Here is a 102,096-nt window from a genome sequence, read left to right on the forward strand (position 1 = left end):
TTCTTGTGTTCTTTGTGTGGTGACTGGCACCTTTTCTTTCTAAAGCTATCTAAGTCCCATAACGATGCTAAAACTATTTCTCACCCCTTATCTCCTAGGCAGGCTTTCTTCACCTGAAGCTATCTTAGTTGGTTTAGTTCGTAGGTAACATGGGGAGCAGGGAATGTCTTGTTTGGTTTGCAAATATCAGCTATTTAAAGCTGAATTAAAGTTATGAGTCATCCTGAAGCTTTTTTTTTCATGTGGAAACTTAAAAACAGTAATTTCTGACATTTTTCTGTTGTTTTGGATGTGGATCCTAGGGAAGATATCTGAGGTCAGTGTTGTAGCTGACCTGGAGTGTTCTGTCTCTAATGCTGGTACATGCTTGGGTAGCCGTAGGATCACCTTTGTAGGACTGCCGTTCAGGATGACCTGAATCTGTGCAAGATTTATGTCCTAACACATCCGTACGTATTGAAATTTGCAGATTTCATTTGAGAAACTTGATGGGTTCGTTTTGTTTTGTTTTGTTTTCGTGTTCCCCGTGTGCTGTCATTATAAAACCTTAAGAATTTTATGAGGTGCTCTAGCATTTAGTAATCTGTACCTGATAATGCCAACTTCAGTTTCTCTTTGATGGTTTTATAGACCCTAGGTTTATGGTTGCACAGACAACAGCGTTCTTGAAATGGGGCTTTGTTCTCTTCTCCCACGTGATTTTTTTTTCCCCTGTTCCTAACTAGGCTGTCCTCATGTATGACTTTCTTTCCAGAGCTAAACAGACACAGTTGTAGCTTGGTATTTAAAAAGAAATGCTGCTGTTCCTTTAACCATTTCCAAAATGTTATTCCTATACTTTCGGGACAGGAGCCAACAGTTGATTTTTGCCGCACAGTATGCAGCCCGGGAGAGGCAGTGCTTGTTCTTAAGGAGGTCTCTGGGGGAAATACTGAAGCGAGCAGTTGTACCAGTTGTGCTCTGCTCGCATAGGTAGAGCTACAAATAGCATGTCCTGTTCACCACCTGTTTCATTGTGTCTGTCCTCCTGGAACTGCACTTAGGTGCAAGATCATAAATGGATGCAGTGGGGCAACACATAAATCAAAAGCCGTATCTAGTAAAGCATATGTAAAACACCAAGCAGTCTTGTAAGGGTGTCTTGAAAAACGGGATTTGTTTAGCATTACTAAAGTTATGTTCATGTGCTACTTTGCGCAGGCTTTGGCATCTGGAAGCTGGGTTTATTAGGGGTGGCCTCTCTGACATAGGGTGAGCACCTCTGGAGCTGCCCCGGAGCATGACTTTAGCTACGGAAGGGAAAAGCTCCCCGGGCAGAGAATGATCTCTGCAGTCGAACTGCAGCCATCCTTAATTCTGCTCACCCCTCGCCCAAATCTCGCTCTTAAGCATGTTTAACGTGTGAAGATGGAGCTGTTTTAAACAAGATGACACATGTCTGCCTACTGGGTGCCAAGTGTTCAAAAGTGGCATCGGAACAAAAACCTGCCCAGAGCCGCAGCGCTTCTGTGCACTTGTCTGCTGCGCACCGCGGGGCTGGAAGCTTCGTGCACTTTAAACTCATTTGCTGCATCCAACCCAGCACAAATGCCTTCAGCTTTCCCCGGTCACATGGAGCTGTGCTTTGAAAAGATTTGCTTTTCCCCCCATGGAGTTTACCAAGCCCTGCCACTGCTGAAGTCAACTGCGAATCTCACAGGGATTTATATTAAGCTGATATGAATCAGTGAATTTCATTCCCCTTCTCTTTAATAAGGGGAGATCAGAGACTCCTGCGGTTAATCACCCCGAGTGCTAACGGTTCGACTGAATTAGTTTACACAGGTTTCCTATGGGAGTGTGCTAGGCGTTAGAGCTAGCCTGCTCCCATTGAAGTCGCTGGCAAGCGCTTTAACGGCATCTGAGCGCAAGAATTTCCAAATTAAACCCATTGAACACTCTGTTCCTTCCTGGGCTTCCCTCCTCCCTGTGTCCAACCCGATTGTGTCAGCTAAGGCACCAGGAGAACAGGAACATGTTGCAGATGTGTACAGCTTGCACAGATTGATATTCATGATGCTCGGGTCTGGGAAGGGTCTGGATGCGGTAGGAGCGTTTGTTGGAGGAATAGCAGAAGGCATGGTGATCGAAACTCGCTTGGAGAGAAAGAGGAGCACCACCACCACCACGAACAACAACAGCACGTGTTGACCTGTACTTGCCAGGAAAGCTGCCCGGATTACGCATCTGTGTGTAGGATCAGTGGGTATATCTTTGGAGACCGAGGAGAGCAGTATGTACGTACAAGAGGGGAAGGCCCATCATTCACCGAAATTTAATTGAGGTCACATTGGCTTCGAGCCACAGGGTAACACACCCACATTCCCCTGTCTGCAGTACACCTGGATGACTCACGTTTAGTTGTCTGCCCTCCTCTCCCATGGTGAATTACTGGGGGACGTTTCCATTACCACTGAGGGCCTTGCCACCGAGTGCAGAAGTCGTCTCTGCGGCATGGAAGTGGGTGGTGGTGGTGGTTCCGCAGCCTTGTTCTCCACCCTGGCTGCAGATAGGTATCTGTTAGACTCCTTTTCACCTTTGGATGCTTACCTGTGAGCCCTCGGGGCTGGAACCTTAATTGTGTGAAAGACAGAAGGGGAAAAAGTGGGTTGTGCTTTATGAATGTTTGTTCTATATTTAGAGTATGAGTGCCCTAGGTTTTACGGAAGATGAGTGGCCGTAGCAGCTGCTCCCGAGAGGTACCTGGCAGCCGGACCTTCTCCCTTCGGTGATGCTTTCTGAACTGTGGAAGCTGTGGCTCCGTTTGTAACAGAGACAGCCGTTTTCACATGTCAAAAACATTGTGACACGTTTGTTAACAAGAAGTTAAAACACCAAGCTCCTTTCACTCAGGAGCTTGTATGAGCAGAAGCGTAATCATGTGCTACTATCACCTCAGCAATCTTGCTGCAACTCTAAAAAAGTTTTGCATGGTTTTACTCAGGGTACAGCATGCTTGTTTATCAAGCACAAGCTAAGGCTTGCTTAAATCTTGCCATTCAAGTTCTCTGCTATTACACTTTCCGTCTTTATTCAACAAAATGATAGAGCTGCCCTGTACTGGTTGGCTGAAGACCCTTCATTTTAGAAACAGATATCCTGCAGTTGTCCAGAAGGATTTTCCCCCACTGTCCACAACATTGCACCAGCAGCACAGAATTTTATTTACTGAACACTTCCCTGGTGGTGCGTGATGTCTGTGGGCATACATCCTTTTGTCAGTGCCTTCGTGGCTGGCAGGAGCAGAGCGTCAGGTCTGCTTCGTCCTCCCACCCCTAGAAAGCCACGAGAAGGAAGGATAATTGACAGTACTGGCTCTGGGAAGCAGGCTTCCAGTTGCCACGTGGAAAAACTTGTCTCCGCAGGCTTTTGCCACCTGCCTGCCTGTGCCAGCCATGTGCTTCCTACCATGCAGAGGAGACATTGCTCACACATACAAAAAAGTGTTTCTCGAGGTTCCTGCGTGAGTTTGATTTGCACACTGGGCCCCTGGGAGGGCGCCATGGGCGTCAGTGCAGTTTGATGTCCAGACTTCTGCTAGGATATTCCAGCAGAATGGTCTCCTTGGGGCCTAGCATCCGTCATCGTTATGTTCCCCTTTTCTGATAAAATGAATATTGTACGTTAATATGTTGATAAACTACTGGGGCAACACTGACGGCGATTACTGAAGCGTGTTGGAATTCACTTTCTAAGCTCTGGATGAGATCTTGCTCTGTGTTTAGGCTCCAAACATACTTAGTCAATAATGCTGTTGGCTACTCAAGGAGGCTACCCAAAGGGAAGTGTTTGTCTTTGCACTGGGATGCACTAGGTTTGGCTGTCCTTTCCCAGTTCCTGCATCACACTATTTCAGCAATAGGCTCCCCCGCCCGACAAGGAATGGCCGAGTTTGTTGGCCGTGCAACGGGTTATTATTTGTATTACCAAATATCGAGAAGTTTTCCAGTGGAAAGCAAAATATTTCGCTGCTTTCAGCCTTCCTGCCTCCCCAGTAATTGCTCGTGCTCTCTTCAGCCTTAGAGAATATTATAATGTTCCTGTCACCTGTCAAAGATGTTTTACTACCTTCCTTCTGTAAACACCTTCTAGCCAACATTTGCTTTGACAAAGTTCCCATGTTCACAATGTAAAACTTACTGGCAAGGCTTCGTATGCAAAGAGACTAGCTCGCTAATTGCTATGGTCGGGGCGATGGGTTCCCTTCAGCCCTGTTGTCGAGGAGCAGAGGGCAGAGCGGTGCCCAGCCAAGCCTGGCCGCGGGCGTCCTGCCTCAGCCGCTGGCCAGAAACCTAACAGTGAGGCAGGGTTACCCTGGCAGGGACAGCTCCGGGGTAACCCCTCCTCGCTCTCGCCGGAAAATTCCCTCCCAAGCCCTGAAGGTTACGGGTTTGTTCAGGCTCAGAAGCTTGAGGACCGTAGATCCCTGTCAACCCCGTGTTTGCTTTGCGCTACTTGCTGTTGTAGCTCCGCAGATTCTACTTACTCAATAAATATTTGATCCCCTCTGGTGCCGTGCTGAGCTCCTGGCTTCGGAGAGCCTTTGTGGCAAGCAGTTTCACAGTTAGTTATGTGCTAGCCTAAAAATAAAGGTGGGGGTAGAGGAGAAGAAAGTATTTCCTTCCTTCAGTTTCTGAGGCTGCCACCTTCCAGATTCCTACCATTTCCTCTTTTCTACGTACTGCAAGCACGAGAGAGGGAAAGGATGTATGGTCCTGCTCTCAATCATCCCTGATTTTGTTGTTTACTGCCAAAGGCTGGAAACATTCAGCTTCAGTTGTACTTTTTAATGAATTTGGGAAGAGAAAGTAAATATGAACTTTTTACATATGTGCATTTTTACATATGGATGAGTTCATCTCGTCTACTGTACACTGGAAGAATGCCAGGAGAAATTAGCCTAATATGATATTTCAGTCAATATTTAAAAGATGTTTTGGCTTACTATTTTTTTTATTATTTTTTTTTCATCACCAGAACATTTGAGAAGCCCTCGTCCATCGGTGTTTTCTTGTTTAAGGCTGAGCAATTCTTCACATTTTATTCAAAGCAAAGCAAACAAACAAACAAACAAACCCCCCCACTTCTCATAATTTTCACTGGGTCTTTGAATCTTCGCAAGACGTGATTCCATTGGTTAAAACATCTCCAACCTCATGTACCCGCACATCCACATGGGCTTGAATAACTCATTATTTACTTACACACATTTATTACTGAGGCATTGTCAGTAATTCTTGGGTTTGTCTATTTGCTCTCATTTATTGTTACATGGAAATGGAAGCTGACTGCAGCAGTGTTCATTGGTGCATATCTAACCTTTCTGATATTAACTCCAGCTTTTTCTCTGGATTACATTTCCAGCACTTTTTTTTTTAACTTTTTTTTTTTTTCCTGCATGTCTTTCCCTGTTGTGTCCTAGATTTTGAAGAGCAAGTGTCAAAAAACTAGCTTCCCTTCGTACCGGGTACTGAAATCCACTCCAGGTGACAGAATGAGCTTTCTAAGAAGCGATCAAGGTGAACCGTAGCTGTCTGGGAATCCGACTGCCTCATTAGCAAACCAAATTCTGATGGTTACAGGTAAATCCCCTTGGTGGGATGAGGTTTTGGTTTATGCTGATTTGGGGCTAAGCAAATGAACCGCATAGGCAAATCCAAAGCATTATAAAAATAGGCAGTACTTTGAAAAAGTTTAAGATCTGAATCTTCAGGGTCCAAAATTGGAAGTTATGTGTGAATGAGGTAAAGGATTGCGGGAGGAGAGGTATCGCAGTATAGAGAGCAGAGGAACGATTCATGTATTGCCCAAACCGCTGGGTAAGTCAGAGGTTTTGTCTGGCTGGCTTCACCCAGCATTTTGTTCTGTGCTGAACAAAAGATGACAGAGTTTACATTTAATAAGTTTGCCCAAGTTAGTCATTTGAATAAGTATTGACCGTCCGTGGACACATACTCCCTAGGGAGCACAGCAGCACACAAGGCAGAAAAGGCAGCTCTCCATCCACTTTGCGTACGTCGTGCAGAAAACTTGAGGCACAAATTTCCTCCAGCACAGGGAAGTCTCTCTGCAGATTGCTCGGTCGTCTGTCCCAGTCTGCTGCTTCGCACTGGAAGCGATGTGGCAGCAGGAAGACAAACCTCCCAGGATGGATGCAGTGACGCTGTGCCCGCACCGCCGTCTCTCTTTTCAGAGGCAGACACACAGCGAGCACTCAGCAAGAAGCTGGTGGCTGGCGGCAAGCGGGGCTCTGAGGGCAAGGATCCTGAGAGAAGGATGTGAAAACAGGAGAGGGGTTGGGAGGAAGAGAATTTGCAGACAGATGAAATGGCTCGGTAATGCTAGAGGGAATAATGGAGCGACAGCTGTTCTGATTTCCTCCCCCTTCATATATAAATGAATCAAAACCAGAGCTGTTTTGAGTTGGAGCAGATGATGATTCTTTGAAGTGCACTGGGTCTGCTGTTGTTGTTCCAGCTCTCATCTTTTTCTTTCTCTCTCTCTGCATTTTGCCTTGCCAGTTTAGTGCAAGGGAATTTGCAGTTGTGCTTCTGAGCCAAGATAATGCTTTTGTTTGGGAGTCAGAGCTTTCACTTCACGGCTGGGTGTTGTTCATGAAGAGCCAGCCCTTGGCGTCCTGTGGATTATGTGAAGTGACAAAACGCGTTGCTGGACAGAGGAATCGAGATGAAGGGCTCAAAAACATGAGGAGAGGAGTCGGAAATCTGGTAGGAAGGGGGCCTCACTCAGCAGCTTGGCAGGTGCTCCCCATGTCTGCTGGATGCAGTGAAAAAGCCGGTCACACGTTCAAGCCCCTGTAGGGCTTCATCTTGTTCCCTTTGTTGCAGTGAGGAAATTGTATAACACAGACAGGATTTTCAACTTGGGGTGTGTGTGAAAGCTCAGATTTTTCTTCGAATTCAAATGTCATAAAAGTTCAAGAGGTTCCCAGTGCTCTGGATCCTCATTACTTAGTATGCACAAACAAGTTCTCAGGTGGTGAGGATTCACGGCGGCAGCAGGAAGGAGAGACTGGAGAATGCAAATAAAGACGTGCCCACCTTGTGATACTTGGAGGTGACGGAAGGAACACGTCCAAAAGAGAACTGGATCCTAAAATCACAGTGTCAAAAAGAGGCTGTGGTGAGCTTTTGTTTCTCTAAAGTGATGGACTGTACAAAACTCCAGGCAGGTTTCTTTGTTTGGTTTGTTTTTGTTGGGTGTTTCTCTGTTTGTGTGTGTTGGTTTTGTTGTTGTTGTTGGGTGTTGTTTTTTTTTTCTTTCATACTCTGTTGCAGATGTCTGTTTTTGCTCTGTGTTTTTATTTATTTATAGGCATCTATATGGCACTCATCGTCGTAGTATCTGGGCAAATCTTCTTTCCTTTCTTGTATCAAGTAATTAAATCTATACAAAATACATATGTTCTTGGCAGAGAAAAAAAAAAAAAAAGTTAAGCTCTCCTTTTGGAAGGGCTTTGTGCCCTGCAATTAAACACTGTTTTTGCAATGCTGTATCTTTCCACATACACATGAGCAGGGAAAAATACGATCAAATGCGATCTTGGTGGGGCTGTGTCCCCCCACACACACACTACCCTGCTGCATGGGGCCATGGCAGGCGCTTTGGGGATGGTTGGATTTGACACCTGGTGGTGTCCACGAGTGAGAGCCCTGTCCCCTCGAGGCTGCCCCTGTCCAGCAGAGAAGCCCACCCTCAGGGCTGATGGGCAGCGAGCCGCTGGTGTGCCTCCTGGGTAGCGATTTGGAGGAAGTCCTATGGCACAGTGAGCGCGTAGCATGCTCACGTTGGAGGAAGTGGACCCATCCCTTTCCTTTTCAAGAGTGGTTTGCTGCCCGCATTTCGGAAAGAAGTGGCCACAGCTCTGCTCTGATGTGTGGAGGTAGCCTGATAAAGAGCCCTGGGTTTCCAGAGGCAGAGCAATTGGCCACCCTCATAACTGCACATACTGCACATACCTCACAGCATCTCCAGTCCCGAAGACATCCAAAACCATTAGTCACCCGTGAAAACCTTCAGCTGTGTTTGTGTTCCTCCTCGCGTTCTGTTTTTGGCAGGCATGTGTGTAACCCAGGGTTTGTTCATCACGCCTCAGGGACTGCTCACATGTTTTATTACCTGGCTGAATCAGGCCCTACAGAGACACAGCTGCCCCTGGTTCCTACGGGACACGTGAGCAGAGTTTGGCCCATCTGAAGCTTCAGCAACAAACAAGAAAGAGTTATTGCCTTTCTCCTAGGTGGGAAAACCCATATGCTGATTTTTGGGAGTGAATAACCGCAGTACTAATTGAATGCTGAGAATAATCGTTTTTCCAGATGTTTGGGCTGTTGAGTTGTGTGTGGGTTTTTGTTTGTTGGTTGGGTTTGTGTTTTTTTTGTTGTTGTTGTTGTTTGTGTGTGTGTGTTTCTGTGGTAGTTTTTGTTGTGTTTTTTTTTTTTCTTTTAATGCTAATATTTTTTATAAGGAAAAGAATGTGAAGACTTGCTGCTAGAACATGAAAGAAGGCATTAACATGCGGTACCACTTGCTGGTACTTGGAGGCTGGATGAAAGCCTTTTAGCAAGCATTAACAGATCAGACTGCACTTTGCATTCACATCTGTCTGGCTTAGCAATATTGAGATATTCCAGAAGTGGGCTGTCGAGTAGGTGCAAGCTTCACCCCCAAAAGTCTCTTTCTGCTGACAGAGTAAGGCAACACAGCCGCCAGCTGGTGGGGCCCGTGATTAATTGCTGTGCAGTGCCCCCGTGAGGGCTGCTGGCTGCCGGTCTCTTCCTTACACTGAAATAATAATAACAATAATATAAAAATAAAAAATAATTAAAAAAAAAAAAAGGAAACGCCTGAGGACAATGAGGCAGCACCTTAAAGTCAGCATTTGAGCTAACGTTGGCCCTGGGGAGCTCTGAGCTCGTGTTCTGCACCACCAGCAGGGCCAAACAGCAGCTCTCAAGCACTAGCAGTTGCAAGGGTTGCAAGGTGCAGCCGGTGCTGGAGACGTTCTTGAGCAATCCCATGCAGATCAACATAGCGCAACACAGCTGCCCCTTCCGGATTTAGAAAATTGGGAAAGAAGCTCAATACAAGAACACTATGCATGCATAAAACGATGCCACACCGTAACTCTTAGCTGTATGCTTCACCGACATGCCAGGTGGGAAATTCTGCAGTGGTGTACATCATGTTGCAGGACCCTCCATCTCTTTGTATTTAGTGGTGTTTTTTTTTTGTTGTTTGTTTGTTTGCATCTTATCTAGCCATCACTTGGAGGAAGAAATAAAAGCTGTATCTTCATCTTAGCCCTCCAAAACTGACTAAAACAAAGTGACAGGCTTGTAGTGACTCAAAGATACCTGGTGTGTATGTCCAAGGAGAGGAAGTGTGCAGTAAGTGAAAAACAGGTTGAGGCACTAATGTGGGACTGCAGAGACCTGGTGTCAGTTCCCAGCTCTGCCACAGACTCCCAGTGTGACCTTAGGCAAGCTATTTCCCTCCCAAAACACTTTCATAGTCAGAGAAGGCAAAATTCAACTTCATGTGAGTTTTGCCTTTGACTTCATGGAGCCAGATCCCACCCACGCATGTCAGCTTAAAAATTAAATGCAGGCTTAAGCACCTTGCTGAAGTGCTGCCAGAATTTCCCTGTGTTTCAGTTTCCTACATCTAGCAGAGGAACAAAGATCACTTCCCTATTCCCACTCACTTTGCATGTTTAGACTGAAGCCTGCTTGGCGTAGGACTGAGTGTAATGGCTGGGACCACGCTTATGCCTTTGCCCGTTTCCCTGGCAGACTGCAGCTCGAGAGAGATTCAGCTGTGTCAAGGCCTCGTGTTTGGCTAAGAGTGGAAGCTGTTGCATGTTGCTGGCCTCTTTGCACTGAGAGGGGCTTCCCCTGCTGCTGGCAGGTACCTGGGAGTTAATCTTGTGCTGATAGAGATTAAACAGGTGTCTCTGCTTGGACAAATCATGACATTTCCAGTGAGGGGCTCCACTACGTGCAATGCCTCTTGGCTTTTTCGCTGAGCGCCTGCTGTGACAGCAGACAGCTAAGTTTATATAACTGGCTCCTTCGAGAGTGCCACCGAACAGGATATTCCTGTTGGCAAAGAGCTGCCTATTTGCTTAAACCAACAGTTGTAGGCTCCTGCAGCCCTTGACAGGTACAAACAAGGAACCACACCGATAGCTGAGGGGAGGAGGGATTACTACGCTTAACAAGAAGTAGACTTTGGCATTTACATGCATATCACGGATACATCCTACAAGGTAAACAAATACAGCATAAAAGCAAATTTGGCTATTCAAATGACCTGATTGTTCCTATGATGATGATCTCTCCTGGCATGTATTTAGTAACGCGCTAATTGACTTTTCATGCATCAGGAAGAAAACTTTTCGCTATCTGTTTCAGGACGGTTTCTGATGACACCATCTTTCAAGCTTTGCTTATTTATTTGTTTTGGAGAACTGCTTGAAAGGAAAACAGATCCTGGCCCCGGCTGACACTCGGGACTGCCATTGCAGGCGCTGATGTCCAGCAGGGCTGCATGGTGAGCAGTGCTGGCTGCAGCCATTCCTGCAGACCCTACACCTCCCCTTGCCCCGGCAGGGATGGGCACACATTGGAGCAGCCTCTGCTTGCAACCCAAATAGGCAAAGCAGTAGCCACTGCAAGCCTACATGGGGCAGGTTACTGAAGTCTGAGGTAGGCATACATGGCTCCCACCTGACAGTCACAGCCAACACCAAGCCCACGAGTATCACCGAGGCTCTGTGGGACTTGCAGCAACCTCCTCGCCCTCTGCTCTGGGTTTTTGATGCCAGCATGAAATGGGCTAAGCAGTCCGTCTAGTTCTCACAAAGAGGAAGTGGGAAAGTGCGGAGAGCGAGTTGGCTATTCAGCGCAGCAGCCCTTTGTGCTGGGGACATGCGTTAGAACAGCAAATGAGATTTTTTAGACATCTGGCTGATAAAATGGTTATTAATGATTTCCTAGTTATGAGAATGTATTTGTTCTGGTCATATGGCAACAGTCAGCGCTGAATCATAAGCAGCAAGATAAATACTTGTGGTAAAATAACCTTTGCCCACACATTGGAGCTAAGTGGGTAAAATGAATCCAATCGACTATTTCACTTTATCCTTACTGCGTTTGAAAAAATTCTGGGAACTCACACAGAATTTCCCCATATATAAATTTTCTAAGGTGGTTTGAGGTTTATCTGCATGGAGGCTTTCTCCATGAAGAGATGATCTGTGCAGATTTAAAAAGCACAGTATTCGTGGACTGTCACACCTTCACAGCTATCATGATGCCCAGATCTTCAGAAGCTGCCTGGAGATGGTCCTGGGCAGCCTGCTCGTGGTGTCCCTGCTTGGGCAGGGGCTGGACCAGGCGCCTCCAGAGGTCCCTGCCATCTGCAGCCATTCTGACACCACTTCTCTGCCAAATGTCTACCCAAGCTGTCCTGCCGAGGTGTACAACCTGAAATTTCATTAGCTGGTATCCATACACATACACTTTACCCCTAGTACAAACACACAAAAACATTTTGTACACAGCCATGCTCGCAAAGCATAGTGATGTGGTAATTTGCAGATGTTAAGAACAAGAAGAAATGCGTATCAGGGGTGCATTAACCGAAATCTGCCTTTTTTCTACTGTTTGTAGGGGTGGGCCACACTCAGTCGCAGGCCCAGGATGCTCCGATTAGTGTGCAGAAATTTCAGCCCTGTTTTTCATGACTTGTAGGGGAGATGGCGATAGATTTTAGAAAAAAAAATGAGGTCTTGCAGCCTCTGGAGGCTGAGACACAGCTTAATCCATCTCTACCCACAATTGTGGGCACTCCTTGGGGGCAGAAAGTCTGCAGGTGCCTGCTGAATTGAGCCCAGGTGGTGCCAGCACCTCATCAGTGCTGCGAGTCCCATCAAGGACCAAGTGGAGGCCCTGTGCTGCTGCTGCTGCTACCACACCACACAGGCTGGGAAATGCATTGAGCATCAGAAAAACTGCATTTAGAAAGAAATAGGGGTCGGAGAGGGAGATAATAAATGGTGAAAGGGTTCAAAAGTTTGTCAGTGGCCCCAAGGCCATCTCAAGTGAGCAGTCAGCAGCCCAGCTTTAAAAGATGCAGTACAGTAACGTTTTTGGAAGTGCAGCCCTGGCTGTGTAAATGGCAAGAACCATGCTTGGTCAGTAGGGTTATGATTTTGTTTGGGCTTGAAGGCATTACCATCATAAAAATAATCACTGAACATTTCAAAGCCTTTGAGAACATTTTGTTTTAATTTAACATTTTAATGCCAGGAATGGGTTAGGGTTTAGGTGTGGTGGTTTCACATATTTTTGGAACCTGTTTATCCATCTTTTATTCAGACTCCGAGAAGGCAGCTCAAAATACTTTCAGTGACTCCAGTGATGCTCTAATTTCTGCTTCTTTGTTTTCTGAATACGATTAAGCTAAATTCCTGTCTCCATCTCAAGCTGCTTCGTGGAGAGACACTTAGAGGCCAGCAGCACAATGCTTTGTTCTGTTTGGTTTGATTTCAGATCAGCGGCTGAGCTGGTGAGCAAAGAAATGACAAACTATTTTATATCTGGCATATCTTAGAAGTGCCCTAGCAACCTGTTTTCCAGCTAGAATATTTATTTGTCTTCTTCTATCTAATATGACAAGTGAATAATCATTAATAAAGTATCTCCTGTCCTCACAATGCCTGCTCTCCTTCACAAACTGGCATACTTTTAGGGGTGGGAAATTAGCAACAGCATCATTGTTCAGCTGGCAAATTATGCAGCTCTTTGCAAGAGCTGGGCCTTTAAAACACCTTCAGCCATGGTTGCCCCTTCTGAGGCAGCTTGAAAGACTCTCTCCCATTGGTCTCTCTCCCATTTGCCACATTGCCCCATTTGGGCTTGGGCATCCACAGGGCAAACCCCAAAATTGAGTGTGCAGAGCACCCCTTGGTGCTCTGGTTGGTGTGGACGCTTCTGGTTGCATCCACATGAGTTGGGAACCGAGGCAGGGGAGCCCTTGGGTCTGAGACTTTGTGCATAAAGCTGGCCTCTGCCCAGCAGCCGGAGCTCATTTCACATCAAAGGGGTCTCCTGCAGGGTGCCCACCAGCCCCCGAACACGGTGAGCACTGCGGAGGAGCGGGGACCCGCTGCCACCTCCGCCTCGCGCCTGCAGCCAGAGGGCGAGCACAGGTCTCTGTGGCTGGAGGGGCAGGTGGGGTTTCATCTTGACATCTGCTGCGAGGAAGTCTTGGGGCATATCTTTGTTTTGTTTTGTTGTTGTTGTTTGTGTGTGTGTGGTTTTGTTGGGGTTTTTGTTTGTTTTGCTTTGTGTTTTTTTTTCACCCCCTTTTTTGTAGTTGTTTTGTTGTTTGTTTGTTTAAGTGATGCAGGCCTGAAGAAGCGTTTTGCTTCACCTCGTCTGTTTTATTTCCACTATGTGTCAAACTGCAACTGAGCTCTTATTGCTTTTGAAGCTTCCAAATGTGAAACACCGTGTTTTGAAGGACTGGAGTAGGATGTTACAGTATTCAGATATTTGTTCTTTTCCTGCTCTGATTCTTCCTCCAAAACTAGCTGCAAGTGACACAAACCCATCTTTGTCACTGTCTCGGTGTTCACATCTCCGTCATCCTGTCTCTGACCAGCTGTTGCAGACCACTATGCACAGTGGGAGACTTGTTATTAAAGCACAGGGAGGAACTTCATTTATTGTGCAGCACAAGGGAAGTGTAAGGAAGACTCTATGCATATGAAAAGCACAATTTAGATCTGGAACACTCTTCCTCTATTAAGTTAATTTTCCACCAATATTAGCATAGAACATGAGTGTCCAGGTGTTCATCAATCACAGAGTCCAAGCTACTGCCCACATCACAGGTCTGGCCCTGCTTATGCCTTCATGACTAGTCATGGACACAAACCACCAAGCAGGTACTTAAGAGCTTTAGCTGTCCTCTGCCTCATTGTTTTACAGTAAGTTATCCCAGGTCAGCTGCTCCACGGGTCCTCTCTCATGCCATTCACACCACAAGCTGTTTTTTACAACATAAATTACCCCAGGTGTCACCGTGGATGTGTTTCAACAAAACGCTGCACATGGGGTATTACCAGCTCACAGAGGCTTTTCTCCTGTGTGAGGCAGTGTATGAACAAAACTGAGGTTCTCAGAAGCTGGTTTAAGTACTGCCCTGCTGTGAACCGGGATGTTTGATTCCCTACCTGCCCATAGGTTTGCCAGTAAAGACTCCTATTTTTATCTGTCTATTGCATCCAGTATGGTGAAGGGACAAGGTGGCTTGCAGAACTTGTAGCCACAGGCTGCCCTGTCTCAGCTGGTGGGATGCCACTGGGTCCAGGGACACTTGCTCAGACTGACCAAGCCCTTCCACTGGAGAGGAGACTATTCTGAACAAAGCCTGGCACCCGCAAATGCAGAACAAAATGTAATGCTCTTCCAATTCCCTCCACAAAGTACGGTGTTCTTGTCCCCACATGAGTCACCATAATGAGAACAGACAGTGCAGATGGTCTTCAATACCTTCGTGCTGCATCTTTGTTCTTCAAAGTTTCCCCTCCCTGGCACATGGGCAGGCCCAAGCAGAAGGGATCTCCTTTTCCACACCACTCCTCAGAGCAACAAATCGAGGCACTGGCCACAGTGCCCTGTGCATCTTTGTGTCCTTACCTCGCTTTGCTCTAAAAAGGGATAAACTGGTTAGTAACCTGGGAGAGGAAATCCTCGGCACTGCACGCGACCAGGACAGTTTGCAGCTCACAGGGACAGTGCTGACAAACTTCTGCAAGGACTTCCCTCCGTTGGTTTTCTTCCCTCCCACCTGCTCGGCTCTTCCTCCTCCCTACAGCATATGTGTATTTGACGTTTTCATTTGCAGTCAGCGTTTGGAGAAGAGAACACTACCACCTTCAGAGAGTTGGTGGTAGAGCATGTGGAATTGCACACAAGCTGTTTCCATGCCTGACTGCAGGAGATGAAATCAAAACACCCAGGGCGGCCACTAATTCTTCTCCCTCTGAGACAGCAAGCTCCATGCCAACAGTGACAGATCCCTCCTGTTATTTCTATTTTTCTGTTCAAAGGCACTGCTAGGTATAATTTAGAGCTTTTTTTAAAAAATAATCATTTTTTCTTATTATTTGCTTGCTTTTAAATGCATGAATTTGGTTTGATGGGTCTGGCTTTTCTTGACTGAGCCTCCCACAGGATATTTAGAGCCAGTCATGAAACAAGCTTAATCTAAAATACTCCAGCAGCAGTCTCAGCTCCGCGAAATCAATTTTCGCTTTGCAGAACTCAGCCTTCAACATGAGCATCAGTGTGCTATCCCGATATTTATTACTTGTTTACAATGGCAGAATCCTGCCTGCATGGCGGTGTTTTGCACCAGGAGGAACTGGTCCATTATAATACTAAGAAAGGCACTCAGACCCTGTTAGGGATCATTCTGAATGCTGTTTGTTAGAGTCAATGCTATAAAGAAAGAGAGGGAAGCATAGATAACGTTATGTCCCCTTGGATGCTGGGAACCATGAGTCGTGCAGCATCTCACGGGCCTCCTCAGACCCATGTCCGGCATGCTGTGCAGATCCAGTCCATGCAAGGGCTATCCCGTTTTGGTCATTTGAGCTATTACATGACTTTTCTCACAGGAAAACAACTCTATTCATCATCACTACTACCCAACAGAGAAGGATGTTCAAAGGAGAACTTCGTGCTGCACTTTCAGGCGAAGGCAAGGCCGCGCAGGAGGTGTGACAGGCGGTATTGCGTGCCAGCTGCCTGCAGGCTCCTCATTGCAGCCCGGTGGCTGAGGTTATCCTGTGGCCGAGGGACCTGTGCAGAGCAGCACAGCCCGAAAAGCAGGAGGGACATGCAGCCCAGAGCAGCAATTCTGGAAAAGCCTCAGCCACTGCCTATCGCAATTACAAGGGGGGATTAACGAGAAGAAAGCCTCAGAACTGTGTTTTCCCCTGCTGACTTGGCTGAAATATGGTTTCAGTGCAAAGAGAGATGCTAAGTTAGCATGCCTACTCTGTGGAGGCAGCCACACAGAGTTTTCAGTGAGGTATCTCACCTGCTGCCCAGGGAGCTTCCACTGCTTTGGAGGCAAAGTGTACCACAGACAGATTCAAAGCTCCGTGTGATAATTGTTTGATAGGATACCAGCATGTACAAGAGCAAAAGAATGGCTTGTGCACGCTGCAGCTGGCCTCAGCGCACCAGCCCCACAGAAACGTGGTTGTTCCTTGCCATTCCTGCTGGCAGAGGAGGGACATACTGTAAGCATCACTTGGCAAGCCAAAAGCATGTCGAGAACAGACCCGTTGAGCTCATGCATAATATGCCCCAGAGCAGAGGTCTTGACCCAAATTATTGCATCATACCTAGTGCAAAGGTTTCTGCTGGAAAACCTCGGGATGGCTGTCCATCAGAGCAGGTCGGCGTCGGCCCTGTGGAGCAGCTCCAGCACATTGCAGAACTGCACGCCAGGAGGGGCGGCCCATTTCGGATGCCTCTGTGTGCAGCCTTGGACATGCCTGAGGCGGCAGGCTCGCCAGAGCCCTGGCACGGCTCACAAATGCATTTGGCACAGAGCTTGCCAGGAGGAGCCGCTGAGTGTAAACATCCTGGAAACCTCGCCTCCTCTGGAAAATCCTTCCGTGACGTGTGAAACGTCCTCCTGGCCAGCCACAGTCGGAGAGCAGCGGGTGGCACAGATCGGCTTTTCACACTTGCTTCTCACGAGATGCTTCAAAAAGATCAAGCAGTCAGACTTCCCAAATGCCATGCTGCTTGAATTGCTAGCTTTTGCATTTCATTGCAAAGAGTAAATTCCCACCAACCTGGAGATTATTTTAATGTGTGGAAAGAGGGCTTCAGTTTCCCAGCTTTTGGGCAAGACAGCTTGATACTTCTCAGTATTGGCAGGACTAGATGTGGTATGGATCCAACACCATACCAATCCAGTGGAGACGGTAAGAATCCATTGCCTTCCAGCATCCCATCCCTGCTTGTACTAGCAAGGGAAGAAACAACTGCACAGCAGCAATTTATCCTGGTCATTTCTCCCAGAAGGGTAAGCTGGGTGTTCTTATTGTTTTGTCTCAGATGATAAGAAGAGTTACTCCTTACAAGATCTGAAAATACCGTTACAGATTCCTGTTCCCAACAGAGTCTCTGCTTTTATGCAGTTATCTATGTACACCAGCTGAAGTAGAACCCAAACACAAAAGCTGCCTCCTGCCCACTCTTAAAACGACCCAACCTCTTTATACTTCTCTCTAGGAGATGTGCAGGACACACCAGAGTTGAAAAAGAAATTTTCCTCCGTATACCCCTGCCAAACTGGAAACAAAGCATCAGTGTGTAAGCCCTGGGTAGAATATTTGCTTTTGTGTTGCCACATTGATGAGAAGGTTTGTGCTGCACACTGTGAGCAACACGCTTTAAATGCACATTACAAACCTATGTTTACACGCAAACCCTTCCCTCCTATCAGTAGTAAGGAGTGCTGAGGCTGCGGCACACGCTGATGAGAGCAAGCAGACATACGCTTCATAAGGCACCCGCTACAGCACATGTCTGAGGCAGCAACAAATCTGGCACTTAGAGGAACCCAAACAGCCACCAGACAAACAAGCCATCGCCTGCTGAAGAGCCTCCTGCAACACCTCTCTGCTGCATATCGCAGGCAGTGATGTGGCTCAGAACCCCAAGTAAATGACTAGGAATTTACCCTGCTTCCGCTGCACTGTGTGCAGGAGGAGCACATTTCTTGTGCTTGCCCTGGGGTCTCCCATGTCAGGTCACTCGCCCGCCCCCTGCTTGGCAGTGTTTCCAGTGTCCCATGCATCGTGTGGGCTGCTGGGCCAGAGGGATGGCTGCTGGCATGGCAATAAATAGCACTCCACAGGGAGATGTGGTGGTTTTCCTGTCTGAATTGGGATGTACCGTTGAAAACTAACTAGGGGCCACGAAGGACCCACTCCACATTGCAGCATGGCTCTTCCTTGAGCGTGAAAGCCCAGTCCTCCAACAAACCTGGGCTGTGTTGTGTGTTGTTTAACAGCAGGGGGGCCAAATGCGTATGCCCAAAGGGCACCGGCGGCATGAGGTGCATACCCCAAGACAAGCAACTGTATTACCTGTGGCCAGCAGGTGAGCATGCTCAGCTGCAGCCTGGTGTATCAAGACTGGGTTACGTCCCATAAAGTCTGAACATAAAAACACGCTTCTCTGTGTCATGTCCGTTGCCATTGTAATTAACACATTGCCAAGTGGCCTCAGACATACATTCCCCTGGGCTTAGCACTGAAGGGAGATTCGAAGAACTTACAGTATAAATAGAAAAGACAAAGGGTGGGACATGAAGTAGGTTACTGAGGATGCCTGGCAGCTTAGTGGTGGGGCTGGGAGCAGACCCAGCCCTGTTGTCATCCTCTTGGCTAGGGGGGTCAGCAGCACTGTGAGGAGAGCAGAGACCTCAGCCGCTGCCCCCCAGCTCAGTGTTCAGCACGACGCTCATACTGCCATCCCTGTCCCAAAGCTGCTGTCCACCCCGAATGCAGTACAGCTACGTGAGACAAGGATGGACTTGGGATGACAGGAAAGACGGGACCCACTGCTCTAAGTCATGCTGAATTTGCTCCATGAAAAAAAAATAAATAAATAAATAAAAAACTTTGTCAGAGAAACACTTCCCAATGGCTGTGGTGAATGTCTTCTGCTGTTTGCTTTCTACCTGCCTCATGAGCGCTCAGTGTTCAACATTTCAGATTTAAACTTGATCTCCACTGTCCGCATCCTGAAATTTGATTCAACCAAGGTCTGCGTTTGGCGGTGAAACTGAACACCTCCCAGATGGGTCCTTTTTAGTAGGTGTATGAATGTGTTTCAGGGTGGTATTTATCATATGGAAAAAACAATGCAAAACAAAACAAAAACGATCCACTGTCTCATCATACTTATTTGAAATTTGTACCTAAGATCTATAAATGAAAAAAATATGGCATATGACCATGTGAGCTTGGGCTGCTAGTGCTGTTCTCACGGAAGAGCTGGCAGATGGCTGCTAAAACAGCATGATCAGCAAAGCTAATATATATCGAGTGTGTTGATACAGATAAACACAGGCAGATTAAGCAGTGCGCAGAGCCCTGGTGACTTGCTATTCTTTGTCAGTTTTGTTATTATTCATATGCTGATTGATTCCCCACACATATCATCTCTGCTTCAGGAAGCCTGGGCAGACACACTATACTGAAATGGCATTCACCATTTCAAGTCTTCACAGGGGTAGCACACCATTCTTCACTTCTGATCCATTCTATAAAAAGCAGGTGGAAGAGGAGAAGGACCTGTTTCCTAATTGCTTTTTTTAAACAGCCATTTTTATTCGTATAGGATCAGCTCCTGGGTTTCCCAGGCTTGGGTTGCCTGCACCCCAGCTTGGAGATGGAGGCAAATCTCCCTGTAGAGGGAGCTTAAAGCGAGCGCAGCACCAGGCTTATCTCCTCTGTCCTCCTCAGATGTCGAGTTCACTGCCCCAGGCCCCAAGGAAAGTTGCCTGACCAGCAGGGCTGATAACTCGTTATTCCTCTTCTTGCTCAGCAGAGGTTTGTCATCAGATTTATATCTTGTTTGCCTTCAAACATGTCTCTCTCAGTGGCTTTGGAGAGCTGTTGTGGCCTAGTGCAAAGCTGCTGTAAAGCCGTCAGCCCTTGACACAGCCACAGAGTTCCTCTCTCTGAAGGTGGCGGAATGAGCTTTTTCATGTGATCATGCTATAGAAGAGAAAATGGCCCAAAATTATCTTTCTAAGACTTATAATTACATTTCATCACAATATATACTCTTACATCACAACTATCACAATCTTCACAAAGTTCACTTACACCATAAAAATAATTCCCCACAGCAAAATAAACATAACATCATCAAAACACTGGCTAAGTGGGCAATTTACACAAACTCCACTGGAAGATGTGTCACGGTGTTTAGGATTTGCGTAGGGTGCAGAGAGTGGGGTCACGCTCACCTGAAGAAGACCAAACCACATATTTTGTGTTGCATGAAAATAATTTAAAGCAAAGGAAACAAAACACTTCAGGGTTGCTGCGACTGCTGTGTTGGCAAGGTATAGCATTTTGTGTCACATTTTTGGAAACATAGAGCAAAAGATGGCAAGATTGTCCCAGCAGTCCTGTGTTTAGAGGCAAAAACACTGTAACCAGTTCTACAGACAGTAAACTGAGGCAGAGAAAAGCACTAATTGCATAGCAAGACAGTGATTGGAAAAACAACTCAGGACACAATACATCAAGCCAAGTCTGCGCGTCATTCCCCATGTGTTTTCTTCCATTGTGATGAACGTCATCTGCTTTTAAAAAAAAAAAAAAAAAAAGGCATATGTTGCTACATGGAGACCTCTCTGAAACCCAGCTTTGTTCATTTAGAGACTTTGGATACTGCTGAACTACAGTACAATGCAGGAATACTCAAACATTTTAAAAAGAAAGGCACGTCACATCCTACAGTGTTTAAGAATCTAACAGAGAAAGGCTTAAGAGGAACTAAGATCTGAAAACTGGAAGTAGATATATTCAAACCAGGAATGAGGGCCACCCATTTAACAGGAGGGGTGGCTGAGCACTGCAAGCAACAGTGGAGGGAAAGCACAGTCACTGCCCTCGCATTATGGCAGGCTAGAAAGATGTGTACAAGTGAAAAACTAGTCATTGATCTCAACATATAGGCACCTGCATGAAATTCAATAGCTGGTGATAAAGATCAGGGCCAGAAGACCTACTGGTTTTCTGTTTCAAATTCAAAGAAAAAAAAAAATATCTCTCTTCAAAGAATATCCTCTTTTTCTGTTTACCTTTCACCTGGATCCCAAATCTATGTCCTACTTTTTTGAAAAGCAAGCAGGTATGCCTCCAGAGGGTCCGGGAGTGGTGTGCAGGGTGTCTCTGGTTGAAGCCATGCAAGACACTTTTTCCTCAGGGCAGGCTGAGGATGAGCTGGGCCCTAGGAAGAGGTGAGGTCCATTCCCACCAGAAATATATCACTGTCACAACAGAATTTCTGAGTTTTATTTCCCTAGTGGACAGTGTAAGTGCCAGACAACAGTAAATATCTCAGAAGAAGGTACACAGTCTCCACAGCAGCCCTCTAGGAAGCCTCAAGTGAAGCGGATAAGTGTTCGGGCTTATCCCCAGAGCTGCAGAGGCTGCTTGCAGCAGCTTAGGCTAGCACAAAAGAATCATATAGCAGGAAGGTAGAAGGTCCCAACATGTTGGCTATCCTGTGACTTCATTGCTAAAGTGCACAATGAGAAGTTGTGCAACCGTGTGCTTCATCAAGCAAGTATATGAAGATTAACTGAAGTTGAATTGTTCATTGGCATTGAAACCACTGATTCATTTCACCATTCTTTTGCCTCTCACACATTTATGATGTATATGAATCATAGAAATCACTAATGGGACAATTGCTACTAGGCCCAAACTCTTGGATCATACTGCCAGGTAATACCAGCCATGTAAAGGCACTGCAGGATGCTGTGGCATTTTCTTTTTATTTCTTTTTGCCCCAGATAGGAATTTGTTTTTTTCTTTATCTGGTTTTGTTCTTTATCTGGCTTTGTTCTTTAGCTCTGTCAGCTCCTCAGTGTGAAAGCCCCTGGTCAACCTCCCAGAAAAGTATGTTTCCCAGGCAGGCACTGTCAGGTGAGTTGGCTTTTCTACAGCCTCCAAAGCCAAAATATCCAGCAAACCAAGCTGATACACAAAAGCAAATCAGAACAGAGAAAGCCAATGTTTTTGCTACTGCAGACTTGCCCAGAAGATTTGGAAACAATCATTTGCCAGCATCTTCCTCCTGTGACTGTTTAGATGATGTAAGAGAATAAGACAAGGTGTCCACAGAAAAAGCAATGTGCTGTGACTGCAGCCAGAAAATTGTTCTGTATCTTGTTGACACAGGAGCTCTGAAGACCTCTCTTTCACTTTGTGCTTCTTTATTGGAAAAGTGCACTAAGTAGTTGAATGCCACAAGCAGTGATTTCATGAGATGGTGGTCATTACAGACCCACGGGTAACAGGTTGTTGATCAGCTGTGAGATGCACCACCACCAAGTGAGGTGCTATTAATCGTAGGACCTCAGCTGAATTTGAGGCAAGAGTGGATGGTGGGGCTTTGCCTCTGCCACAGAGCTGCTAGAGGCATTGCAGGAGTAAGATAACAACTACCTTACAGAAAATACAGCCAAGGGTGTCCGGTGACTTGTGCAAATCAGTTGCCCAGGTCCCCCTGTAGCCCTGTGATTTCAGATTTGCAGGTCTGCACATCAGGGTCTGCCTTTGCTTGTGTAAGGTCATCCAGCATGAAAGACAGCAGGCTCAGGCCAGCTGCTTGAGTGAGTGGGTCAACAGCCTGAAAGACACAACCACTCTTCCTCCCCACAAGCTTCTTCCTCCACTGGTTTTAATATTCCTGTTATATTAAAGCCTGAACATAATTACAGGCTCCAAGAACCAGTGGTTTTATTCCACATCACCCCAGAAGATGTTATTACTGCAAGAACATTATTGGCTTCATCCTGGAAGGGCTGCTCCAGCACAAAAGAAAGATCGACTGATGTATGTATATTTTAAGCGACTCCTCATGCACATGGAGACCAGTGTGTTGTTCTGCCCACGAGCAGTGTTTTACTGACAGATACTTCACCTTTCAGCCCACTGAGGCTGTTTTGTAATGGTACCAGCTGTGCTGGCTTCCTTCTTGGCCCACGCTGGCCTTTCATTACTCACTGAAGGAAAAATGACAGAAGCATGTCCTAGGTTAGTCTAACACCTCAGCTGTGGAGCAAGGACTAGAGACTTTGTCCAACCTCCATTCTTGGAGGGGCTCAAAGCTGGACAAAGCCTAGGGAGCCCTGGTCTGAGCTCCCTGCCAAGTGGGAGGTTAGACTGGAGATTTCCTGATGTCCCTACCCTTTTGAAATGTTCTGGGATTTGTCAGGGACAAGTAAGACAACCATTGTGTCACCATTGACGACACAAGTCACAGCTCTGAATTTCTTCATCAGTGATACTTAAAGCACACAAGCTGTTATGGGGGTGGAGTGCCAGGATCTACGGGTTATATGATAGCACATAAAAATTATAAGGTAAAAATGCTGATTTATGCCACAATATGTAGAATAATGATATTTATTCAGGTGGTTGAGCAGACTGCCTGCCCACTTGGTAACTTCCCTAGCTGCTGTGCACGAGAAGCCTCCCTCTTGGGAAACACATTAAAAATGCCCATGAGTTTACACACAGGAAGTGGAGTCCCCTCAGACATGGTTTTAATGAGGTCAGCACTGGCCTTTTTGATAGCAAGAATGTACTGACAGGCATGTCCTGCTTTGAAATAAACAGGCTGACAGCACGCCATCAGTTTTGCATGATCTATATCCTGCCTCATAAAATCAAAGGCTGAAGCAAACCTGACTTTTGCGGAGAGAAGAAGCAATGTCCCTGGGGGAGAAATTAGCCTACCACTCACTGATGATCCAGCTAAATGCACAAGGTTACTGAAAGCACCTGGTTGTGGAGATGCTGAGGAGATGCGCAGGGCTGCCAGGAGATGAGTTGGGTGTCCTGGCACAGACTTGAGAAGAGGCTTCAAAGTCACCAAGTGTCAACTAATGCAATTTTCTCTAAGCCAGCATATCCACTTCCCCATATAGTTTTATTTCAAAACTCCTTCTGGCTCTGAATTAGATACCTTTTCTCTGTGTGACTGTATTTGGTCACCTTTGTGCTCTTGGGATCACATTTGGGTATGTGCTTGAGGAAGGTGGAGAGGGGAAGTAATGATAGTGTAACGGGCAGGAACTGAGATGGTAGACTCTAGGTCTGAGGACTAGGGCAAAGCTGCCTCACTGTGCTAAACCTGGGTTGCAGTAAGAAACTCCTCGGGAAGTAGCAGACATAATACCACTAACAAAAAAAACCCAAAACAAACAAACAAAAAAAAACCAGCTAAACACCAGATGCGGTATCAGGACTCAGGTCTCTTTTCCTTTGTTTCATTTTTTGGATATTCAAAGACAGGGTTGATTTGTATTTTTACAGCTAGCTTTGGCCAAATTCTTGCTTTCTATTACAAAGATACAGATTAAAGAAAGTTTAAGGGTCCTTACCAGCCAGTCAGCTGTGGACCAAAGGCCAGATTAAGGAGGCAGGCTGAGCTCCCCTTACCTCCACAAACATCCTCCTATCCTTTCCCTGTCCCCAGCTTCCTCCTGTTGCAAAACAACTCCCTTTTCACACCCCTTGTCCCTCAGCATAAGCAAACAGAAGCTGATTCACAACACCAGACATGTTGATTCACCAGCCAGTGGGATAGAGGTGGTTTCACCGGCCTTTCCATCTCCTTGTATGAAAAATCAGTTACGATATGGAGTTCACATGCTCTAGGGCTGTTCACTGTTGTGTCAACTGTGGTTAGCCAGTTAGAAGTTATTCAGGGGTGAGCCCTCAAAGACAGAAATGGTCAGAGAGGGATAGGCAGGGGGAATGCTTAATCCCTGATTTCCTTAGGAAACCAGTTTAAAAATAACTTTGCATCTAAATAAGCACTTTGGTTTTCCAAAGGGCTGAGCTCCTGGGAGATTTTGGCCCCAGGTGCTGTAAGACACTGATCTCTGCTGTCAGCCTGAAAGATGATACTGGAGGTCTTGGGGTATCACCACCTACCTTTGCCCTTAATTACATGTTTTACATCATCTATTCCTTGATATAGGGTCATTACAAGTAAAGGAAGTCTGCAGAAATTGTTCATTTACATTATGGAGACTTCTTCCTCTGTAGTTTGGCTAATTGGTGTGTGTCGTGTCTAGATACCACACAGGACTCCAGTGAATGTTCAGTAAGCATTAGGTATAAATTGCATTTCAACTTTTTTACCCCCACAGCAGAACAGGCAGGAGAATATTACAGCTGGAGGAAGCTACAAAATAAGGCATGGCAAAAGGCATCCAGCACGTGTGGCAGAGGGATCTGAAATCTGTTTGCCCTGTAAGTTTTACTCATGGCAACTTTGACAATACAAATTCTAATGCCTCTCGTCACCTTGTATGCACACATGCAGAGAGCCTTCTGAGATAGCCCACGGCCTGCAGTTACCCACATGCATGTGCCGTCTTTCCTACTGCAAAGAAATCACCTTGCCAGCCCCTTCAGCCATCCTCTGAGTACAGAAGAGTGCTTCTGAGCCACAGAACACTTTTCAGGTAATCCTGCTCACTCCATACGTGCAACATGTGCACAAGCATGCATGTGCATGCACTTGCACCAACTCCTTTCTTGCCGAGCCAACCATGGCACCATAAGACCTGTGACAGAGCTCACACGGTGCAGGCATGAGTGACTTCCAGCCACACAGCCTGCCAGGTGGTGGGACTGACAAGGGGATGTGCTCCTCCATTCCTCCCCGCTCCACTGTCCTTGGATTGAGGACATCTGCAGCAGAAAGGAGTGACTGGTGTAAGAATGTTTGTATTTGCAAGGAATGAGCAAATATTTTCTGATTGTGGGAGAACTTGAAAACAGCTGGCACAGAAAGCGCTGCCTCATTTCTGGTACATGAGCTTCAGACTAATGCCACTTTCAGGGAGCGAAATGAAACAGTTGCTCCTGGGATATACTGTCAGAGTCTAACTGACATAATTAATTCCAGTCAGCATGCCTTATGCAATAAGCATTTTATTTCGATGAGATTACTGTGTTGACTTGACATACTTGAATTTTCCAAGGTGTCTTACCTTACAGTCTGTTGCAAGATTTTGCATTATGGATGTTTAAGAGAATAGATATGGTAGGAATAAACACCCTCTCCACTGACAGGTCTTCAAGTTCTGCGGCGGCTAATGAGCTCATGAGAACTGTGTGGGCCTGTTTTAGCAACACCCCCAGATGTGATCCTTGCTGCAATATTATTTCATATTACTACTCTCTATTTAGACAACAATGCCAAATCTTCACTGGTGAAGTCAGTGGGTGACTGGGGGGGCTGGAGGACAGTAACACCTAAGGAGGATGGATCATCCTTACAGAATGATCTGAAGCAATTGATTAATGGTCACAAGACGACAAAAACATATTTTTGTAGAGCTAATACCTAGGCGCTATCTTTGGGCACAGAGCGTAAGTCATACCAAGAGGTTAGGAGGATGTCCTGTGCCTTCTCACAGCTCACCCATGCCCATATCCATGATGAGGAGCTCAAAAGACAAAGATAGGCCAAAGAGGGCCCATGGGTAACAGGAGAGCTACAAAAAAAATGGTGTAGAGGGAGAACGGGAACCACTGTGACTGAGAAACAGCTCAGTCCAGATATTGACACATGGAGAAGACATCAGATGCTAGAGGACATCTCATGCTTGCCAAAAGGAGAGCTGTTGAAGTGGCTAGCGCTTGCAACTAGCAAATTCTTAAGATTTTGGCTACATATCTGCATGGTGCCAACTATAGTCATATAGATACTTGTTTATTTTACACTGAAATTCCAGAAAAACACCTACCTCCACCTTCCTTTTTATTTTTATTTTTTAACACATCTCCCATGTTTTAAGACAAGTTTATTGCTTGAATTCAGGTACAAGAAGCACAGAGGACATTGAAACCAACCACGATGTTAAAACCAACCATGACTTGATGCTGAGAAGAAACACATCCTCATCCTCATTACACTTTGAAAAGTCAGACAAAACAAAACAGACTGTCTATATAGGTCTGAAGAAACAAATTACTCCCGCGCAGCAGGTCAGGCTGGCATGGACACAGTGAGTGGGCTATTTGCCCTCTGCTATGTACTACGTAGATTTCCAGCTAGGATAATGTGGCAAAGTATCAGTAACAAAGTCCCCAGGACTTGATCTCCAGTGGTTGGCATAATTTAATCTCCTTAAAAGGGTAATAAATTTGTTCGGGCTAAAACTCTTGGCAGGAGAGCAGACAGCATTTTATTATAATGCTGATCAGTTTCCCTTGTTTCCAATTCTGCAGATCTTGTGGCAGAGCCTGAGTGACAGGACAGTTGGGTGGACCTGAGGTTTCAGAATGACCCTGAAGCCCTAAGAACTTACATTTTCAATAGTAATGAATGGTTTCAAGGAAGTTTTATACATAAGGCCTCAGATTTTCTAGAAGCAGGCCTGATACCTTCCTGAAGTTTATGCAAACAATATTCTAAATTCACTGTTCCTTCCTGATGACATGACATGATATCTTCTCTCTTGCAAACTTAATTCTGTATCATAAAAAAGGCTGTCCCCTTTCCCTTCATATGTTATAAACTGTTACAAATGACTATACATTAAAAACTGATTAATCTAGGATCTGCATTTTTGGAAGAAAAGCCTTCAGACTTACATAGGAAGTGCAAGCCTCCCAGAAACCTTTGTCCAGAAAACAGGTCTGATTCTTAGATTTTTGTGGTCAAAATAACTATTAAGTCATTCAGTCTGACCCCCTACATTGCAGTCTATTGGAAAGATGTCTCAGGCCACCTGGAAATGTTTTCCTGGTTCAGCTCTGGAACCCAAGCCACTCTCAGAAGAGGCTTCATTTTCTATTCAGTATTACATGGTTTTGTAATTATTTTGAGACCCTAGTGGCCATTGGGGAATAAGCACAGGATTGTTCATTCTTTTGAGGGTTATACTTCCTTCACACAACAAAATTAAAATAATAGCCTTCTGATTAAAATGCATTCACTCCAGACTCAGAAACACAATAATGTTGTTTGACTGCTAAAAAGGTGAAAGTGACCACAACCAACCTTAAACAATGATGGTAGTTCTTGCTTTTTAAATCTTCAATCTCTCTTCCCTAAATACAGCAGTAGTTTTTGGAGAAAAGTTTGGTCAGTGCCATACTCCAGAGATTATCTTAATGACCTCCTACCTTTCAGGTGAGGTTGTAAGGATATATTTCCATGAACTTTTCATGAGATCTTCCAGCAACAGTTTCATACAATGGCTGTTGGTAGCTGAACAGTCACAAGTTCACCTCAAAAAACACAACTCCTTCCTTCTCTCCGTAATCTTAATGACTCAGTTATGCTACAAAGTCCCCTGAACACATAATGGTGTAACATAGAATAAAATCTGCCCAAAGAGAAAGGGACACATTTTCTATTAAAACAGTGATGTTTTGAAAATGTGCAAGTGGGTATCTCCAAATGCTGTTCTGCTGCTTCTTGCATTCTTACCAACATGTGTTAGTCTCTCCTTCATGTGGTTGTGACACACTCAGGAAGTGTTTATGGGTTTATATATAATTATTATTATTATTATTAGACTTTCAACATTCAAAGACTTCAAAGGTTTTAGGTGAAATGCTATTTCTTCACATCTTGGGCCAAGTTTTAATGAGGGACTCCATTTTAGGAGGTACAACTAATTGCTAGCACCAGTGCTATGGCATGGATATCTGAACACCTCAGGGAAGCCATAAACCAGGCAAAATCCACTAGGTAAGCTGTGAGCAAGCTAAGGGATCAAGCTGTTTTTGTCAACAGGCAGTAGGATTTTGCAGATCTCTCATCTGTCACGTCCCTGTTTCTCCTACATCATTCCTATACGAAAGGAACAAGTCACAGGGCTGTTCTTTCCTTCTGAAAGCTTACTCACTTCATGGCCACTCTGTGAGGTTAGAGTCTTGCAAAAATTGGTCTATTTAGATTTTTCTTAAATCACAGAACCAGTCTCCTGAACTGAAAAAAAAAAAAAAAAGGCATACGATAACTAAGGAAAGGGAGAAGAGCACTCAAGCTCTTAAACTGGGTCACAGCCACCATCATATACTGCAGGAGGATGGCTTTTCCCTGCAGGGATCTTCTGAGCTGTTTTGCTGCCACGTTTTGCCTGAAGATCCACTGCACAGAGAAGCCCAAGGCCGACTGGTGTCCATATTTCAGAATAGGGATGATCCAACCATTCAGAAGCAGATATGCAGCTTGTGCCTCTTCAGCTTGCCTGCAATAAACTTTCCACATGACCCCTGTCAAACCATCTAATGCTGGGTCTTTTCAGGATACTTACGGGTTTAAAGGAACAGAAAAAAAAAAAAAAAAAAAAAAAAAAAAGTGGTGCTTTCTGGAATGTCTAAATACCTTTAAAAAATCACACTGCACTGTCCTTCACATCTTGAAAATCTGGTCTTTCATCATTGTCACTCATCCTCAGCCAAAGATGAGGATATGCAGAACAATGGAGACACTAGTGCTTCCCAGCCTTGTCACACAGGAGAGAATAGGTGTACCAGAACAAGAAGGAGCAATCTACTACAGACTGAAGTGCTCAGACACGATGAGAACAAAGGCCAGGACAAGAACAACAAAAATGGGCCTGGAACAACCCGTTTCTAGGAAGGAAAGATGAAAGTCTCACTCTCAGATTGCCATTAAAGTGGAAAGACTCTCACTGACTTTAATGGAAGCTGGATGAAGGATTTGTTTGCATTTACCTCTGTAAAGCAACAAAGGCATGGATGTGAGCCTGCAGATATGCTTGGGAATTGTCAGAATCAGACATAAGGGGGTCTACTGCTGACCGAGGGGACAAGGAAATCAGGATTTCTCATCTGGATAAGAAGCAGAAATCTACACCTGCAACAGAGCATACAAAATTACTAGAAACCTTCTGTAGGAAGTAATGGAAGCAACATCCGTCTCACAACTTTGGTGGAAAACTAATGCTTTTGACCCAAGCAGAAATAATTAGCCCAAATTAACCACACTATAATGCTTGTTGGTTGGGTCACATGGACTTACTTTCAGAGCCAGATCTATAAACCAAGTCACTTGAGCTTTCGGAATATAAAACACACCAGTAAATATATTGGAAGAACAATGCTGCACCAGAAAAGAGAGTTAAACAGGTTTGGTTAGTTCTCAGCCCACAGGCCTAATTCAGCCCACAGGACAATTGTATTGACTTCTTCTCCTCCCTACACTCCCCACCAGCCCCATACAACCGGACTGGAGCATCGCGGTAAGAAAAGTAGCAGAGGCAGGGGAAAGGCAGATCCATATCAAGCTCACAGCAGTGATACAGGCTGCACCTTGCCAACGTGGCTGCGAGCCTGGCCACCTTCAGACACCTGCTCGGGAACAGCAATGCCCCCTGTGCATACAGAAGTTGGCTATCCCAGAATGGGATGAGTAATACATCCGTCATGGCTGTGACTGATGACTGGTCAGGCTGCATGTTCTAGCAGGAGTGTCACCAGCCAGAAGTTAATTTCAGCCTTTCATTAATACCCAGGAAGCAGCGCACAGCAAAAATAGTCTATTATGTGGAGAGTGAAAAATGAAAAGAAAAAAAAAAAGAAAAAAAAAAACTTTATTAGCAGGTAATGTGATTACACTAGGAATTTCCAGGGTATTTCCAGAGGACACTGGTCTGATTTTCAGGATAATGCACCAGAGGTTACACTAGGAGACACCAACCCAGAATATAATAAAAACACAACAATTCTTCATTTCATTTTTGCTCATGTGACTAACCCCTTTGAAGTCTAAGGATCTAATTATGTGTGCACGTAAGAATCTGCAAGAGCAGGGCATTAATTGGCATGTTCTTAATATTATTTCATTTCTAAAACCAGTAATTACAAACGAAAAGCCTCATATTTAACAAGACCACCTGCCAATAAAATCACATTATTGTAGGAAGCGTCACTAGAACTCCATTTTCAAATCAACTACAATGTGTAGGCTTTTTTGTTGTTGCTGTTTTGTTTTAAAGCAGGTCTTTAATGTCCCATATTGATCTAAGCAGATTGTTTCCTCTATTGTTGCTTTTTCATATCTGTCAAAGTTGATGGTAGATCACTAAACTATCACTCAATGACACATTTCCAGCTGGGATGAAGGGATACGAATCCCTGGACCACTAAAACCGTGATAATTTACATCAGCAGACGCTTTGGCCCCTGCAATATCCTATGTTGCTCTATTGCGAAAAGAAAATTAATGAATGTGTTTGTCATCCCTCTGCACTTTAAACAGCATCTGATTCTTATTTATGCTCAGCCTTCCTTGCACCATTCTGGCTTTGCGAAGAGGCTTCCAAGAGAAGTGGGATTTCCAGAAGGGAACCTCACAGTCTTTGTTCCAGCTCCTCCTGGAAAAGATCAATGTCATCTGAAACTCACGCAGAAGCCAGCATGCCATTGTGAAGAATACTGGAAACGTTTGTAACAGACTGCTTTAATGGGGTGCTGACAAAAGCTGCAGAGGGGTTAATGGGAGATACGGAAAAGTTTTTTTTTAAAAAAAAGAATATAATGTAATTATGCAACACAGATCATTCCAAACTTTAGTGTGAAGTTCACTGCATTTTTTATCAGTCACTTAAAAATAATAAAGGGCTCTTAAAAAAAAAAAAAAAAAAAAAAAAGCCCTACTTGGAAGGGCAGTTAGTACAATTAGAGGAGATACTCATAAGCAAATGAGACAGAACAGCTCAATAATGACTATTCATCCAAAGATTTTGGATGGGCTTAGAATGCAGAAGAAACTTGCTAAAGTTTGCAAAATAGCACACGCAGAACTGATGGCGAAAGTTCACATGCCAGTGAGGACTGAGGATTCGTCTGTTGGGTTTAGCTGTTAGTCTTTGCTAAATTTCTGAAGAGAACCTTGCTTCCTAAAGAAATCACATCAATGAGATTGACACAGTCAGGTATGTTGTTCTCATGTCTACCCATTTGACCATCTCCAGTCCTTCCACAAACTCAATCAACAAATTTGTCTGGGGCAGATATTTGCAACCCTGAGGTGAAGCAGCCTAAGAAAGAAATATTCATAATGTTGTAGGAAAGCAGAGCTCAGTGCAAACTCATCCATATGTGGTTGGAAAACAAAAACAACACCCCCCCCAAAAAAAAAAATTAGACAAGAAAAAGAAAAGTTCTAAAAACTTCTCAATAGAGGGATAAAGGTTCTTTGAGTGCTTTATGTGTACCGAAATCCACAGTTCTACAGGTAACTTGGCTGTTTTATTCCTGGCACTCAAAGGTCCACTCTTTTACTTTTTTCCTATTGTTACTTGGATATTAGTTAAACCTACTTCCCCAGCTTGATATTTTTCTGCAGTATGTGTTGATCAGGTCTCCAAAGAGGGCTCAACTCCTCCAAGTACAATGTGGACGTTCGCAGGGCAGGCAGTCTCAAAACAAGCTGCAGTATGTTCTGAGAAGGATAATTACCAAATCCTTCCTCCTGAGAAGGATAATTATCGACCTACATCAGATCTAAAGCAGCCCAGCACTCAAATTCAGTACCGTCAGCTGGTTCGGAAGAGAGCAGAGATGATGCGGTTAACCTGGATCAGGAGCACAGATTAGGCTAGGTGTCAGTTGGCCTGTTCTTCACAATAGGTCCTGTCCTTTGCTCTAGTTACTAAAAACACTCACAAGGCTAATCTCCAATTACACCCTTTCTAAATCTTTTCTTTTTGTGAGTGATAAAACTCACTGTCACTAGCTTGAAGAGAAAAGAAATGACCCAGCTACCAAGAATATGGCATAAACTGCCCACTTCCAGGTAGGATTTTGACAGAAATTAGGTCTTTTCTGAAAACACTAAACTCCCACCAAAATCATGAGGAACGCTCAGCTGTCATTTGGGCACTGAAAGCCTTCCACTTCGTGTGAACTATAAAACCCAGACTTACATTCAAGCTGAGGTGTAATTAATTCAAGTGCCTGCCTTGCTTGAAACCTGCCACAGCAAGAACACCTCTGGATCAGCTAGTCTCTCACACAACGGAGATTTCCACAGTGGCTACAGGCAACTTGCAGGGACAGAAGGAGACCTCACACAGCTGGATCCATCTCTGCGCTACAATACATTATAGACTTACAACACAGCAGATGTGAACCACACTCATACTTTTGTTGAGGCACCACCAGCTTTTTCACACGGCAAGAACATGATGCACCAGATATGACGTGGGGGACACTTGGGGGCATTTTAGACAGGAGGGTGAGAAAAACCACCTTCCCTCATTATACCAGTTATACCTTCATCAACTCACCACCAACCCTTGATTTATTGTCAGTGTCTTTGCTTCAAAGGAGATCCCTAGCACTGAGTCCAGTTCAGTTGTTGGGTTTTTTTGTTTGTTTGTTTGTTTTTTTTTTTAATTTGCTAATATAATAAAACAGATGTAAAGAAAAAGGCACTACGCAGACAGGCCACTGCTTTATAGTGTATAGACGTCTGAAAAACAGACAAGACTACTTTGGTGCCCTCTTCTTGCCATTAGGGAGTAACCTAATGGTGTGAATTACTCCCACTGTGTCAGAATTGCATCTGGAGTCCTTTGCAGTACCAAGTACACTGCTCATACACAAACAGCAGTACCACTGTTTGTTTTTCCTAACAGAAAATCCCCTGCGGTATGATACTGTCTGGTCAGCAGATGGCTCTTTTGTTTGCTGAGTACTCATCTAGTATGTGGTTTGTTTCATTGAGTTACTGCCTTCTCCTTTGTCTGCTCGAGCTCAAACTTTAGGACGGAGCCCAGGCAGGAAGGCAGGCACCCAAAATGCAGACCAGTGGTAGCACTTCATTCAGGAAAATAGCAGAGTGGTCTTTCAGTTTGCATTTCTCTTTCCACAGCCACTGAGGAAAGTTCTGGTCATTGGTTTGTCAAATCATTTCTAGCACTCAGGAATGAGCTCAAATATATCGGCCTACGCTAGTTCACACTGTGTGCATTAGCAAGAGAGACAGGATTGAGAATTACTTGCATTCTACCACGCCTCCATTTTCTTGCAGCTAGAAAGATGCATAACTTAGGTCTGATACTGAGGGGATCTTTTGAAATGAGATAGTAGACACAGCTAAAGCACCCCATTTGGTGTTCTTTCCTGCCCTGACAAGCCAACGTAGGAATTTCTCTTCCCATCCTAAATCTGCTCTTAATTGTTCAGAGATTATCAGTCAACAAATCCTCTGAGAAGCTTCCATATGGACATTTTTTTCCATGTTGTCATTTTTCACTGAGAAAAATTATTGTCAGTGCTTTAGAGGCATGGAGACCAAAGCAGCTCAACCTTAAAGGATCAGGAGGCATTTTAGCAAGCATCTCTCAAGAAGGAAATGTATTACTCTGGTGGCTGAAAGGGAGCTTTGATCTTCTGACTCCTAAGGGTCTTGATAAATTCTTTTGCTGTTTTACACCTCAGAGACTGATAGACTGATTCAGGATAATGAGATCCTCTTTTTTATTTTATTTTAGACAGCTGGAATTTGCAAGTTTGAAAGCATAAAAACCTGAGGACAGGACATGACAGAAGTCACTGCACAAAGATCAGCAGCGAAATATTGGTATTATTTCTAAATTTTTAGTTCCTGCTATTGCAAGTACCACATATTTCCATCTCTTCCAACTTCCATCCAAATACATAGATTTTTGTCACAGAAAAGTAATTTTATTTAGAAGAATACACCTTCCCCCACCCCCAATCACTGTTACTAACTGTACTTAAAATATCCCACAAATTAAATGAACGGTAATCCATCACAGCAGTCCCACAGTCAGAGAACATCAAAGAACATGACATCTAGCTAGAAGTCAACCCAGGGCAGAAAACAGGAATCACAAGCACCGGCTTGTGTATCTGCTTTGTTCTACGCTCACCAAAACTTTCTAATAACCTCACACAGACACACTTCAACTTTCCAAGTGAAGCAGAAAATTTCCTGGAGTCTTCTGTGAAAGATGACCCTGATTTGTCTAGCACTTGTCATCTTGGCACATTGTTTTTAATGAAATCCCTGTTAGAGCCTAGCTGGATTCTTCTGTGTGTCTTCTCCTACCTTTATGCAGCTCACCCAGGGGACTTAACAGGTTTTTTCCCCCTGAGGGAAGCCTAGGAGATAGGTCACTCAAATTTGTATGGTATTTGTGATTTATTCTGTTGACTTCTTCCCAACCTAAACCCAGAGTGAAAGAAACTGCTGATCTGTAAATGGTGAGGGATTTTTAGTAAAATTTTCTTAAAATGACTTCTGTTTACAATTTTAGAAAATTCAGGTTCTCATTCCTCTCGATTATGTGTTTACCAGAACATAAGATTTTTGGGAGGGTGTTTGCCTTTCTTTGTTAAACTTCTACACTACAAATATATATTGACTAGCATTTTTTAAAAAGATTCATTATTATTTTATTTATTTATTTTAAAAACATAAGGAGTTGCCTTTAGCTGGAGGAGAAAAGATGGAAATGCAAGCCAATTGTGGAAAATGAAGAGATGGTCAGTTCCTTTCACATCAAGTAAAGGAGACTGAGCAATTTTACAGGAAACACTAATGAGATGCATAGGAAATTTATATTATATGCTATTCAAAATCCTTCTTTCACTTTGTGGTAGATGTCACATGTCTTTGGCTAAGAATTGCCACCTAACTTTTTACCTGATTCTGGTATTTTGTTTCCTCAGAAAGGAGGAAATTTCCTAAGAAGGAAATTTCAGCCTAATCTAACTTTCATCAGCATCACTGGTGATTTTTTTTAAAGAAATGACAGACATGTTTGCAAAATGTGAAGTGGCAAAGGACAGAGGTGGCAGACTACTCTAAAAAAAATGAAAATAAAGAAAAGGAAAGGATACAGAAATCGAGGATAAGCCTTCTCAGGGGTTATGCCCCCACAAAAAAAAAAAAACAAGGTTGCATGACAAAAGTACTTAAGCTACTGGATGAATCAGATTGGAAGGGGCTTCTGGAGGTCCTCAGCCTGACTCAGAACAGTATTAGCCATGGGGCCATACCTGCATGCTCAGGGCTTCAACCAACCTGTGCCTGAAAAGGTCCAAAGATGCAGAAAGTACAACCACCATGGACTCTCTGTTCCAATGTTTGATCCAAATGAATCTTGTCTTCAGCATATTAAGAATTGTAGAGTGGTTTGGGATGAAAGAGACCTTTAAATATCATTTATTTCTAACCCCCCTGCCCCAGGCAGGAGTATCTTCCACTAGATAAGATTGCTCAAAGCACCATCCAAACTAAGTTGCAACATTTCCAATGATGCAGCATCCACAACCTTTCTGGGCAACCTGTTCCAGTGCCTCACCACCCTTATAGTGAATTTCTTCCATATGTCCAGTCTAAATCTACCTTCTTTCAGTTTAAAACTCTTGCCCCTTGTCCTGTTGCTACGGGCCTGGGTAACAAGTGTTTTCTTGGTCTTAAAGCCTCCTTTAAGTATTGAAAGGTTGCAATAAGGTCTCCCTGGAGCCTTCTCTTCTCCAGGCTGAAGAAACCCAACCCTCTCCTCCCACAACCTAATGGCCACACTTTTTTTTTTACACAGCCCAGGATACTGCTGCCTTTCTGCACTGCAAGCACACACTGCCATCTCAAATTCAACACTTCATCCACCAGTATCCTTAAGTTCTGCTCTGCAAGGCTGCACAATTTGTTCTTGATGAAGCCATGAGGGATGTCCCTAATCACCTCCCTGGCTTCCCTATATCTATACACAACTTCCTGGAGGATCTGTTCCATGATCCCACCAGCAACTAAGATGAGCCTCTCTGGTTGGCGGTTCCCAAGCTCTTTCTTACTACTCTTTTAAAAATGGGTGTGATGTTTCCTTTTTCTCTGGTCACTTGGAACTTCACCCGGCTGTCATGACTTTTCAAGTATTTTGGAGAGTGTGTTAGCAACTGCATCCGCTCCTTCATTGTTCCAATTATATTCACATAAGCTAAGATAAAAATGTTCCTGAAACCTAGAAATGGTCCTGAGTGAACAGCAGCATCCATCTGTCAAACAAACTATGAAGTTGATATCACCCATATGAAAAACTGACTTAAATCCCATTGATTCTAGGTTCGCCAGTAGTGGTCAAAAGCCTTCCCACCTCACCTAAGGATTAAGATTGTAACTGCTATAGAATGTTATCCTTTAAGAAAAATAGTAAAAAGAACAAGATGAGAAACTGTTAAAAGCCTTCACAGACACTTGTGGGTAGCAAATAAATGCTGTGATTCCTAGACTCATTTCCAGAGCTGGATGTGCCATAGCTTGGTGACTCACTCATACCGTGTAACCTGCACAGCATCTGCAAACAGCCCCACAAGCTTTTTTATTTGTAAAAACCCCATCTCACCTCCTTTCTAACCATTATTTTTTATTTTTTTTACGACTGTAACAGCCCTTTACACTAGTCAAGCTACTCATATTTGCCGAACAGCCTGTACTGTGATCAAGCAGAGGTCCAAACTCTAGTATACTCTCACAGACAAACCCAAATCACCTCAATTCCTAGCAGTACATTCAAGCTCTCCAAACTGTTATTTGTCCTTAGATTTATATATTCAGATTTGCAGAAACAGACTCCATTAAGTAGCAGCACACATCCCAGCAGCCTGAGGTTACAATCAGTTTTTCTGATAAGTGATGCAACTTTGAGTAGAAATAAGAACTTAACCTCAACTCTGATACTTCAAGCTGCGTAATTCCTTATCTCCATAAAAACTCTTGCATAAACAATTGAGATAGAGGTTTCTTCAGGTATCTAGCCACCTCACTTGCATGCTTTCACAATCCCTCACCTTTACCTTCTCTTGCCCCAAATGCATAATCACCCTGTTCCTTACATCGGCACCATGAGCCAGCCATACAGGAATCCTGGACAGCTTTGTGCAGCCTCTGTCGACACATCTGGAGCTGCTAATTTAATTTGTCAGATGAACTGTACAATTTTCATTTTCTTAGTGTAGTTTACTACACAATTACAAACTATAATTGTTAATATGAAAACAAGCAACAATGTTGCTGGGGTCAGAGACGAAGGGAGAGCAACAAGCTAAGCAACCAGTACTTGAATCTGATTACAGTCACTTTATAACGATGATCTTTTTGGACTTCAGCAAAGCTTTTGACACGGTTTCCCATAGGATCCTACTGGACAAAATGTCCAGCATACAACTTAACAAAACCATCATATGATGGGTGAGCAATTGGCTGACGGGCATGGCTCAAAGGGTTGTGGTTAATGGGGCCACATCTGTCTGGTGGATGGTCACTAGTGGGGTCCCTCAAGGCTTCATTTGAGGGCCAGTCCTCTTCAATGTTTTTATAAATGATTTGGATGTAGGACTAAAAGATGTTTTGAGCAAATTTGCTGATGACACCAAACTTGGAGGAGTTGTGGACTCAGCTGAGGGTGGAAAGGCCTTGCAGAGAGATCTGGACAGATTGGAGAGCTGGGCAATCACCAACCACATGAAGTTTAACAAAAGCAAGTGCCGGGTCCTGCACCTGGGACAGGGCAACCCTGACTATACGTACAGACTGGGCGACGAGATGCTGGAGAGCGGCCCCGCAGAGAGGGATCTGGGGGTTGTGGTTGACAGCAAGTTGAATATGAGCCAGCAGTGTGCCCTGGCAGCCAGGAGGGCCAACCGTACCCTGGGGTGCATCAAGCACGGCATTGCTTGTCGGTCGAGGGAAGCAACTGTCCTGCTCTACTCTGCACTGGTCCGGCCTCACCTTGAGTACTGTGTGCAGTTCTGGGCACCACAGTACAAAAAGGACATTAAACTGTTGGAGAGTGTCCAGAGGAGGGCGGCGAAGATGGTGAAGGGCCTAGAGGGGAAGACATATGAGGAGCGGCTGATGTCACTTGGCCTGTTCAGCCTGGAGAAGAGGAGGCTGAGGGGGGACCTCATCGCAGTCTACAACTTCCTCGCGAAGGGGAGTGGAGAGGCAGGTGACCTATTCACTGTAAACACCAGTGACAAGACCTGTGGGAACGGTGTTAAGCTGAGGTGGGGGAAGTTTAGGCTGGACATCAGGAAGAGGTTCTTCACCGAGAGGGTAGTTGCACACTGGAACAGGCTCCCCAGGGATGTAGTCACTACACCAAGCTTGTCTGAATTTAAGAAGAGATTGGACTGTGCACTTAGTCACATGGTCTAAACTTTGGGCAGACCTGTGCGGTGCCAAGAGTTGGACTTGATGATCCTTATGGGTCCCTTCCAACTCGGGATATTCTATGATTCTATGATTACATGATGACCCTGTGATTGTTTCTACAAAAGAAAAAAGTTTCAGCCCTTTTCAGGGCACTGAATTGTCCACATATACACAAAAGTGGAGATTAGCAGAATCTAATTAACAGCAATACTACAGAAAGACTGGTTTCATATGTCTCAGCACTCTAAAATAATTGTTTTTCTCTCTCTACAAAGAAAAACTCCCAAAGAGAAGCTACATAAAAAGAGGAGCAATATTATTCCAGTCACTTGTAAAATATACTAATTGTCCCATACAGGCTATGAAGATGATGGGACAGCCAAGTAGAGATCTTTCTCAGTTGGAAGGAGTAAGATGACAAGCTTGCATCTTCTCAGCCTACAAACTACAATCATGCAAAAGACATCTTACCAACAAGATACTTATTGATGTAAACACAGACTTAAATCACTTGGATATTAATAAGACATTCTAAAGGCATTGCTAGGGCATAGTAAGGCTTATTAAGGCATAATAAGGCATTCTAAAGACACCGCAAACTGCAGTAGTGCAGCAACACAAACTACAGCACCAGTGTCTTCAAACCAAAATCTGAATACAGAGAACATGGCACTATTCTGCCTATGCACTCATCAAACCTATTTTTTTTTCTTGCTAAAGTAGCTTCCAACAATGTATTTCTTGGTTGCTCTTTTTTGTTTCTTCCTAGGTCACATCAAAAAGGACATCTAGCCTGTGTCCCACCAAGAGCCAGCATTAGAAGTAACTAGATCATGTAACCTCCACTAACATGTGCTCGTAACACTTTCATGAGGAAAACTTCACAAAAGGACACTTTTTTTAAACACAAACTTGAGTAGTAGGATTTTTCTCCTAGCTGACCTGCTGTGATTAAAGAGGATCCATGACTAGTGCTTTGGAAGCAATTTGCCTTCTCGTCCCTCAAACTATACCCTGCAAACTCATTAAAAACACCACCTTATCTCTCCCACTTGATGGCATGAACACAAGATACACTGTCTCAAATGCATGAATTCAATTTAACCATAGAAATGTAAAGTGAGGCTGGAGTACTGTGACTCTTTCCCAAAAAAAAAAAAAAAAAAAAAAAAAGGCTAAGCTCTTAACACATCATGAAGAAGTCAGTGACCTTCTCAATTCTCCTCACTTGCATTCTTAGCTTTCAGTTAGAATCCCCTTTAAGCAGGGTAGGATATACAACTCAACTGATGAAGCTGACTCTTCGGTAAGCTTGCAAAGCAACAGATCCTTTCCAACAGCTTTGGAGTGCAGCGACTTCTAAACAGAATTCAGAAATACAGGTTAAGCCTCATTGCTAGCAGCAGCATACAAAGACACTATTAAATGTTATTTATGTTCCTCTCCCACAGATTGTCATACCAAACAGTTGTATCCTGCAATTTCATCTCCTCATTCAGCTATCCTGCAAGTGAGTGAAGTCATCACTCTTGTTCAAGGCCAACTAAGGTTACACATTTACAGATGTCAATTAGTCACTGATTTTGAACAGTAACCTAGACACTGCACGCACTCTTTAAACAGGAGTAAAAAAGGTCTTTCATTTATTTTACCTTGTTAGTATTTGTGAACCAGTGAGCCAGTTGCTTCAAATTCTGAGAAATGAGGAAGAAAAACCAATATAGCTATGTCCTCATTTAACAACAATTCATTTTCTTACAGCAGTTGTAAAAAATGGTATGGCCCTCTTGATTTATAACCCTATTTCATATACCCTGATAGCTTCTCATCTTGACCTTGCTGCTCTGCTGAGATTCAGTATTCCGAGTTTCTGCTGCTGCTTCCTACAATTTAACACATGTACTGGTGGATCGTGAATTACATTCACACTTTCGTGGCGTAATCCCATCAGAATTAGTTGTCCAAATGAACTTTGCAGCACTGGTCCATTGGTATGCTACTTAATCCTACCCTTTACCAAGAGGAAATTTGATATTTTATGAGGAAGTTGTGGTGGTTTTTCTCGGGTGGGCAGCTGAGCTCTCTCTCACTCCCCCTCCTCAAAGGGAATGGGGGAGAAAATATGATGCAAAGGGCTCAAGGTTTGACATAAGGACGGGGAAATCATTCAACAATTATCGTGACAGGCAAAACAGACTCAGCATAGGCAGATTAATATAATTTATTGCTTATCACTAGTAGACTAGAGCAGTTAGAACTAAAAATAAACTAAAAACACCCTCCCTCCCATCCACCCTCTTCTACCTCCTCCCACCAAGCAGTGCAGGGGAATGGGAAATGGGGGCTGCAGTCAGTCTCTGCCGCTCCCTCACGGTCCCTCCCTGCCCCTGCTCGCCGTGGGGTCCCTCCCACGGGATGCCATCCTTCCCGAACTGAGCCTGCGGGGGCTGCCCACAGGCAGCAGCTCTTCAAGAACTGCTCCCACATGGCTCCGTACCACGGGATCCATCCATCCCCCAGGAGCAAACTGCTCCAGCACGGGTCCCCCACGGGCGGCAGCTCCCCCCAGACCCCCTGCTCCTGCGTGGGCTCCTCTCCACGGGCTGCAGCTCCGGCCCGGGGCCTGCTCCTGCGGGGGCTCTCCATGGGCCGCAGCCTCCTCCAGGCCACATCCACCTGCTCCACCGGGGGCTCCTCCACGGGGGGGCTGCAGCGTGGAGATCTGCTCCGTGTGGGACCCATGGGCTGCAGGGGGACAGCCTGCTCCACCAGGGGCCTCTCCCTGCACAGGCCGCAGGGGAACTGCTGCTGCCTGCCTGGAGCACCTCCTGCCCTCCTGCTGCACTCACCTGGGGGACTGCAGCGCTGGTTCTCTCACACTGCCTCAACTCCTCTCTCCCAGCTGCTGCTGCACAGCAGGTTTTTTTTTTTCCCCTTCCTTAAATCTGCTCTCATAGAGGCACAAACAACTCTTACTGGCCTGGCTCTGGCCAGCAGCGGGCCCCTTATCTGACACAGGGCAGCTGCTGGGCTCTGCTCATAGAGGCCACCCCTGCAGCCCCCCACTACCAAAGCCTTGCCACATACACCCACTACAGAGGTACGCATAAACCAAACAGTAATCTTACTGTGAAATGTACAGTTTAGGTGGATCACCCATTTCTGTCATCTTGAGCAACAAAAGCTTCTGAAGAGACCCAAAGAGCACATCAGATCATAACGTAATATGTAGCTAGAAATAAAAATCATATTACTACTTTTTTCTGCAGCTTTAACCAAGAGCACCTCAGTCGGGTTGGACTGTCCAAGACTGTATGTTGGCAGAGTTCTCACAAACATGTAAACTGATTTGCTTCCCTTTATTGCACTCTTTTTTTTGTAACCTCTTTATCACCTCTCAGAACCAGCTTTAGAAACAGCCTGTTAGACGAAGAGCTAGCAGCCAAAAAGGAGCCTTTCATTTCTTTGCCTCTGATGTCTCCTTGAATATGTTAATTCCCTTCCTACTTTCTCTATCAATCTGAATATTCCTTAATTATATATGCACGCAGAGTCCCATCAAAAGTTCACTCGTTAGCTGACTCTCCACTCACTACTGCTGCATGACGCCACTCCTCTCAACCTTCAATATACTTTTTAACTCTTCCAGGAATGCCCTTTCACAAACACTACTGCTTTCCAACCAGACGCAGGCTCTACTCTTCAGCCTAACCTCTCTACAGAGAAAACCTCTACTGTCCAAGCGATTCAGCACTCACTGTTTTGTTTAATATGCAACTCAGAACAAAGACTGACCATTTCCTTATCCAACTCCTTAACCTTTGCTTCTGAATTTTTCTTCTTCCATTCTCTAACATAAGCTGACAGCATGTCCTTTGCAGCTCACGTTTTCTCCAATAGGGAAGAGAGAATTTTAAAAGAGAGAGAGATTTAGGATAAAGACATAGGTGCATGTATGGAAGGGGGATGCAAGTTTAATTCGAAGATATCACTAAAAATATATAACTGATTTTAAAAGATATTTTTTTTGCCAATTCTACAGAAACAGACACACAAGAACTTTGGAGATGCTGCCCCATTTTTTCAACTTTGGCTGCTGCACATTTTAAGAGTCAAATGCTTCACATTACAAGGGTAGCTATGAAACCTTCCCCTGGGATAGCAAACAGCTGCCTGCTGTAATATGTGGTTATTCCTGGTCTATCACATCTCAAATCCCTATCTCAGGCAACAAGAATCTCAAGGATGTTGCTCCTTGCCCTTTGTGTCATACAGTATTTGCATTAATGCTTCGAGCCTTATCAAAATAGAAAGGTACCTATTTTGCAAGCTAAAGAAACTTATCATTCTAGGTCTCTAGACACAGCTGCAGAAGTATATACAACAGTATAACTATCCCAAATGCCTAAGAGATCTTCAGCGAACAAGCTGAAAAGCACTCCATGTAGACAATTCCTGGCAGTCATTGGTAAGAAGCAGGGAGCAGTGTGCTGACACAGCCTGTTCAGGTCACACTTACCTTCTCAACGCTGTTAAGTTCCATATATTCTTCCTTTTCAGCTGCAGCTACAGAGATACTGGTTCTCCTTGGCAAGTGTTCCAGTATTCACAGAACCATATCATAGAACAGCTTGGGTTGGAAGGGACCTTAAAGCTCACCTAGTTCCACCCCCCAACCCCATCCCATGGGCAGGAACACCTCCCAGTAAAACAGGTTGCCCAAAATCCCATCCAGCCTGGCCTTGAACACTTCCAGGGATGGGGCATCCACAGCTTCTCTAGGCAACCTGTGTCAGTGCCTTACCACCCTCTAAGTGAAGAATTTCCTCCTTATATCTAATCTAAATCTCCCCTCTTTTAGCTTAAAACCATTCCCCCTTGTCCTGTCATTGTCTGCCCAGGCAAACAGTCACTCCCTATCTTTTTGTAAGCCCCCTTTAAGTATTGAAAAGCTGCAAAAAGGTCACCCTTGAGCCACCCCCCTTCTGGCTGAACATCCCCAGCTCCCTCAGCCCTTCTTCATAGGACAGGTGCTTCAACCCTCTTATCAACTCTGTAGCCCTCCCATGGACCCTTTCCGACAGAAAAACATCCTTCTTGTGCTGGGGGCCCCAGAGAACAGGAACATTTTTTGCTAGCATATAAAAATCAGACAACAGGTCATCAGAAGTTGTATGAACACCATTCCACTTCTGGAAAATGGAAACATAACTACTAGTAAGGCTTCAATCATAGCCACTACAAACCCATCAGTCAGTCTGCATACAGAGTTACAAATTACCAGCTCTTTTACAAAGACAAAGCTGAACAGTCTTTAATTCAAATGCTTTTATGAGTCAGCATTTCAGAATCGTAACTGAAGGGAGCAGACTGAAACACCCACAGACATTCTTCATTTCCTCTCCATCTTCCTGAGAAGGAATGGTTATTTCTGATAGCAAACAATTTCATCAGTACAAAAGACTCCCACAAACTAAAAGCTTTTCTTTTATTTATGTATCAGCTATGTAGTAAAGTACATTCAGGAAATACTTGAATCTATCTGGCATTTTTCAAGCATCTGGCAGCTGCTCCTTTTACAGATAACAATTATCCCCTTTTTAACGGCAGAGTGTTACATCATTAAAATCAATCTCTTGAAATCCATAAATATACTGATATTTCTGCCTAGTTAAAACCTACTGGATGATTCAGGTCTTAATGTTAACTTCTGCAAAATGAAGCATTATGAAAGATTTATTTTCTGTTTAGCAGTATCACTTCTACCGATACAATTTTGGTTGCATCACCGATAAACAATATGCACCTATGAAGTCTTAAAAGAATAAAATCTGAATAACTACCATACACACTATCTGGAAAAATATCACAGATGTTTAAGGATAAAAAGAAGAAGGTTTTAATACATTTAATTATTTGATTCAGATAATTATTTACAGACTACGGCCAAGCAACGAGGAAACAAAATACAAATGCTTCAGTGTTTCTTGCACCTTTTTCCTCAGACACTTGACTTGTATTTTTAGCTTAAGTAGTTGTTAAATCCACTGCTATGCAATCTAAGCAGAAAATCCTTCTTTGGTTATAACCACTAAATAATTAATACCATTAATGGTACAACAGCTCACTGCTGCACCACTAATGATACTAACATCTTCTTGATTACTATAGAGATAAATTTGTAATCCAGCTAATTGGAGTACAACAGTAAAAAGTCAAAAGATCCCCAAGTTGTGTTCACACATAAAGAATGAACAAAATAACTTTAGTTAAAAATGGTATTTTTTTTTACCACTAGTACTGCAATGATGGGCAAAATTGTCTCTAAAAGTCAATGTATGTTAAAAGAAGACATTACATTTTGTGATGACTAAATGAAGTAAATGGTAAGTAGGTACAAGAAGTAAAATTCAAAACTATATAATCAGAGCTTATTTTCGATATAAAGGAAGTTATGTCTGCAGACTCTTTCTGGACTGCAGTAACTTGATTGTTTGCTTGACAATGCAAGTTCTAAACTCTTTTCCTCATAAAGTAAATGCATCCAAAAAAAGTCCTTACTGGTCAGAAATAGCTTGATCATTACAATCTACTCAAGATCAGATTGCCAGTATCTTCAGATGCTTACAACTGCATTTTTACTTTCTTTTGTAAAAGTTGGTCCAACGAAAGTATGAAAGTGAAATTTGATTTGATGGTAAATGAAGTCTCACTGCTACGGACAAAACTGAAGCTTGCATTTTGTTTGTTGGCAGAAAAAGAATATTCAATTCACAGGAGCGCATATAACAAAACCAAACATGCAATCTATTGCTTTTAAAACCTTTACAGCAACGTAACATTAAAGTGAACAGTAATTAGTTATCTATCAATTTTCCCCAAAAGAAAAGTTGTAAACAGAAGAATAATTTTACCTGTCTGTATATAGCTTCTCAGATTATGGGGGGGTGGAGGGATTTCTCAATTAATGATCAAGATGATTAACTGAAATAGGTTTTCATTTGAAGAAAACCTTTTTTAATGCAGCATTAAACAAAATTAATGGGATTCTTGCACTAATTGAGCTAATCTGAAACAGGAAAATAACTACCCATATTTTGGCATTCATGTTTACATTTGCCCAGATCGTTTAGATTTTGCAAAGCTGCTATCCAGTGTTGCCATGAAATACAGATTGTAGAATCTAGGTAGTATAGGCTATTTCCAATACCAATATTAAGTAGAAAGGAGCACGAAGTAGGGCATTACACTACATTTCTGGAACTACCACAGTAAGAACGAAACCCTAGGAAAAAAAAAGTTAAACTACAGTTTATAGAAGGAACTAAATACCTGCAGAAGCTGATTTTTGGTTGTATATTATTTTACATTGTGTAATTTGCGGCATCTGCTAATTTAAAGCAGACATACTTACTTACTTACTTTTCTCTTTGTTTCCTACATTTTCTTCTCCCCCACCCTTATACCATACACCAAGCATTATGAATATAAGCCCAAATATCCCAGACAATCCAGTGAACAAAGTTAGTGTAATGCACTGGTGTGAGGTGTGAGATTTAAAAAAAAAAAAAAAAAAAAAGGTCTCTCAATCTTCATCAAAGTTCTGTTGTAGAAGAAAATTGGCAGCCAAGTTTTCATTCTTCTCACAAGCAAAATACGCTTGTATCACAAGTCCTTCAGGAAATCCTAGTGCCTTTAACTGAAGAAAAGAAACATGTTTAGAAAGCACAGTTTGTATAATAAGCTTATTTGTATGTCTAGTATCTTCAGATGCCACTTAAGCAATTAATGCTTTTCTTGAAACAACACTGCTGTCTAGCTCAATATAACCTCTAGTGAGCAGAGTTAGAAGGTGTTGCCTCTGTCTTTACTAACCAAAACTAAGTTCTTATTTGAAAAAAGTGATTTATGTGAGTCTAAGGAAGCACCATGAATTATATCACTTTTCTTTCACTACCACAGTAAGTCGCTAAAACAGACTTGGGTCACAGTAATGTCAGGAAGTAACTGCACTTTGCATTGCTGTTGAAAAAACATTGAAACAATGCTCATTTTAAGCTACTAATTATACAAAGCTCAGCAATTTTAACAAAACTTGCCTAGAGCAAGATCTCCCAGCCTCTTATTTATGAATCACTGGCAGACAGCACAACATACCACATTATGCCATACTTTCAGTTGTTTTAACTGGCTTTCACTTTTTAAAAAAAATGACTAAAAATTTCAGCTATGAGAAGACAGTTGAGCTTAATCCGTTCTTCAAAAGTCAGTGGTCTAATATCTGGGACACACTGACAAACAGGCATTAGAGTACTAGAGGAGAGATTGTTACAGTGGAAATGGGTTTAGCTTGCACTTAGAAAAACTCAGCAAAACAATCTTTGTTTTAGCCAAAGGCAAGTAAATACTGTCATTTAGGGATTTTCTTAAAATCCTCACAGCACCTGCAGGACATTTTACATATAGGGCAGACAAATCTCTGCAAGAAACTACTTCCTTTTATCACTTATAAACCATTCTTACATTTTTGTGCCTACAAACAGCATCAAGGTGTCAGCTGTAGCACTATGACACCTAAGTTTTAAGGTGTGTTTTTCATGGAAAAAGGAAGAGGCACACATCCCACTTTGCTGGATTTTGCAACAGGTTGCAGAGGTAATATTCTACTGCATAAAATGGTTTTAAAAGGAAATGCAGCAGACTAGAGACGATCTGTCAAGAAGTAAGCGAGCAGTTTTATTATACTAATTTTGTCTAATGTCCATTTTCTTGATATTTAGGAAGTTGACACCTATGTTAAAGGGTTTTTCTGATAATCCTTACAAAACCTTTCGCTTTGTCAGTTAAAAAAAATTTCTGATAAACAACAGAAATGTTACTACACTATGACATAATTCTTCAGAGTTTGATCTTAAAAAAAAAAATCTCAGAGGCATTGCCATCTATATAAATCCATATGTAGTGCGTGCTACACATGGTATTTACGAATGCGGTACACCCTCAAAAATGTATTTTTATAGACGTATTTAACTGTGTAAAAAGCTGTAATTAACTAATTCTAATGGACAGACAAATAACTGGGTTAAGAAGTGACTTTAACTAGTCTACTTAACTATGAGAGCTTTAACTATCCCAATAGTTTGCAAAGAATGACCATGCAGACACTTCTTTGTACCTGGAAATCCATCATAGTTAGCACTACCTTAAATAGTACTGTCTGAGACTTTTGCAAGAGGGTCCCTTTCCTCTGGGAAACTTATTCAGTCATCAATTATTAGAGATGGCATCTGATCACTTACAAGGCTCTGCATCTTTCAAGTAAGGACTCGAGAGATTTTATACTCATTGGCTATAAAGCAAGAAGAGATGTGATTTGATAAACTAGGCTACACCAACTGTGAAATATCAAAAATCATTCAAAACCACTGAACATAAAATAATAAACATAGCATAAGTTAAAGCATGTTGTAAGCATACAAAAAACATAGTGAACACCATAAAAAAAAGCCAAATAACACTTAAAAGCAGAAAGGCTTACCCTTTCTATAGCTTCTTTTTCCTGAGGTGTTACTTGAATGTAGTTCATATGACCATTTCCAGCTTCTGCTACTCCTCCAGTGCTGGCACCATCATCACTGCCACTTAAGCCCTGGCGGGACTCTGTAACTGGCTCATTCAACATATGAATAAAATGCTCCTGGTGTTGGCTTATTTGCTGTGATGCATAGGAGAATAAAAGGAAGAAATATATTGAAATAAAGCATGTTTAGTTCTGCCAACAAGTAAGAATACTTATTATTTTCAGTAAATTATACAGTCAAAAGCAAGCGTAAAAATGTGTAGTAAAATATGATTAAATCCAAACAAAAGAAATTCAATTTCATGTTTAAGTTCAGTTGCAGTGACCATCCCCTCTTGGGCTGGCAGCCCAGAAAGCCAACCGTATCCTGGCTGCATCAAAAGCAGCGTGGCCAGCAGGGCTGGGGAGGTGATTGTCCCCCTCTGCTCTGCTCTCATGAGACCCCACCAGGAGCACTGCGTTCTGCTCTGGGGACCCCAACACAAGAAGGACATGGATGTATTAGAATAAGTCCAGAGGAGGGCCATGGGGATGATCAAAGGGCTGGAGCAGCTTCCTATGAAGACAGGCTGAGGGAGTTGGGGTTGTTCAGCCTGGAGAAGAGAAGGCTCCAGGCAGACCTTATAGTGGCCTTCCAGTACCTAAAGGGGGCCTATAGGAAAACTGAGGAGGGACTCATTGTCAGGGGGTGTCATGACAGAACAAGGGGTAATGGCTTGAACCTAAAAGAGGGCAGATTTAGATTAGATATAAGGAGGAAATTCTTCACTCAGAAGGTGGCAAGGCAGTGGAGCAGGTTGCCCAGAGAAGCTGTGGATGCCCCATCCCTGGAGGTGTTCAAGGCCAGGCTGGATGGGGCTTTGGGCAACCTGGTCTGGTGGGAGGTGTCTCTGCCCATGGCAGGGGGGTTGGAGGTAGGTGATCTTTAAGGTCCCTTCCAACCCAAACCATTCTATGATTCGATGTTCCATACAGCAACAATTGATGAAAAGCCAACAACAGCATGATGGAACTGCAATTAACATGTTATCTTATGTAACGTCAACATCTCCCTTTTTTCTAAATCAAAATTAGTAGCATTATTTTGTTATTTAAAGATTCACCTGTAGTAGCTGAGGGTTTTCCCGTCCAATCTGTTGTAGCAATGCCGGTAACAAAGAAGGATTTTGCTGGATGATTTGTCTCATCTGCTGGAATTGAGGCTGATTTCGCAAGAACTCAAGTGGATGTCCTGACAAACAGTGAATTAACATGCTTTTAAAAAGTTAGCAAGACTGTTATAAAATGCATACCTACGTTATAATTGTAGACAGAAACAGAACACAAAGGTGGACAATATACCCCTCACTGAAAAACAGAAGAGCTTATTTCCTCACACTAACTAACTCTATAGCTTTAACTGAGAATTCTTTCTGCTAAGGTTAAACCAAGCCTTTTCTTCTCACCCAGCTTTCTCTGAAGATCCAACAGGCTTCCGTCCCTGATCTCCATCGGATTTCTCTTTAAGTCTTATCTCTGAGTAACCTCATTCTGAGACACGTAGCCAGCTAATGTCTGGTCTCTACATCTACAACTGAGTTCCACCTCCTGCAATCAGTCACTTCTTTCCTTCTCAAGCGAGTCTTAGCATCCCATATACCTTGTGCTATTAGGTATTGCCTTGAATTTGTAACAGTCAGAAGTGCTCTGAAACATCCCATTCCCCCACTCTCTCTTTACAGATGATGCCATGACTACCTGTCAGTCCTACCTGCGTCTTTAATACCCTGTCCTCTAACAAGGCTTACACCTTGGACATTGTCTCTGCCACAGACCAAGACTTTTCCTACTCACTGACTATACTCCTTTCATGTATTTATTTCCCCTTCAGACAGAGTTCTCTGCAGCAGGCCCTAAACCCTCTGTCCACATGGCGCACTGCAGCGCAAGGAGTCCCAGCTCATGGTAGGTCTCACAGGTGCTACATTTGGCTGCCTTATTGTATGCTTCCTCCTTGATATTCCAACTTCCAAGTGGTAAATGTATTAGAATAGTCACACTCAACAGTGCACAGGGAAACACAAAAGTAGGAAGCTAGAACTTAAGTGGGAGAAAGTACAACTGCCCCCACATTTGTGGTCTTACATTGAAACCTAAGATACTGAATTGAAGGAACGGTGCAAGATCACTGCACTATTAGACATTTCATGTGTTATTCCAGATATATTCACATATAAAAAGCCATCTGTTCTAAGCAAGTACCACACTTAACGAAATTTTCATGTTACAGTTCTTATCCAATTCACTTTAATCAGTCCATGGAACTTAAATTCACTGAAACACAAAGTGCTTAAATGCATATGGTTATCACATCCACTCAGATATAATCTTTCTTACCTCCTAATGAACTAGCAGTTGTAGGTATAGTTGCTACGGCTGCTGCCACAGCTGGAGACTGAGAGGAACCAGTGCTCGCTGCTTGAGGGGGTTCAGCCACAGCCTGATTATCTCCAGGTATACCCTAAAGCCACAGTTGACATTATTACCTACAGAACGCTAAAAAATATTTGGTTTACTGCATGTATTATTTACTCTTTAGAACAAAGCGAAAATGTTAATGTTTTCACTGCAAATACAACGCGAGATGCTGTGACAGGTGCATTTACAGGTGGAAGAGGATACTGTGACAAGAATGATTTATTTTTGACAATGAAAATATGTGGTTTGTATAGCTAGCTGGTAAAGCATGTAATGCATCAGTTTAAAAGCACATTCAAGTCAGTAAACAAATACTTGCTTTGAATTGTGTTCCCAAGTATTTGACATAAGTAGAAAAGTTTATTTTCATAACACCATGACATATTATAACACTGCATTTAGTTAAAGTTACATTACAGCAACAGAATCATAGTACACAATGCTAGCTGAGATTATAGCCACATAGTTGATCCATTTTTCTGGCAAGATATTAAGGAGAGATAAGATCATAGCTCTCTGAACCTCTTTTTTCAACTGAACAGCTTGACGGTTGTCATTTATCTTATGTGTGAAAAGGACGTCAGGTTATCAAACTTTCAGCAGTAAAGAGAAATAGTTAATTTGTATTTTGTTTAGTTTGCTGTACGCAAACAGCATTACCTATTTATGAATTGCTCAAGGCAATGAACCTAATAAATCTAGAAATGACAAATTATACTACATTAGAATGCAGGTTATGCAGCCCAGACAGACCTTACCCTACTACCTTTGTCCTACAAGGAAACCCTTACCACCCTAACCATGCTCTTGTCACTGAATTCCTGCACCAAATTTGCCCTTTCCATCCTCCTCCCTGCAGCCTACAAACTACCTTTGTGCCCTTCTTCAGAGCAACCTCTTGCACCTTAGTGTGTGATAGACACGTGGAAAGATTCCTATATGACTACAGCCTTGTTGTACAGGTAAGGGGAATTGCCAGAGAGGAACCCAAAAGAGGCACACTCCAAAGAGCAGTAAACCTCCTTACACACAGAGAGAATCAACTGGTGAAGTTATGTTAAACCCAACCCCAAAGGGACAAGACTATACAAGATCTTTTACCTCAAAGCACTGAAATTCCAGGGCACAAAAAATTGAGAACAGTCTGGGAAGGCAACAGCACTGGTGTAACAGAACATATTTCACCTAACGCAAAGGAAAAAAAAGCACCCTTCCATTTGGGAACAGCTAGACATAAGGAACAGGGAGGGTGGAAAAAAAACACAGAATATTAGTGGTACTGTTTTTGACTGGGATGGAGTTAATTTCTTCACTGTAGTTGTATGAGTCTACATTTTGCGTCTGTAAATATTGTTGATAACACACTGATGTTTTTAGTTGCTGCAGAGCAGTGTTTGCACAGAGCTAACGACTTTTCAGTTTCTCACACCACCCTGCCAGCGAGGAGGCTGGGGGTGCACACGGATCTGCGAGGGGACACAGCCATCGGACCCTGCCTGCCCAAAAGGATATTCCATACCACATGGTGCTATGCTCAATAATAGAAGATTTGGGAGAAGAGTAAGAAAGAGAAGATGTTCAGAGTTACAGCATATGTCTTCCCAAATAAACTTTATACGTAATGAAGCTTTCCTGGAAACAAATAAACATCTGCCTGTTGATGGGAAGCGGTGAATGAATTCCTAGTTCTGTTTCACTTGTGCAAGCAGCTTTTGCTTCACCTATTAAACTGTCTTTATCTCATCCCACAAGTGTTCTCATTTTTACTATTCTGATTCTCTTCTCCATCCCGCTGTGGGGAAGTGAGCAAGCGAACTCATGGTGCTTAGCTGCCTACCAGGGTTAAACCACCACATCACTGTAACCAGACAAATAAGAGGTTAGGTAAACCTACCATAGAAGTCAGTGGTAGGTAATGTAGATTGAAAATTCTGCTGTAACATGTGTTCTTCACATGATACGTTCATTGCTGTAGCTGAACAAAAGGGACAAATATGCAGATAATATAAAGGCCACATCTAAACAGGTAGAACTGCACAGTGTTCCAGGAAAAACCTTGCCTTATCTAAAGAAGCACATCAAGATATAAGCCAACTAACACACTGAGTCCATATTTAAGTCCACTTTAAGTCCACATTTAAGTCCATATTTAAGCCACTTGGTGTAATGAATGCATTTTTTCCAGTCACACACTTTATTACCTTTATCTGTCTTGATCACCTTGCTACACTTCCATCCTTCCACGGAGGGGGGAGAAAATTACATTCATGACATGATTTGTAACTCTCTCTTTTAGCACTGCTTTACAGAGCACTGCATAAATACCTTTTCACATCAAATCAGTTATTTCTAGGAATCCAAACATAATGTATAAACTATTGTATGATGGAGTACGTAGTGACAGGACAAGGGGTAACATTTTTAAACTAAAAGAGGGCAGATTTAGATTAGACATTAGGAAGAAATTCTTTGCCATAAGGATGGTAAGGCAGTGGAACAGATTGCCCTGAGAAGTGGCGGATGCTCCATCTCTGGACGTAGAAGTGTTGAAATCCAAGTGGTATGTGGCTCTAGGCAACCTGGTCTAGTGGGAGGTGTCCCAGCCCATGGCAGAGGGTGTGGAACCAGATAATTTTTGAGGTCCCTTCCAACCCAAACCATTCTATGGCTCCATGATTCTATGAATTTGGGATCAATCTCCTGAAACTGCAGGTTCACTTCATGTATTCACAGGCTTATGTAGTCATTGCAATCTGTATCCATACCAAACAGCAGATGTTTGTTTAAACTTTAAGGCTGCTCTCAAATAGAAGCACTATGGAAACTACTCTAACCAAATTTACTTAGAGAATTTATCATTTTGAACATTTTCTCAACTCTTTAATACAATCTTGAAGTCTAACTACCCAAAAAAAACGAGACTATGTATGATGGTACTCAGATGAGACTAGTGAGATGTATGCACCTGGTTTATTCAGCTATACAAAACATAATAAATCAATTCACATAAAATCAATTCACATAAAATTAATCAATTTATCATCATTCATTTTAATCAATTTATTATGGTATTAATTCACATAAAATTAATTTGGAATGTAAACAGTGCTTGGACTGTGAGAAGGGCATTTTTGCCTTATGGTGGATTTAATCTGTTTACAGTTTAAATAAGCACTGGAGCAGTTTTTTAGCTGACATTTTTCACCACAGGGGCACATAATAACCACATCAGGCCCAGCCCAAGGAATATACACATTCCCAAACAAAGAGGTTGCAACCAATGGTCTGATGGTTGGATGAAAGACAGAACTCCTTCCTAATTAAGGATTAGGAAATCCTTGGGTCAAAACCAGATTTGAATCTAAACGCCTCCCAAAGACGCGTCTGAGGCATAAGAAACAGTGTTTTGGAACTGGAACCTCCAACAAACACAGCTGAGGCATATAGGATTACAGAGAATCTAGATCCTCAGCCATGAAAACTGAACAGCTTGTCATCTGAATTACTGACAGCAAGTGGAATCTTCAGTGCTAATCTAGGGAACAGCTACAGTTTAAGCACTGATACTCTCTTGACCTTTTCTTTCCAACAGTTTACAGGCACACCTTTCATACCGACTCTTTAAAGCAGGATAGTGGAATACACTTAAGAGCTCAAATTCCTAACGCTACTCTGCAAAGTATCTAAAAGATAAGACTGATGATTGTTTGGAGTCTGATAAAATATGAGATCAAAGAGCTGTGCCATCAGTGGACCACTACCAACTAAAGAAAAGCCTTCTTGATGCAGGAGGATGGTAAGGAATATGTTTAGATCAGACTAAGAACAATCTAAAAGACTTTTTGCAGCAACAGTGTTTTTCTAGGAGGAAAAGAGAAGTATGTCCACTAATATGTTCTCTAAGAGCAAAACTCCTTCTCCCTACTCCTTTTTCCAACTGCTAGAAGAAGAATGAAGAGAACATATTTTCAGTAAGGGATAACATGAAACAGGAAGGGATCAGTTTGTGTTAACAGGAAGACTCATTTTAAATGTAAGGACCTACTGAAAAAGAGTTGAACTGCTGAGTACAAGCAGACCTAATCAGTTTGGTAGACATGCCATGCATTGAAATTCATTGCAAGGATGCTCTGTTTCTGTTCAGGGCTTTCTGAACAGGAATAAGCTAGAGCACGGAAATACCATTCTGACTGTAAAGGCACTACAGCATACACAACAGGGGCATGCACAGCAAATGCAACACTTCTAGGAGGCACTGGATTTATGCACTGACCAAATACACAATGAACGTACAGTAAAACCAACACTTGTAAAGCATGAAGAACAAATATTTGAGATATTCAGGCGAACAGCAGCTGGACTGGTATTTGCCCTCAGGGCAACACAATATTCATCACCTTTGTTTGGCCCAATACCTCACGAGAACTTGACTGTCTACAACCATGTACTCACAGTTTTTAAATGGGCAACAAACATTTTGGGTTACAAAGTCTTGGCATCATTAATGTGAGTAGCAGCCATGCTGTTGATGTGTAGTTATAACTATTCAAGAAAAAATTCATTTACAAAATAGAAGCTTTACAAGAGGTCAGGATATCAGCTTTCCTATCAGTCTATCTCATATTCTGTTCAAGGTATTTGAAGGGTTCATTTCACCCTTGAAACTATGTCTGTAAAACAAGAAATTGTTTCTTGTCCAGAATGCTGCTTAAATTAAAACACCAGTTAAAAACTGAGCACACTTAAAAAAAAAAAAAAAGAAAAAAACGCCTCGTGAATCTATTTGCAGAATACATTAATATAAACATTGTGCATGATTAGTAAGAACGATAAACATGAATTTTTAAGATGCCCTTTTGAAGTTACATACACTAACACAAAAATACAGCTAGTGCTGTCACTAATATGTCACAACAATCACTTCTTGAGCCAGTCATTAGCAGTTACAACTATCACTGAAATTGGGCATACTTTACGGATATAACCACAACAACCAACACAGAATAAAAAGAAGTAGTGATAAATGTAGCTAAAGACAACTTCATTATTTCCTATAGCAGCACATTATGATCCTGAAAAACAATATTCAAAATAACAAGTACATCAAAGTTAAAATTCTCATTTAATGAGGACAAACTAAACAATGAAAGAGCAGAGTACACATGAAATAAACTACTCACCATTAAAAGGTACTCCACCGCTCTGTCAGGATTGTTGAAGCTGGCTCTCAATGCTGCAATTACTTGCTCTCGTTCATAGCCCATTGACATGATTTCAGTCACCATATTCTCATAGGACTGACCTGTCACTAGAAGTAACATGATTACCATTTTAAGGGAATAAGGCAAAAGAAAAGCACAAAAAAGTTTCAGTGGAGAAATGTCACTTCTACCCAAATCTGAGTCACTCAATGAAGAGTAAAGAACACCTTGTATTAACCTTGCCATGGCTCTGTGGCTTTAACTCCAAATATATTCTGGTGGTTTCATTATGCATTTGATTGGAACAGTAGACTTCCAAGGTAATGAACGCACTGTGAAATACTATTAAAAAAAAGCAGAACCTTTTACACTTTTGTGTTCATAGTTGAGATTATATTCCCTTTCTATGCTGTTCAATCCTTACAGCTACCATTCCATTCCTGATGTAATTAAGAAAAGTCTCCTGCAGTGTAAGCTTGGAAATCAGGCTTTCTAGCCAGAAAGCTGCTTGTCAAACTCTAGCCATTGAGAGGTTCCCAGATAAAGCATTTACACTAAGCTATGATTAGAAAGATGACAAAAACTTACAACCAAGTTATAACAGCCTATTGTCTATGCGCTGGTGACAACAAGCAAAGTAATTTAATCAACTTAACATGAACCAAATCAAGTCAGGCAGAAGACTGGAAGTTACGTCTAGGAGAATCTCTCAACCTAGTGAGGATTAAGGAGAACTATCTAAACTAATGTATATTTGACTAGATATCCATTACACCAAATTCCCCACCTTCTGGTTATAAACGGACTAAAACTGGACCATACCTGCAGACATCAAGAAAAAAAGGTACACATATTATATATGGATGATTCGAGGAGAGATGATTACTGTACTAATGGTATCATAGGTAAAATGAGTTTTTAATAAAACACATTTTCTTATGTTAAAAGCAGACGGCAGGTTTTTAAAAAAATCAAAAACACCAATGAAAAATTACCATATTCTGAATTGCAGCTGAGCAACATTTTAAAGGCTACTTCCCACACAAAGCTGAAAAAAATGAAAGGGAAAAAAAAAGGAAAAAAAAAAAGAAATCCGGGAACTAAAATACCAGTTCCTTCCCCAGCTAAAAATATTACTGATTTTAGCGGAACACTACTATTGACTTTGTAAACTTACTGTAAACTTACTTTGTAAACTTGAGTTACTTGGAGGAAAAGGATACAATTAACAGTAACCATAAAAAACAAGAGATTATAAAAATGTAGAGGAAACAAATGCTACTCTACTAAGACCACTAAGTCACAATTAGAAGAACCAAAGAATATCTCATGTTTTATACCATGAGGGAGAAGTTGTTCAACTCAACCCAAGAGTAGCACAAGCGCATTGCTTGTTTTCATTTAAGAATACTTCTGAATAATCAGTGGATGTATGACTGAGGGCAATATACTCAAGAACAAATAATAAAACAGCTCTAGCTTAAAGATACTTGTGCATTACCCATTAAGATAAATAAGGAATTGACATCCCTTGGCTAATCTAAGTTCTTACTGCTCAGACTTCAAAATAATAGTATCAATCTGAGTTTAAGGAATGGTATGTACTTGTGTTTACACAAAACTACAAGTTCAGACATTTTACACCTTCACTTTTTCAAAGAAATAAGCAGTTATGCAAACTTTGCTCTAAAGATACATATTACTGCACATATCTTCAGAGAAGCAAAAAAAAAAAAAAATCAAAATCACTGTACTGGAACAATAGTTGCTTTGACTAACATTCTGCTCATGTTTTCCAGCATACTACCAGTTTACCTTTACTGTTGATAATGAACTAATGAAGGTCACACAGGTTATCTTTTGATCTAATTAGTCACTTCTTAAACATTTCTGTTTCTGTAGTGCTTTTTCAATACAGGCTATGTAAAGACCAGAACAGTATGATAGATTTTGTACAGAAAAAAAAAAAAAGCAAAAAGCAAACAGAAGTACTGTGTATCTAGACACGTACTCCATACACAGTCTACTTACACAAGTGCTAAAGATCAAGAGTAATTCAGGAATTGCACATCAGCCGTATCATGATATAGTCACATCTCTTTCTACATAGTGTTAACTAAGGATGTTCGTGAGGTCAGTTCTGAACTGTTTCTGCTCTTTGCTTCTGTTTTTCAAATAACATGTTAAAGTTGGATTAACTTTGAAATCCAATTCATTATGCTCCCCAAAATAATTCTTGTTCAATGCCCTAAAGAAAACTCAGGCTGCTCCTGTAAAAGGGATGGTTGCACAGAACTGCAGGACATGCAAATCTTTCTGTAACACACAAACCCACACTGATTTCCAGTCAGCCTTTATGTCTGAAAACAAAAGCGATTCAATAGAAAACAATTCCTGTTTTTAAAGTGAAGTCAATTATGTTCAGACAATGTAACTGAGAAGTGACAGTAAGAACACGTGTAGGATTCCACTTAGGATGCAAAAACATACTACAGGAATTTGTGCAAGCAAGTTCCTTTTAAAACAGTTTCTAAAGAAAAGGAAGCAGAGAGCTCATGCCTATTGCTTTTGAAAATGTTTTGGCATATAACCCTTCCAGTACACTCAGCCAGAAAATTACACACAATGCCCGGTATTTCCAAAATGTTAGGGACATGGGTTAACTACACTAGAAATTAAGCAAAGAACTAAGCAAAGAACTTGCATATAAATTAGGTAAGTGACGTGTTCTCCTTCTGCTACGCTAAAAAAAAAAAATTGGTCAGCTCCGAAGATAACTGAATGAAGACCATCGGTTTAATTTAACTTGTTGGTCATTATTGTTTATGGCAACATTTATGATGACCACATCTCTGCCATTAAGGTAAAATGAATGTTTAAAGAAGCCTGCAGCACCTTTGGTACCAGTAGTAACTCTTAGAATGTAACAAAACTCAAGTGTTTGTTTCCTACAGTAACTATCACCTATTTCAGCTCACACAGTTCTTCAGTCTTGAACAGCCGTAACACAAGACTCTAATCTGCAGTTAGACAGACTAAACCTGGTGGCTACCACCAGTACAGGTTAAACAATACTTGCTCCTAAATCAACTCTTTTTTACAACATCTGCCTACACAGCATCCACACTGCTACACAAAAATGTAAGTGAAACTTTCTTTGACTAGTTTAACTTTTTGTACTAGGATGCTGCTTAATGTTTACAGTGAAAGACAAAATGAAAAAAAAAATCTACCCTCCTCTTTATTTCTGTGTCTTAACTTGATACGCTCTAAAAAAATCTCTAAAAATTTAAGTAAGTAGTAAGGAGCGTGTGGGTTTGTCTAGAAATTTCCTATCTACCAAAGTAAGCATAAGTGAGCTGCAGAAATTTCTTCTGTTTTTATGCTGTTTATTCCACTAAGAAACAAAGACATTTAAACCGTCAAAGAAAAGTGAACTAAATGTAAGTATACAGAGACATTCACTCCTCAGCCCACAGAGAGGCAGGTAAATTCATCTAGTGTAAATGTATCAAGTATAGACTTTGAAAATACTGTCAAAGCTAAAACAAGCAAATTATAAAGGCAGCCATTTTATCAGCCGTTTTATCAGACCTGCTCAATGGGAAGCAAAGGTAAAAAGAAAAGCATATGCATATTTACGTCCACTGTTTTACCCATGCCACTGCAAACTGAATAGTTAGAAGAGAAATTATGGGAAAAAAAAAGGAATGGTAAGGATCTTCCTCTTACACAATAAAAATATATGAAGTGAAATATTCTTCAGTAAAGAATTCTCGATGCTGGTTCTAAGATATTAACTTCAATTCTTAAAGAAGCGTACTTCGATTATAACTTTAACAATGACAGATACAGAAGAGAATGTCAATATCTGCTAATCCGTCATTTGTTTCTGCTGCACCAAAATAATGTCTACATTAAAAAAACACTCCACTTACCAAGTGCACTTATAGCATCCTCAAAAAGATTTGATCGAGATGTATCACCTGTTGTACTGTAAGATGAAGACAAGTGCAATGGTAATTACAAAACTTTGGAAAACTTCCTATTTTTCAAAAATAGCAGCAGCAGCTGTAACTCTAAGTGGCCCCTTTTGTTTTTTCTTTAAAAAAACAACCAAAGAAAAAAAAAACAGGCTTTCCAAAGATCTCTCTCTTGGACTTATAGTGAGACAAGGTTTTGCAAACTTACAATACTACCATTTTTAATACTTAAAGACCAACCTCCCCCCTCTATTCCCCAATATTTTGGCTCTTACCCATCTGTTCAGGGATTAGCCATCTGTTTGCTTGAATACTTCAAAGGGTGGGAGAACACTGTGGATTTTTCAAAAGTACACAGCAGTCTCGTTAACTGCTTCCCCTTAGTCACTGGTGTAATTCAGTCTGACCTCAATGAGTACCCAAGAAGGTCAGCGGGAAGCATTAATTAAAATCTCAGTATCCCACTTTTCCAATAAAATAAACTGCTAATATTTGCAATCATTCTTTTTCAGGTTATCAAAGTAGTTATGTTACAGGATAAAAGACTCACCAAGGAGCACAGATGCACAACAGAAGGCTGAGGAACCCCAATAGCCTAGTCAGAGCCAAGGGAGCCCCTGTCCTGGCTCCTGACAGGGCTACAAGCTGAAGCTGATCAGCCCCATGGACTGAGGGTGACACCCTCAACGGGTCAGTAGGAGAGGAGAGGCTCTCCAGGTCTCCTTACAGACCCAGGGCATTGCTACTTACAGCATGATGGGACACACGGATTGCCAGGAAAAGGGTTTGGAGATTGTGCAAGACTTATTATGGATTATCTAGGAGAAGAGCAAAAGGCAGGGGAAGGGAAGTATCAAGGCACTCTGTGGATGAGAACTATGTGGGGAAAAAAAGAGGGAAGAAAGGATTAAAAATGGTCAGTCACATGTAAACAGCACTTGACTGGCCATGCCCTGCATCTGATCACCAGTCTGTTCTACCTCCTAATTAAACTCTATTTTTAACATTTTTTCATGATTAGGAGTGTCTGTCCTTGGTGCATGTGTGTGTACGGAGGTCTAAATGCCAGTCACTGAAGAAGGAGCTACAGGGGCCCACATGCCTGGGATGTTGGCAACTGAAGAGACTGAAGTGCATGCGTACTGTGTGGATGCCTATGCACATCTGTGTGCATTCACCAGTGAATGTCAAGCCCGATAAGCTGGTGAGCCGGCTAAGAAGCTTGAGAGCTAGGTATGGAAGGGCTGCGACTCAGAGTCAGCTGCTGAAGGGCCTGTAATGTCCAGGGGTCAGCTACAGGTACAGTCACAGGCCTCAACCAGCCAGCGGAGAGATCTATTTGTTCATGTCTTTATGCATGAGGCAACTGGGCAACCAGGCGATCTAGAGACCAGCTACATGGTATAACACATGTCTACAGACAGTTCCTGCATGGACACACCATGCACACATGTGCATGTGTACATGTGTACAAAGTGAGCATGAATATCAGCAGCTGGACTTAGGTTGCAGACCTCAGGTGGTTGCATGCAAAAATACTAACTGGGGAGGCTGGGAGATCTAGGGTCCAGCTACTGGAATAGACTGAGGCCAGTTACTGGATGGATTCGTATTCTACATATGTATGCATGCATGTATTTTCCACTAGTGAGCTCCACCCTTGAGCAGCCAGATGGGAACAGTATACCTCTACTGGGACTACGTGCTTGATCTTGATACTTCATGGACCTGGGGACATGGAGCTGCAGCAGCCTCACATCTATCAGGCTACCAGAGCTGGCAACTCCTAACAACAGCTAGTGAGAGATCATCAGATTAACCTGAATCAGTCTGCAGAAGATGCCATTAAAAATCTGACAAGGCACATAGATGCATTTTTTTGGTGAGAAAAAAATCATTCTAGCTAGAATGCTTAACGAGTATCTATCGCCAGTAAGACTTACGACAACTAAAAAAGATCAAAGGCAAAAGAAGACACCAGCTTGCCCAGCCAAGGGTCAAAAAAAAACTTCACCAGTGTAGGTAATTTAACTTCTAAAGCAAATCAAAAACAAAAAGTAGTCAGAAAAATCCAGAGAGGTGATAACTACAGTGTATTTGTCAGATTACTCTGTTGCTTTCTTTTTTATCTTTACACTGAGACTGCCTTACCGCATGCAGGTTTTACAACACTGCGGTCTCTACATGAAAGATCTGGAAAGGTGTTCCAGTTCTAAAGATTTAATTTAATCTTTGAACCCACTGAACAAACTGAGCAGCAAAAATCCCACTTGTTAACATTAAAACTTTTAAGTTATTCTATTGACAACTGAGGTTTCATTTGTATCCCACATTAAAAAGATGTCCATTTCTCAGAATTACAAAATTAAACCAACAGTTAATATATTTAGTGTAAGAAATCTGTGCTGAGATTTTCAAGATACTTGCCAATTGCAAATTTTGTTTCCTCATCACCAAATCAAATAAATATTTGATGGTATTTAAATACCACCATTTCAAAAATTAATGTCTTGTGCAATAGCACTCACATAAATAATATACAAATAATTGCAAGCCAGTGTATGAAAAATGAAGACCTGATGTTATGCAGTAATTCGAGGGCCACTAGGTTATAGTTAACAACATTTTTATCCCATGCAATGCTTAAGCAATTTTAGGTGAGCAAAGCCAGAAGTATAGGACAGGAACGTAACCTCTAACTCACACTTGATTTTCTTGAATGTTGAGAATTGAGGTTAAAAGCTATTCCAACTCCCACAACTATCTGCAGATGGGCCAAGTATTGTTCAGAATGAATGAGTTTGTGGATTTAATATATTACATGATCAAGAGCAATACTATAGCCTACATTTTAGAAGAAAAAGCTCTTTCCAAAAATTAAGACTCCTACAGCAACACAGAACTTAGTAGCATGGTTCAAAGCTAACCAGTATGATTGAAAACACAGCCAGAGGTCTATGAACAAGACAGGACACACTTCTTTTAAGAGCTTTGCTAACAGTAGCTCCCCACACTGGGGAGTATCAATCTGAAAGAAAATCTGGGCCACAGTAACTCTGAAATGCCTAAAGGGAGCATAAGCCCTGTGTCATTAAACTCCCCACTCCACAGATTTAGTCAAAAGTCCACATTCCCACACAAAAAGGTACAAGGGGAAAGGGGTACACACTACAGTCAGTAATATTGTACTTTAGTCAGAGACTGGAGTTAAAAAGAAAAAAATATGCAGAACAGAAAAAATGACTGGACTAACACTGCAATGGAAAATTCAACTTAAAGCCAAAACTAGAAGCAACAGAAATGGACACAGAAGCCAAACTGAAAGCTCATTCATACCTGTCATTTGGTGATGGGCTGACAGCAGCTGGTGCCTCAGGTGGTTTTTCTGCTGGCTTCTCGTCTTTAGGAGTACTCACAGGTGCAGACTCACAAGCAACTGCAGCTGGTGCTGGAGTGGTAGGGACAGGAGCTGGCACAGGAGCAGCTACAGGGGTTGGTGCAGGGACTGGTGTGGGAGCTGCACTTGTCAAGCTGACAGTGGCAGTAGAATTTGACTGCTGAGTTGCTGTTGCTGCTGCTTTGGGCTATTGGAGGACAACAGAATTCAGACACAGCACAAAACTCCTAAACCAATGCTTTCTATAGTCAATACATTGATTAAGTTCTGTTAAGACCATTTGTGCTTGACATTGCTGCCTCAACAAGTATAACGTTAAAATATTCCAACATATCAACTATAGTGCCCCTTATTGTGTTTAAACAGGCAACTGGTAGTGCCACCCAAGTGCTTACTCAGATACCTAAGTATTCACACTGTTTGCATATGATGTGAAATGCAAAGATAAGGTCTAAATATTTATAGACTGCAATACTCCAAATATGAAAACAATATTGTGTTTTATAAAAGTGCATTTTCAGATGAAACTAAAACAGTTGTCAAGAGACTCTGGCAAGTGTAACAAGCGTAAGGTTTTCTCACCACTCACATTTGGAAAGAAGTGATAAAGGTAGAAATCACTTTTCATTGTAAATACTATTTTCTGAAACATGAGATGGTAAGAATTAAGGCTAACAGATTTAAACTGAACTTGAAACAAGTTTTACTTATGCTGTCTTTACATTTAAAGCATTACATAACATTTCACATGCTTGACTTCAGTAGTGACCACCAAAAATACAGCAGAATCAAGGGTTACTAGATCTACAGCAACAAATTTAGATTTGCAAAAGCTCACATATAACTGTGATTTAATCTTCATGCCTCACTACTGCAAATATGTAATAATCATACTAGATATAAATGATTGCAGCCCCTGGCTAAGTTATGGAATTAAGCTTTTGAAAACTGTATCAACTGTAGTCCCTTACCTACAAATACCCTTATGGACTGACACGGCTGAGCCACACTCCTGCCTAACCAAGAGGAACCGTTGAACTTTAGCGTAACACAACTACTTATTCAAGACAAATCACTTGCAGATAATGTTTTCTTAAACTAGGAAAAATGTATTTCCTCCTTATGTCTGAAAGGAGAGTTTGAGAATGAATAGCTTCCAACAGGGCAGACATGGTAAACATGATTTTAACAAGTATTCATAGAAAAAAAAAGAAAAAAAGCTCAAATGTAAATAGTTCTGAGTATCCGAAAAGGTTTGCAGTTGTGCTTATGCAACAGACAACTCTTGCACAGAACAGATTCAAAAGTAGGAAAAATGAACTTAAAGACTTAACAAAAGGACCACAATACTGAAGAACTGTCCAAGTCCAAAATACAGGTCCTTTGATATGACAAGGTATTGGATTTAGCAATTTTTCATGGGATCTTTGTTTCTTATGCTATAAATAAAATGAAAGATGAACTCTGAAATCTTATCAATACCTCTTTGCTTCCACTGATAAATGCCTCTTCTCCCAGCAAACCAGACTAGAACATTTGTTTGCTCAGGAACAGTGCAACAATAGTTGCATTCAAATTGAGAAGATAATGAGCCAGCACTGGACAGGAGTGAAGTGTTTTCACTTCACAGGAACATGGGTTTTCTTTGTTAGGAAGAAGACCTCTAACTCCAAAATTAACTTCGTATCTCAAGACTTAGATGAAGCCAGTTTTATTCAAATTCCAAATGTCTGGAATGCCTAGAAAATCAGTAGCTTGAGTAGAAATGCTTCAAATATGTGTCAGAATCATTCACTTCAATTTGCCATTGAGGTCCTTCAAAACTCCAAGATTTTTTGACATATGTTTTCTGTTAAGCCACTAGGTTTAAGCTGCTGAAAAGCAACAGGGCGAGACTGAAAGAAGTTCTGTACATTCAGTTTAGGAACAATCTAGCTTCCAGTCTTCCTTTTAAGCAAATCCCTGGAGGGATATCCCAGAGACAAGGAAGAAGGAATAGCAAAATCAAAGTCTGTCAGTGGAAAATATTTTCTTCAGTATAAACATTCAGAACAGAGCAGCAACAACAATCAACTTGGTTGCACAAGGTCTGAGAAGTAGTATTTCAAATCTATTCACACAGTCATTTTACTGCTGACCAAAATTCTCAGATAACCACTATCCATTGGTTTCAAGGCATGTATAATCAATCACTCATCATAATGAAAAAAAAAAAGTGAATGCAATTCTGTTTTCAAAAATAAAGATTACTCACTTTTGTCACCATAACCACCACAAAGTTCTTCTCATCTATTTTGTATTCTTTAAGAGCAGTATCATCATTAAGAATTTTACCTGGCAAATAAATCAGATGCAAGTTCGTAACAGGTCATTCAACAGATTGTTATATGAGCTTGGTTTTCCCTTATAAAAACACACTTCCAAAAACACAGAAAAACAAGTCTTACGCAGGCTTATGAACACTAATAACTGTACAAAGTCTTCTGGCCATTAAGTTTTGGCAGTATAGCTCCTACTAATTTTCCTCCTATGATGTCCCCATACTAGTTAGATGGGAGACAGTCTTTCTATTTTGGTAGAAAGCCTGACACTTGCTCAAAGTGTTGAATATGCTTCAAGTCATTTAAAACATAAGTGTAAAATCTAGCTTTATTTAACTTTTAACACAGAGATACAAGTAATGCAAAGGAAAGATTTTAGCATACAATAAGCTGAACTGAGTAACTTATGCCTGCTTATACACTCTAGACATAATGAGAAAATTCCTGTCTGTTCTCTTCTGTTAGCACTTAAATTTAGAGAACTATTTATGGTTCCCTGCCACAGTGTAAGTTTATCTACTTGAGATAAGTTCGTGACTTCACAACTTTAAAAATGTATTCTTGAAAGAAGGCTAAAGCATTTGAAAAAGCTATGACTGTTCCACATCCTGCTACTTTGATAGAAGGATGAAAGACAATGATCAGATAAAACTACAAATCTTTTCTTCTTATACTACCACTTCTTATGCTTTATAAACAGAGATGGCACTGTGGCTATTTACCTCACTTCTACAAGAACTTAAGAATATATTAAACCACACAGGCATTTTGTAGAATAAGTTACTTCAAAGGAAATCCCACAAATCATAAAATAAAGTCTGTACCGCACTGAGTTTTAGAGCAGCTTATTCTACTACAAAGTTTTCAGAAAATATTTTATAGTTTTAATTGATTCATTTTCTGAGGAAGATTCCAAATTTTCCGAATTGATTCATTTTCCAAAGAAGTGCCAAAGATCACTTCCCATTTCAAGATTAAAATACACACCTTCAAAACCATCCTCAGTCATGGTGGAATATATCATTTAACTTTAACGAGTAGGAGACATCCTTATACTGATGATTGCAAGGAAAACAAGAAATGTACACAAATATTATGGCACTTACAACACAAATTAGGTGGTACTGTCCTAGTCCCCAGTGGTTTTATCTTGGCCTTTCAGGTCAAATAATCAAGAATGTATTATGTATACTGTAGTAGTAATAATGCATGTAGCAGGTGGTGTGGCATCTGACTCACAACCTACACAGGCTTATTTCCACTTTTCTGCTGTATAAGCACTTTGGGGAAGGAGCTTGCACAACACATATTTGCAGACATCCTATCTTCTCTGGACACGCTGCTCTCAGGGTTTCTAGACTGATATAGATGACAACACAAGAGATTACTAATCACTGCTGACTAGCAGTAACTTTTTTTTTCTTTCTTTTTTTTTTTTAATAAGAAACCATTTTAGTTAAAAATGGGGTATTTCTTATCAGGTTCAGCTGGGATATCACTTTACCAAAGTACGAAACTTCTGAAGTTCATTTTAATCCATGTAAAAATATCACCATTGCACCCCTGTTGTATCTCTTGTCCAAGATAAAAAATAAAATTCATCTTTGAGGAGCAAAGACAGGGTTCTGAAAATATGAGAGAACCATTACTAAGAGTACACTTCAATTTTAAATCTTGTTTTTTATATTTTCTACTGCTTGTGGATTATACAATGCTGCAGATGAATTCTGGCTTTTGAAAATATGCAAACCACATTGTATTATCTTACGCAATCCCTGATTTTTTTTTAATCACAAAATACTAACAATGTCATACAATTATATATATCACATGAGGCCTTCTACCTTGTTCATGTGTCTTTATTATATATGTGACTGTCACGCTCACGTTCTTGATGTGCATTCTCTTCACTCAAGGCCAAGGGTCAAAATTTGCTAAGAAACATAGTTGTAGGAAGCCCTTCAAACAAGTAGAGACTCTGGACTCATCTTATGATTTTCATCTTTCTACCATGATGAGTGTCTTTATCTTACTAAAAGTGGAAAGCCAGTACTGCTTACAAAGCAGAAAGCTGGAAAAGTAGACCACCAAAATTTCTTTCAACCGTGACTTGAGAGGAAAAAGCAGTAGAAGCGTGAGTCGTGGGATGGAATGTTGATATGAAGTGAAAACAAAATCCGTCTCTACGTATTAGTAACAGAACAGACCAGTCAGGTAGAAGATGACAGAAAAATATTACCACAAAATTTCACCAATTATGTGAATTATATATATATATTATATTATATATATATTATATATATATATTATTATGTATTAGTACAAACCTAGTAATTTCATGTCTCTATCTGACATTAGCCTGCTTTTTGCTATTACATAATACATGTTTTTAGTGACAATTTAGAAGTATTACAAATTGCAGAAACAAAGGTACTTGTAATTAAAAGACATGGGTTTGGTAGTGGGTGTCTGTTGTCAATCTACAAGAAATAATCTATTAAACTGTCTGAGGTACAGGGAGGAATGCTTCAGGTATATACACAAAATAAACTGAATAAAAGAAAAGAGTTAACCCATAACAGAAAATGCTATCTGCTTAAATATGTTTTTTTTACAGCACCCAAGACTAAAACTGTTAGTGTATTATGCTATGAGAGCACAAATAACAACAGAAACACAGAATTAAAACCCCAACAAATCTGATATAAGATTGAGAGCTCCCCTTGACAATGAGGTTTGTTGCTGGTTTTCTTTTTGATTAAACTTGTTTGCCTTTCAGAATTTAACATATTTAGAAGATTTAACATTCAAATCAAAGTCAAAGAAGAACAGAAAAAATATGGTAGGTTCAGATACAACATCTTGAAAATATCTATTACCTGCATAAATTAGTTTTTGGCCAGCTACTGGAAAAGCATCTTTCCCCCTTTCTGATTCAATCTTCTCTTTCAGCGCCTTTACCTAAAGCACAGAAACAGTCTTGTTGAAAAAAAAAATTGCTTTACAACAAAAACTTTAAGTACACTTTGTTCTTAAGCTTTTACTACTAAATAGTAGTTTTCAGTCATATATTGATTATTCACTTGAAGTACATCAGTCTTTCAAAGATGTCAGCACAAAGCTTCCCAGTGCAATATGTACCCTCCACAAATACTCTAATTCAAATACAAAGATGAGAGACAACTCATTTATCCATTAAAATTCTTAAGTACAAGTCTATGACAGTAAGAAGTTGAGAAATCTGGGCAGAAAATACTTTTATCTTCTGACCCACTTCTCTTCCCTGTTCTTTCTCTGAATGTAGCGGTACACATACTATGCACAGCTAGAACTAATCTTTATCATAACGACTCTTCATGGAATGTCTGCTTTATTTAGTTAGTTAGTTAGTCAGTTTGTAAGGTCACCATGACATTTGATTTATCTTGCTGGAATCACATGAAACCTCGATAAGCAACAACTTGTGCAAATTGTCCGGTTGTTCATTTTACAGACATTGTTTTCAATTATTTCTCCTTCCCAGTAATACGTGGAGCTTTGCCTAACAAATTTAAGCCTACCCCAAAATCATTTTGCCCTATTTACTTGTTTATGCAGACCACTGCCATACAGCCTACACCTTCAGAGCACTGCAAACAATAGCTCAAATGACACATTTTTAGCTGTGATCAACCAGGGGGCCTGTGTTCTCCACAAAGACCTTGTAACAACATCCTGAGGAGACAAAGGTTGTTCTTGTAGAAGAGCGTCTGTAGCAACACATTTGAAATCGTATTTTAATACCTATATCAAAACATTTATTGTTGCTTCTTGACAGACAGACGCTGCCAATCTATTATGAACTTAGTGATCCAAACTAACTCCACCTTCTAGAGCTTTCTTTTTCCTGCATATTCATAAGCTTTTTTTCATGCAATGCTTTGCTGTTGATAATGTATCTAGCAATTCCACCAGCTAAGCATGAGAAAATGTATTTGTCCTGTCAGCTGAGCTGGACTGGGAATTATTTGTATCACAGGTAGCTTCAGTACTATCATTGCTCTTAATTTTTAAAGCAGTAGCTCACTACTAGGGTGGCTTACATAGTAAATACACTGAAACAACATTTTAAGATGTTAAATGATAAGTATTTACTGAGACTCAAAAAGGCCAGCTTTTCAGCACAATTAAAACCTGTCATCCACTCGACATGCCAGCCGTATTTCCTGGTTTCCTATCATTCCTCTGTAAATAATGTAAATAACCTGTTTTATTTCTTCTTTTCCTTCATTGGTCTCCTCTCTTCTTCTCCCTCTTCCTCTCAGATTTTACTTCTGAAGTTTATTAATGGGTTAATTCTTTCACATTTTGGGTGTTTGGTCCAACAGAGATTGACAAAACTCGAACACTGACAAGAAGCTGCATCTTTTCAACAGTAACAAGAAAATAAGAGCTTGCTTGCTTTACTATACTTCTTAACCCATCAAATGAGACCTGCAGAATATAAACCATTCTGTAATCCTGCACCTAGGTGATACAGGTGACTGAACCACTAGCCACAGAAGGATACAGAACACAAGCTAGACATTTGCTTTTCTACAGCAAAACAGCAGCTCACTGCTATCCATTAGTATTCAAGAAGGTCAAAGCATTAACTACTGTAATACTACTGATTTGCTGATAGCATCACCATTCTCTTGCACTTACTTGTACAAAAGTAGTTCTGTCCCTGGACTTAGATTTGTTTAATGGCTTAAGAAGATCATTTCCTTGAAAACTAAAAATATAAGTTGTGAATTCGTTCCCAATTGTTATTTAAAGCTGACAGTCACTCACCTTACAACACAACAATCTGCTTAGGCTGTGGATAAGCAATCAAGCATCTTTTCTAAATATTTTAAAGTATTAGGTTTTTTAGGCAATGCCAGTTAAGTTTCCTGCTCCCATCAGGGAAAACTATCTCCAAAACCATGCTGAAGACATGTTGTTTTAAATGCCTACGTTTTAACATAGTGCTTAACTATTCAAGTATTTAGGTACTTTTACGAATGACTCAAAGATGATATCTCAAAGCATTTCACTCAGTCACTATGTCTGCTACGGATATATAACAAATATTGTAATGTGATCAGCAAGTACTATGTATTTTGACAGAGAAAACTAAGGCTTTTTTCAAGTCCTCTGCACTCTATCAAGCTACTGTTTTCAGATGTCTCCTGGCTTTCTGGAAGTTTTTATTATTATTAATGTCGTGGCTATGGTCAGGACAAACTAAACACATTAACACACAATAATTGCACTGTGTTAAGGAGTTTGGGTATTTATTGCCTTTGTGAAATAGTGACAGTTAATACAACTAACAATACAAAGTTATACGCAAGCAGTTACCACTGCTTCCCCTTTGCTGTCTGACAGGAGTGGGGCTGTCAGTGGTCAGAAGGAGCAGAGCACTGAGTACGGTGATGCCACCTGCACGAGGTTGGAGTGTGGTTAACTCCAGCTGTGCAAGCTTAGCCTCAAGCATCCCTAGAGGTCCTCCACAGCCAGCTCTCACAGAATCACAGTGGTACACTGGGTAGGACAAAACAACGTGTTTGCTCCCCAAGTACAGAGGCACTCTGGCTAGAACCTGCCAATACAGTGGCTATGACTGGCTTCTTACAGGAATTAAAAAAAAAAAAAAGAAAAAAGAAAAAAGAAAAAAAGAAAGAAATCGAAGAGAGAAGGCTGTTACTGTTTCCAGTACAGGTCTCCTGTATTTTCTGTACTTGCTAAATATGTCAATCATTCTAGGAACACATAATATACTAAATTCAAACACGAATTACTTCAGACCTCTGACATTTCTCCAGCTGACAAACAGTTTACACAGACCTAAAACAAATTTAAGCTTAACATAGCTCAACTAATTTACAGTAATTTGCTAACTATATGCATACACACTGCCATTTGCAAAGGCAAGGAACATTAACTTAAGCTTCTCATTTAACTGGACATGCACTCTCGTCTAAAGCAAAACTTTTGCCATGCAAAGATATCTCATGTGGTATGTTGATTCACAGTAACTTGACACATCGTGAGCTCCACATTATAAATTAAGAAATTCTGGAATGTGGTTCAGGTTGTTCCTATTAAATTGGAAATATATACAAGTAACTTCCAGGTGATACATTTCCAAACACGGCAACTGTTTATAGAGAAGAGTAATTTATATAAGGGAAACCCTATTATATCTCAGATGAATTGACTTAAGAGATCATATCTTTTAAACGGAAAAAATAAATGAACTTTTATATTTAAGCCAGCTCCGAACTACCAGCTTGAATCGTAGAGTAATTTGGGTTGGATGGGACCTTTAAGGATCATCTAGTCAAAACTCCTGCCACAGGCAGGAATATCTTCCATTAGATCAGGCAGCCCAAAGGCCCATCCAACCTGACTCTGAACAATTCTAGTGATAGGGTGTCCACAACCTCTCTGGGCTACTGCCCACTGTCCTGTTCCAGAGTCTCATCACCCTCATAGTGAAATGTTTCTTCCTTATGTCCAGTCTAAATCTACCCTCTTTCAGTTTAAAACTCTTACCCCTTGTCCTGTTGCTACAGGCCCGGGTAAAAACTCTTTCTCAGTCTTTGTTAGAAGCCTTTAAGTATTGAAAGGCTGCAACAAGGTGTCCCTGGAGCCTTCTCTTCTCCATGCTGAAGAAAACCAACCCTCTCCACCTTTATTCACAGAAGAGGTGCTCCACTACTGTGAATGTTTTCACGGCCCTCCTCTGGACCCACACCAACATGAATTGTTTTCAGTGATGCTCAGTGCCAAGACAAGACACAAGTGGCACAAACCAAAACACAGGAGTTTCCCTCTGAACATCAGGAAGGAATTTACTGTTGGGTGGTGGAGTATACCTCCTTGGAGATCTTCAAAAGCTGCCTGGACATGGTCCTGGGCAACCTGCTCTGGATGTCCCTGCTTGAGCAGGGTGGTTGGACCAGATGACCTCCAGAGACACGTTCCAACCTTAAGCATTCTTTGAATTGATGCTTATTATTAAAGATGTTTTCATAAAATATGGATTCTCTTTATTCTGCAGCACTGTGACTGCTGTATAGTCCCAGGAGAGGTGCTCTGGGGATCCCAGCACAAGAAGGACCACAAAGATATCAAGGGTCTAGAGCACTTCTCCTTCTGAAGACAGGCTGAGGGAGCCAGGGTTGTTCAGCCTGGAGAAAAGAAGGTTCCAGGGAAACCAGAACTGGCTGGGTGGAAAATGGACTGTGAGCAGCTCTGAGAAGAACCTGGGGGTGTTAGTTGACGAGACGCTCAACATGAAGCATTTAAGGCCAGGCTGCACGGGGCTTTGAAAAACATGGCCTAGTGGAAGGTGTCCCTGCCCATGGCAGAGGGTTGGAATTAGATAATCTTTAGGGTCCCTTCCAATCCAAACCATTCTATGAGTCCATGATTCTATGTTCCAGTCCCTTGATCATAGCGGTAGCCCTGCACTGGACTCTCCAGTGTGTCCAGGTCTCTCTTGTACTGGGGGGCCCACAACTGGACACAGTACTACAGGTGTGGCCTCACCATTGCTGAGTAGAGGGGGAGGGTCTCCTCTCTTGTCCTACTGTCCGTACTTTGCCTAATGCAGCCAAGAAAAACGATAGCTTTCTTAGTGGCAAGGGCACATTGCTGACTCATGCTCAACTTGGTGCCCAGCAGTTCCCCCAGGTCCATTTATGCAGAGCTGCTTTCCAGCTGGGTGACCCCCAGCATGTCCTGGTGCCTGGGACTGTTCCTACCCAGGGGCAGGACTGCAATTCTCCATGTTGAACTGCACGAGATTCAGCCAGACAGGCCATTTCTCCCGCCTGTTAAGGTCCCTCTGGATGGCTATGAGGCCCTCTAGTGAGTCAGCTACCTCCCCAAGCTTTGTGTCATCAATGAATTTACTGACGGTGCACTCCATCCCATCATCCAGGTTGTTAATGAAGATGCTAAACAAGACTGACCCAGTACTGACCCTTAGGGTACTCCACCTGTTACTGGCCTACATCTACACTTTGCACCACTGACTACAAGCTGCTGGTACTGGCCCTTCAGCCAGTTTTTGAACCACCTCAGTGTGCTTATCCAGCCCGCACCTCCAACAGCTTCTCTACGAGGGACAGTGTAAAAGGCCTTACTGAAGCCCAGGTAGGCAACATCCATTGCCTCCCGCCCATCTATCACATTGGTGATTTCATTACAGAAGCTTGTCGGGTTAGTCCATGTTCTGGTTTAACTCTAGCAGGCAGCTCAGTGCCACACAGCTGCTCGCTCACTCTCCCAGGTTGGATGAGGGAGAGAATCAGAAAGGTGAAACTGCAATAACTCATGGCTTGAGAAAAAGACAGTTTACTAGGTAAAGCAAAAGCCACATGTGCAAGCAAAGCAAAACAAATAATTCACTTGCTGCTTCCCATCGGCAGGCAGGTGTTTGGCCACCTGCAAGCGAAGCAGGGCTCATCAAGCGTAGCAGTTTCTTGGGAAGACAAACACCATCAGTATAAACAACCCCCCCTTCCTCCTTCTATACCCCAGCTTTTACTGCTGAGCACGGCACCACATGGCATGGGACATCACTTTGCCAACTTGGGCCAGCTGTACTGGCTGTGTCACCTACCAATTTCTTCTCGTGCACCCTCAGCCTCCTCGCTGGCAGGAAAGCATGAGAAGCAGAAAAATCCTTGGCTCTGTGTAAGCACTGCTCTGCAACACCTAAAACCAGCAGCATGTTATCACCACTGTTTTCATTCACAAACCAAAACACAGCATCATCTGAGCCTCTATAAAGAAAATTAACTCTGTCCCAACCAAAACCATGACAGTTAGTCATGAATTCCCCTTGGTGAATCCATGCTGACTGGTCTTGATTTTCTGCTCCTTCATGTGCCTGAAATTGTTTCCAGAATTAGTTGTTCCATCACCTTGCCAGGGATCAAGGTATGGCTAAACAACCAGTAGTTCCCTGGGTCCTCTCTCTCACACTTTCTGAAGATAGGGCAAGGCATTTGCTTTCCTCCAGTCTTCAGGCACTTCTCCCAGTTACTGTGATCAAGTAGTTACAGAAAGCAGCCTCACAATCACATCTGCCAGCTCCTTCAGCACTCATGGGTGCAACCCATCAGGGCCCATGGTCTTAGGAATGGTCAGTCTGCCCAAATATTCCCTGGCCTTGAGTACCATGATAACATTGCCTGTCTGCACTGCAAGCAGCATGGAGTACCTTGGCCTTTGCACTGCCCCAGGTAAACAGGTCTCCTGTTTCCTTCAGGAGAGGGCCCATATTTTCCCTAGTGTTCCTTCTGTCACTGAGGTACTTGCAGAAGCCTTTCTTGTTGCCCCTGATGTCCTTGGCCAGATTAAATTCCATCTGGGCTTTAGCTTTCCTAACTTGATCCCTGGCTGTTCAGACAATGGGTCTGTATTCCTCCCAGGCTACAAGTCCTTGCTTCCACTCTCTGTAGTTTCCTTCTTGTGTCTTGAGTTTGGCCAGGAGCTCCTTGTTCATCCATGCAGGCCTCCTGGTATTTTTACCTGACTTCCTCTTTGTGACAATGCATCACTCCTTGCAGGTGATCCCTGAATGTTAGACAGCTTTCTTGGGCCCCTTTCCCCTCCAGGGCTTTATCTCATGGTACTCTACCAAATAGACACTTTAAGAAAAAAAAAGAAAAAATAAAAAAACAGTGCTCTTAATGGTGAAAGTCCCCCATGAGGGGTAGTGAATGTGAGGCTGCTCCTGTTTGTCTGTAGAGGGTCTTGTGCACCATCTCCCATTCTTCCTGGTCAGGTGGCCTGTAGCAGACCCCCACTATAATATCACCTAGCCCTGTCTTCCCTCTAACGCTAACCCATGAACATCTGGTCATCCATCCCCAGGTAGGGCTCCATGCAATCCATCTGGTCACTGACAACATCATCTCATCTCCTCAGCCTGTCCTTCCTAAAGATCAGCTACCTTTCCATTACAACACTTAGTCGTGGGAGCCATCCCACCACATCTCCATGATGCCCGTAAGACCACACACAGCCCTGCAAGCAGACACGCTTCTCTAATTCATCTTGTTTATTCCCCGTACCGTGTGTGTTACTATACAGGCACTTACTTAAGAGTAAGGGTGAAAAGGGTGCCTGACACTCCTTTATCAGAGGGCAGCGGCAGCACATGCCCCTGGCATCCTAGCTCAAGGGCTGGCTATTCACACTTGTCAGAAGCCCCTGAGCTTGTCAGAGGCCACTAGAGGTTCCCTGGGCTCACACCTTTACTGGTCTCCCTCACCTTTGTCCTGGCCTAACAGCAGCAGGCACCCTCAAGTTCCTCAGAGGGCTGCCAGGCTTTCCTCGGTGTTCCTGGACCTTGAGCCCAGAAGGTCCTGAAGTTTCCTGACATTTCCCAAAGCAGAGCCAAAGATTGTAGCACCCGTTGGCTGCTTCTGGGAGCTGCGCTGGAAACCGTACCCTAAAGATCTGGAAACAGAACACTTTTACACTATGATAGCCAATCTACAAATGATCTCATTTTTTTTCCCGCCCCCTATGAATTTCAGATGTGTGACTATCCCTACTAGTCAGAGAATACTGAACACAATGCCCTTAAGAATAGCTGCCTTGCAATCTGTTTAATTAAGAGTCACAGCTGATGAACTCCTAACTGCAAAACAGGTCTTCCAAAGAAATACCAGTCCCTGAGTGCATCCCAGATGGGCGTCCTAAAAACAGGTTACGTGAAACTGATAGTGCTAAGATGCCCAGCTGTTCCCTACGGTTATTTTAGCCAGCTAACTAAGTGGGACATGCTGGGTTCCTTCTAGGCAAGTATTTCACATAACTCAAGTGTACTGAACAAACTCACTCCCTTCTCTCTCACACACCAATTTCAACTTCTCTTACTTTATACACTATGTCAAAACGGACAAGGAAAAATCAGGTGAGATAAAATCACATTTCTTAATTTCCAATAAAAAAGCCACCAGTATACTTGTCATTTTTAACTACATAGCCAAAATAAAACTTCAGAATTTCTTGAGATCAATAGAGAAACTGGATATAGAACCAAAATGGACACCTTCCTGCATCAAGTCATATACTCCCCTCCTTCCACACCACAATCTTCATCAGGAATCCAATCCACAGATTAGTGGATCTAAAGACAAGTAAGGATTTTTTGCTATCTCTTGCACTACAGGGTTGCTACGAAGTTTCTTCTGATGTTCAAAACACCTTTTTGCTGATTTCCAGCCCAAATTAATTCACTGACTATTAATACTCTTCTGTTTCTATGCCAGTGTTACAATTTAAGCATGAATAACCCTTCCACCTCCCTTGGTGCGTACCACTGTAGTTAGCACTACCAAACCCTCCTCCCAGCTCATAACCTAAGCCAGCCTGGGCCCTTTAGCTTACTTTCACTTAATAGTCTCAGTCTTCCGCACCATCACAGCACCTCTTTGCTGTACCAGTGGAAATTCATTCCTCCTGGGAATGGGTGGCCAGCAAACATGTAGAACAGTGACACTGCTACTCTTGCAGGAAATTCCAGGATTTATAAGCTTGAGGGCTTCATCTTTGGGACAGACATTTCCAAACAACAGGCCCTCCAATCAGATAGCCAAGCACAAGCTTTGAGTCCCTTAATTCCATCATGTTTCTATTGCTTTTGTACTCGTGTATTACTCTTATCAAATTAATAAAAATACTATAAATAGATGGATCCCAAAACTAACTCCTAGAGACCTTCACCACCCACCTGCCTACAATTCAACTGTTTCGAGAAGGAACTTGAACAGAGGGGGGGTCTTTGCAATTCTGCTACCAATCTTCACCTGTTCTGCAATAGACTAACAAGTTTATCCCGGACTGGAGAAACAGTCACCTTTTAGACATGGTCAAAAGCTTTCAGTCCAAAGGGCTTTGCTCTTCTCCCCAGCTCCTGAGCTAAGACATGTGGAGGCTCCTCTCAACACTTCTGTTTAGAGATTGGGCTAACGTTCCCAAGTTTTCCCTCCCACTGAAAACACATATACCGCATGCTGCACTGCCATATGGATGCTGCTCAACCAGTTGAGGATAACGTTGTTGTATCCAACAATAATCCAGATAATGAAGCAACAAACTCATCTGTGTCACAAATTTTAAAACCCTTAAACTCCATGATCACACATTAATGGCAAACACCTTGCCTGTTATTGAAATGTCCAGGGCATAAGATGCTTCATATCTAGTAACTAAAAGTTTTATAGTAGCTTCGTTGATAAGACCACATCTGGTCCTAACTTTTCCTATGAATAATAAAAGCAGGTTTTGTTGTTGCAAACCTACACTTACAGAAATCTCTCATATGTTTTTCCTTAACGGGACATTCAATAGTCAGGAAACCACCCTGAGAGTTGCAAGAACAGATTACTGCCCTGCATTGGGTTCCAGAGGTATAACAGATGCAGTAATTGAGAAGGACCATAGGAGAGGAAGAGTCCTGTGAATCTGTTCAATTCATCTTTTAATGACTGGTTGAAAAAAAAAAAATAGTATGTACTCAAGAAAAAAGGCACTTAAAGAATTATGTCAATATTTTAAAACGGCCTCACAGGCAATATAAAGTATTCATAAACTACCATATTTGCCATTCGCATGTGTGATGTTACAGCCTGTATACAAGGAAAGCATGGCCTAGTAGATGAATAGCCTGGAACTGGCAAAGTAAAAATCCAAATTTAGCTTTGCCACTTACTTCCTAAGCAATTACCTCTGCCTTTCTAATTTCCTTTCCAAAACTGTGTTCATTTACACCTAGCTGAAGTTTATCAGTAGAGTAGTTGCTGTTACGCACTGCCTGGAGATCAACAAAATGAATTTCTGATCTCAAAGTTGGCCTCTAGGCACTTCTATCCTGCATTTCAAAATTGACTTCAACACTTTAAAAAAAGGAGTCATTAGGGTCACGATTCTGATGCTAAATGATGACTGAAATGTCTGTACACATGAAGTTTTGTAGTGATACATGAATAGATTTCAACATAAAGCTGAGCTTTAAGCAACAGAAAAAATGCTCAGCTGTCAGTACATTGCAAAAACAGTAGAAAGATGTGGCTTTTGACAGCTCTCAGTGCTCCCTATGAACTCACAGGGGCTTGCCTTAAGGAGAAAACTTACATTCTGTAAGTGGTGACTCTTCCATGGTCATGCTGATTAGCATGAACAAGTATATTCTCCTCATACTGGTTCTATTGCTTTTACTCTATTTGAACAGTTTCTAATATGAGGAAAACTGGTAAGAAATTTTAAGTAATAAGATAATTTTTTAAAAAACAAAACTTTTAATTCTGCATACTGACAAACCAATTGGAAGAGTACAACAAGCTTTATTTAGGTACACTCTAATGGCCTTCATTTTGGACACCAAAAAACAGTTAGAAATATGAGGTATGAAGCGCAGGCATTCAAGCTGGGGGGATGGAAGAAAAGTATTTCAGCCGTACTTCCCTTCCTGAGTCTACTCTACCCCTGGGACAAGGAATGACAAGAGACAGGGAGAGATGTCAGCATTTATACTACACTTCGACTCAGTACACCTATAGCAGCCACCAGCCCTTTCCTCTGCTTTCCACGTTCACTTGGTGCTTCCTGCAGAGCAGCACACAAAAAGGAGAGCCTGCAAAGCCTCTGTCTGGTTCTGACAGGGCCCGGATGAGACATGCTGCACCTCACCATGTCCTGTAAGATAAAAACAGATTTGTTTCAATGAGTCAGCTCAATCCGAGTATCCTGTCACCCACGGCAGGAGAAGACATTGGCAGCCATATTCTTTAGTCCTGTGTTTAAACAGATATATACATTTCCCTTCAGGAAAGTGTTTTGCTGTGCTTCAGAAACACAATGAAAATACTTCCGAAAGACCTGCTAGTATGTATGCACGAGGGCAGCAATAAGACTGCAGAATGTAGCACGATTGTTTGCTCGTACTATTCTTTAATTAACCTACATGTCCACCAACCATAGATTGCAAAGGGAACACTTTCTAGTCTGTTGTTATCCATATCAAGTGCAGACACCTTGGCCTACCAATCATATTTAAAGCCTGTTTTGCAGCTACATACATAATTATCTATACAACCTGTATATTTAACTTGTCAGTTCACTCACTTGCCATCTTGGAAATAGCGCTCGAAGAAAGTTTGGACTGTTGAGAGATATAGCACATAATATTTACAAATTATTATTAAAGTACCAAAGTAATTTTTTCTTGCTGGCAGTTAAACTGGAGAACATTCCAAAATAAAACTGTAAACTTATGACCACAGAGGTAACACATACAAAAAATAAGTTACCAGAGAAAAACACATTCTAATATGAATAAACTTAGTTGTATTCATAATTTATGCCACCATAACTTATTCTTCATTATATTTTAAAGAATGTATGCCATCCTATCCAAAGTTCTTTGGAAATTATACCAGAACCATAAGAAAATATATTCTTGAAGATGTGACAGCCTAGATCTTCTTCAGCCAAGAACTAAAACTTCCTTTGCTTGAAAGGTCTAACTCTAGCCATGAAACATGGAATGAAAGAGATTAGCCACAGAAGAGAAGCAATTGCAGAAAAAAGAACACTTAAAATAAACATGTATTATGAGAACATAACTTTAAAATGCTATCGTCTGTAAAGAAAGTATTGAAATAATGAAAAAATTTGCAGGTAATCCTTAACACTTACTCTGGTGATCTCTGAAGCTACTTTTTTGCAGAGTCATCTATCAAACCTCAAGCAGCATGTACAATCCCTTCAAATTCACCCTTTCTGCAACTGCATATAAAATACAAGTAGACAAGAGCAACACAACAATCTTCAAGAAGAAGAGAAGGATACCTGCTGTAAAATCAAAGAGGAATTAAAGAAAAAATATCAGGATTTGGGCAGATAGAAAGACATCTCTATTCTGGATGGATATTTCTGGATTTTGAAAAAGATCGTGAGAGCACTTTTCCTCCAACCAACCACTAAGATTATAAACTGTCAGGGAAATATAAAAATCCTCTCATCAGAGATGTCTACAGGATTAAGCAACACTGAAACACATGTAGAAAGGGGTTGTCAGAATAAATTCACATTTCTTCAAGGTTTACAGTCCTCATACAATCTGATTTTACCGTTTCACCCTGAAATACTCTCTCGCTGTTGCAGAGTTCTTTCTAAAGCTAATAAATACAGGAAACTGCATATTCAGCAAAACTAAATCTATTATTTCTGTATGACAGAAAAAACACTTTATGAGAAAAATTAATTCTACTTAAAATTAATTGACTCATATACTCAACACTCTTAACCTTTATTCTTCATTCAAGGCTGCTACAACAACAGGCATATTTCTAACAGAAGCCCACAGGTTACCAGGAAAGCTCCAAGAAACATAATCAATACCCAGAATCGGAGAATATCCCGAGTTGGAAGGGACTCTCAAGGATCTCCAACTCCTGGCGTCACCCAGGACCACCCAAAACTCAGCCCCTATGTCTGAGAGCACTGTCCAAATGCTGCTTGACCTCCGGCAGGCTCGGTGCCGTGACCATATCCCTGGGGAGCCTGTCCCAGTGCCCGACCACCCTCTGGGTGCAGAACCTTTCCCTAACACCCAGCCTGACCCTCCCCTGTCCCAGCTCCATGCCGTTCCCTCGGGTCCTTTCGCTGTCCCCAGAGAGCAGAGCTCAGTGCCTGACCCTCTGCTCCCCTCGTGAGGGAGCTGCAGGCCGCCATGAGGCCTCCCCTCGGCCTGCTCTGCTCTGGGCTGAACAAACCAAGGGACTTCAGTCACTCTTTGTATGAGTTGCCCACACATTTTACAACAACTCCGTCTTTGTTTCCAAGTATCTTTCCTTGTCCCAGAGAGGATAAAAATGAATACAAAGTATGTTTCAAAATCGCACAGGGTTTTGATATATATATATTAATTTTTTTAAAGATGCTTTAGTATAACTCTCAATATACTGAATAGATACAATCAGATGAAACTAATCAAACTTATTTTTTTGTGCGGGTTCAGGAAGAGTATTCACTTTTGTATGAGTTCAGAAATCATGCTTTACCTATTCAGATGACAGTTTCTGCAGTAGTTCAGAAATTTATCATTGTACTCTCTGAAGAGAATTAAAGCAGCTTGTCCTTTACCATAGATGTCCCCCACAAATGTACTTAAAGGTACCTCCTTTTTATGTACCACCTTGTTGTTACATAACCAGAATGTTTTCTAAACCCCCCACAAATGAGAAAATTCTTTGCTAAAACATTTTATTTTGAAAAATCTCCCTAAAAGCGGTATCTATTTTTCCCCTGAACAATGCCTATTTAATCCATAGAACGGAAACATATGTCACACCTCACATTTTCTCTACATGTTGCTTGGATCCTGATTCATTTGTAACTCATTTTTGCTGGAGCACACTCCCCAGACAGTTAACATGGCTTACAGTAGCACCTATCCTACATTTCTAAACTTAAATAACAGGACCTTCCAGCACAGGGAGGGTATTATGTGTGCATCCAGAAGTCCACACACATGTTTAACAATAAAGTATAAGCATATTAAGGATATATCAGAACACACAGAAGGTCAAACTTCCATAACTAAGCGTACTGTTGACACTGTGTTAAACAGGTGGGCATTTCACTGTGGCAGAACAGCGAAATGTGAAAGACCGTATTACATGAAGTAGAGGATGTCAAAGGACTCCTGACATCCTGACTGCTCCTTCGACTCCTCTGCATTTTGACACTGAGGATGTTAGTGTTAACAGCACAGGGAAACTGAAAAAGAAATAGGACAGTCTTACTTAAAACTGTTATCTCACTTCATAACAGAAGTTAAAACCGTAGAGGTTTTTTTAATCCTATTTCTCACCTACTTCGTGATACCTACAAACCAAGCACTAGATTTAGAAGCCTACAGCATCAGTGGCATGACCTCAGACAAGAGACGTAGCTATACAGGTCTGCATTACTATTTGCTTCTAACACGTAGCTTAATGTGCTTACTCTCTCACAAACAATTAACAGACATGAGAATGAGCTTGTGTAGATAAATGCACCCTTTCATTTACCCTGGATAAGTCTGAATGCTAGAGTACTGAACTGTTTGGTGCAGAACACTAGAACGATTACAGCTGGTAAATCCATCTTCTGTACAGAGCATGATGAGAACAACATTTATTTTTACACACTACAGAGTCTTTTGCCTAGCACTAGCACTTCCACCAGCAAGAATAATTCACTCTTTGACTCTGTTTTTTATTCAGTAAAAATACTCAGTGGGCTAACACTTTCAAACACATTTAAACAGAAAACAAAGTCACAATATTAAAAATATGTTTTGAACTATAAAAACTGTCTGATAAAGCAGAAAATAATCATCTGCTTCCGTAGAAGCTGTAACAAGTCTAATTGGTTATTATGAAGTGTGTTTCTTCATATTCCCTCCAGAAGGTGTATTTAAATATTTTCCTTACTATTAATGAGAGTTCTCAGTTACAAGCATAAATTCTTGTTATATTCTTGTCTACCTTGTACTGTAACATCAAGTCTCTTTAGATTCATTTTTGATTGAGAATAAAGGGAGAAAGTGCGAGAAACAGAAGCCAATTTTAGAGCAACAAGTTTCCTGGGCCTATTACAACTAGATCATTTTTGGCCTTGTCACAGTATAGGGCAAAGCTCCAAGTAAACAAGACTACCTCTAGCAGTGAAACATGTACGTGTAGTTTGAACACTAAAAGCAACGTCTCCCAAACTCCCCACAACACACATATTTATTTCACGATGATAGAAAATTAACCTAAGAAACCAGTGCAATTATCAAAAATTAGTATTTTTCAAAAATCTGACCAAGAACTTCCAAATATCTGGTTAACAAAGTATATGTGAAAGAGTTTTCCTCACTTAACTGAGGGCTCAAAATTGTTCTTCCCTTTAAGATCTAATATTAACAACACTTTCTACAGTAATTTAATATTCCAAAAACTTGTCCAAGAAAGTTTAAATACATTTTCACCCCCACACCTCTAGAGTTAACAGAATCAAGGCTTCATACTACACACTTTAACACAAAGTTCTCCTCAAATCTTAACCACATTTCTTCTATTCCTAGCCAAGACCTAAACTATTATGCTCATGAGAGGCATTCTTGTGTCAGATACTGAACTACTGTAGCAACTACATCTACAACCAGCGTGCATGGTGGTTTCCCACAATCCAACTTTTAGCTAATGCATTTTGCTGTCTCACAGGCTGGCAAGCGTGTTTGACTGGCAACATTCTTCTGGTCCTCCCCCTGCTTTATTTTCCAGGACCTTACTTAAAACAGAGAAGAGAAGATTAAAAGAGAACTTTTCTCGGTAATAAGCAAAGAATGATGTTTTTTAAATCCTTGGAGGTTTCTAACACATGCTCCAGTGAGACACTTTGCCATCTCCCTCCGTCACGCTGTTCGACCAAATGAGCTCTTAGTCCAGTTTTAGCTACCCTCCTTGATTGTTTTAAATGGAGGTGGAAGAGGGTAAGCTTCATAAAAGCCGGCACACTGTCCCAGAGTTTTCCACAGGTTTGCTGCCCAGCTGCCACGTGCAAGGCTGCTGCAGACACCTCCAGAAGCTGAACTCGCCACGCCACTGGAAAGAAGGCCACGAAGATGTCCGCACTTGGCTATGTGAGGCAGCTATCCACTCAGACTAGTGACAAGGTGCCCTCAGAGCCCCCCCCTCCTCCTGCTCCTCTCAGAGCCCCTCCTCCTCCCAGAGCCCCCCCCCTCCTCCTCCTCCCAGAGCCCCCCCCTCCTCCTCCTCCCAGAGCCCCCCCCCTCCTCCTCCTCCCAGAGCCCCCCCCTCCTCCTCCTCCTCCCAGAGCCCCCCCCTCCTCCTCCTCCTCCCAGAGCCCCCCCCTCCTCCTCCTCCTCCCAGAGCCCCCCCCTCCTCCTCCTCCTCCCAGAGCCCCCCCCTCCTCCTCCTCCTCCCAGAGCCCCCCCCTCCACCTCCTCCTCCCAGAGCCCCCCCCTCCTCCTCCTCCTCTCAGAGCCCCCCCTCCTCCTCCTCCTCTCAGAGCCCCCCCTCCTCCTCCTCCTCTCAGAGCCCCCCCCTCCTCCTCCTCCTCTCAGAGCCCCCCCCTCCTCCTCCTCTCAGAGCCCCCCCCTCCTCCTCCTCCTCTCAGAGCCCCCCCTCCTCCTCCTCCTCTCAGAGCCCCCCCCTCCTCCTCCTCCTCTCAGAGCCCCCCCTCCTCCTCCTCCTCCTCTCAGAGCCCCCCCCCTCCTCCTCCTCTCAGAGCCCCCCCTCCTCCTCCTCCTCTCAGAGCCCCCCCTCCTCCTCCTCCTCCTCTCAGAGCCCCCCCCCTCCTCCTCCTCCTCTCAGAGCCCCCCCCTCCTCCTCCTCCTCTCAGAGCCCTACACTTGCCTGAAGACTCCTCAGCAAAGCCTCATGGGCGGCCAAAATGCCCGCTCGCCCCCTCCCCCAGCCTCGCAGGCAGGGAGGAACCGTACAGCCAGTGCCACCTGCCAACTCGGGAGGCCAGTTTGTAACAGAACCCCCCCCCCAAGTCACCCAGAGGTCAGCCTGCAGGAGACACAACACCGGCCCGGCGGTGATGCGCAGGGCCCCGGGGAGCGCCCACCCGCGCTCTCCCCGCAGCCCCAGCCCGCCTCACGCCGCCAGCAGGGCCACTAAGCCCCCTCCTGCGCCCACCCCCCTTCACCACACACCGCACCCCCCCGCGGCTTCGCCCCCACAGCCGCCACCACAACCCCCCGGCCGGCGGCGGGCGCTCGGGCCCGGTCCCCGCCGCTCCTCGCCGTGCCAGGTACGGCCCCTCGCCCCCCCACAAAGCCCTCGCCTAGCCGTGAGGGGAGCGAGCCCCGACCCGCCCCCCCACACACACCGCCCCTCGCTCCCTTACCGTCTCCTCGGGGTCGATGTCGATGCGGAAGGTCTGCTGCTGCAGCGTCTTCAGCGTGATCTGCATGGCGGCGGCGGGCCGCCCGGCAGCCGAGCCGAGCCGAGCCAAGCCTTCCCCCGGGGTCCCCCCCCCCCCCTGCGGAGGAGCAGCGTGAGGCGGTGCTAACGGCTCGGAGCGGCGGTTGAACGCCGTTGAAGGGGGGGGCGGTGTGAGGGGTAACGGTGACGGGGGGCGGGGGGCGCCGAGGCGGGAGGGAGGGAGGGCGGAATGCGGCTGCGCACTGTGTTGCTGGGGAGAGAGGGGAGGGGGTGGGCGGCGCGCATGCGCAGGCGGCGCGGTTGGGTGGTGCCGGAGTTTGCCCGCCACAAGGCTGCGCATGCGCGGTGGGAGGGTGGTGGCAGCGGCGGGACGTCGTCGGCTGGCGTGAGGGGCTGGGAGGTGCCGTGTCCCTGAGCGTGTGTGACAGACTTTTTAAAGGCCGGTGTCTTTTCTGCGTGTTTAAGTTGAAGTGCGTACATTCGTGACGAGCCCTACCGTGCGCTCTCTTCAGAATAGTAGGCTGGTTCTTCTTATCACAGGTTTTACAGCTGGTGTTCGTGAGGTGTTAGTGAGGCTTTCCTGAAGTTTCCATCGTCCTGTCGGCGTTAGCATCCCACATTAACAATCCAGGCGCACAGACACCCAGCCCAGGTGAGTTGTTCCCTCAAAATGGTGAAAAGAAAGGGACAGTGTAGCGCCTGAACTCTGCTAGCGCCACTTTTAATGGTTACTGCTCCCATGTGATGAGTTATTAACCTCTGTTTCCCTAATTCCTCAGGCAGTGAAGAGAACCCAGCCACAAGGAACACTTAAAGTTGAGGCAGCTATACAGGTGAACAGAGGTAATGTCCCCGATCTCAACGAGGCGATCGGCTCCGGGGCGGACGCGTTCTGCACCGGAGCGGGGCATCGAGGCGGGCAGGGCTTTTTTTCGGCCCCGAGGCCGGCCAGTCGAGACAGCTGAGGGAGCCGCCGGGGCCCGGCAGCCGTCGTGAGGGAGCCTGACGAGGCGTGGGCGGAGCCAGCAGCGCATTCCCCCGCCTCCCCCCGACTCCCGCCCCCCCCGGTGTCCAAAGGCAGCCCCTAGGGAACGCGGCGGGCAGGGCGGGGCGCGGCAGGGCGCGCAGGGAGGGCCCCTCGCCGCTCTTTTGCAGCGGTCTTTTTCATCGGTGCTTGTTACCTGCTCGTGGAGAGCCCGGCCGTGGTATCAACCAGGCAGAAAACCATGGCCTCCGCATCTCTTGCGGCCTCTCCAGCCGCAGTCACCGATGTGGCTACTCAGAGGGAGGGCTCGGGGAAACACGCAGCCGTCCAGGTCTTGGGCTGCAGGGTGTGCACGAGTCTTCTGTCGGTATCCGACAGCAGCGGCGAGGGGTATGCCTGTGGGAGGTGTGCCCAGGTTGAAGAGCTGCTCAGCCAGGTAAGCGGAGCTTCGGGAGGAGGTAAGCAGGCTCAGGAGCATCAGGGAGTCAGAGAGGGAAATTGACTGGTGGAAGGGTACTCTACCCTCTCTGAGACAGACTCAGGAGCCAGCCACAGCACAAATGTCTCCTGCTACACCAAAGACAAAAGTTCCCTCATCCTGCCAGGCAGCAGGAGGGGACATAGGACAAGGGGGGGAATGGAGTCAGGTTCCTGCTTGGGGTGGTAGGCGAGCCCTGTCCCTGCCCCCCCTCACCTTCCCATCTACCCTTATATAACAGGTATGAGGGTCTAGAACACAACAGTCAGAACAACGATGTAGACAAAAGCCCGTCCCAGTTGGAGAGGGTGCCTAAGGCAAGGCAGCTTACCCCCCGCACCACTACTGTCAAAAAAGACAGTACTGACTTTTTTAGTAGTGACACTACTGTCAAAAAAGACCATCTTCTGTCAAAAAAGAAAGAAGGGTTATTGTCATGGCAGTCTCCCTTCTGAAAGGGACAGAGGGCCCAATATGCCGACCAGACCCAACCCACAGGGAAGTCTGTTGCCTCCCTGTGGCTCGGGTGGGAGACATTGCTAAGAAAGTCACTTGCCTGGTACAGCCCACCGACTACTACCCGCTACCGGTTTTTCAGGCTGGTAATGACAAGGTAGCAAGGAGAAGTCCGAGAGTGATCAAAAGGGACTTCAGGGCTTTAGGGCGACTAGTTAAAGAATCAGGGGCACAGGTCATGTTTGCCTCTGTCCTTCTGATAAGAGGGATCAATGTTGACAGGCACATCTGGCGCATCAAAATGTGACTTTGAGACTGGTGCCACCGGCAGAACTTTCGGCTTGTTGATCATGGGAAGGTCTCCGTGACACCAGGCCTGCTGGCACCAGATGGGATGCACCTCTCTCAGAGGGGGAAAAGGATTTTTGCCCAGGAGTTAGTGGGGCTGATAGATAGGGCTTTAAACTAGAGTTGAAGGTGGAAAGGGATAAAACCAGGCACGCCGGTGATAAGCTAAGGGATGGTGCCCTAGAGTCAGAGGGACCGTGAGCTAGTGAGGTCCTTCGGTCTGCTCCACGAGGTGCTGCGTCCAATGAAGCACATTTGAAGTGCTTCTACGCAAACGCACGCAGTATGAGGGATAAAGTGGATGAGCTAGAAGTCTTGGCCCAGTCCCACAGCTACAACATCATCGGCATAAGCGAAATACGGGATGAGTCCTGTGACTGGTGTGTTGCAATGGATGGTTACAGGCTCCTCAGGAGGGACAGAATCACAATCACAGAATCGTCTAGGTTGGAAGAGACCTCCAAGATCATCTAGTCCAACCTCTGTCCTAACACTAACAAGTCCTCCACTAAACCATATCACTAAGGGCTACATCTAAATGTCTTTTAAAGACCTCCAGGGATGGTGACTCAACCACCTCCCTGGGCAGCCCATTCCAATGCCTAACAACCCCTTCAGTAAAGAAGTTCTTCCTAACATCCAACCTAAACCTCCCCTGTCGCAACTTTAGCCCATTCCCCCTCGTCCTGTCACCAGGCACGTGGGAGAATAGACCAACCCCCACCTCGCTACAGCCTCCTTTAAGGTACCTGTAGAGAGCGATAAGGTCACCCCTGAGCCTCCTCTTCTCCAGGCTGAACAATCCCAGCTCCCTCAGCCGCTCCTCGTAAGACTTGTTCTCCAGACCCCTCACCAGCTTCATTGCCCTTCTCTGGACTCTCTCAAGCACCTCAACGTCCTTCTTGTAGTGAGGGGCCCAAAACTGAACACAGTACTCGAGGTGTGGCCTCACCAGAGCCGAGTACAGGGGGACAATCACTTCCCTAGAAGTTAACAGAAGTTACCAAGTTTCCTTGGTAACCATGGCTGTCTTTTTCTGGCCAAAGAGGATGCAAATACTTGGTGAACATGGTAGTGTAATGTAATTGAACCCCAAATTTCTGATTGTCATGTAACGCTTTGAGAAGTTCTACTTGGCTGCTTTGTTAGTGTAATTTTTTCAACAAAAATCGTACTTTAATTCTTTACTACAGTAAACTTGGCTTCACAGAAATTTCTTACTGGAAGCACAGCCGAGCAGAGGCCAGCCAGGCTGCATTGCAGTGCAAAGGAAAAGGGGGAGACACCTCTCCCTCCTGTGGAGTATGAATGTGTACATGTGTTACACGCACAGGTGGTGGTGCTGCTGCTGTCGTCATCCACCTCAGGCTCTGACACGCAGCTGCTAGCCAGCCAAAGCCTCTTAGGGCTTTTGCAGTCAAAAAGAAACTGCTGACTGTTGCTAGTAGGAATCCAGTATTCTTTGCAGCGCAGAGTAACTTGCTTGCATTGCAAGGAGAGCCATTCAAAAGTAGAGGCATGAGACAAAATACCACTTGCTGTTTTTTGCATGGCTGTTTACAACCAAAAATACACTGAGTGCTCACTTTCACTATTGCCTTGACACCAGATCTAGTTTAGTACTTTGCTGATAAAATAAAAGGGATTTTTAGTTTCAACTTCTCATTCAGCAGCTCAACCTACGTTGTGCTGAGCTTCATGAGAAAATGTACCTTGTGCTGCGGAGTTGTATTGGTTTCACTATCCTTTTCTACTCAGAATATATCGAAAGTAAACTACTCATATTTTCATTTTTGTGGTTGCTGGTTGTAGTGTGAAACAGTTCTGCGCAGTTTGTGGTGGGGCAAGGGTTCGTTTACGTGTAGGCTGTTCAGTTCTGCCCTGACAGCTTGTGAGAGCCTTAACATTACTGTGAAGCAGCTCCAAAGGCTGTAAACTGCTAAGGATGAAGTTTTTCATGACTGTTTATTTGAGTTTTGAGCAAAAAGAAAAAAAAGCTGTGATTTTAGTCCCCCTGCTGAATCATCCAGGGACTTAGGACGACTCATTCTGTGGTGGGTAATTGTCCTGTGATCAAACTGGCATATCACACTTACCAAATTTTTTATGCTGACTTGGTTGGCATGCGAGCCTCTTCTTTGCAAATAACAAAACTTGTATTGATTAGAAAGAGATGTACAATGGAGCCTAAAAGTTAGAAAGAATTTTTGGTGGCGAATGCACACAGTGATTATTTTTTGTTTTTCAAAACTGGACTTTCATTTCCAAGTAACTTGATCTCCACCATATGGTTTTGTCCTTCTCAGTTCTCTTCTGTTGCCGGTGATTCCCTAGTAACTACTTTGATGTTAGTCTTTCATGTCTCCCAGATGGAGGTATATTGTTTTCATGTTTTACAAGTTACTAAGTGAAACCAAAATATGTTAGGGGAGATAATTGGAAAGTATTTGTGTCTCCATTATACCTTTACCTACAGTCCAATTTGTTTACGTAACCCCATCGCATCTGGAAGCTGAGAAGATATGTACATGTAAGCCCCTGCAGCGACAGGGATGTTAGGCGCTGCTGTCCCTTTTTGACTGGAACAGCTATCCAAAGCTTAAGGGTCTTGCTGGTAGTTTATCTGACCGCGTACACATGATGTGGAGCCTGAATTAGCTAGCAGCTGGCATCTGTGATTTCCCAGGTCTTTCTCCATTGTGTTACTTTTAATGGAAAAAGAATTTGGCAGCTGAGACAGTAAACAGGACTGATGCAAACCTGCATACATACAGAGAGTGTGCAAGGTCCTGATTCTCTGAGCTACTGGTGGCCCAATAAAAATAGTATCACCATTGCTGGTAACAGACTACAGTCCTGCTAGCTTTGTCAGGCCTAAGGAGCAGGGCCTATTAGGCTTGGCAACTTATCAGAACCTGCTTTGGGAAAAGAAACTTTGTAATCAGTGTCTCATGTTAGGGTGTAGAGTTTAAGGCAGTAGCAAAGGCCTTGAAAACATGGATGTAGTCTGAAAGAATATGCCCAAGGATCTATAAAAATCACTTAAATGCAGTTACCAGTCAGGAAGTATAGCCTTGAGCTAAGAAAAACTGCTGTAAGTATCATAAAGAGGAAAAAAAATAAAAAGGAAGGAAGAAGCTAAGCAGGAGAAAGGCAGAGCAACAGGATAACACACCTGACAACCTGGGGAAGTAACACCTTCAAACAGTGCACAGCATGAGGTCCAGCAGGCAGAGGCCTAAGGCTAAGAACTTGCTTGGAGAGTCAAAAATCTTAGGGTAAGATCTCACCACAGGGTGTGCTACGCACACCAGTCCTAAGCTGTCAGCATACTCCTGGCTTCAAGGACCCTGACTGTTACAGATCTTTAGGCACAACAGCATTATCCAGCACTGTGCAAATTGAGATCAGTGTGAGTACCACTGTGTGTTTTCACCTCAAATTCTGTGTATTTCACCTTTTTAACCGCTAAAAAGTCCCTATTACATGTTACTGCAGTCTAGCTGGTTACTCTTAGTAAAAGGTGCTGTGTTTCCTCTTGGACACATATGAACAGATACTTTTATCAGTCGCCCCTGCCTGGTAAATCAGTGCATTCAGTCTCTGCAATGATTTGCATTAAGTACCTAGACCCTGTTGCCTGGGTCATCACACTGTCGTAGATAACTGTATTTTATTAAGGCTGTCAATCATTATTTATATTACCATAATTTTTACAAGTCCTGGAGTAGGTGAGCCATTACTTAGATTCCAGTTTGCAGGAATTGATACAGCATAAATTAATTTACCCTTAATCTAATTTTACATGTGCTCTGGCAGTTTATCTGTCTCCTGATGGCAGCGTATTTCTTTCGCAACAGCAATGATTTTGATGTTTCCTTGAGAGGCCTGTACCCATGAAGCTGCTTCTAACCTTCCACAGTCACTCATTTCCACTCATTTATTCTGAAGACAACACTGAACCTGCTTCAGTGTTTGTCACAGTAGTGAAGCGCAGCTGTTCAGGTTAACCCAAGTTATTAGACCATGAGGTAATAGGCAGTGGCCGTGGGAGCGCTGGTAACTCTCAGCAAGGTGGCAGCAACCTCTTCAGTTGCTACCAGCCACAGCCAGAAGAGGATCTGAATGTGACTTGGTTGGCCTTATCAGTGCCCTCTCACACATGGGTGCCTCAAGGTCTGAAAACGCTATCAAAAGGGACTGTAGCCTTCAGACTGAGAAATCCCACTCCAAAGCAGTGGTGTACTGCTTGAATGAGAGAACTGATTCGTGTGTGTTTTCAGCACCACACCCACAACCATGGAAATTCCCGTTAGAGTTTCCATCAGCGCTGGGATAACCCAGATGTTAGCACTGGAGCGTGCACAGAAGCAGCTGCAGTTCATACATGCTAACGTGTGGGATGTATGAGATCAAAAGGAAGCCTAGCCTTTAGTATTAAATGGGGATTTAAATTTCGTATAAGTAGTGATTCATACTTGGGGGTCTTTTAATTTGAAAGCAATTGCTTTTTTGTCATTAACCTTTTAGCTTGATGGGTACTCAAATAGCTGACAAGAATATTGGGAATTCACTGTAAAATAACAGCATGGCTAGTGCATTAGTCTATCTCCATGACAGGCTTATATATTTATTACACTAATTATGTGGGTGTAATAATTGCATTAGGAATATCTCAATGATATTTTCCATCGATAAAATCACTACCTAGCACGTGGAAACTGACAAAAGACTTCTCAGCTGATTCAAATCCACAAGTTTGCCTTAAACATAACATAATTTTTCTCACTCTATACGAAAACCTGTGATTATTTTTTTCTTTATTGAGTTTCAGCTGCAGTACATACAGCAAGTATATTAACTTCCAAATTTGAAATCATTGTTAATTCATCTTACCCCATTTATTCAGGATGCAAAGGGTGAGGGGAGAAGTCGCTTCAGGGAGTGTCTGCAAGGCATGCTGCCTCTGAAAGCTATTCCTAGGGCATTGCTTCCAACAGTCCAGCTTCATGCCAGCACTGTGCCTGCAGTTAGAATGTAATCTCTTCATATATAGTATTTGGTTTTGTTTATAGGCTCTCCTGTGGTCATATCAGTGTCACTTTGCTACTCCTGGATATGAGGTTTGCCAAGAAAGACTGTGTGGGAGCTTGCAGTTGAATTCCAGGCTGCATACCACTTGATGCCCAAAGCATTTTAAAGCAAGTATCGTCTTCCTGGCTTGTAACAACCACAGCTAGTGGCTGTGGAAGCTTATCCCACCCGTATCAGTGCCCAGAAGAGACTATTGACTGGGCATCAGAATTAAACTTTGTGCATCTTTGTATGCACAAAGACTACTTGTCAATAAAGAGAGGGAGGCTTTGGATTCTACATTCTTCAAGAATATGTGGAAGTAAATGAAACCTTCTATCCATTAGAAGTTTATTGTTTAATCACTGGTTTCTTTTGGAGCACTGGGCAACTGGAAGGGAAGGAAATAAGAATGATTTGGATATGACAAATGCCAGTGTGTGTCTCTGTGGACAGTTAGCTGATGGCTGAGCCTGTTAGGAGGAAGGGCTATTCTCGCTGTAGGGAGATTTTACAACACTTCAGAGTACAGACTCTGCCAGCTATTTTAATATTTAGGCTTACTTTCAACTTCTGTCCTGTCTTTGTCCCTGTCTTTGCTGTAATAACAAGCACAAATGGAAGCCAGAAGCTGCATGTTGGCCTTCCGTAGTTCAGCAGAGCTGCTGTGAAAAGGCTAGACATCTGAATGCTTCCAAAACAAGACCAATTATAGCATGAGACATTAGAATGCCAAATAATGTGTACACAAATAACGTGTACACAAATGCAGCCCATTGCTATTTCTGCAGTCGGACAATATCACAGTAAGGGTCTTCCCCGCTTCAGGGCTGGACTAAGCAGTTGTGGAATGGATTGCACTACAAAAAGCTCCTAGGGAAATGACATCAGAAATTGGCAACAATTAATCTAGAGTGTTGATTCCAAGAATAATATTTATCTGAAAAATAGTGAATCAAATCATGCAGGTCTAACTGGGCCTACTATGAATAAATTAGACCAGTTTATTTTTGTATGAGTCATTAATCATATTACAGTCATCACTGTGGTTATCTGAAAGTATTTTAATTTAATCAAAATACAGTTAAAACTCATTTAAACAAATTTGGCTTTAATTGTACTGCCTCACACACACATTAATCTTTTCTAGCATGGTGTGAAGAATTAGACACCAACATAGGTCTTTTTTTATGCATATCTGACTATGGATTTATGCATTTGTTAGTTTTGAGCATGCACTTTACAACAATTTGCTTCTATCCTCACTTTAGGATAAAAGAGAACAATATGCCATGCTCTGTGGCTTCCGTGACAGTGTTTGTAGCTTGTACGGGCCACCTGCTGTGGTGTAACGTAACTGCTGCAGCGCATTGCTTTCCTGGCATATGCATAACCTAGCAGCTGGAGACTGTGAGCCCTCTGGATTCATCAGGAAATCGCTTTTATGTGTACCTACTCTGTACATTTCAAGCCATTTGTAAAATAATGGTAACTCCTAGGTCACAGAGACCACACCGTCACTGTTGTTTGCAGGGGCATGTGTGGTTTCTTTTCCGAACTTCTGATCAGAGTGCGGTCAAGAATGAATTCAGACCCTAATGCACTGAGCTTTGTTCAGCCAGGATCTGAAAACCTCCAAGGACAGAGACCCCACAGCCTCTCTGACTCCTGCTACTGCGCTTAATTATTCCCACAGTCATTTTTTCTTCTTTTTGTCTATGCTGAACCTCTCCAGTTTCAGGCAATATCACTGTCTCTTGCCCTCCTAACAGGCACTGCTGGGACAAGCCCATCCCCATCTCCTTGATCCTTGATCATCCGTAGGCATGGGAATTTTGTTTGGTGCCCCGAAGCCTTCCCTGCTGCAGAAGGGCTGGACCTCATAGGGTTTGCAGAGCCCGGTTAAGGCCTCATGGGTGCTGAGCAAAAGAGGGATCATTCCTGCCGCCCCCAGGGAGAAATATAGGGGAAAATCCTTGAGAGCAGGATTAGGGCTGCCTTTGAACTGGCATGGGAAAAACCATGGGAGCCCAGAGTGTGGGGAGAGCTTGTGGGACTGTCACGCTGCCTCAAAGGCAGGCGTGAGGTTTTGTTGAACTCTTGATGAATGGATTTGGAGATGTGTCATGGTTGGGGTGACCTGACAGAGCTCACGGAAAATACGGCCAAGGTTGCAGTGACTGGTGGGAAACCAATGCTGAGCACAAGATTAATGATGCTGGGGACGGAGTGGTCAGTGGCCCAAGACCAGGGCCAGAGCTCTGCGGGGCAGGACAGCCCATTGTGGTGGCTCCGAGCGATGCACTGTGAGAGCCTGGAGCGACGGATTGTGACTGCGTGGCCCTCGCTGCTCATATGTGGGCGCAGAGGCCCACCCCGCTGGCTAGTGCCCGCACTCCAGCTGAGCGTTTACGCGAGGTCTGGAGTGAGGAGCAAGGTTGGCCTTGGTGCTGGTGTCGTGCTCTGGGAGTTGCTGCAGCAGCTCTCAGTGCCCTTCCCAGAGCCATCAGAGCTTCTCCCGCGGCCCTGCCTCGTTCGGGCCATCGGGAGACCCAGGAGGAGCGCTCACAGCAGCAGAGGTGAGCACTGCAGGGACACCTCCCCCTGGGCAGCTGGAAGGGTTTCCTTCTTGGGGGACCTGCACAACTCTTCCAGCCGCCCCTGGCTCAGCCGATGACCATGGCCTCTTCTCTGCCTTTTGCAGCGTGACACCTGCTGCTGCAGCGCCGGTGAGAGGGAGCGGCTTGTCATCGCCAGTTCTCCCCAGCTCACCTCAGCAGGCAGAGAGCATGGCCACGGCGCTGGACACCCGCTGTCCCATCTGTCTGGACAGCTGGGTGAACCCCAGCTATGTGGTGCCATGCCTCCACCGCTTCTGCTTTGAATGCATCCAGCGGTGGGCTGAGAGCAAGCCCGAGTGCCCCCTCTGCAAGAGGAGGGTGAGCTCCATCGTGCACTCGGTGTGGGCGGACAACAGCTTCAAGGAGCTCGTCATCGAACCATCTGTGGAGACACCGGTCATCATCCGCCTTAGAGGGAGAGTTTTCATCCGGTATCGCACTAGAGCATCAGAAACGCAGGCTGCAAGCCTGCTGCCCAGGCCTCTTGTGGGTGGTCTCCAGCCCCACATCTGGGCGTCCCTCTTCAGAGAGCACCCAGCTCTGTTTCAGCCCCTGCTGCCCTGGCTGCGCCAGGAGCTGGGGCAGATGTTTGGGGATAATCGCTGGGAAGCATCTGTGGTAGAGAACTGTGTTGTGTCTAACTTGAGCCTCTTTGGTTTGCATGAGGAACCCCTAGTGCAGCTGCTGCAGCCTTTCCTGCAAAGGCGCACAGCAGAGTTTGTTCACCAGCTTATTATCAGTGCAGTGGAGCAGTGCAATGAGGAGGCCCACCGTCTGCTGGACAACCGTGCTGCTAGGGGACAGGTGGGCAGCTCTGCTGCCTCCCTGGAAGGGACTCCTGCCCTCAGAGTGGTGCAATCCAGCAGCTCTGCTGTGTCCAGCACAGGGGAGCTCCTCATCAGCTTCTCAGATGCCTTTCTTGAGGGTCCTAGCCATCTCCCCTCCCCTCCCATTCCCACCTCTGGAGAGCAGGAAGAACCCCAAGAGATGTCAGAAGGTCCCTCCACTTCCAGCCAGCGCAGTGAACCTGCCCCTGCGAGGCCCCGTCGTGGGCAGAAGAGGAGGAACAGCAGCAGAGCCTTATCACCACCCAACAAGAGGCCACATCATCATCTGTACTAGAAGGGTCCTCCAGAAGCTAGTGAAACCAGCTGGTCCAAGGGGACCGGGAGGCTTTCCTTAGTAATCTAGAAGTAATGGGCACATAAACAAAGGCATTAAAATTACCGTATCAGTATATGGCTGCCAAGAGGACTTGCTTCATTCTTTCCCCAGGGACAGAAGTGAAGATGAGTGTCCCTACAGTTCCACAGATCATCCCCTAGCCTTCTTTAAAGATGGGTGCAACACTCAGCCATCTCTAGTCTTTGGTGCCTCCCCCATGCTTCACAACCTTCCAAAGACGAGTGGCCTCACAGTGATACCAGGCAGCCCACTCGGCACCGTCAGACACATTCCATCAGTGCCAATGGATTTGTATGGCTTAAGTTTTGCTGTTGGAGCAAATAAAGCTCTACCTTGAGTTCCCAGTTTAGCCATGCCAGTCCTCTAATACATCTGTTTGTTTGTTTTCCTGAGCATCAGGATGCACTGTTCTTGTTGTTGGAGAAGATCGTAAGTCATGATAGTCCTTTTGATCTTCTTTACCCTTTAGAGTTGGCTCCCCAGGAGTTGTTCCCCAGCTACCTCTTACATGAAGAAGCCAAAGCTGTCCCTCATGAGGTCCAGGGACTGTTTTGCTACTGCTGCAACTCGCCTTCCTCACTCTCTACAGGATTTTGAGTTCCTCTGTATCAGGGTTACTACAAAGCTGCTATTGACAATCACAGGTCTGACCAGTTCCTCCATGCTCATGAGGTACAGATCCAAGACGGCATCACCGCAGGTTGGTGGATCCAGCATCTGTTACCCCTACTCTCCAGAAATCAGCCTGATATACTTTCCTTTGCAGCAGATGCCAGGCAGGTTGAAGATCGCCAGGAGAACTAATGTCAGTGACTGGAGACCAAGTCATGCCAGCCATATTGTAGTTCTGTGTCAAGCACAGGTGTTCTAGCTCAAACTTAGCAACTGGGAATATAAGAAGGCAGTACCAAGAGAACCTTTCTCAGGGTCAGATATGCTCCCTTAAAATATCTGAAAACAAAGTAAGGTGGGGTGTTTTGATGTTTGGTTCATTGGTTGGTTTTTGGTTTTTACTGTTTGTCGTTATTGTTCAAGCAATAAAATATGTTCAGTCAGAAACTCTCTTCCTGTCTTACACGTGAAGGTATTTTGGTGATCAATTTAAACCCATTTGCTGTTGGGCTAGCATGGCCTTCCAGCGTTTCAGCATTCATACAGTATTCATGTACAGTAAGTACATGTAAGTACACTAAGTACTTAAAGAGATGTAAGTGTACCACTTCCCTTGGCTTTCATTTTGTGACTCTAAATATGCTGAACTTTTGTAGCTTTGCCTTCATTCCTCTGATTAGTTGTCCTTTCCCACACCTGCTCAAAATTGATTTAATCTTTCTTGGACTTGAACTGTACCTCACACAAAACCTCATTCACAATTCGAGCCTTTTGTGGTGGTTTCAGCTGGGCAGCTGAGCTCCATCGCAACAGCTCTTACTCCCTCTCCTCAAAGGGAATGGGGGAGAAAACATGAAAAGGACTCAGAGGTTGAGATAAGGACACAGAGGTCACTCAACAGTTATTGTCATGGGCAAAACAGACTCAGCATAGGGAGATTAGAGAAATTCATTACCTATTACTAACAATCCAGAGAAGTGAGAAACAAAATAAACTAAAAACACCTGCCCACCATCCACCTCTTCTACCTCCTCCCCCCTGAGCAGCATAGGGGAATGGTGGCGGTGGTCAGTGCCTGACGCTTCATCTCCGCCGCTCCCTCACGGTCCCTCTCTGCCCCTGCTCCCCGTGGGGTCCCTCCCACGGGATGCCATCCTTCCCGAACTGAGCCTGCGGGGGCTGCCCGCAGGCAGCAGCTCTTCAAGAACAGCTCCCACACGGCTCCGTACCACGGGGTCCATCCATCCCCCAGGAGCAAACTGCTCCAGCACGGGTCCCCCACGGGTGGGCGGCAGCTCCCCCCAGACCCCCTGCTCCTGCGTGGGCTCCTCTCCACGGGCTGCAGCTCCGGCCCGGGGCCTGCTCCTGCGGGGGCTCTCCATGGGCCACAGCCTCCTCCAGGCCACATCCACCTGCTCCACCGGGGGCTCCTCCACGGGGGGGGCTGCAGCGTGGAGATCTGCTCCGTGTGGGACCCACGGGCTGCAGGGGGACAGCCTGCTCCACCAGGGGCCTCTCCCTGCACAGGCCGCAGGGGAACTGCTGCTGCCTGCCTGGAGCACCTCCTGCCCTCCTGCTGCACTCACCTGGGGGCTGCAGGGCTGGTTCTTACTCCTTGCTCTCCCAGCTGCTGCTGCACAGCAGTGTTTTGTTGTTTTTTGTTTTTTGTTTTTTGTTTTTTTCTTTTTAAGCTTGCTTTCACAGGGATGCAAAGACCATTGCTTATTGGCCCGGCTCTGGCCAGCAGCAGGTCCATTTTGGAGTGGCTGGAGCTGGCTCTTCTCTGACACGGGGCAGCTGCTGGGCTCTGCTCACAGAGACCACCCCTGCAGCCCCCCTGCTACTAAGCACTTCCCACAAAAACCCAGTACAATTGCTTACATTTATTTACTTTATTCCAGTTCTTGAAATCAGGTCTTTTTCCATGTGGACAGTGCCTGTAAACTTTGAGCTAGCCACAAAGTTTCTGCATGGTGTTTCCAGTTTTTGCAACACAGTCCTTAAAGGAAATTTTCAGTAAAATAGGTTCAAACAACAGTCCCTGAAGTATTTCTCTAATAACTTACTTCTGAGCTAACTGATGCTCTGTCATTACAGACCTCTCTGCAGCTCTTCTCCCTATACTCAGATTCTTACCTCTTGTACCATGGTGGTACTAATCACCATTTTCTCCAGAGTCACTAATTGTTTCTAAGGTAACACCAAGTCACATGAATACTGTTTCTGCAGTGCTAAGAGGGTCAGCATAACATCCATTAGCTTGTGGTGACTCCTGGTACTCAAGACTATTTTTATGCAAATATAATGGAAGGTGGTATATCCTAGGCTGTGATTAGAAGCACAGATTTTAGATTCCTTCATATGACTTGGGCTGAATGATACTATTGTGTCCAGGCACCCCCCTCACCTATAGATGGATACACACACACACACGTCCCTGCTCTGCACTTCTACTGTCCCTTGTAAATTGTCATTTTCAGTAACGCAGTCACAGAGATCCACATGTAAACTGTCACAGCAAGTGTTTAAATGCTAATGGGGCAGCAGGCTCACTAGGAGTGTGCCTTGCTTCATTAGGTGACTGAGAAGCATGCTCAGCACTGATTTTTTAGAAGAGATCTGTATGGCTTCTTAGCTGGCTGTAGTACACATTCCAGTTGAGCACTACTTACCAGCCAAATTTCAAGGTTCAGCAAGCAATTCTGCTGGGGCAGAAGGAGTAATTACACAATTGTGAAAGGCTGAAATGTGAAACAGATGGACAGATTGTTCCTTCTCCCTGCCAACCTTGGAGAGGGGAAAAAAAAAATCAGCCTCTAGTTAAAAGCTCTCTTAGTTTCAAAAGGACCTTTCCTCCCTCCTGAAGCCATGAACAGCCGTCCGGCACAGAAGACAACATTGAACACTTTAGAGTCAAACCTTTAGTTAATGCATTGTGATTCTGATATTCAGCTTATCATCAGGATTCCTGGCCTCACTGGGGCCAGTGCCAACACCAGGTAATGGTTCCTGTCCTAGGGTGCTGCTACAAACCTGAGTTATGCAAAGCACTCAGCACTCAGTGGATTGCCTGCTCAGCTGATGCTCAGGGTTGTGTCACTACCGAACTCCTCAGGTAAAGCCTTTTTCTGGTGCTAACTGAAGTAGGATATGTAACGTTTAATTCATGTGCCATTGTGCCAGTGCATTCATGTCGCATTACAGCTTTTTAGCTCTGTCTGTACTGTGGAGAGTGATTACAGAACATGCAAGGATGGCAGGTTTGGGTCTATTTCACATGACTGCTGGTACAATGAAATGAAATGAAAAGAAAAGAAAAGAAAAGAAAAAAGAAAAGAAAAGAAAAAGAAAAGAAAAGAAAAGAAAAGAAAAGAAAAGAAAAGAAAAGAAAAGAAAAGAAAAGAAAAGAAAAGAAAAGAAAAGAAAAGAAAAGAAAAGAAAAGAAAGAAAAGAAAAAGAAAAGAGAAAAGAAGAAAAGAAAGAGAAAAGAAAAGAAAAGAAAAGAAAAGAAAAGAAAAGAAAAGAAAAGAAAAGAAAAGAAAAGAAAAGAAAAGAAAAGAAAAGAAAAGAAAAGAAAAGAAAAGAAAAGAAAAGAAAAGAAAAGAAAAGAAAAGAAAGAGAAAAGAAAAGAAAAGAAAAGAAAAGAAAAGAAAAGAAAAGAAAAGAAAAGAAAAGAAAAGAAAAGAAAAGAAAAGAAAAGAAAGAAAAGAAAAGAAAGAAAGAAGAAGAAGAAAGAAAAGAAGAGAAGAGAAGAGAAGAGAAGAGAAGAGAAGAAGAGAGAGAAGAGAAGAGAAGAGAAGAGAAGAGAAGAGAAGAGAAGAGAAGAGAAGAGAAGAGAGAGAGAAGAGAAGAGAAGAGAAGAGAAGAGAAGAGAAGAGAAGAGAAGAGAAGAGAAGAGAAGAGAAGAGAAAGAGAAGAGAAGAGAAGAGAAGAGAAGAGAAGAGAAGAGAAGAGAAGAGAAGAGAAGAGAAGAGAAGAGAAGAGAAGAGAGAGAAGAGAAGAGAAGAAAGAGAAGAAAAGAGAAGAAAAGAAAAGAAAAGAAAAGAAAAGAAAAGAAAAGAAAAGAAAAGAAAAGAAAAGAAAAGAAAAGAAAAGAAAAGAAAAGAAAAGAAAAGAAAAGAAAAGAAAAGAAAAGAAAAGAAAAGAAAAGAAAAGAAAAGAAAAGAAAAGAAAAGAAAAGAAAAGAAAAGAAAAGAAAAGAAAAGAAAAGAAAAGAAAAGAAAAGAAAAGAAAAGAAAAAGAAAAGAAAAGAAAAGAAAAGAAAAGAAAAGAAAAAGGGGGGAGTTTCTGGGGGTTTCACAGCATGT

The 102,096-nt window shown here is 43.2% G+C and overlaps 2 protein-coding genes across 8 annotated transcripts; one reads left to right on the forward strand and one right to left on the reverse strand.

The window, feature by feature from the left end:
* Positions 1 to 44,581: 44,581 nt before the first annotated feature.
* Positions 44,582 to 86,293, reverse strand: RAD23B (RAD23 homolog B, nucleotide excision repair protein). Of its 3 annotated transcripts, XM_080574846.1 has the most exons (11): positions 85,994 to 86,234; positions 68,926 to 69,007; positions 67,153 to 67,405; positions 65,980 to 66,059; positions 63,665 to 63,912; positions 60,284 to 60,339; positions 56,325 to 56,452; positions 51,064 to 51,187; positions 49,791 to 49,918; positions 48,646 to 48,822; positions 44,582 to 46,806 (listed from the first exon to the last, which is right to left on the reverse strand). In XM_080574846.1, exons 4-11 carry the CDS (start codon positions 65,989 to 65,991, stop codon positions 46,693 to 46,695), a joined length of 987 nt encoding a protein of 328 aa, XP_080430972.1. In that variant the 5' UTR covers positions 65,992 to 66,059; positions 67,153 to 67,405; positions 68,926 to 69,007; positions 85,994 to 86,234; the 3' UTR covers positions 44,582 to 46,692. The 3 variants fall into 3 exon arrangements, with proteins under 3 accessions (XP_080430972.1, XP_080430970.1, XP_080430971.1); XM_080574844.1 differs by lacking the exon at positions 67,153 to 67,405 and having other exon boundaries at positions 85,994 to 86,293; XM_080574845.1 differs by lacking the exons at positions 44,582 to 46,806; positions 67,153 to 67,405 and adding an exon at positions 46,824 to 48,456 and having other exon boundaries at positions 85,994 to 86,293.
* Positions 86,294 to 86,353: 60 nt separating this feature from the next.
* On the forward strand, positions 86,354 to 98,236 carry LOC308186023 (E3 ubiquitin-protein ligase Topors-like). Of its 5 annotated transcripts, none has more exons than XM_080574849.1 (4): positions 86,354 to 86,470; positions 86,572 to 86,683; positions 86,811 to 86,874; positions 96,076 to 98,236. In XM_080574849.1, the coding sequence occupies exon 4, from the start codon at positions 96,161 to 96,163 to the stop codon at positions 97,112 to 97,114; it is 954 nt and encodes a 317-aa protein (XP_080430975.1). In that variant the 5' UTR covers positions 86,354 to 86,470; positions 86,572 to 86,683; positions 86,811 to 86,874; positions 96,076 to 96,160; the 3' UTR covers positions 97,115 to 98,236. The 5 variants fall into 5 exon arrangements, with proteins under 5 accessions (XP_080430975.1, XP_080430974.1, XP_080430976.1 ...); XM_080574848.1 differs by having other exon boundaries at positions 86,368 to 86,501; XM_080574850.1 differs by having other exon boundaries at positions 86,370 to 86,501; positions 86,581 to 86,683.
* The last annotated feature ends 3,860 nt before the right edge of the window (positions 98,237 to 102,096 follow it).

The sequence above is a fragment of the Anser brachyrhynchus genome (assembly GCF_964034855.1).
Source record: "Anser brachyrhynchus genome assembly, chromosome: Z".
NCBI lineage: Eukaryota > Metazoa > Chordata > Aves > Anseriformes > Anatidae > Anser > Anser brachyrhynchus.

Bases quoted from the DNA above. Each gene is read 5' to 3' on its own strand.
- LOC308186023 (XM_080574851.1), top strand. From the start codon at position 87,301: ATGTGGCTACTCAGAGGGAGGGCTCGGGGAAACACGCAGCCGTCCAGG. The intron at 87,453-96,075 runs GTAAGCGGAGCT...TGCCTTTTGCAG, and splicing joins TTGAAGAGCTGCTCAGCCAG to CGTGACACCTGCTGCTGCAG.
- RAD23B (XM_080574844.1), bottom strand. From the start codon at position 86,059: ATGCAGATCACGCTGAAGACGCTGCAGCAGCAGACCTTCCGCATCGAC. The intron at 51,188-56,324 runs GTGAGTAGTTTA...CTGTGGCTTTAG, and splicing joins CGGTGGAGTACCTTTTAATG to GGTATACCTGGAGATAATCA. The intron at 48,823-49,790 runs GTGAATCTTTAA...TATGCATCACAG, and splicing joins AAAACCCTCAGCTACTACAG to CAAATAAGCCAACACCAGGA.